Here is a 111,808-nt window from a genome sequence, read left to right on the forward strand (position 1 = left end):
CGCGACACGCGAGTCACGGCACGGAACAGTAACGCGTACCGTGCCATTCCGTACCGTTCCATGACAGAGCCGGCTCCGCCGTGCCATTTTTCCCACACTAGCTGAGCCGGGAACTCGTTTTCCTGATAAAAGTTCTAGGAGACCGTACACAGTACATAGATAAGCTTTAATTTCGAGAGAATTTTCCCTTTCTTTGCAAAAGTCAACTATTTAACTATCTAGTACCCGATAAGTTAATGAGTTTAAATTCATTTAATTATTTGAACCTGATTGGTGTCCTATTCTGACGGAAATCCCGAATCTACTCCTGATCAGTATAACTTTAAAATCTATTGAATTGATTTCAAACAACAAATTTAAATCATTGAAATTGATCTACTTAATTACAAGTTGTGTGTGCATATACATATAAAATGTTGAAATTTTAAAATTTATTTAATATAAAATCAAACACTAAAAAAAAATTAAAATGTAAATTTAGCATAGTGGCGCGAATTTCGTCTCTCTGTGAAGAGATATAGATTCAATTTTCAATAATAACATTTTTACCAGATCCTCTAATAAAAAAAAATGTTTCTAAATTTAAATTAAGATTGAAGTTCTGCTACATACCTTTTGATGTCCAGCTTTTATTGTAAAAAAGGTAAAATATAAATTGTTGCTTGAAGTATCTGTCCATTATAGTATTCGAGAAATTAAAATTAATTTGGGGAAAAGTATAATTTACCCTTTTTCTTCTAACCAACAAACAAAATACTCTTCATAAATTATTAACAAAATGCCCATGTGAGTCCCATTATCCTCTCCCTTTTTCCTCCTCTCACTTCTTCTTATTTACTCCTACAACTTTTTATTTGAAATGGAAGATTAATACTATATAGAAATTTTGTAAACTTAGGAGTGTATTTATTTTATTGTATAATTTTTTTTAATGTAGATCTTATAAGTTAAAATTGACAACATAATATTAACTAATATACAAAATATTTTTAACAAATGATTTTCTTTAACCGTCATTATAGAATTTGTTTCAGGATTATACAAGTGTCCAATCGGATTATTTTAGTATCTGGCAAATTATGTTATGAGCTATCATCGAGACATCAAAACCCTAGATGGTATAATCATTTTCCGAGCTAGTTTAAGTTTACGTAAGCATCCGATTTAATTCAATTCCTTGTAAAACTTAAACTTTTAAAAGCCACATTTTTATCCGTCAAATTATGCTTCTCAGCCTAAGCCAAGTCCATAATTTTAATTCCCAAAGCCGAAACCCAATTCTATTTACAGATACACATCATGTCATATTCATTTCAATATTTCAAGGCTTTTGAAATTACAAGCCCAATTCACCTTATTTCACTTTGGCCCATTTATAGTCATTTTCAATTCAAGGCCCCTTCAATAAAAATCTACACATGTATAGCCGGCCATAACATTCAAACAATCACATATTACAATTTGGCCCTTTACATTTATACAAATCACATAAGCCCTTATATTTTTCAATTCAGACCCCCAATAATAATTTAATTGTAATATGGTCCCTGTCAGTTCAAAGTCTGGTAAGGCACAACAGAACCGAGATGCACAAGGCAGCAACCTCACACGCATAACACACATAAACAACATACATGGCAGCATCTCACACACAATGGGAAGGGATTGAAGATGGGAAGAATCGATTTGCATAATCCGCAAAACAACAAAATTGTGTATTTCACTTGAGTCAGGAAAATCAACAACCCGCTCAAGCAATCAAATTCAACAAACCCGCAAGAACAAGAAATTTCAGCGACCGACTCGACAAAGAGGCAGAATAGGCAAGAAGGGGGCGGTGTCAAGGCAGCACCTTGCTTCGCGGCTATCCCAAATCAGCGAGCACCGGAAAAATCAGAGCCGAAATGCACCACAGCGGCACCTCTCCAAAAATTCCCAAATTACAAACAATAGACACTAATGCACCGACTATTCGAAAAAATCACAGCAATAGACAATATCTCGGGTAACTTGCACTTTAATCAGAGGGAATAGTAAAAGGGGAGAGAGGGATGCAAATTTCTCAACTCATGAGATTCTCAACCAAATACACAAAAATGGCAAACCTCCAACCAAGAGAGGAAGGGAGGTTATATAGGCACACAAGGCAGGAGAAGGGGCTCAGTCAACTCCTCGGAGAGTGGTTGAGCGAATGGACGCTAAGGTCGTCGGAAGTACAAGGATCCTGACAATCACACGAGGCAACGAAGAAATTCGTAACTCAAGAGAGGAAGGGGTGGGATTTCCATACGGTTTCCTCTCCAGGGAGAAGGAAAAGGGAGAGAGTAAGTGGAGCGGTGGGGCGTGCTAGCCAGCGAAAGAGAAACAGAGACGGGAGCGCCTCTCTTCACGCGGACAGGAGAGAAAAGAGAGAAAGGGAAGTAAAGAGGGTGGGTCCCTTCTGTCGGTGAGAAGAGGAAGAAGAAGGGGAGGGTCTTGGACCCGAAATTTTGAATTTTGAATTTTTTAAATAGAATTACTCTAAAATAATTAAACAGAACCAGCCTTGTAGAACTTGATTTTCGAAAAATAGTCTTGTAGAAAAAAAATTCATTCTACACCAGTTCTAGAGACCGGAGGAGCATCTTTTTATCTTTTTTGCACCCGATAGAATATTGCCACAGAAAATCTGAATTTTTTCTACACCGATCTGTAGGATCGGTGGAGGGTTGTTTTGCAAAAATGGGACCGACGGGGTCCTTCCTCTTCTTCCTTCTCCTCCGTAGGATTTGAAGTAATTGATCAGATAAAATCTGCAGTTGAGAAGGCGTGCCCTGGTGTCGTTTCATGTGCTGATATTCTGGCAATTACCGCAAGAGATAGTGTTGTTACTGTAAGTTTAATCTACAAATTAAGCTCCGTCAACAATTCCAAAATTAATTTTATGATTATGTGATAAAAAAATGACTGGTCATCATTTCCATTTAAAGAAAAATGTAGGAGAGAATGTTATAATAGTTTTGCTGATTATTATTAATTTGTAGTAAAAAACTGAAATTACAAAATTATAGCAGGGCCTCAATAATAATTCAAATTCAAATTTTGATTTAATTTCTTTCAATTTCGTAGTTGGGAGGCCCAAATTGGGATGTGAAACTAGGAAGGAGAGACGCGAAAACCGCAAGTCTTACGAAGGCAAACAATGACATTCGTCCTCCAACATCTAGCCTCAGCAATCTCATCTCTAAATTTGCTGCTCAAGGCCTCTCTTTCAAAGACATGGTTGCTCTTTCTGGTAATTACTTTAATATCTGTTGTATTACTTCAAAGAATATATTGAGAGGATAAAAAAAAAAAAGAGTTCAAATGGGGATGGAAGGAAGAAGAGGAAGGACCCCGTCGGTCCCATTTTTGCAAAACAATCCTCCACTGATCTTACGGATCGGTGTAGAAAAAATTCAGATTTTTTGTAGCAATGTTCTATCGGTTGCAAAAAAAGGTAAAAAGATGCTCCACCGGTCCCTAGGACCGGTGTAGAATGGATTTTTTTTTCTACACCGATCCGTAGGATCGGTGGAGGCTATTTGCCGAAAATCAAGTTCTACGAGGCTGGTTCTGTTTAATTATTTTAGAGTAATTCTATTTAAAAAAAAAATCCCTGAAATTTTCATTCAATGGAGTTAATTCTCCTCGTTCTGAAATTTGTGCTAGATGTATATCCAACGGATAAAATAATTCCAGAAACAATAGAGGTTTTAATTGATATGAATGGAATGTCAAGATTCGTGTTAGATCAAACCAATGGTTCTAAAAATTCTGATTTTATACATGCATTTACAAGTATATAATTACCTATGTATTCATACTTCTATTTTTTCTAATAAACCGAGATTTATATATTTAATAATATTATGCGTGCAAATATCTCATGTGTTTTAGTTCTAAAATTTTAGATTTCGAATAATTCGATATTAATTTGCATATATATATATATATATATATATATATAGATAGATAGATAGATAGATAGATAGATAGATAGATAGATAGAGAATGGCTAATATCAAAACGTTTGCACCACGCCTCCCGTGCAACCGATTCATTTTCCGATTTTTAAAGTCCAAATGATAAATCTAAACCATTAGATGTGTTCTCCATATTAAAATGTGCTTGGAGACCAAATTTTACATTTTTTGGAATTGTTTTACTATTTATTAAGCCACTTTGAAAATCGCTGATCCAACAGTGGCTGTTTGGAACAGTAAAATCAGAAGCCACCGTTGGATCAATGATTTTCAAAGTGGCTTAATAAATAGTAAAAAAATTTCAAAAAATGTAAAATTTGGTCTCCAAGCACATTTTAATATGGAGAACACATCTAACGGTTTAGATTTATCATTTGGACTTTAAAAATCGGAAAATAAATCAGTTGCACGGGAGGCGTGGTGCAAACGTTTTGATATTAGTCATTCTCTATATCTATATATATATATATATATATATATAGAGTTAGGCTGGGGTGCTATGGATAGCATAGTGGCCTCCCGTGCTACGGCTCAATATTCAAGTTTTCAAAATCCAAACGGTCGATCCGAACCGTTCATCTTATTCTCCATATTAATATCTGCTTGGAGACCAAATTTTACATTTTTCTGAATTTTTTTACTATTTATTAAGTATTTTACAAAATTGTTGATCCAACGGTGGCTGCACAAAACAGTAAAACCGTTGGATTAGCGATTTTCAAAGTGGCTTAATAAATAGTAAAAAAATTCAGAAAATTATAAAATTTGGTCTCCAAGCAGATATTAATATGGAGAATAAGATGAACGGTTCGGATCGACCGTTTGGATTTTGAAAACTCGAATATTGAGCCGTATCATAGAGGCCCCTATGCTATCCATAGCACCCAAGCCTTACTCTATATATATATATGAGATAGGCTAATGTGCTTCCGGTAGCATATGGGCCGAAATGCTACCGGTCCAAATTTGAAATTTCAAAATCCAAAAAGTCAATCTGAACCGTTCATCTTGTTCTCCATATTAATATGTGCTTGGAGACCAAATTTTACATTTTTCTGAAATTTTTTACTATTTATTAAGCCACTTTGAAAATTGCTGATCCAACGGTGGCTTAACAAAACAGTAAAATCGTTGGATCAGCGATTTTCAAAGTGGCTTAATAAATAGTAAAAAATTTCAGAAAAATGTAAAATTTGGTCTCCAAGCACATATTAATATGGAGAACAAGATGAACGGTTCAGATCGACTTTTTGGATTTTGAAATTTCAAATTTAGACCGGTAGCACTTCGGCCCATATGCTACCGGAAGCACATTAGCCTATATATATATATATATATATATATATATATAGAGTACGGCTAACGCGCTTCCTCTAGCATATGGGCCGAAATGCTTGTGGTGAAAAGTTGAAATTTCAAAATCCAAAAAGTCGATCTGAACCGTTCATCTTCTTCTCCATATTAATATCTGCTTGGAGACCAAATTTTACATTTTTCTGAAATTTTTTACTATTTATTAAGCCATTTTGAAAATCACTGATCCAACGGTGGCTTACCAAACAGTAAAAATCAGAAGCTACCGTTGGATCAGCGATTTTCAAAATGGCTTAATAAATAGTAAAAAATTTCAGAAAAATGTAAAATTTGGTCTCCAAGCAGATATTAATATGGAGAAGAAGATGAACGGTTCAGATCGACTTTTTGGATTTTGAAATTTCAAATTTCCACCGGAAGCATTTCGGCCCATATGCTAGAGGAAGCGCGTTAGCCGTACTCTCTCTATATATATATATATATATAGAGTTAGGCTGGGGTGCTATGGATAGCACAGTGGGCTCTATGCTACGGCTCAATATTCGAGTTTTCAAAATCCAAACGGTCGATCTGAACCGTTCATCTTATTCTCCATATTAATATCTGCTTGGAGACCAAATTTTATAATTTTCTGAATTTTTTTACTATTTATTAAGTATTTTACAAAATTGTTGATCCAACGGTGGCTGCACAAAACAGTAAAACCGTTGGATTAGCGATTTTCAAAGTGGCTTAATAAATAGTAAAAAAATTCAGAAAATTATAAAATTTGGTCTCCATGCAGATATTAATATGGAGAATAAGATGAACGGTTCGGATCGACTGTTTGGATTTTGAAAACTCGAATATTGAGCCGTAGCATAGAGGTCACTATGCTATCCATAGCACCCCAGCCTAACTCATATATATATATAGAGTATGGCTTGGGTGCTATGGATAGCATAAGGGACTATGGTGCTACGGCTCAATATTCGAGTTTTTAAAATCCTAACGGACGATCCGAACCGTTCATCTTGTTCTCCATATTAATATGTGTTTGGAGACCAAATTTTACATTTTTTGAAAAATTTTTACTATTTTTTTAGATAGGTAGAAAATCAAATATCTTAATGGTGCAGAATTTTTTAGATCAAGTGATTTTCTACCTAGCTAAAAAATAGTAAAAAAATTTCAAAAAATGTAAAATTTGGTCTCCAAACACATATTAATATGGAGAACAAGATGAACGGTACGGATCAACCGTTAGAATTTTGAAAACTCGAATATTGAGCCGTAGCACGGTAGCCCTCTATGCTATCCATAGCACCCAAGCCTTACTCTATATATATATATATAGAGAGAGAGAGAGAGAGAGAGAGAGAGATGGGCTATGGTGCATTGCAATGCATGGGGGGGTTTGTGCATTGGACCATAAATCTAAAATTCAAAATCCAAATGGCCGATCCAAACCGTTCATCTTGTTCTCCATATTAATATGTGCTTGGAGACCAAATTTTACATTTTTCTGAATTTTTTTACTATTTATTAAGTATTTTACAAAATTGTTGATCCAACGGTGGCTACTGATTTTACTGTTTTGTTAAGCCATCGTTGGATCAACAATTTTGTAAAATACTTAATAAATAGTCAAAAAAATCAGAAAAATGTAAAATTTGGTTTCCAAGCACATATTTATATGGAGAACAAGATGAACGGTTTGGATCGGCCATTTGAATTTTGAATTTTAGATTTATGGTCCAATGCACAAACCCCTCCATGCATTGCAATGCACCATAGCCCATCTCTCTCTCTCTCTATATATATATATATATATATATATATATACACCTATAATTATTAATTCGATTCTTAAAAGTTTCTATCTAGTAAAATTTGTGCCTTTTGTACTAAATTATTCGTGTAATTATTTTTCTAAATAAAATTCTATGTGATTATTTTTAAGATAGGAGATGTAATAAAATTTCTACATTTTATTTATTAATGAAATTTGTAAGTTTCATATATTTTTATTAATTTGATAAATTCATATTTTATTTATATTTCAAAATTTTAGATTCATTTAGCCAGTCCGATAATATACGATCAATCGTTAATTTAAATATTTTTTTATTTGAGCGTAAGAATCATTTTTAGCAATTTGTTATGTTTAAAATTTCAAAATATAACAGGTATAAGCCCTGACACAACAGATACATGTTATCATATCTTTCAGTGTTACCAGACTAGAAATTATAAAGTTAAGAAATCAAACATTACCAGACTTAGCGGTTCTAAAGATTAGGTCCCAAACGTTACCTGACTTTATAGTTTAAGAGATTTAGACCTAAACCATTTATTCTGATAAGATTCTTAGAGTTCTGATTTATTTATGTAATTTTTGTTATTCAATTGGATATTGTTATTAAGCATTTGCATTCGTCATTATGAAATGAACTGTTTGTTTCTCGTGCGGTGATTTCATTCTGAATATGGATTTCCTTCGAATCCAATAATCTGAGTGGCAATCAGCACTGAGAAATAATACTCGTTTCCCCTTGTGGGTTACAGGTTTATTATACGAAGATAAAGAACCCTTCTGGGTTATAATTGATAGCAAGGCCACCTAAAGGTATGAGATTTAGGGTTATTTTATCTGACATGGTGCAGAGATGATATCTCTAGCATCATCCACTATAAAATGTCAGATAATTATTGTAACTAAATTGGGATGTGGCAAAATAATGGATGTTATTGCCAATGCATAAAAAGATCCATGCCTTGTGTTACGTATATTGAATGGTAATTAGACACGGTAGAATTGTCGCATCTCCGGATCGAGGGTGTTTATGGTCAAATGATTGTGATGTTCTCTAGAAGACGCAATTCTTAAGCAAAATATAGAAATTAATATTAATCCCTAGGATACATCATTCAAGGAAAGATAAATTTTAAATCAAAAACATGCATATGTAGATAGATTTGTCTCTCCCAAACCCTAATGAACTAGTTCTCCTTAGGTTTAGGCTCCATTTTGATTTCTTTCTCCTCGTTAGGCTTATTAGCATTATCTTTGTTGATCTCTTCACTTAGCTTCCTCTTAAGTTTGTCTCGCACCTCACGAATGCACTTGTAATCGACGTACACGAATGAGTTAAACTTTGGATCAGTGGGATGGACAGGCGTGATGAGAACACAACGAGGATGGAAGACTAAGTTGCAATCATTGCATGTGAACATGCTCCAAGCCGTGTCGTCTCTTTGACATGCGGGGCAAGTGTAGTACTCTACAGAAGAATTGACATCGAACTCAAGATCAGAAAGAATTACGTGAAATGAATACTAAAAAATACTACTCTTTCACCAAAGACCTTCCATTTTCATTTAACAAATCAACTATCATCAAAACTCATTATTCATGTGTTGAGAATGTTACATGTATGTAGGATCAATTAGGTCTGTGATGTAATTTTAATAGCTTAACAATTTAATCCCTAATCCCAATACAATTCGGTCACAAGCACATGACCTTATCGCTTAGTAATTTGGGTATCGAACTACAGAGAGGTATTGTAAGTATTGGTATACCGATTTTCAATAATCTAGACAAGCAAATATTGAGTGATTTTTTTATAAACTGAATTATAAAAATGCTAGATGAATTAACTAAATGCAGGATGAATTATAAACTAATGCAGACTAAATTCCATAACCTCAGCCTGAATTCCAAACAGAATGCAGGGCGAATTATCTGAATGCAACTTAAATTAACAGAATGCAGATTGAATTCCAGAAACAGTAAATGATGAGAGAAATAAAAGGAAATGAATATCTAGGGTTATGGTTTCATTATTATACTTTTAATTAATGTATTTATAATTGTTTCTCTAATATTTGAGTTGTAATTGTTGAGGGGATGTTATCCTAAGGTAAATGTTTATCCACCTTCGCGGCTTAGCATCGTATCTAGATTAAATAGGTCTCCTGTGTTTGTGGCTTACCAGTTTTAATCTAAACCCATTAAGCTATTTGATAACCCATGTTTTTCCCCAAAAGCCTTTTGGACTACTTTCATAGCTCCGAGTACTTAAGTTTGTTTATGTTGTTCTAGTAATTCAATTTCTCCTTTCGGTCCATCACTAAATTTACCTAATATTGTTTGCATAACTATCGCTATTTTAAAAAGTACTTCTAATATAAATTTCTCCTTTCGGTCTCAATTTATTATTAGCGGATCCCTTAATAAAATAAGAAATAACTAAACAAACCATTCAAGCATTCATAAACAAATCAACATCACAACCACAAATAAAATTTAAACAACTAAATTATCATAACAAAAGTATCAAGTTACTCCCATATCCCTAGATAAAACGTTTAGCCAAGCATACTTTCAATACAAGCACAAGTCATATTTGATTCCATTAAAATCAGAAAAATAAAAGAAGAAGGAAAATTAAAACCTCCCTTAGTCAAATATTCTTCCCTTGCTTTCAGTTTGTCTTTGGCCGAGTCTCCCAACTTTGATTTCCTCCAGCCGAGCTCTCTCAAATATTCAAGGTGCAAATATGATAACATAAAAGGCTAAAATCAAGATGCCCCTTTTAATTTCATCCAGAGCCCAAATATATCCCACCAGCTCATGAATCCAAAACTTTGGTAAAAATTAAATGCGCCAGCTATCCCATTCAATCAAATTCCTTAATTTGCCATCTTTCACATGTAGCAAGTATGCGTCAGATAATTGGTATCAATTGATTCGACAGCAAAATAAAATGCATTAATTAGCAGTGAATAACCAAGATATCATGGATCAATTTGTTTCTTCATTTGGCTTGATATTCTTGATCTTTTGTGCACATGCAAATCGCGAGGTTTCGTGCTCCAATTCTGCAATAATTAACAACTTGCGCAGTATCTTGTGTCTTGACTAACATTAACTAAAATTAAACGAAATGATAAATAAAATGCAACAAAACATGATAATTAAGATAAATTTTGGGGTCAACTATGTGTCAAATAATGCGTCAAATTATGATTCATCAGTCTGGTAAAAACAAACACAAATATATTTATGCTGCTTAACATCCACATCAATTGTTTGTAAATCTGAGCGCTGACATTGCTACATCCATGGCCCCCAATACCATACGGTACCCCTTTTGCCTCAACATCTCAAGTGACCAGTTTGGTAATGAGAAATCCACCCAAGTACACTAATCTACCTGGAACCGAATCGTCTGCCCCCCAATGGGCAGGAAAATCCTGCCCCCACGTGGATTAGCCGTTCGATCTGTTTTGAGATCCACGCTGTGATGGAACTTGATGGAACGGAAAAACTAAAAAGACTCCGCCGTTAACTCTTTTATTCTCTTCTGACTACCTATCTCTGTCCTCTCCTTCCGCCTCCTGCGTTTCTCCTCTCCATATCACTTTTCCAGCCACGCCACTTCTCACTCTTCCAGTCGCGCTGCTTCTTGCTTAGACATGTTGCATGCTCCCAATCTCTTCATGGCTCAGCGCACTCGAAGAATTTACCAAATTTACCCTATTTCTGCTCAAGTCTTCTCCGCGCACTCTTCTTGATCCCCCTCAAGTATGCAGTCCCCTTTAAGTTAAACAATTTCTATTTTCTCTCAATTTTTAAAATTTTCTCAATGTTCGTCATTTTTTCTATTACAGTAAAACGTCACTATACGTTTTTGCTTTGTAGAGATGTTTAATTTGAACATGTGTGAGAAGCAATTTGCAACTAGGTTTATAGATGAAGAAAAGTTTGGAGTTCCTGAATTATGCGTGAGAAGCAATTTGGAGTAACAGGACCAACATATTGAAAGTGAATTTGATGCCATTTATTCTTTAAGGTAAATAATGAACTTTGCGAGATTCAAACTGTGTCATGTTCATCTTGATCATTGTCGGGCTACCACACTGGTTAAATTCTCAAAGCAATTGCTTTTTGCTTGCTTCTGTTGAGTTATATGTACTGGAATGCGGATTCAACCTATTAGGGATTTTGAGTTCATGGTGAGGTGGCTTATTATAAGTATGGGCAAAACTGTCAATAGTTTGGTACTGATACTAACCATGATCTAATTTAGCAAAATTGACTAGTAGAATAAAACTAGCAACATGGTCTAGTTCATGAAAAATTATATTTTGTGGATTTAAGTACAAATTTCAAACTTTTTAGCATTCTCCACATTTGAAATATGTTAGACCAGTCACTGGATACTTTGTCGGGATATTTGAAACACGGTGATGATTCTTTATAAGTCTGATTCATTTCTATTTTTTATTGGCATGAACGGAACAAAATAATCTTCAAATAGAAGTCGAGACTGTCACGATTGCTGGTAAATGACATGCTTATTGTAATACGGCAGTGGAGCAGATTCGGTTAAGGACCTGACGACGACAACTGAGGAGGCTGATGTCTCACAGGGGACAAGTTGAGGTGACCACATGAGAGAATACAGCTGTTGGATTAGTACACTTTTTGGAATAAAGTGTGTGATGTAATCTACTGTATGGTATCACTCGGTACAGTACTGTATCGTAGGATCTGTAATATAGACAATAGCGGTGTTGTGTAATGTAGACTAGGTACCTTGTAATTATTCTTTTTATCATTGTTACCAGTAAGATGACAAATTGCTAACTTAGCCTCACTTGCATGTTTACTTGGTGTGTACCAGTTACTAGTGGTACGTAATTATTTACTTTCACATTATCAGGTTTCTGAGCCCATTAGAAGGTTATGATTTATAACTGGATTTTTTTTTTTTTTTTTTTATAAAGGTCTGTCCTCTTTCAAGTTGCCCAGTTATAATATGTTATGGTTTTGAATTTTAATTTTATTTTTATAAGCCTTCAAGTGTCATATTTATAAATGAAAGAAATGATAACTATAAAGATTCTATGTTTAACTATTTTGTATTAAAATTCATCATGGTTCCATCTTATATTGGCTGGAGCATGACCATTACTTGTTTTCTGAAAAAAAAAACCTTTATTCCTTCAGTATACAAGTAGTTCCCATCTTTAGAGAAAAGATCCTGACAATTCAAAACATCAACAAACTTAGTGCAAACATATTGCTCTCAACATAAGTAAGAACAAAGCAGATTGATGACATAGTGGTACCATTACCATACCATACTGGCACAAAGGTACAACACCCCTCAAATTGCATACAATGCGTCTCAAACTTCATACAATACCACACCATACTGGTATATTGGTACCATCACCATACCACACTGCGTAAAACTTCGAAATGCAAACTTAAAATTTGAAAAATGCAAATTTCAATTCTACTCCAGATTTTATCTGAATTTCTAGATCAATCATACAAGCAAACATGTTCATTCCAAGTATAAATAAGCATAGCAAGTAAATTGAAAGTAAACAGTAACACAAATATAACTTAATTAGCAAACAAAAGGTTAATCGAAAGAAAAAAAGGAAGATAAAAAGTAACAAACAACTAACGACAAAAGTTACAAATATGTCCAATTTAAAAAAAAAAAAAACAATCATTACATATTCATCTTTTTTTTTTAATCACCACGTGTAGGAATTTACATTTAAATAAAAAAAAAATTGTATTTGCATACTGCATTAAAATAAACTATAATTTTTTTTTTCTTCATCATCTCTAATATGCATGACTTCTACGATTAAGTCCTTAGTGCGATTCTTCAAGCATCACATCAAAGCCATCATAATGGTTATCGCTATGTGAAGAAAGGTTGAGATTCATCTGTCAACAAAATACAAACTTCTTTAGAATTATCTATAACTTGTACATAGTTGATAAGTACCAACGAAGAAAAAAAGTAAGGTATCGTAAAAACCTAATTAACTCAAGTTTTTGTTAGCTTGAGATCATACTGACAAATTCTTCAATAATCAATTAAGTAGATGAAATAGTGCTTAGTTTTTGTTTGAGCAATTCATCGAACACCTTAATGGCGCCATTCAACTGTAGTTAGCTGTGGATAGTATTTGGAAAGCTTCTCCTTTGGAGTTTAGACCATCTACCTGGTCGAGTAGCCTAATACCAGTAGTTTCAAGTAAACCAAAAATTGTTGTTATAAATGCCCACTAAAAATTGTAGTATTGCACATGGTGTTCTTGTCATGAAAGAACATTAAAAGAATGAATAATTTGGAGGTAATACTTCAAATGCAATGAATCAATATACATCTCAATCATCATATTTAACGAATTTTAGAGATTTGAGATAAAAGTATTATCTATGAGCCGAATTTCCTACAAAGCAAACGTGTATATCCACATTTTACTGTAATAACAAAATGAACGAAGATTGAGAAAAGCTTTAAAAAATTGAAAGAAAATAGAATTGTTAAACTCAAAAGAGGACTGCGTACTTGAGGGCAGCCAAGAAGAGTGCATGGAGACGACTTGAGCGATAAGAGGGTAAATTTGTTGACTATCCTGAGCCGAGGCGAGGCCAAGCAAGGCGCAACTGGGATAACACAGTGCGTCTGAGCGAAAAGCGGCACGGCTGAGATAGCGAGAAACATTGCAGCTGGGAGAGCGTGAAGAAAGGTTGAGGTTGTGTCGTTGCGAGATGGAGAGGAGAAACGCAGGAGGCGGAAGGAGAGGAAAGAGTTAACGGCGGAGTCTTTTTAGTTTTTCCGTTCCATCAAGTTCCATCACAGAGTGGATCTCAAAACAGATCGAACGGCTAATCCACGTGGGGGCAGGATTTTCCTGCCCATTGGGGGGCAGACGATTCGGTTCCAATCTACCTTACAATTTTACATTTAATATTCTCCTTTTGACTTTGTTCAATATTTTATTAACCTTCTTGTGGCCTGGGTTCTACAAGTACCCCATGCTAGCGCTCAAGTCTTGTGGTCCTATTTTAATTATGTCCACTCTATACACAGCTGCAATCGTTTCAACTTCCTCTATGCCAGTCCATAATGGCCTCCCGTAATAAGCTCATCATATATTTCCACAACTTGAACATCATTAGTGATTTGGAAAAAAAATTCTATTAAACATAACATAAATTTACCACAAATTTTAGATGGAATATTCACATGGGATATTCAGACGACATATTTAGACATAATATTTCAAAAAATATGTATATGAAATATTCACACGGGATATTCAGACGACATCTTTAGACATAATATTTCACAACTTGACCTCGCGCGGAACAACACTGCCATGTCGGCATCACTCACACTCTCAAGCATAGTGACAAGTACGCGTTTTATTCGCATTTAATTCGCGAATAATTTGTTTTTTTTATATTACCAAACCGAACAGTGTATTAAACGTTGACCGAACCTTTGACCGAATAAAACATGAATTTTATGAATTATTCGCATTTTTTTCATAAAAATTCGTCTAAACCGAAGCTATTTTCTACTCAAAAAGCTTCTCCCCTCACGTGGCCTGGCAGAACCGAAGCTATTTCTACTCAAAAAGCTTGTCAGAAACATTTGAGTGGGTATCAAGATCTTTTGTGGCTAGGAATTACGTAAATTTTGTATAGCAATTTAAATTTGGGTGGTTTTTTTTTTGCTTCCTGGTTATATACTTGTACCGAATCATTCCTGAATTATACCCGAATCACAAATTTTTGACCTCGCCGAACCGAACCCGAACTATTCATTTGTCACTATGCTCTCAATCGAGAGAAACAAGATTCCCTCCGGCCCAAGATCCAATGACTTCTTGGCCCAATCTACATAACTCTTTAGCACACGAGAAATCACCTTTGTGTGAGTATATATGAGTACTATGAGGCATTGCAACGCTTCAGAGATGCAGACCCTTAACCTCGCACGGAAGCAAGGGCAGAGCAAGAAAAATATTCCTTGGACTTTAATCTCATCATATATTTCCATAACTTGAACATTATTAGAGAGATGAAGAAATTTTTCTGTTAAACATAACATAAATTTTACCACAAATTTTAGATGGAATATTCACATGGGATATTCAGACGACATATTTAGACAAAATATTTCAAAAAAATTATATATGAAATATTGCCACGAGATATTCAGACAGAATATTTAGCTGGAATATTTAGATATAATTGTTGGCATTTATAACCTCTTCAATGTATTCAAAATTTTCCAAACAAGTCTCCAACATTCTCCAATTATTTGGAGTAAAAAAATGAGGGGGAGATTGCAAGCTTGTCAGTGACTCTGTTACATTATCAACAATTTGTTCTAGAAACTCTTTTGGATATACAACATGCTTGTAATTTGATTTGTGTTTGTTGTTCATCAATTATTGTTGCATACGCTCAATTAGATTTGCTTATATTTTATCCATGAATTCCCTCATCACATTAACTTGCTCCTCAAGTTGTTAGAACTTAGAACGAGTTTGAATTCCCTCTTGTGCCATGATCGGACTCTAATATCATATGTAATGAACCAACTAAATGGAATTCTATTTTGTAAAAAGCGTGAAGGAGGAGAAATGAGCAGTTAGGAAATCCGATCAAATCTTATTAATCACACATAACGCTGAGATGGTACCCCCATTTTGTTTTCCATCTCTCTCGATTTCTCTCCGCTGGTAGGGGCGGACCCAATAAGATGGTTAAGTCTCCCTCCACCTGAATTTTGAAATTCACTGAAAAAAAAAATAGATCCAACTCTTCTTTACTCTCTCTGAAAATTTTATTGTCCAAATCTAAAGTTCCTAAGCAGTATTTAAAAAAAAATTAACAGGCTTCAGCTTTAAAAAAAATAATAATGGACCCAGTTCGCTTCAACTGTTCAGCGTTGTTTAGTTTCAAAAAACAAAAACAAAAAAAAGAAACGGGCCAAGGCCCAAAACAATTCGCTGGCCTCAAAAGGGACGAAATTCTTCTGAAGCCACAAAAAGAAATGAAAAAATCGCTACTTTGGTATAGCGTCACGTGGACTCCATATTTTCAACTCAAACTAAAAATTATTTTTTCTGATAACTCAAAAAAGCTTTTTATAAAGATTGATGTGATTGTTTTGGTTCCTCCAACACCATATATTGTGTTTTTAAATATTATTATTTTATTATGTTAATTATTATTTATATATTACCTAATTAGCTGATAAATTAGAATCTAACTTTTGTCCTCTCCTCACCGAAATCTTGCGTCTGCGCTAGTCTTGCTGGGCGTCTTTGTAGTTTCTCCAGTCACCGGCTTGAATCTCTCTTTTCATCAAGCCCAGTTCATTTCTGGGCTGGCATGATTTGTACTCGAGAAATAAAGGAATAGAATAAGACGTGATTTGTAAAGTGAGCAGCTGTGTGTTTTCGCTTTTACAAAATGAAATAGAGACGGTACTGGAGTTCAATCGAATAAATGAAGTTGTTATTACTTACTAGAGATGAAACAAGAATTGAAGAAAAAATGGGCACAAAAAAGAATCTGATTCAGAGAAGATATGAGCACGAAAAAGGTTCAATTCATATCACATAAGTAATCAAATTTTTAGTTTAGATCTGCTTTGGCACACAATAAAGGGACCTCATATATTTTGTTTCATTCTGATCGGACCGAATCCAAATTCAAAATTTGAGCTACCTCGGAGGAACTGGACTCCCCCTCTTATTTCTAAAAAAATTGCCTTTGCGTGAGCTCAAAAGTTAGCAAAATGTTTACTCTTTCATCTGAGATGCTGAGATGTTACATGTCCGTATGAGCAAATGGCAAAAACAAATACTAAACACTTAGGTTGTGCTTCACAAAATTCACGCGGAGAGGAACCGGAAGGAAGAGAAAGGAAGGAGGCAGCACGCGGTTTCCCTCGCTACAATGATTCCTACATCTCAATTTGAGAGGTATAAATTTGAGAAATTTGTATAGCGCGCTACCCTCGCTACAATAGCGCCTTCCCTCCTTTCTCTCTCCGATTTTGTTCTTCTAGAGCGGATGAACGGCATGGGTAGCCCTCGTTCCTCTCGTCTTCTCCTTCGTTCTCGTTCCTTATCTTTAATGAAGGGGTTTCTAACTCTCTAGAGCACAACCTTAGAATACTTATTTCAATAACAATAAATTATATTTATGCTTCTTAACATTCACATCAAATATAGTGAGTGGACACCAAATATACTCTCGTAAGTGAATATTGCCATTGGGGTGTGTGGTGAGTCCACATCTTCGACATTAACTCAAAAGAGCATCTTTTGAGTTTAATGCATCTCAAAAGAATCTTGCCATTGAGATGTCTGATTAGAATCAGAGCTAATTCGGCTCACATCTATAACGCACGGGGTCTTTTAATATTAGTGCGGATCTTAATTGGACGGTTAAGATCTATTAACGCATGTTCCATTAATGCAGAGGATACGAATTCGTGTGTAGTCAGATTAAAGAAATAATTAGAAATTTAGCTTTTTATTTAATATGAGGAGGGTTCAAATGCCTCCATTTTTTGTGCCTCCATCATGCCTTCATTTTTAAAAACTTAAATAACTCAAAATTTAAAACTTAAACATCAAAATAAAACTCAAAGTTTAAAACTTAAACGTCAAAATAAAACTCAAAGTTTAAAACTTAAACGTCAAAATAAAACCGTTAGATGTGATATAAGTTATTTTCTCTATGTGCCCATAAAAAAATTATCACATTTTGATTTTGCTTTTATGTGAATCAATAAGTTAAAAAATCAACATCTAGAAATTATCCACATTAATATATATTTTTACAAGCTCAAGATGATAACCAAAACAAAGTTGAAATGCCATAATATTTGACACGTGGATAGATAAAATGATGTAGTTCATATCCAACGGTTTTAGTTTGAATTTTAAGATATAAATTTTGAGTTATTAAATTTTTAGAAAATGGAGGCGTGATGGAGGCACAAAAAATGAAAATATTTGAACCCTCCTCATTTAATATTATCCCAGTACAGTCTGACGATACCAAAATTGGTTTGAATGACAAACCTAAGCACGGTTAAAATGCAATAACCCTCTTTTTCAGTTTAACCTTATTGAGAACCGAAATTTTTATTAATACCATTTCAAAAAAATAAACAAACCAAAATATCTCTAAATTGGGAAATTCGAAAAATATATGAGCCTCCAATTCAATATGCGACTCTATTTTTTGAGGGCGCAGATTGAATTGGAGGCCTCCAAAAAAAAAAAAAAAACTAAATATCAATATATTACAGTGCATTTTTGGTGTTTTCGGAATTCCCCAAAAAATGTATTTTTTTTTAGTTTATTTATTGGTTGATAATTATTCAAATTTGTATTCGAAATCTGGGTCTCAGATATTTAATAATTATTAAAATCCGTAATTAAAAATTATTCGGATCAAATCCGTTTATTCAAATTGATCTGAGTCGAATACGGAGCGGATTCGGAACAGATAATCCGAATCCGTTTACATCCCGTAATACATTGTATCATTTGTTTTAAACTAAAGTCAAAATCCAATATAAATGGAAACCGAATGAATATAATAGCGTCTCTTGTTTTCATTAGGGACGGCTCTAGCCGCCACGAAATAGGTTGCGATTGGGAAAGGGAAACAACTGGAAAGTTCTACTCTGTGATCCTCTACAAAGCAGGTAGTGTGCTATGCATGGTCCCCATGAATCATTGAATGATCTGACGGTTGATTCGCGCTCAAAATGTATTACACGCTGTAGAGGATAAGGATTGGGATTATTCTTCCACGTTGGTATCCTGTTGAATGTTTAAAAAAGTTTCCTTTTTTTTTTATAAATACAATTTTGAGGCTGAATAATTGAATTAGGCAGAAACATCGAATCTAGAACAATTTATCAAACTAATTATGTATTGCTCTCTGCAAAACTATCCGTCCTTGTAAAAAAAGATATGGAGTTCAATTTGATCTCTATTTTTTTTTTACTTTTTATATTTATATATAATTTAAAGTAAAATATTATAGGTATTGTGTAATTGATCCCTATTTTTTGAAGGAAAAATTTGTAGTTGACACCTTTTATACAATTAACTATTATATATATTTCGAAAGTCTGGCTCTACCCCTGTTTGTAAAAGATAATTACTTAATTATGCATTGCTTGTTATGCTATTTTTTCTGCATTTGTAAATTTCACGCTCGAAAAACATTTTGAGTTTTTTTTTTTTATATGATTGTTCGTTGTTCATAAAATATAACCCACCATTTCACCTGTTAGAAGTGAACAAAAAAATACATTTTCAAAAAATAAAAAAGTGAGAAAAGGAAATATGGCATGGTATAAAATAAAATTAAGCATAAAAAATAAATAAATTATAGCGCGCACTGGTCCACTTTTTCAACTATGGATGATGAAATCTTGTTGATAAAGAACTAAGAAACACATTGACTGATCAACGGTCAACAAAGAATGTGAGATTTCTAGAAGTTAGGAACAAAAGATTAATATTTTATACAGTAACTGACAGAAACGAATTTCAAAGGAACGCCAGGTGTACAGCAAATACTTTACATAAAGTCACAAAAGAAAATTAATTCGTCTTTAATCTAGTACAAAGATAATATAGAAGCTGCATATTTGAAATCTAAATAAGAAAATTTATGATAAATATTAAATAATTGAGTGGTTTAAACTTCAATATTTACTAAAAAAATTACACAAAAAATATAGAAATGTGAAGTTCAGTTCAGGTCTCTTAATTAAAATATATTGGTACATTGATAATTCAAACTTGTGATGGATCCATTACCAACCAGAAGTGTCAATTATTTAGTTTCTCGTTTGGGCTTTCAGTTCATTCTTATTATTAAAATAATGTTGATCAAGTAAAAAATAAAATAAAACGCATAGAGGAATTTAAAGTTGAAATAATTTGTTAATTAGATTATTATATCCCGCTTTTCAAACAAATAAATTTTAAAGAAGGATATGAATCTCCTTTTTTATATTATGCACCTAGTTGTTCTGATCCGCCAACAGTTGAGATTGAAAAATGAATTTTCGAATTGAATATCAGCCCTCAAATTACATGACATGTCTTCTTTTGATTAAATACATCTATTTTATGTGCAGAAATCTAAATTTTGTTAAAACATACTCGCCATACAGACTGCTACATGATTTATCACAATTAAAATTGAATGAATCTCTAGAGACCCATTTCCTTACTTCTCCGTTTCCTCCATTTTATTTATCCTCCTTTATAGTTTCGACAATGAAAATGAAAACAATCATATATTTTCAGATTTTGTTTAGTTTCGACAATGAAAATGGCTACTGTATTATTGTGAATAGATGAATAATATATCTTGTACTGATGGAAATAATTATATTTTTCCGATCTAGAAAGAAAATGAAGAATATCTAGAATTTTTGTGTATAGAAAAAATAGGTAGAGAAATTTCCATCAAGAATATATATGTAGAGAAAATCCTTATTTGAATAATTTAATCATATATTTTTTCAATTTTGTTTCTTTACATATCATTTATCCTCTAAATCGTTTAATGACTTGTCTTATTTGTGAAGAAAATTAGATATTAAATCGTAATGACACTTCAAGAATTTTTTCATATTATATTTGATTTTTTTTTTCATTTGTTGTTGTTTCTTTTATTGTTATTTATTATTTGGATTTCTGTTTTTATTCATTTAAATATTTTCTTTTAATTTTGTATGAATGTCAAATAAAAAATATCTTTGTATTTTATTCAATTATAATATGTACCTTATAATATGTGCCGTTGTAGATACACGATACTAGTATTGTGTAATGCTCAAAGGGTGCCATTTGGGAAATCCTGTAATAAAGAAAGAAAACCAAAAAGACTCAAAATTATTTAAAAAGAAAAACGACCTTTGAGCTTTGAGTCGTGACTATTTGACAATAATTATCGGTAGAGTTGAATATAAATGCCCCTGGTCCACGTGGAAAGTTGAGATTCGCAAAAGATATGAAATGGCTTTAGTTTAGGCCCTTAGTTCATGCTGACAGCTTCCATTTTCCTCAAATAATATTTTTCACTAAAATAAGGAACCCATTGTCTGGTCAAGTGGTCAGTGGTCAGGACAAAAACAAAGAAAAATTATAGAGAATTTAGAAAAAAAAAGGAAAGAAGAGGGGTGAAAATGTAAAAAGGCAAACGAGGAGGCAACAACTGAACAACATCAAAATCCAAATTTCGCAAGGAGCCCATCGCTCTCTGAGATCACATCCTCTGCATTAACTCAAAAGGAATATTTTGAGATAATGCATCCTGACCATTCAATTTATTTTAAGATTCGTGTATACTAAATCCGCACTAATATTAAAGGACCTCTATATCATAAGCAGAGGTCTGATTGGCTCCGTTTAAAATCAGACGGTTGAGATTCATTAACTCAAAAGAGAATCTTTTGAGAGTTAATGCAGAGGATACGCATTCTCGCTCTCCAGAGAAACCCTAGGGGGGGAGTAAAGGAAACGCATCTCCTCTAATAATAATAATAAGTTCAGAAAAGAAGACAAGAGAAGAAGAAAACAATGGCTTCTAGACTCGCTCGACTCGCTCGCCGTCCCGTCGCGGTATTCTTCCACTCCTTACCTCTCGCTTTTTTTTTCTTCTTCTAGATTTGAATTTGAGATCTGATGGTTTCCAAAGATACGACGGATAAGGAATTTTGAATGTATAGATCTAAAGTCAGCTCAGATCATACTGCTTTTGTCCATATTTGTTCTGTAATATGAAATGAGTTTATTGGCTCGAATTTTGGGAAAATATGAATTCGTTCTAAAAGTCATGCAATCTTTGTGAAATTTGGATCTAATATATTTAGGAGACGGGGGAGAATGTTGTAATCTAAGTTCATGCAGAATGGAAATTTAAACACAACATAATTTTACTTTTGCTAAACATAATGAATGCATATTTGTAAGCCAGTTCATTTTTTTTTTCCTGTTGTTTCCAGCTCTGGTTAAACCCTTGCGCAAAAGGATCAAGGGTTCTCTTGCACATTTTCCATTCAATTCAATCATAACCAATTGGCGATATACTATTTTTAAATAACCATAAACTGTTGATCGGTTGCAAATATGACAAGGCCTGATTGGGAGGTCCAAAAATGCCCTGTTTGAGAAGTTCAGCTAATTGCTTTCGATAAAAAAAAACTTAAAAGGACTGTAAAAGCTATGAAAAACTTAGTAGCTGCAAAATTTGTTTATGTATATAGGCGTTGCTCTTCATCAGAAGCTCCAGACCTGTTAGACAATTCAGCCATCAAATTTTCCCAGGTTTTGTACTTCTATGATTTTTATTTATGTTGGTGCATTCCATGTCTACTCCTGTAAGCCTAAAAATAAATAAATGTACATCTTAATGAGATGTGTTAAGGTTGTACCCAAAATCATGAAACAACTATTCGCTGCATTCCATGTCTACTCCACTCTCTTTGTTTTAGTCAAATGGGAAACCCCTTATTCGTCGTGTTTTGTTGTACATGAATTGTTTGATGATGTTATGTCAGGACTTCTTTGCAGTGGCACAAAGGTTTTTGGATTTTATAGCGATTTTTTCTTATTCTTTTTTGTGGGAATTGTTATATGTTTACTAATGATGGTACATCTGCATTGCAGTTGGCTCGGATCATGTGAATCTTACAAGGTACATTTTTTTTTTCTAATTGTAACCAGTAGCTGAACTTCCGCATTCATGTAAAAACAAAGATTGGTGCAAATTGGTTGTTAAACTTAAATTAATATGCCATCGAAAATTCCTGAATATGATAAGCTTGGGTACTTGTTCTAGTCGCATGGCAGTTGCTTTCGTTGTCTCTTATTATTTTATTTAAAAAGAAAATTATTTCAGGCCTCTTGGTAATTTACTTCCCAATGCATCTCCCTACCAGCGTTGGAGTAGATTGTTTTCTTCCGATGGTGGTAAGATGATACTGCATAAATATGAATGTTATCTTTATCTTCTAGAATGTTATTTTTTTCTCTTCTAATTTTCATCTTCATTCTATAATCTTGATTTAAAGGTGAATCTGCTGATGCTGTGGTACCATTCATGGGTGAATCCATCACTGATGGAACACTTGCAACATTCTTGAAGAGTATGTGACTTTATCTCTCTGCCCACTTAATTATCACTCTTACCTATATCCCACTCCCATTTTATCTTTTATTACGCTGAGATGTGCAAGTCTTTTAAAAAACAGAACCAGGGGATAGGGTTGAGCAAGACGAGCCAATAGCACAAATTGAAACTGACAAGGTATTTTAGCATCTGTTAGGTAAATTAATAAGAAGTGCATATTTCTCTTTGGAGAAGTTATTGACATCTCTGTTCATTTTTTAATTTTTTTGTTTTTACTTTTAGGTTACTATTGATGTCCAAAGCCCCCTTTCTGGTGTTATTGAGAAGGTTAGCAATTTTTTTATTTTTTTATTTTATTTTAAATGGTTCTTGTATCAGAAAAAAATCTCATGTTATATCTGACCCTCCCTAATTTATTCCTTTTCTACGTGCCCGAATATGAAACAGTTGACAGCGAGCGAAGGAGACACAGTTACACCTGGAACTAAGATTGCAGTAATTTCAAAGTCAGATGCCCCAGCAAGTGACACACACGTTGCCCCGTCAGAGGAGAAATCTGAAAAAGAAAGTATTCCCAAAAAGCCGCTGGAGGAGAAACCAGTCAAAGTTGAACCGCCAAAAGTTGAGAAACCAAAGCCTGTGGCCCCAACCCCACCTAAGACCTCGCCTACCGATCCTCAACTGCCTCCTAAGGACAGAGAGAGACGGGTAAGGATGCAAAATGAGTTGTATGACCCTAGAAATAAGTTTTTAACTTTTGGCCTTGGGGACTTGTTCTTTTTTTTTTTTAATACAAATTGGGATTATGTACTTATGTTTAGGTTACTTCTTTTAATAACTGTATCATCGGTGCTGACAACATATCATATTGTAGACCTGGTTTTGGTCAGTGTATGCTCACAATTTAAACTGAAATTGTGTTGATTTACTTTTGTTGGAAGTACTCATTGGCATATTTGTGGGCTGTGAAATCTTTTAGTAAACCAGAATTGTGTTGATGAACTTTCCTATTGTTAAAATCCACAAGGTACCAATGCCAAGGCTGAGGAAGCGTGTTGCAACTCGTTTGAAGGATTCTCAGAACACCTTTGCTTTGCTCACCACCTTCAATGAAGTTGATATGTAAGTGTTAATGTTGGCTACTAGTGGCAGTCAGTTTTGTCAATGTACTTTATCTTATTTCTTAATTCTTTGTCTCATCGTAAAAGGACGAACTTGATGAAGCTACGTTCTGAGTACAAAGACGAGTTCCAAAAGAAACACGGTGTGAAATTGGGTCTCATGTCTGGCTTCGTTAAGGTAAGTTGAACCATGCATATTATCTTTATAAATTGGTTACATATATTTGTTTGAACTACTGTTTCTTTCCCAGAGGTTTAGTTAGTGCACTAGAAAGCTTTTCATTGGAAAATAGGGACATGTAAATATAAAGTTTATCATTCCATTCAATTAATAATGAATTACAGTTGATGTATGTTATTAAAGACAATGAGAAAGACTCATTAGTAATCACATGTGCTGGATATTTATGACCATTATTTATTCATAATTTACTGATGTTGATAAAAGCAAACTATATTAATAGACCGAATATCAATGTTTTCAGTTGAGATGGAAAGCTTAATTTTGTATCTGAACTTGCTTTCAGGGGGCTGTTACTGCTCTCCAAAACCAACCAGTGGTCAATGCTGTTATAGATGGGGATGACATCATTTACCGCGACTATGTCGATATCAGCATTGCTGTTGGCACTCCAAAGGTTTTCATAATATATTACTTTAATTCGTACTTGTACAAAAAAGTACTATATTGTACTGCATTTTGTTATTGTTTACGGTTTTAGTTTATTGTGTGCTTTTTCTAAAGTAACTTTCAGAGACTTATCATCTGAACTGGGTCTTTCTTTTCCTTTTTATTTGTTGTAATATAGGGATTGGTGGTGCCAGTGTTGAGAAATGTAGAGAATATGGGATTTGCTGATATAGAGAAGAAGATAAATGAGCTGGCAACGAAGGCGACTCAAGGTACCATATCTATTGATGAGATGGCTGGTGGTACTTTCACCATTTCTAACGGTGGTGTCTATGGCAGCCTTCTCAGTACACCCATTATCAACCCACCTCAGGTAAACCAAAATCCTTTTGCTTCTAGTGGTTTGAAAGGAAGAAGGTAAAGAAAAAGTTTGATAAAAAAAAAAAGGTAAAGAAAAAGGGATTGAGAAAACTGAGATGTTTTCTCAACACAAGTTTTTGAGGGCCTTCTTTTCTTGTAGGAGATATTACTATACTACTAACATTTTTCTTATGTCAAGCATTCCCTTTTGGTCCAAATGACAACTAAATTCCCACAATGATTTGAATTTTACATATATTGACATAACATTATATATTTTTTTGGTTAATTTAAATAATAAAACCTAAAGCACCCAACATTATAATAGTGTAGTTCATTTTCTTTTGATGCAGCACTGATTAATTTCTCTATTTTGCAGTCCGCAATTCTAGGGATGCACTCAATAGTGCCCCGGCCAATGGTGGTTGATGGGAGTATCGTATCACGGCCAATGATGTATCTGGCACTGACATATGACCACAGGCTCATAGATGGTAGAGAAGCCGTATTCTTTTTGAGACGGATCAAGGATGTTGTCGAGGACCCCCGCCGCCTACTCCTTGACATATAAATTTGCCAAGTGAAGTGAAAATTTACAGTTACCTCGCCTTACTACTTTTTGAATCTCTTTTTCTTTGGGTGAATAATATTCAAAACAGAAATTTTGACTGATGTGCTCGTGGATTTTTTTACTAGTCCGAGATATGTATTTAAAGTTAGTTGAGGTGTTTTTGTGGGAAGTAAAATTCCCTAACAGAGCTTCGTCTCTTTTCCATTGCAAGATGATCTATGAAGTTGAATTATAAATTATTATAAGCTTGTGCTGGTTCTTTTCATTGATGATTAATTTATCCCAAAAATGTTGATAACGCTATCTGTTAATTATATTGGTGCTCTAACTAGTTCAACTGTGACCTTTAGTTGTTTAATTTTTGCCAGGGTTATGTCCTGTGGATAGAGGAAGGGTCATCATAACCCTTTGCTATAGCCGTATTTTACATTTTTTTCATGTCGTAGGATATTTAGGATTAAATAACGAGTTACTAAACATTTTGTCATATATATTTCTACAAATCGGAGATGCTTTTCTTGATAAACATCTTCTACTAGTAGTCTATTACAGCATTTTTTACCCTACACCAAACATATGAAGTTTATTTTGAAATTTACTTTACTGTTTTAAGTTATACCTAATTGTTAATTGGGCTTTCTATTGAATTAGTTTCATTCATAAAGAAAAATATTTTAGTAATGTTGACAATTTGCCAAAAAGAAAATTGAATTTTGGAACGTTACGGTTGGAATTTCGTCCGGATTGGATTTTTTTTTTTTAATAATTTCCAAACCTGACATTTGGAATGTAACTTGCTTATATGTATATCACGCACAACATAAATAATTAAATTTGATACAATTTTATTGTTCGTCAAACTATTTAAAAATTACAATGATCTACATGTAGCGGTTTCTAATAAAATATCAAAATTATATTTTAATTGCATAAAAATTTAGTATACAATCAACTTATGTGGTCCATTATATATCATATTATGGCTTAATTTGAAAATATTATTGTAAAATCCAGGGTAAATCCATACAGGATAAATATGGTTTTTGAATCCGTTAAAATTGTCTCTAATACTACACAGCATGAGGAATTCATATCACCTAAGGTAACAGGATAAATCTAGAGTATTTCTGTTTAGATCCATACCGTCCGATAAGAATTTGCACGAATATTATAGGGGCCCATGCATTCCACCTCAGGTAGGATTGCCTGGATTCTGATCGGATGGTCCAGATCTAAACAGAAATATTATATTGCCTCAGATGATATGGATTCCAGAAACAACACTATAAGGATTATTACCATACCTAAGACTTAAATCAAATAAGTCGCCTCACAATCAAATCAAAATTGTTACTCAGATAGATACCAAGACACCGGTACACAATAATTTGTCACACAAACATCCAACAATTTTAGGCTTCAGTTTTATTACATCCACAAGCATAGTGCTACTTGAAACTTAAACAGTGGTACCAGTACTGGTACCAGCTCAGCATCAGATTCTCTTGTATTAAGTAGGAGATGAGCATTGTACGAGAGGAGTGCATTAACTATCAAGTATCCATTTAAACTTGTATGTATGTCATCAAAGCGCGCGTTTTTCAAAATGATTGTCAATTTGACACGAATGATTATTCAAAATCACGTCACAGTTATTGTCAGAAAGAGAGAATTTTATAGTAAGTTGGTGAGTTTTTAATGTTTTATGAGTATACAAGTGTGCATTCTAAACTGAATAAATCTGCATTTATTTTAATATTTAATGACATCAAATTACAATAATTTTTGAGTTACAACAAGTTACAACAACTATTTTCTACATTTTCAAAGTCCAAATCGTCGATCCAAACCGTTAGATGTGATATCTACAATAGAATGTGCTTGGAGACCAAATTTTACATTTTTTGGAATTTTTTTACTATTTATTAAGTTGAGTACAAAAACTAGTCAATTTCAGACTATTGAATTTTGTACCCATCTTAATAAATAGTAAAAAAATTTCAAAAAATGTAAAATTTGGTCTCCAAGCACATTCTATTGTAGAGATCACATCTAACGGTTTGGATCGACGATTTGAACTTTGAAAATGTAAAAAATAATTGTTGTAACTCAAAAATTGTTGTAACTTGACCCTTCTCTCATAAGAGATGCATCTATCTAAAATTTCTCTAACTTAAATGTGCACTTCGAAGTTCGAACAAGACAACAAAATTCATAAAATAAACAACTTCGTTATTGTACTAGATTAATTCTGGTTCGTATTTTTCTGATCTCTTGCTCTAAAATTAAATAATTTCTAAAATTATAATTTATTTGGACTCATCCATCATGAAAGAAGATCGATCGTTTGATCGTGAATTCTGAATTTTAAAATATAAACACAAAAGAGAGATCGTGGCATTTAGTGGCACGAAAAACTGTTGGGAACAAATACCTCTATTTTCGAACAAATTTTCTAATGATCTACATTGAAAAATAATCATAAATTAAAGGTTTTTTTTTTAGTATAATACATATTCTAACAAAATTGAATATAATTCTTTTTTCTAAAATTGCAATAAACATTTAGAAGCATTCGATAATTACTAATATAATGCTTAAATTATTCAATGCATTTTGCAAATCTGTTATTAATAATGGTTTTCATCTCAAACATCTAGTAAATTAAATGTAGGAATAAACGAAGAATCTGTTCACCAAAGCAGAATAATTCAGATTTAATATGAGATTTATCTGCAATAGTTGTTGCAATCAGAAAGAATTGTGATATAAAACGAATGTATCTGCAAAAAACAGATATATACATCTAGTCCCTGTAATCTAACTATATGGATCTATCATCCGCATTTCTAATTACAATTTTACTATCATGTATAGGCAGCACAATGAACAAATTGACACAGACAAAGAATCAACATTTTAAACTTTTCATAATATGAAAAGTTGTGAAAAAAGATAATCTTGAACAGCAAACAATGAATGCTACACTCCCTAGCACTGAAAGATAATGACAATACTCCTGAACCCCCCCCCCCCCCCCCCCCCCCCCCCCCCCCCCCCTCTTCTCTCTCTCTCTTTCTCTCTCCTTCCAATACATGACCCCTTTTTCTTATATTCCAGATATTCCTCAAGACTTGTTTTGTTTCTTTTTTTCCCTTCAATCCATCTTTTTTTTCCCCCTTCAATCAGTCTTTTTACTCTTTTTTTTTTTTTTTTTTTTTTTTTTTATGCTGGCCTTCCTTTTTTTTTTCCCCCTTGTCACTTTTTTTTCTTTCTTTTTGTTCTTTTCTTTTTTGCTCTTTTTTATTTTGCCAATCAACCTTGCCAGCTAACACAAAAGCTAAATTACATAACATATCAGAAACACCCCTAAAATAACTATTGCAATGAACCTGAAGAACACCACTTTTAGAGTTGCTCAACAATATTTGTTAATTGACAGAGGGGGTTATCTGTATACAAAGTACCAGCTAAATTGCAAAGGACCTTACAATCTTTTCTAAAGAAATTACACTTTCAAAAAGAAAAAAAAGGAAGAGAACGTTTCTAAAAAAACAAAAAGGTCATAAGAGGTGGTAACTGGCCAATCTCACCTCCTCTCATGCCTTTATAATTTGGACTAACTCAGAAAATTAAATAATATCTTCTAAATGATAATCAAGTTCGATGCGCTGCCATTTCGGTTTTAGTAGCACCAAATTTAGTCTTGGACAGCACCTGAACAAAGAAATCATAAGATTATAGTGATATATTGTAAATGATATTATAGGAAACAGAACTTCAAATTGCTAATAATACAAGAAATAATATAGAATTAACTGTGGGGTATACTGTTTCATAATGGAACCACCAACAGGTGCAGGTACACATCGCTACATGAAATACTGTCCTTATAAATCAAAGTTGATTGCTTTGTTCAGGGCACTTAACATTAAACTCTGGCCACAAGTACCGAACAATTTAACAAAGATAAAGATCTGTCTCAGTAAAATACCAGCGAAGTGCCACCCCGACCAGGGGCGGAGCCAACATAATAAGGTACGGTGGGTCATAATTTTGTAATTATTTTGGAAACAATGTATATTTAACAGTTAGTTTTATGACAGGTATATGTATACAGTATATTTATTTTATTTTATTTTTTGTGTGTGTGTTGTTGGGGGGGGGCAAGCGCCCCACCTTGTGATAACATGCCTCCGCCCCTGAGACCATCTCTAACTAATAATGCTAAACAAAACAGCATAGCTATCATTCATAATTGTATGTTTTCAAAATAGAAACAAAAGACAACCAAGCTGTACTTTGAACCATTTTATGATTCTAAAATATATACAAGACTGTACCTGAGTTTGCTGCATCAGCATCATCCATTCTGTCATTTGTGCTAGTGTCACAAAGATCATCAGTATCATCATTTCTCTCCACAGGTTCCGTGGGACCACCAGCAGGCGACACAGATCTCTCCAGTTCAGTCTGGACAGGAGAAGTCGGACTAGATGAGACAGCTGTAACTGGGTTCAGGTTTTCATGAGGCACAGGACCAGTGCTGTTGCCATTCGTCCTGGTATTGTTACTGACAGCTGGGATCCACTTAAACATTAGATTGTGGCCTCTAAGTGATGTGCCAGAAAAATAAGCCTTCTCAGCTGCCTCATGTGTGGTATAGGTCACACGTGCCTCTGTTTCTTTCTCATTTTCTGTACCCTTTTTATCGACCTCTAAAGAAGTGACTTCACCAAAAGATGAAAAGTGTTCCTTCAATATTGATATCTGACAGAGTTTAAGAGGACAACAACAAAAAAAAATCAATCATACTGTTACAGGTAAAAAAGATTACAGTACCAGACCAACTGTAGCATGTTTCCCCTGTTTTCATATGGTCAATGATTGAACCGAGTTTTAGATTTGGCTTTTAGAAGACATACTTGCCTTGCCTTCAGCTGAATTTAGTACTTGGAGTTAAGAAGTATAATACATGAATAAGAATGTTATGAAACAAAGCTTACGCTTTATTTAGAGTTTTCTCAACTAACCCCATATCATGAACTTACGAAATAAGCTGTAGTTTATCCCAATTTTGCTTCAAATTCAAAATTACAGTTACCATATTCAAACAATTTACCCTCAATATCCACATAAATTATCACTTATGCAATAAGAGGCAAAAGGACAGAAAAACCAATAGATAGGACACCAAATGCTAAGAAGCAGTGCTGATGAGACTGAAATGGTAATAAATCAAGCACAGTAATTCTCCTCATCAGATCTGGATTTCGGAATAGACCATGCTTAAAACCTAATTGAGGTTGGGGGAAGGACTTACATCAGATATGTCATCGGGCAAAGGAGGGAGGATACGGAACTGCACTGGACGGTTGTCTATCTTGAATCTATTCACTCTAAAATTAGGAGGACCAACAAACGGATCTTTCAAGATTCTCGTTGCAGTATGCATGGCTTCATGCCGCATCATGTTCCCATTTTTCGGAGTAATTGCGGCAGGTTTTGGCAACTCACCAACTGTGTCAGTTCTGTTCATTGTTGGGCTGTTCTCACCTCTTTTCCCACCACTTGCCTATTAATTTTCCAGTCACAGACAATTTAGTATTTAAATGGTTACAGTTTGTAAACAACAGTACTATATGTTACAAATCATGCACTTCTCTTTTCAAATATTGTACATTTGAGGGTTTCAAGGAAATTGTAGCTGATTATTAATGCATTGAGCTCATAGAAGTTGGTATCGACCTAACAAAATGCATGTTTGCTGCTGGTTAGAATTAGCACCTGTCAGTAGATAAATCAACAAGGTCCCCAGCAAAAGCCTACATATTCCATTCCATATGGCTGATAAAAATTAAAAATATATGTAAGATTTTAGTACCTGTTTTTCAAGCATTTGGAGCTGTCGCCTGAAATCATCCCGTTTACGAGCCAAAATCTCCTGTTTCTTACGAAGCTCCTCCAGCAGCTCCTGCTTCTTTTGCACTGCAGGTTCCAATTCCACCTCAGGCTTCTGTGCCCCCACTTTTGGTCCATTTACTGGTGTTACTTTTGGGTTCTTACCCACTGCCTCAGCTGAAGAAGACCCAATTTGCCCTTTTTCACCTAAATCCGTTAAATTTAGTAAATTACCCCCCTTGCGCTTATCGGACATTGGAGCCTGAGTCATATGAGGTAATGGCTTTGGATGATACCCCATTGGGCCTGCCTCATCAGAGAACCTGTCACGGTTGGCCCACAAAACCTTTATAAAACGGTTGCCCATGACTGCATCAGGCGCAATAAGTGCTGCTTCAGCTTCCTCCCTCTTTGAAAATTGGACAAACGCCTTCTCGCTGTTTGATGGAATGTATATGTCAATCACACGGCCAAATTTCTTGAAGTGAGAGAACAGCGCCTCGTGCTGGTTATCCTTCTGAGGAACCCCACAGATGTAAAGGGTACGTGAAGCTCTATGACGGCCTGCACCAGTATTGCCCACACCTGTTGAATCCTCATGCATGTGGTCAGGCTTAGTTTTGTTTTGACCATGATTCTTATGGGTCTTTCCAATACGGCCCCACACCGACGGGCCTGGGTCAGGGTGATAAGAGAGGTCATTGGTACTTGCACCAGCAGTGGTACCTGCACTGGTATGATTTGGAGAAGCCATGGGCTGGCCATTTGCCCATAGAGGTTGATCTGGGTCGTACACATCAGCATCTTGAGCAGTGATGACAGATGCGAGCGCACCGTTTGGCCTCAAAGGATCTTTCAGAGTAACTGGTTTAGGTACCGGATCAGGCTGGACTCCCAGGAGTTTCAGTTGGGAAAGACTCTGAAAAAAATAATAGGAAGATAAAAGGTCAGTTTCTTTCATGTCTAAACCTAAATAGTACAACTTAGTTTCAGCCAGTGCTTGCCAAATATAGGGCTTTACTGTGACAACTAGGATTGCCTCGATTGCAACTGATTAAACAAGCCTTAGTGTAAGTTTGAATTGTACTATTTTTCTTAAAAAATAATTACAACACAGTATTACAAATGACTTCACACAAATCAGCCTCAGTATAGCCTCTTTGTGCACCCAAGCATGAAAAATGCCAATAAAGAACACAAATACAGGAGCCAAAAGTAGGTCAAACTAAGTGCTTCTGGTGCCCATACTAGGTGCATCTAAGTTATATGCCTTTTCTCTATAACAAATTTTATGGAACATAAATGAAATTTCGAAATCAAACCTGAACATCTTCCACCACAATACGATTGACACCATGTTCCATGGGGCACATATCTCCTCTAAGGCAATATCCCAACTCCTCAAAATCTGGGCACCGCTGACGAGGAAGGCCCAATTCCATCATTGCAGGCCCCACTATCCCAGGTCCCATTGGACGTGGATGGTGCATTGCCTCCATCATCCCATTTCCAATACCAGGTACAAAACCATACCCTCCCCATGATCCATTCACACCCCGTGACGATGCCATCATTGCCAGGTCATGCATCTCGAGAGGTGGCGGGGCCCACTTTAGTGGGTGGCTGTGGTTATTGTTATTATTATTTCTACCTCTTCCTCGGCCGTGAAATGGATTATTTGACCGAAAACGCCTCTTGTCAAACTTGGAAGAGTGCTCAAAGGGCCTGACCCTTTTCTTGGTTGGCTGTACAGTGGAGGGTTCTTCAGCAGGGGCACTGCTCTCATTTGACACAGGGAGCCGGGAAGACTCACGTCTCCGGTGCTTATGGTTGCGATCATCATCATCTTCATCAGTAACCTCATTCTCCTCAGAATCCATTGCAGAGTCATCAGAGATGTTGTTGGCAGAGATATACTCCTCCTTTGAGGGCGGCAAAGGTTGGTTTATCATTTTAATAATCTTATATAGTTTTCGGGTTTTTTCGTAGGATGGGCGTTCAGTGAGGTCAGTCACGAAGGAACTGACGGCTTCTGAGAGATAAGCTACTGCCTACAAAAATAAATATTGTGGTCAGTTACGATGTTAAGATGTGACTAAAAGGAAAGCCCTAAATGAGAAAGAAATTGTGTGAATAAAAACCACATAACGAAATATTAATTAAAATGATTTTTGAATAAATGGTATGCTATTAAAAATTCTTTCCCGCTGCCACAATGGCTGCAATTATTTTTCTCACTTTTTTTGGGATTGATTGATTCACAATTGGGACTAAAACATCATGACATGGTGAAATTGTATCCTAAAAATGGTACATCTCATCTACTACATTCTCGTGCAATTTTCAATTTTGTCGTGTAGTGATAAATAAAAAATTATAAATGTTGTATCCTTGTTGTGTCAAAAAAGCCTCTTAAAAGAGCCGTTAGCTCTTTAAAAACAAGTAGGAGAAATCTGCTGCAGAGGTACGAGAGGTGTTTCTCTATACAGATATCCCATTAATTTGATACTCAAAATACTATGGAGATATTTTAACTAACGACAGAACTAATAGAAATATAGTTATATCTTATTTGCTACCTTCTTCCTTCCAATTTTAACCCCAGACCAAACTCAATAGCAATTGTTTTGGGATTGCAAATTATCTTATCGCCATTAGACCACCAAACAATATAAAAGAAAAAGGCTTAATGGTAAACACAGATACTTAACCATAATCTTTTACTAATTGACCTTACTAACTCTACTTTCTTGATGAAGAAAAGACGTAGATTCAGAATTAGCCCTAATTTCTCAATCTTAAGGTTAACAGCAATCCAATACCTATTTCTATCCGTAATGTTTGCAAAAACAAAGATAGGAGAGATGTCTCGAACTTCAAGAAAGTCAATCTAATCTATGCATGTTAACTTATGACCGTAAATTTTAAAACATATTAACAAAATCGATTTTCCAAATTACAGACGATATCTACTCGACTGGATATCGGATTCTTTTCAATTCCTACAATCAATACAACATCGCACGACGTAAGATCGCTTCCTATGCAAAGCGCCTCAGAAATATCGCCAAAAGTTCTCGAAGTATCAACAAAACTATAGAAAGATAATCGCATGCAAATAGAAGATATCAACTAAAAGAAACGAGAAGAAATCGATTAAAGCAAACCTGACAAATTATCAAATTTCCCTATCGAATGGTCTCGGAGAGAGCTCTGCACAAAGCCCTAGCTCAATTTTGCCTCTTTCTCTTCTCTATTTTTCTCCCCGTTCATCCAACCAAACAAACGATCTATTCTTGCGATACCCAAATTGTCCACAGTCGGTGAAGGAAGCATGGAAGAAAACTTGGGCTCTTGGGCTTATTTGGGCTTAACTAGTTCTAGACCGGGCTCATTCATTATTCCTGCTTTGAAACGTTGTGGGCGTGAGTTGTACTAAGAAAATGGGAAATAAATCTGCTGCGATTCTTTGGAATGACCCTGCTTTTCCAAATCAAACCATCTATTTGTTTTGAGATTCGTGCTTCAAATCAACTGATTTTGAGATCCGTGTATTTCAAAAAATGGATGGTTTGATTTAGAAAAGCAGGGTCCCTGCCCAAAGAATCGCAGCAGATTTATTTCCAGGAAAATGGCTTATACGAGTACGACCGAATCTGATGTGTGTATTTTCGGGAAAGAATATTAACAAAGAGTGAGGCAAGGGTACTACCGTACTATACATATTGATTATTGCATATTGTATACAGTTTGGCTATTATAACATAATGTCATTTCAACCTATATAATACAAACTCTAAAATCTATCAAATTGACTTCAAATGGTGAATCCAAACTGTTTAAACCGATCTATTTCATTAGTTGTGCGTTTACATGCAAAATTTATAACTTTTCGAATTTATTTAGTATTAAGTTAAGCGGTCAAATGTGTGAGTTTTTAAGTTAATTTTAATACATTCATTTTTCAATATTTTACCGCTTGATTTGATACTAAAATAACTCGAAAATATAAAAAAAAAATATTCATGGCCCTCCGAGACCACGGCAGTTCCAGTCTCTTTTTAATTTAATCTTTTAAAATCATTTTCACTCATAATTCTACTTTTAATCTTTTTAATTTTTTTTCTACTCTTATTTTCTTATTAAGTATGTAGATATTGTGAATCATTAATAATTGTAATTAAAAAATAAAATTGTAAATTGAATATCAGCACTCTAATCAAATAATTTATCTTTTTTATATATTTTATACATCGTTTTGATTTTTTTTTTATATGTAGAAATTTGAATTTATATAAACACATACTCATTGATGTCTCTTCAGCACTCTTTATTTCACGGAATCTACGCTTCCTCCTCTTTTTTCATTTTTTTTCAAAAGCTTTCCTAAACTCTCTTATTTAATTGTCAAATACTTCATTTTTCTGATTGGTCCTGATTTCTTTCCATTTTTTAAATGACATTTAAAGAATTTTTGGATTGATTGATCATGTCTTGTTTTTTTTAAAAATAATTTAAAAAATATTATTTGTCATTTAATGATCTCATTTAATTAAACATAATTTCTATTATCTATATTACGTACATAAATACATATAATCCTTCTAAGTTCTAACAATAACAAGAGTAATAATATGACAACAAATGTGTCACACTATGACAACAACAAAAAAATAAAACTTATATTGATAAATTATTTTTTCTATCTCGTTACTCCTCGAAGCAACATAAAAAAAAAAATCATAAGCATGCTATTAAAGAATGAAATTTACATTTGCATTCAGTCGATGTTATTTCTCATTAAACTTTATTATACTAATTCAGTTTTTATTTATAATTTAAATTTAGAATCAATCTATTTTAATATTATTCATGGGGTGAGAAAGAAGCAGGTGTTCGATGTTTGATCGGACCGTCTGATCTGTATCAAGATTCATATATACTTAGTATGTACATATAATTTAATTTGATAACCGATCGATGTCGTCTGATCCGTATAATATGCGTACTTGATTTGTGCGAATCTTAATACGTTCAGATCTAACATCGGAAATAGGCCACGAGAGTCGAGTCATATTATACGATGTAAATAAATAAGACAAAATGTAAGATAAAAATAAAAGAAAAAATTAGACCTGCTGTAGGGGTGTCAATGCCATCTTTTATCTGTTTATCCGATCCGTACCGTATCTGATATGATAGGTACGTGTAGTGTGGAAAAAATGGCACGGCGGAGCCGGCTCCGTCACGGAATGGTACTACGGCACGGCAAGTGTTACTGTTCCGTGCCGTGACTCATGTGTCGCGTGCCGTGACCACCTCTTGACATTTTGGTCATGGCACGGCACGTGAAAGATCCGATCACAGTATGGCACGGCACGTAATTAGGACCGTTAGGTCTTAATCAAACGATGAATCTTGAAGAAACTAACTTAAATTATGAAAAAATAGTTAAACGTGAGAAACGTGACTAGTCACGTTTGGACATGGCACGCGAGTCACTGCGTGACTCGTGTGCCGTGATCACCCCTTGACATTTTGGTCACGGCACGGCACATTTTTTCCACACTAGGTACGCGTAATTTTTCTTTTCATAAACTTATCGAATATGGTACGGGTAAAGATTTTTTCTGTTATCTAAACGGATAAGGGTACGAATAAACCTATTCTGTACCTGTTATCTGATTGGATAATTATAAAAAAGAATTATATATATTATATTTTTTTTGAAAGAAGTGGAAACATCACCGATTTCCATTAAAATGAAAACTCCATACAGTATTTATTGGTACTAACAAGCTAGTACCAGATACAAAGCGAATTATATGTATTATATATATTAATAAGTATTTAAAGAATATTATAATTAGTTTATTTGCACTTGACATGATGAGATTTTTTTTAATGAAGTACTATACGTGTGTGAAATGAATATATATGTTCTAATGTATTATTTAATAGATAATAAAAATAATTATTATATTAGTATTATCTGTTATTTACCGCTACCGTTTTGCTATTCAGCAATTACTAGTATCATACCCGTGCGTTGCAACGGAAACATATTATAAGATAAAAAAAATTCTCCAACAAAATGATATATTTTCATAAATAAAAAAAAAGACCAATGATTAATAATCAATTATCAAAACACTTTGTCTTGTCATATTACTATGACTCTTGTTATTATTACAAGGGTTATCCTCCTCTTTTTTGGATTTATACATTTTTGTACTTAAAATCAAATAATAAAATCATGTTTACATAAATAAGATTATTAAATTACAAATAATATTTAAAAAATAATATAAAAAAGAAAGAAATGAAGACATAACCAATCAAATATCAATCAATTCAAATATAAAATTATTTTACTTCATGATTTATAAATTCCAAGTCATTCTTTATTATATTTTCTAGTAAATAAATACGATTTTTCTATTCATGTTCTGTGGGATCAAATAAAACTATGTGCTAGAAATTTCCATCAATAAAAGCAATAGGAATAAATTAAAATAATAAACCATTATAGCATAATGCACCGAAATAAAAGAAGGAAAGACATCACGGAAAAGTGTATCATATATCCAAGCCATTTAGATTCGACAAAATAAAATGATCATTCATTGTGATACTTAAATATAGAAATAAGGAAACTAATAAATTAATTTTGTCTTCAATTTTTTTCTCCATTCAATTTTAATTGTAACATATCGTGTGACAGTATGTGTGGCGAATATGCTTCTAACTAAATTTAGACTTTTATACGTAAAAAAGATGCATTTAATCAAAGGCAGACAAATTATTTGATTGGAGGGTTAATATTTAATATGAAATCTCATCTTTCAATCATAGCCGTTGGCGGATCAAGTCATCTACGTGCATAATATAAGAATGAAGATAACGGATAAGGATAGAGTACGGATGAGTGTAGGATACAAATAAAGACAATTTGTAACGGATGTGGATATAAAAATACTTTCATCCGATGTTTACCGTACCCGTTGTCACCCCTAACTTGTTGTCCGTCGGGGTAGATATATTTATTTTATTGATATTTATTAGTACGAAGGACAGAACTGCAGCTTGATTTTAACAAATAACTGAAAATATTTCTGTAGAGGACTATAAAACTTATATATTCCTTTAATGCACTAAAAACTAAATATAAAGTAAATAACTTAAAAGTATGAATAAAGAAGGAACCAAAATAAAGACAACAAAGTACCAACAAAAATCGAAATAATTCATTTATTTCCCTCTTTGTTAATCAAGCTAGACATTGTGTGTAGGTACAATGCCTTTCAGAAAAGAATGAAAAGAGTCTATCAGAAAAATACATAAATACAACGGTTTTGTAATATGAAATGCACAGAAACTTCTAATTACATAAAACAAGAACTAGCAGTCTATGCTATAAACATTTTTTTTAAGAATTGATATTTAGTTGACTTTCTAACCTTCCAATATATTTCAAGACATTAAATATTTTCAATTGTTGGATGCGTCATTAATTATGGTAGAATTAATCGTAAAGTTAGAAAATTATCCTTCACTAATAAATACTTTTGAACGTGTGGAATTATAACTAATGCGCATACAAAATTTGTAAAATTAATTAGTTCTCTAAATTATTTTCTTCGGTGAAGATTATTAAAGAAATTGTAACTATGTTGTTTTTAGCTATGTTTTTTATATGATTTTTTCCAGGAAGAATTAGCCAGCATAAAAAAAAATTGGCTCATCAAACGTTTTTATTATTTTAAAATATTTTTATTCTTTATAATCTCAATCATATATAACATTGTTAAAAGACACTTTTATAGGTCTTTATTGGAAATTGACACCAATTTTTTTTTTTTTTTATTCATGATAGAAGAAGGAAACCGAGAGAAGTTTTTCATAATCTATCATGCAACTTTAATTTACTTGAATTCATTTTTTAAGTATTTCTTAAATTATGTGAATGACAATAGGTATAACGTTTTATATTGCCTAACTTTAGTAATTATTTTTAAATTATGTGAATGACACTACAAGTTTTCTTTTATCCCAAATAAGAGACCCTCACCCTCTAATCTCTATAAGCAATATAATTTATAAAATACTATTAAATTATATAACTCAGCCACGTCTATCCAGAAATAGTGTCACGCACTTCAACAAATATAAGGTCTCTTCAAATCGCCAGAGTTTATACGGACTGATTATTATTTTCAACATGAAGAAGATTCTGATGCCATGAATTTAATTTTTTTTTTTAATGCTACTAAAAAACAATCATGTGAATAACTCAATGCATAACAAAACCTAAAAGAACGAACAATAACCATTTTTGTAGAACCAAAAAATAAAGCGAGTAATATCAACTGCCGTTTGAAAACTACCACAAGAATAGCTAAAACTACCACACACTATTCTGGCTTATAACAGCTGTCACAGAAAAATAAAAAAGGAACAGAAAGAAATAAGCTAGTGCTTCCAAGGTTGTTAGACTAAGGAAGCTCTCTGACAGCCTGCACCAGTATTCCCCGTACTCGTCGAATCCTCCTGCTCCTGCATGTCGTCTGGCCTAGTACTGGGTTCCCTTTCACCGCAACTCTTGTAAGCGTTTCCAATACGACCCCGCACAGACGTGCCTGGGTCAGGGTGATAAGAGCGGTTATTGGCACTTGCACCAGTGCTGGTACACGCACTAGTACGGTTTGGAGAAGCCATGGGCAGGCCGTTTGACCACAGAGCTTGATCTGGGTCAGTCATATCAGCATCAGGAGCCACCAACTGGCTGTTTGCCCATAAAGGTTGATCCGGGTTGTACGCATCAGCACCTGGAGCATTGATAGCAGATGCGAGCACACCGCTCAACCTCAAAGGGTCTGAAAGAGTAACTGATTTAGGTATCGGATCAGGCTGCATTCCCATTAGATTCCGCTCCAGAAAGGTCTGAAAAAAATAATAGGAAGATCAAAGGTCAGTTTCAGTCATGTCTAAACATAAATAGCACAACTCAGTTTCCATTGACAATAATAGGGCTTTTAATGTGACAGCTAGGATTACCCTAATTGCAACTGATTAAACAAGTCTTATCGTAAGTTTAAATTGTACTCCATTTTTCATAATAAAAAAATATAAATATAACATAGTATTATAAAATGACTTTTAACACAAATCGATCTCACTATAGCCTCTTTGTGCATTCAAATCATGAAAATTGCCAATAAAGAACACAAATACAGGAGCCAATAAAAAAGAAGGTGAAATTAAGTGCTTATGGTGCCCGCACGAGGTTCATGATAATGCAATTGGGGCCATGATCCATGGGGCACATATCCCCTCTAGCACAGTAACCCAACTCCTCGTAATCTGGGCAACGCTGACAAGGAATGCCCGTTTTCTTCATCGAAGCCCCCACTGTCCCTCGGCTGTGACATGCATTTTTTGACCGACAACGCCTCTTGTCGACAGAGTGATCAAGGTGCCTGACCCGTTTCTTGGTTGGTTGTACAGTCGAGGGTTCTTCTGCCGGGCTTCTGTTCTCATCTGGTATGGGAACCTTGGACAACTGGCATCTCTGGTGCTTGAGGCTGCGATCGACATCATTCCCGTCAGCAATTTCATTATCCTCAGAGTCCATCGCAGAGTCGTCAGAGATGCCATTGGCAGAGACATGCTGTTCCCTTGAGGGCGGCACCGGTTTGTTTATGGTATTTATAATCTTTTGTATTTTCCTGGTTTTCCAATCAGACGGGCATTCAGTGAGGTCAGTCACGAACGAACTCACTGCCACCAAGAGGTCTGCAACAGCCTACAAAAGCAAATATTGTTTTCTTAAGATGTGACTAGAAGGAAAGCCCTAAATAAGAAAGAAATTTGCGAGAATAAATTCACATAAACAAAATACAAATTCAAATGATATGTTATCAAAAAAATCTTTACAGCTGCCACAAATACTTGCAATCAATTTTTCCATCTTTTTTTTTTTTTTGCTTGATGCTCAACTGGGACTAAAACATCATGACATGGTGAAATTGTACCCTAAAGCGGTACATCTTATTCCCGTGTGCTTTTCAATGCCGTGTCAAAAAAGCCACTAAAACAGCCGTTAACTCTTTAAAAACAAACATGATAATTGTATTTCAGATGTACTTCTCTATGTAGATATCCAATAATTTGGTACTCAACATACTAAGGAAATATTATAACTAGTGACAGAACTAATAGATATATATATATATAACAGATTTGCTACCTCTTGGGTCCCATTATTGACACCAGACCGAACCTGTTGACTTGTCGCCCTTTTTCTTCCCATGGTTCAGAGTTTGTTTGGGGATTACGAATTTTCTGTATCGTCATTAGACCCCCGAGAAATGCAAAAGGGAAAAGGCTTAATGGTAACACAGATACTTAACCACAATCTTTTACTAATCTACATTACTAACTCTACTTTCTTGATACAAAAAAACGTAGATTTAAAATTAGCCCTAATTTCTCAATCTAACCAATATCTATGCATGTTAACTTGTGAATTATAATTTAAAACGAATTAACAAAATCGATTATCCAATTACAGACGATAATCTACGCATGGCGGATATCGGATTCTTTTATACTCCTATAATAAATACAACGTCACGCAAGATCGCTTCCGACGCAAAGCGCCTCAGACATATCGCAAAATCAATAATTTTACACAGCCAAATAGAAGATAATCGCATGCAAAACAATAAAGCAGATAATTGCATGCAAACAGAAGATATCAACTAAAAGAAACGAGAAGAAATCGATTAAACCAAACCTGACAAATTATCAAATTTCCCTATCGAATGGTCTCGGAGAGAGCTCTGCCCTACCTCAATTCTTGAGCTCTCTATTTTTCTCCCCGTTCTTCCAACAAAACGAAACAAAGGATCGACCAATTCTTGATTGCTTGTGATACCCAAATTGGAGTGTGTATGCTCTGAGATATCTCATATTTTGCGTGACCGACGTGTCCGGTGCCTATTCGGCGTTAGCGTGGGGGCTAGTATTATTAGAGCTTTCAGATTCTTACAGATCGTATTTCAACGGTTGAGATTTCCAAGAAAGTCGTGCAAAATATGAGATATCTCAGCAGAAACGAATTCTCCAAATTGTCCTCAGTGAAGGAATCGTCGAAGAGAACTTGGGCTTATTTGGGCTCATGCTTTGAGTGAGTTGTACTATGAAAATGGCTATCCGATCGAATCTGATGTGTGTATTTTTGGGAAAGAATATTACCAAGTAAAGACTAGTGGTGCAAACGGATCGGATACGGATTTGATAGTGCTAAAATCATATCCGTGTCCTTTTTTTTTTTTGGATACGGGATACGGATCGGATATTAATCGGATACGGATACAGATACGGATTGGATATTAAAATATATACGAATACGGATCGGATATTAAACGGATACGGATCGAATATTTTTCAGATACGAAAACGAATACGGATATAATTCGGATTCTTAATTTATTTTATCACCTTTTCTTATATGTAACTGAATTTTCTTTTGTAAATCTCAATTCTTATATTATGCACGTAGTTGTCCTGATCCTCCAACGGCTAAGATTGAAGGATAAATTTTCGAATTGAATATCAACCCTCCAATAAAATAACCTGTCTTCTTTTGATTATAAACATCTATTTTATGTGTAGAAATTTAAATTTAGTTAAAAACATGCTCGCCACACAGACTGCTACATGGTTTATCACATTAAAATTGAATAAATCCTTAGCAATTCGTTTTCTTATTTCTCCTTAGAGCTATATTTTATTCTTCCAATTAAATTATTTCCTTATTTCTCTACTTCCTCCGTTTCATTTCCCTGCCATCTATAAAAACTAATTAATCTGAGCATGCCTTGTTTTGCTAACTCTCAATGAAGGTTTACAATTGTCAATTGTCATTAATATGTGTAGACTAACTTATATATAAAGTTTTTTAAATGCCGAAAATTTAACTCATATAATGAACAAAGATGGAAAAATACAATCCAATGTCTTTTATAAATTTTTTAATAATACGATAATTTATCTAGAGAATAATCATTATAATGAATATAAAAAAATTAATAATAAGAACATCACAAGATATTCTTTATGTGAAGTTATCCAGATGAGAGTTTCGATATAACAAATTTAATGTGCAATTTGGGTTAAAAAATTTCAAATATAAACAAAAAGTAAATTTTCCTACAAAATGTCGTAGCATTATAGAGAATTTTTTTATTTTTATAAATTATTATTAAATAATATAAGAATATAGATTCAGTACATGAATTTTTTTATGGCTTAGCAGGCGCTGAGTGGGTAACTCGGATTTAAATTTTGGAATTAAGTTAGTAGTTTGGGTCCAAAGTTTAAATCGGAACCACTAATTCGGCTTCAAAGTTTGAATATGAACTACTAACTTGGTTCAAAAGTTTTAAATTCAAACCACTAACTTAGAGCCTTCTAGACCTTTGAAAATCTAACGTACTCCATCAATTTTTCTATATTATTTAATGATAATTTTTAAAATTCAAAATTCTCTGATAAAATTTTTGTTCTATAAAATGTTCAAAGTTTACTTTTTTATTTATATTTGAAAATTTATAACTCAAATTGCACATAAAATTTGTTGTATTGGAACTCTCTTCTATATGACTTTTTTTTTTTGATAAAAAAAAATATCTTCTGGTAATTTGTTATAAATTTATTTTACTTGTGTCATAATATAATAATGGAGATTTCATAAAGACAAACTGGATTTTTTTTTCTATTTTTGTTGACCACGTGAGTCGATTTTTCTATGCTTAGAAACATTAATGACATACCAAGTATTTAATTATTGTGAAAACCACCATTGAGATGTCGAAAATGTAGCAGACCAGGATTTGTTAGTTTTCATAGATGATGTCACACCCCAAATCCACCGGGGGTCTGACAGCCTGCCGCGTGTATCTATCAGGTGTCACATATACACGCAAGGAAGTGGATCTTTTATATGCATTACCAATATCCTCATTCGCTGCGTCCGTGTAATGAACCTGAAAATAATCGGGAGGGTGGGGGTGAGAATAAATTCTCAGTGCGAATTTGCCACATTTGAATTATTGGACTTGCAATCAAACTCTATATTCAATAATGAAACTCAAACAACAACTATGCAAACAGTTATATAAGAAAACATAAATAACAGAATGCCACTACTCGACAACAGTTAATCAACCTGAAACACAGTTTACGGAATTTCCAAGATGAATCTCAAACACAACATATATTTTGGCTTAACTCGATTCCTAACTCAGTTCAGTAGGGCTTGTAGCAATTACAGATGTTCTTTCGAGCTGAACCTTTATCAAACCCACATCTGTAGGGTTACTGACACCTACAGATGGCCAACCGCTGGACCCTTTATCTGACACCCATCTGCAACCGCTTGGCTTAACAGTTTATTAAGGTCTGGTTCAAATCATGTAAAGAAAATCCACTTTAGAATCGTTTCCAATATTCGTCATATTCAATCGACCGTTCAAATGCATTAACAGGTAGGAAAATGCTACCGAGCCATAGACGTTACACAAGTCAACCACGATTTCCAATCACACATCTCATAACATAATCACCCTCCCTCGTCCCAACCGGTACTGGAAATATCGAGGGCCGTTCACCTAAGGCCATTTAGGATCCTGGGAATCCAAGTCAGCATACAGCCCGACTTGGCAAATTAATTGGATCCAAGTGCTTAACTTCGTAAATCCATTCACACACATATCAATTCCACTCGTGGTGACTTTAAATCAAAATCAGATCACAATAGATCGACATAACCTATAACCATACCAGTATGCAAATCATTCAATTCAGATCAATTCGAGTTTAATTTGATTGGGCTATGCAAATGCTCTACGCAATTCAGTGATGCAATCAATGATATTCAACATGACAAACGAATACACAGTTTAATTCCTGAAAATAAAGTATCAAACAAGTCCAAGAATCCCGCACCTGATTATGACGAGCGTACCGCTTAATTTAAGGATCATACGTCTCGAATCACCTCGCGATATCTTGCTCGACCGAGGCTACACCTATATTATACGTATACTTAATTTAAATCATTGTTCGACAATTTATCTGCGTACTTGAGTGATATTATTTTCTTTATACTTTCCTTATCATAATCTTATTTAAAAGCTAAATCAAATTTCAGTTTCTTTTACATTCTAGCATTGGACCCAAGTATGCACAAATATATATATATATATATATATATATACACCATGTCGTTAATCAAACCAATTCAAAGGCAAAGTTATTTAAACTATTTCATTTTAATTCAAGTATAGCCCAACAATAAAGTCACGGCCATCATTCCATATAAATTCACATCTTTTTCATATTGGTCCTCAATCAATATAAATTTCCCACAATGGCGTCTGCTTTGCAATTATACCGCTTTACTCTAAACATTTGCAATTCGATCCTAGTAATTTTTAAAATCATCACATCTACTTACTTTAATTAAAGGACCAAATTTTAGCAAAGGTTTAAGCCTCTAATTAACAATTCACAATTTACTCCAATTCCATTATTTTAATTCTCAAAGCCGAAATCCAATTCTATTTACACATACACATCATGTCATATTCATTTCAATATTTTAGCCCCTTTAATTCATACAAATCACTATGGTCATACATTTTACAATTCCGACCCTTAATAAAAATCATTTGCAACATAGCCCCTTATACTTAATTTATTCGAGCAATTCGATCGAGTCGGGAAAATCAACAACCCGTACTCGAAACTTAACAAATTCACATCCTACGACATTAATCAATTCATCAAAACACAAATCAAGAATTTTAGAAATTAACCGAAAGAGAGGATGTCAAAGGAAGCGATCGGTTCCGAGGGTTTCGCCTCGCCTCGCGGCCATCTCACTCGAGCACAAGCAAGCACCATAGCAGCACCAAGGGAGCACCGGGACAGCACCAATCAACACCAGCACGGCTCAGCACCATAACCCTAGTTTCTAGGGTTTCTCGAAAGCTCGCAAAAATCAACGACAATTGCGAAGAATCCAAGAGATTAGTGCCCCGGGTTAGATAGAGAGAGGAGAGGATGGGGTGGCGGCCGGCGGGGTGGCCGTGGCAGCAACGCAAGGGGAGAGGGGCGGAGCCCCTGTTTTTTTGGGCGTAGAATTTCTGGCGGGTCAGGCGGGTCGGACCAAGAAGAGGAGGAGAGGGAAATGGGGCTGTGGCGCGGCGCGGCTCGCCGGCGACGGAGGGGGCGGAGCCCCTCTCTTTTCTTTCTTTTCTTTGGCGTAGAAGAGAGGGAAAGGGATGGTTTGGGGATGGGTCACGGACAGAGACAGAGGAGGAGAGGAAAGAAATAGAGAGATTTTATAAATTTGACTGCTTTAAGATCCGTGCTGCACATATCTAAATGGTTTGAGATTTTCCAAAAAGTCACGCAAATATGAGATAAGTCAGATGGTGTGAATTCCATGGACCCGAAAACTTAATTAAATGTGATTAAGTCATCATTTTCAATTATATTCAAAAATCAAAGGAATGAATAAATTTCAGGATTCGTGCAAGATTAGATCAAAGGGTTATAAATTTCAGAAGTTATATGACTTGAGCGTTTGATCTAAGAATTACGTTTCTTTTAATTGGTTTTAATTCCGTTTCTTTCATAAATTCAAATCGAAGTTTCGTAAAATTTTGCAATTAATTTCGTATGAATATTTTGTACTTTTATTTCTCTATTCTAATATTCAAATCATTTGGTATTAATTGTACATCTCTATTAATATATATATTTATTTAATTAAACTTCTATAATTCATTAATAAACAAGATTTATAAATTTCATAATTTATGTGTACAAATAATTCGTATTGTTAAATTTTAAATCTAGATTTCAACTAGGTCATTTATTTACACGAATCAATTTATTTCATTTCTAAATCTCTAAATTTTATTATACATAATTTCATACATTATTTATATTTCGAAATTTTAGTTTCGTTTTAGTCGGTCAGAAAATTTCTGAACGATCGTTAAGTTAATTAAAACTTTTATTTAAGCCAATTGATCGATTTAACAATTTAATCATGTTTTAAAATTTCGGAATGTAACATTTCTTCCCCCCTTAAAATAGATTTCGTCCTCGAAATTAAAAATCAAAATAGAAAAGAGTATCTTTCTTACTCTAAAATAGTTAGACCAAAAATTATGATGCATAGTTTAACCAATTTAATTAATCGTATAAATTCACCACGCTTCCGCTGCGCTACTCTGATTGTAATACTTTGTATGAAAATTTCATCAAGAACTGTCAAAATAATTACTAATGATTGCCATTCGACAAGAATTATGATTTCATTCAAAAATTATTTAGCTGGTACCACAACATTAAGATTATTCTAAAATAATTATTCGTTAATTTACTATTACAAGTTTATCACAATTATAAAACAATATAATATATTGCGTACACCCGATAACAAATTCATATCACTCTCATAAATGTTGGCGCCACTTTACTTAAAAATTACAGAAGTATTATATATTTTAGTTTACTTGTGTCGCTAAACATTTATACGTAACCATATTAGAAAACTATATATTTTTCTTACAATGTTTACCATATATGTTCTTACCAAATATCACTAAATAATCTAGCTAGATATTCTTAATAGATGTTTACTTAAAAATGGTTCACAGTCACAACGTCTTGGTACTATAACTATCATGGAAATTTATATGTTAGAGTTTGGATTATATTTTCAAAGTGTCACCATTATATCTTAAACTCTTCTTTTATATATGTACATGAGTGTATTAAAAATATAATACCCTATTAGACTTCCATTAAGATATGTCGTTAATAACAAGGGAATTTTGTAAACGATAATAATGACTCGATCGAATCTCAGTGATCTTTATACTGGTCTTTACATAAGTAATTATAAACCATAAGTATATATTAGTGTACATATGCAATACTCTTAACCAATAAGGCACATATATGCAACGACTCCATAATCAAGAAAGCCCTAAAATAAATCATATTTAACTAACAAAACTATTGATGCATATGCAATAATCTTATAAAGATTACCTACTAATTATTTCCAATGAATTAAAATAAATTTTCTAATAATACTTAAATCTATAAAGTTTGAAGTGAATCAATTCAATTCATTTTTACTGTCCAAAACAATACATGTTATGTCCTCGAGTGAATTCCTTTTACTATTAGTTTTGTAACAATTAACATTGTGCTAATGCCATAACAATATCAAAACTATCAATATTATTTTCTCTATGATTATTAATATTTATTGGAAAGAAATTATCATTGCTTTTAATATAATATGTCCAGTACATATAAACCTATCTCTTATAATTAAAACTTTTCAGTTTGATTGTCCTGACAAGATCTACTCACAGCACTCTACAGAAATATACTTCATCGGATTTCAAGTTTCACTGTTTGATCAAACCATATTTCAAATCACATCTGGAGAACAAGAATAAACCAAATGTTAACTAATCTTAGTATCAATGAAAGGTGCAACAATTCTGAACATATTTCACAATCACGAAAGGAAACTAATGGATTCAAGGAATCAAAATTTTGAGTCACATAATTAAATTATTTTCGATTCATGCTTAATCATTAAAGATTCAATTTCAATATATTTATATATTTTCTTGTATTTATACTTTGACAACCTCTTCTTTTATATACATATTCACCAGAACGTTACTATTTACATTTAGATCAACTATTATATTACAATCTAGTCTATAATATATTTTCATATAAACGTACCTATATCATTGATTAGTAAAACTTTCATTTAGCATCCTCTACTTGTACATTATTCCAGATAAACTTAAATCAAGTTTCATAAATAAAAAAAAATTCTCTTTAAGCATCATACGACCAATATCATAATTATCAAGGTTAATCGAAGAGAAAAGAATATGCCTTGCATTATTTAAGACCAACAATCAAAACTAATGACTAGTCAGTTTTGACCCCCAATCTTCATGTTTCTTGAAAATAAACAGTTTACTTATAACAATTTATTACCATATAGCAGCGGTATATATTTCATTTTGAAATTCTACATATATAGTTTAATAATAAGGTCAATACTTATATTCTGTACTTAATCGACATATAAACATAATTGTTTAATTAACATATCATGTCATACTTTAGTCTTTTTCTTTTACCAATAAACCCTTAAAAATCATATTCAACTAATAAAACTCTTGATGCATATATGCATAGAATTTTATAAACCACTCATTATATATATATATATATATTTGTTTCCAACTAGAAGTACTTTGCTCCATTCACTTTAGAATTTTCACATTTATTTCACAAATTCAATAACAATCGTATCATATATGTAACCGTTTACGTTTACCATATGTACTCCTCTTTACAATGTTTACGATCAATAGATCCTTCCCATATTCTGTTTAATTTTCATATCAACTCAGTTTCTATATCATTTTATTTTTCATATCAGAGATAACACCAATAAACTAAAAAGGGAATTCGTAATAATACTAATAACTCAATACGATCTCACTGACGTTCACTCGACAGCAAATGAGTTATTGGCACTGCATATTCATGCTCTGATACCATCTTAACTGTCACACCCCAAATCCACCGGGGGTCTGACAGCCTGCCGCGTGTATCTATCAGGTGTCACATATACACGCAAGGCAGTGGATCTTTTATATGCATTACCAATATCCTCATTCGCTGCGTCCGTGTAATGAACCTGAAAATAATCGGGAGGGTGGGGGTGAGAATAAATTCTCAGTGCGAATTTGCCACATTTGAATTATTGGACTTGCAATCAAACTCTATATTCAATAATGAAACCCAAACAACAACAATGCAAACAGTTATATAAGAAAACATAAATAACAAAATGTCACTACTCGACAACAGTTAATCAACCTGAAACACAGTTTACGGAATTTCCAAGATGAATCTCAAACACAACATATATTTTGGCTTAACTCGATTCCTAACTCAGTTCAGTAGGGCTTGTAGCAATTACAGATGTTCTTTCGAGCTGAACCTTTATCAAACCCACATCTGTAGGGTTACTGACACCTACAGATGGCCAACCGCTGGACCCTTTATCTGACACCCATCTGCAACTGCTTGGCTTAACAGTTTATTAAGGTCTGGTTCAAATTATGTAAAGAAAATCCACTTTAGAATCGTTTCCAATATTCGTCATATTCAATCGACCGTTCAAATGCATTAACACGTAGGAAAATGCTACCGAGCCATAGACGTTACACAAGTCAACCACGATTTCCAATCACACATCTCATAACATAATCACCCTCCCTCGTCCCAACCGGTACTGGGAATATCGAGGGCCGTTCACCTAAGGCCATTTAGGATCCTGGGAATCCAAGTCAGCATACAGCCCGACTTGGCAAATTAATTGGATCCAAGTGCTTAACTTCGTAAATCCATTCACACACATATCAATTCCACTCGTGGTGACTTTAAATCAAAATCAGATCACAATAGATCGACATAACCTATAACCATACCAGTATGCAAATCATTCAATTCAGATCAATTCGAGTTTAATTTGATTGGGCTATGCAAATGCCCTACGAAAACTTAATTAAATGTGATTAAGTCATCATTTTCAATTATATTCAAAAATCAAAGGAATGAATAAATTTCAGGATTCGTGCAAGATTAGATCAAAGGGTTATAAATTTCAGAAGTTATATGACTTGAGCGTTTGATCTAAGAATTACGTTTCTTTTAATTGGTTTTAATTCCGTTTCTTTCATAAATTCAAATCGAAGTTTCGTAAAATTTTGCAATTAATTTCGTATGAATATTTTGTACTTTTATTTTTCTATTCTAATATTCAAATCATTTGGTATTAATTGTACATCTCTATTAATATATATATTTATTTAATTAAACTTCTATAATTCATTAATAAACAAGATTTATAAATTTCATAATTTATGTGTACAAATAATTCGTATTGTTAAATTTTAAATCTAGATTTCAACTAGGTCATTTATTTACACGAATCAATTTATTTCATTTCTAAATCTCTAAATTTTATTATACATAATTTCATACATTATTTATATTTCGAAATTTTAGTTTCGTTTTAGTCGGTCAGAAAATTTCCGAACGATCGTTAAGTTAATTAAAACTTTTATTTAAGCCAATTGATCGATTTAACAATTTAATCATGTTTTAAAATTTCGGAATGTAACAGATGACAGGAAAATTCTACCCACTTGTGGGCGGATGATTTGATTCCTTCATTTATCCTCTTTCTCTATAGTTTCGACAATGAAAATGAAAACAATCATATTATTTTTATTTTGTTTAGGGTTATTGTATTTTTATAAATAGATGAATATCAGATCTTGTGCTGACAAAAGCAATAAATCTTTCTGATATGAAGAGAAAATGAATCCTATCTAAAACTTTCATGTACATAAATGATATGTAGAGAAATTTCTATTATTAAAATAATTTTCATGAATAATATATATGTAGAGAAAATCCTTATTTCAATCATTTAATTATATATTTTTCAAATTTCTTTCTTTACATATCATCTCCTCTAAATTGTTTAATGATGTGTCTCTTTAAATCGAAATGATATTTCAAAAAAAAAATCATCATACATTTTGTCTCTTTTTTTCTTTATTTTTATTTATTATTTGAATTTTTATATTTTTTCAATTTGTCTTTTATTTTCATTTTTTTTAATTTTGTGTGAATGTCAAATAAAAAAGTATATTCATATTTTATTTAATCTTATAATATTTCTCCGTTGCAATGCACGGGCACGATACTAGTATGTTTTAATGGCGGCTATATTTTTTTCCTGAAGATGTTGCATTGGGAATTGAAAATTATTTTATTAAAGAATGTCACATTTGAAGTTTCAAACAAAGAGTCAAAAATCATATAGCAAAAGCCAATAGTTATTACGGGGAATTTTAAGAATTGTTAGTTCAGTGAGGTCAAAATCAAAGTACTGGCATATTCTCATTATTATCTTTTATAGTGGCACATTCTATTTTTAATCTTGAACATAGGATCTCTCTTATTTTTCTTATTAAGTATGTAGATATTATGATTAAAAAAATAAATTTTAAATTAAACATCCCTACAATTAAATAATCTATCTTTTTTATTTTATTTTATGCATCATTTGATGATTTTTATGTATATAAATTTGAATTTATATAGACACGTACTCGCTGGACATACCCGTCGACGTCTCTTCAACACTCTTTATTTCACATAATCTACATTTCCTCCTCTTTTCTCATTCTTTTTTTTGAAAGCTTTCCTAAACTCTATTATTTTGTTGTCCAATACTTGATTTTCTGATTGAAACTGATTTCTTTCTATTTTATTTTAAAAAAAAAATTGAATTTGTTGATAATTGAGTGATCATCTCTTTGTTTCTTTTCTTTTTTTTTAATCATTTAAGAAATGTTATTTGTCATTTAATGATCTCATTTAATTAAACATGATTTATATTCTCTATATTACGTACATAAACGCATATATTCCTTCTAACAATAACAAGAGTCATAATATAACAACAAAATGTGTCACACTAAGTCCCTGTTCGGCGGCATGCTAAGGAATAGGAATGGGAACCAAAAGTTTTGAACTAATTTTTACTGTTCACCGTGGGGGAAAAAAACTTTGGTCTGAGTGAATTTTTTTTTTTCCATGTGAATAATAATCTGCCGAACAGAGCCTAAGACAACAACAACAAAAGTACAACTTATATGAGTGATTTTTTTCTCTCTCGTTACTCTTTAAAAAAACATAAAGAAGAATCATATATATATATATATCAATAAAGCATGAGCTTTACATTTGCATTAAGTCCACATTATTTCTCAATAAACTTTATTATACTAATTAAGTTTTTGTACTATGAAATGCACAGAAACTTCTAATTACATAAAACAAGAACTAGCTGTCTATGCTATAAACATTTTTTTTAAGAATTGATATTTAGTTGACTTTCTAACCATCCAATATATTTCAAGACATTAAATATTTTCAATTGTTGGATGCGTCATTAATTATGGTAAAATTAATCGTAAAGATAGAAAATTATCCTTCACTAATAAATACTTTTGAATGTGTGGAATTACAACTAATGCACATACAAAATTTGTAAAATTAATTAGTTCTCTAAATTATTTTCTTCGGTGAAGATTATTAAAGAAATTGTAACTATGTTGTTTTTAGATATGTTTTTTGTATGATTTTTTCCAGGAAGAATTAGCCTGCATAAAAAAATTGGCTCATCAAACGTTTTTATTATTTTAAAATATTTTTATTCTTTATAATCTCAATCATATATAACATTGTTAAAAGACACTTTTATAGGTCTTTATTGGAAATTGACACCAATTTTTTTTTTTTATTCATGATAGAAGAAGGAAACCGAGAGAAGTTTTTCATAATCTATCATGCAACTTTAATTTACTTGAATTCATTTTTTAAGTATTTCTTAAATTATGTGAATGACAATAAGTATAACGTTTTATATTGCCTAACTTTAGTATTTATTTTTAAATTATGTGAATGACACTACAAGTTTTCTTTTATCCTGAGTACATGGTTGAGGTTAAAACCAGCACATATAAAGCACTGATAACGAGTAACTGATGACAAATGACTGAATAACACTAATAAATTTTGACCAACTCTATTTGTAATGTTTATCCCAAATAAGAGACCCTCACCCTCTATAAGCAATATAATTTATAAAATATAATTAAATTATATAACTCAGCCACGTCTATCCAGAAATAGTGTCACGCACTTCAACAAATATAAGGTCTCTTCAAATCGCCAGAGTTTATACGGACTGATTATTATTTTCAACATGAAGAAGATTCTGATGCCATGAATTTAATTTTTTTTTTAATGCTACTAAAAAACAATCATGTGAATAACTCAATGCATAACAAAACCTAAAAGAACGAACAATAACCATTTTTGTAGAACCAAAAAATAAAGCGAGTAATATCAACTGCCGTTTGAAAACTACCACAAGAATAGCTAAAACTACCACACACTATTCTGGCTTATAACAGCTGTCACAGAAAAAATAAAAAAGGAACAGAAAGAAATAAGCTAGTGCTTCCAAGGTTGTTAGACTAAGGAAGCTCTCTGACAGCCTGCACCAGTATTCCCCGTACTCGTCGAATCCTCCTGCTCCTGCATGTCGTCTGGCCTAGTACTGGGTTCCCTTTCACCGCAACTCTTGTAAGCGTTTCCAATACGACCCCGCACAGACGTGCCTGGGTCAGGGTGATAAGAGCGGTTATTGGCACTTGCACCAGTGCTGGTACACGCACTAGTACGGTTTGGAAAAGCCACGGGCAGGCCATTTGACCACAGAGCTTGATCTGGGTCAGTCATATCAGCATCAGGAGCCACCAACTGGCTGTTTGCCCATAAAGGTTGATCGGGGTTGTACGCATCAGCATCTGGAGCATTGATAGCAGATGCGAGCACACCGCTCAACCTCAAAGGGTCTGAAAGAGTAACTGATTTAGGTATCGGATCAGGCTGCATTCCCATTAGATTCCGCTCCAGAAAGGTCTGAAAAAAATAATAGGAAGATCAAAGGTCAGTTTCAGTCATGTCTAAACATAAATAGCACAACTCAGTTTCCATTGACAATAATAGGGCTTTTAATGTGACAGCTAGGATTACCCTAATTGCAACTGATTAAACAAGTCTTATCGTAAGTTTAAATTGTACTCCATTTTTCATAATAAAAAAATATAAATATAACATAGCCTCTTTGTGCATTCAAATCATGAAAATTGCCAATAAAGAACACAAATACAGGAGCCAATAAAAAAGAAGGTGAAATTAAGTGCTTATGGTGCCCGTACGAGGTTCATAATAATGCAATTGGGGCCATGATCCATGGGGCACATATCCCCTCTAGCACAGTAACCCAGGTCCTCAAAATCTGGGCACCGCTGACAAGGAAAGCCCGTTTTCTTCATCGAAGCCCCCACTGTCCCTTGGCTGTGACGTGCATTGTTTGACCGACAACGCCTCTTGTCGACAGAGTGATCAAGGTGCCTGACCCGTTTCTTGGTTGGTTGTACAGTCGAGGGTTCTTCTGCCGGGCGTCTGTTCTCATCTGGTATGGGAACCCTGGACAACTGGCATCTCTGGTGCTTGAGGCTGTGATCGACATCATTCTCGTCAGCAATTTCATTATCCTCAGAGTCCATCGCAGAGTCGTCAGAGATGCCATTGGCAGAGACATGCTGTTCCCTTGAGGGCGGCACCGGTTTGTTTATGGTATTTATAATCTTTTGTATTTTCCTGGTTTTCCAATCAGATGGGCATTCAGTGAGGTCAGTCACGAACGAACTCACTGCCACCAAGAGATCAGCAACAGCCTACAAAAGCAAATATTGTTTTCTTAAGATGTGACTAGAAGGAAAGCCCTAAATAAGAAAGAAATTTGCGAGAATAAAATCACATAAACAAAATACAAATTCAAATGATATGTTATCAAAAAAATCTTTACAGCTGCCACAAATACTTGCAATCAATTTTTCCATCTTTTTTTTTTTTTGCTTGATGCTCAACTGGGACTAAAACATCATGACATGGTGAAATTGTACCCTAAAGCGGTACATCTTATTCCCGTGTGCTTTTCAATGCCGTGTCAAAAAAGCCACTAAAACAGCCGTTAACTCTTTAAAAACAAACATGATAATTGTATTTCATATGTACTTCTCTATATAGATATCCAATAATTTGGTACTCAACATACTAAGGAAATATTATAACTAGTGACAGAACTAATAGATATATATATATATAACAGATTTGCTACCTCTTGGGTCCCATTATTGACACCAGACCGAACCTGTTGACTTGTCGCCCTTTTTCTTCCCATGGTTCAGAGTTTGTTTGAGGATTACGAATTTTCTGTATCGTCATTAGACCCCCGAGAAATGCAAAAGGGAAAAGGCTTAATGGTAACACAGATACTTAACCACAATCTTTTACTAATCTACATTACTAACTCTACTTTCTTGATACAAAAAAACGTAGATTTAAAATTAGCCCTAATTTCTCAATCTAACCAATATCTATGCATGTTAACTTGTGAATTATAATTTAAAACGAATTAACAAAATCGATTATCCAATTACAGACGATAATCTACGCATGGTGGATATCGGATTCTTTTATACTCCTATAATAAATTCAACGTTACGCAAGATCGCTTCCGACGCAAAGCGCCTCAGACATATCGCAAAATCAATAATTTTACACAGTTAATCGCATGCAAATAGAAGATAATCGCATGCAAAACAATAAAGCAGATAATTGCATGCAAACAGAAGATATCAACTAAAAGAAACGGGAAGAAATCGATTAAACCAAACCTGACAAATTATCAAATTTCCCTATCGAATGGTCTCGGAGAGAGCTCTGCCCTACCTCAATTCTTGAGCTCTCTATGTTTCTCCCCGTTCTTCCAACAGAACGAAACAACCGATCGACCAATTCTTGATTTCTTGTGAGACCCAAATTGGAGTGTGTATCCTCTGAGATATCTCATATTTTGCGTGACCGACGTGTCCGGTGCCTATTCGGCGTTAGCGTGGGGGCTAGTATTATTAGAGCTTTGAGATTCTTACAGAACGTATTTCAACGGTTGGGATTTCCAAGAAAGTCGTGCAAAATATGAGATATCTCAGCGGAAACGAATTCCCCAAATTGTCCTCAGTCGGTGAAGCAATCGTCGAAGAGAACTTGGGCTTATGTGGGCTTAACTAGACTGGGCTCATTCATTATTCCTGCTTTGAGTGAGTTGTACTAGAAAAATGGCTATCCGATCGAATCTGATGTGTGTATTTTTGGGAAAGAATATTACCAAGTAAAGAGTACGGGTGCAAACGGATCGGATACGGATCGGATAGTGCTAAAATCATATCTGTATCTTTTTTTTTCGGATACGGATACGGATACGGATCGGATATTAATCGGATACGGATACGGATCAGATATTAATCGGATACGGATACGGCTCGGATATTAAAACATATACGTATACGGATCAGATATTAAACAGATACGGATCGGATATTAAACGGATACGGATCGAATATTTTTCAAATACGAATACGAATACATATATAATTCGGATTCTTAATTCAAAATACATATGTTATGCCACTACAAAATATATATAGCCATAATTAAAATTCATCAATTCACTAACCATATCCAATTAACTAAAATTCATCAACATAACTATAATTTCAATCAAAATATACCAACACAAAATATATTATCTCTAAAAATATATAATTTTAAAATAAAAAGAGATAGTTTAATAAATTTTGTTAACACATCAATCGCTATTATCATGTCCATCTTCTTCTTCTGTTTCCTCCATATAATCAAAAATTGATGCTGCACAACCTGAAATTAAAATTTAAGTTACAACAGAATCGAATCAGAAATATATCATTTAAGAAATTGATTTAAGAAAGGATGGTTTGAATGCAAAGATATATAAAATTGTTAAAATTTATTTTTTGACTTTTCTATCAATATGAAAAAGGTTAGTTAATTAACTTTATTTTAATTATATACACGACTAAATAATATATGTGACATAATTGTTTGATTAATTATAGCAACAACTTGACTAAATGTTTTATTAGAGTTTCAACATAACTATGAACCATTAAAAAAGTTCATACTATATTATTGAATATTTGTGCTCCAACAGAACTATATTAATATTGTCTAAAATTTTCACCTCTGACCTAGCAGGCTAGTATAATTAAATAAAAAACTAGAAACAACAAGTTAATAAAAATGATATAATTAAAAAAAATAGTACCTTTTTTATCACCTCTGATCCAATCTTGTATGCACATTAATGCTTCAACAGCTTCCGTGTCTAGTTTGCTTCTATAGGCATTAATGACACGATCACCAGTGCTGAAAGCCGACTCTGAAGCAACCGTCGAGACCGGTACAACCAACACATCTTGAGCGAGTTTAGACAGGATTTGATAGTCTTTACCTTCTGATTTCCACCAATTAAGCACATTAAAATCTTGACCTTGAGAGCATGAAGTAGGACGTCTCTCTAGATCAGATTTGCTATTCCATGGTTAAGATCTCTCCAACATAAATTGATTGAGTTCGCTGCCCATATCCTCGTCACCATCACTCATGTCACCATCGGGAACAGAACCACCACCATCTTGTGCTACTTCTTCAACACTTTGGTACTTCAATGCATACTCTCCATATAACTCTTTCAAAACCCTATTGAATTCTTCCAATTCAACGACTCCTTTATTTTGATAAATTTTGGGATAGTAGAATTCAATCAACCCCATCTTATAGCGTGGGTCTAGAAAAGAAGCTATTGCTAGTACGATGTTTGATTGGTCCCAATACTTATCAAATTTCTCCTTCATTAAGGAAGCCATTTCAACAATGGTTAGATTTTTCTTTCTAAGCCAATCTCCAATTCTTAGTTTGATATCACAAAATTTTGCAAAGAACAAGTTAGAGATTGGATAAGAAGTACCCGATAGAATCTCCGTTACTGTAAAATTTTGCATAGCTCATTAGCCCCTTGCAACTCTTCACTTGAAGGAAACTTAGGAAACCATGCATTGTTGAGGATGTACATCCTCTCAAATGCATCTCGGTAGTAGATAGCATCCTTTAGCATCATATAGGTCGAGTTCTACCTAGTAGAGACATCCAAGGAAAGTGCTCTTGCAATCGCTAACCCTTTTCTCAAATTCTTCCCGCAATATAGGAGAGTGTTTCACTTTTTCCACCACTTCTCGTATGTTATCAATTCCTTTCCTTATCACATTTATTCCATCTTGCACAACAAGGTTCATTATGTGAGCGGCACATCTCATAATGAAAGAGCTTTCCACCACAACAAATTCCTCCGATTTTATTGAGTCGCTCGACCATTTTTCTCACACACACACCATTGGCACCATCATTGTCCAATGTAATTGAAAATATTTTCTTATCAATGTTCCAATCAAACAAAATTTTCATAACCGCTTGACATAAGTTTGTACCCGTATGTCTCCCTCACAGGCGCATAAAACTAATGATCTTTTTTCTGCATATTCCACTTCTCATCAATGAAGTGTACAGTTACACACATGTAGCTCTTATTCTGCCGTGAAGTCCATAAATCCATGGTGGAACTCAACCGGCATGAAAGTGATCCAAGGAACTTGAAAACCTTTCCCCTTTCTTATTTGAACATATCCAATATTTCCTTTCTACATGTAGTACGTGATTTCATCTGAAAAGAGGGACGAAGGGATTTAACAAAATCAACAAAGTACTCATGCTCAACGATACGAAATGGATACTCATGCATTACAACGGCAAGTGCCAATTTCTTACGACTTGATTCCTCATCATACTTAAATGTCTCTCCAATTGAACTAATTAAACCTTGTCCCGTTGGAACACCATGCTTTCCCGTATAATAATTCCGTAAGCGCGTAGTACCATGTTTGCTATTTGCTTCAAACGTTTGAGAGCAAACTTTGCAAGTTGCAGTGACATTTGTTATCCGCTTTCCATTCACTACTTCAGTGGTCTTAGTTCTATCAAAATGATTCCAAACATATGATTTCAGTTTCTTTTGCTTTTTACTAGGTGGGTTTTCATCTGTAGCATTGCTAGTACCAACATTTGCAGTAGGTACCGGTACCGAATTCTGTTGTGGGTCGCTTTCGATAGATCTGCTCAATGATGTCATTTAGAGTGATAACCTAAATAATTAGAAGAATTAGTTACTTTTTTTTTCAAACAATAATATATGATGAAACTGCTGAGGCATTTGAATATATAATATATAATGAATTATCAAAATGTATGAGATATGGTGAATTTTAAAGTTGGCGATATATTTTTTTTAAATTAACTAATATTTTAATTTACATGAATTTGTATATTGTATATTAAAATAGAGATGCAAAATAAAATAACAAAGGCTTGAGAGTTGAGACATTAAATTGACTCATATGCACCTGTGATCACTTTTAATGACATATAATCTTAAGAAATTAGGTTGCATCATGTCTATGTCAGGAACCGATTCTTAATTTGCACTTCTGCTTTTAAGCAGCATATGATTTTAAGGATTTTTTTTTTAAAATAGAATTACATGGAAATAATTTAATAGAACAAGCCCAGACTGTTGGAATTTTCAAAAACTAGCCTCCACCGATCCCTAGGATCGGTGGAGCAAAAAAAACACATCCTACACCGATCCCTAGGATCAGTGCAGCCCATTTATCACTCCACCATTCTCTTGCCGCAGAATGTCACAGAAAATCAAAACAAAATAGCCCTCCACCGATCCTGTGGATCGGTGTAGTTTTTTTTTTTTTTTTTTTTTTTTTAAACAGAAATTTCTAATTTTTTTATTTTTTGTATTAAAATATTAGAAATGTTGAATATATTTCTTTGAAAATAGATGAAATACAATATAATTTGATTTATTAGAAAGACTGCAACAAATAACCCAGATCAATATTTTTCAGGCCGGATTTTTCGCGGCTGTAAGAAAAATTAATATATTTCTTTATGTGTTATTGGAAAAAAATAAAAATGCTTAGATTCTGAGTTATAGATCCCGGTTCAAAAGTCACTTCTAGGTAATCTAGAAAATATTGTGATCCATCTAGTACATTTAATTAATAAAAAATTGTTTTTATTTTGAGAATTTTTTTTGAAAAACAATCATTAAATAAATTAAAGTTTTTGTTTTTTTTCAAAAATAGATACAACTTTTTATAAATTAAATGTCCTAGAAAGATCACAATATTTTCTGTATTACATAGAAGTGACTTTTGAACCGGGATCAATAACTCAGAATCTAAGCATTTTTATTTTTTTCCAATAACACATAAAGAAATATATTAATTTTTCTTACAGCCGCGAAAAATCCGGCCTGAAAAATATTGATCCGGGTTATTTGTTGCAGTCTTTCTAATAAATCAAATTATATTGTATTTCATCTATTTTCAAAGAAATATATTCAACATTTCTAATATTTTAATACAAAAAAAATTAGAAATTTCTGTTTAAAAAAAAAAAAAAAAAACTACACCGATCCACAGGATCGGTGGAGGGCTATTTTGTTTTGATTTTCTGATTTTCTGTGACATTCTGCGGCAAGAGAATGGTGGAGTGATAAATGGGCTGCACTGATCCTAGGGATTGGTGTAGGATGTGTTTTTTTTGCTCCACCGATCCTAGGGATCGGTGGAGGCTAGTTTTCGAAAATTCCAACGGTCTGGGCTTGTTCTATTAAATTATTTCAATGTAATTCTATTTAAAAAAAAAATTGATTTTAAGTATAAGCAACATTTAAATGCAACAGAAGAAATGTGCTTTTAGTCTAAGCAATCAGATTATTCAAATCTCACTAGAGACAAGACCGTAAGTAAAAAAAAATCTAACAAAAATAATAGAAATCGAGTGAGTCAAAAGCTAAAATCCAACAATAATAATCAAAATTCAATGAGATATGAGTCACATGAACAATAATCTAACAATAATAATTAAAATTAAACTATTTTGTAACTTAGATCTGGAACTTGAGAGAAGAAGTCGAATAGTCAAACCGTCACGAGAGTCTATTGAAACAAAGCAGCAAGGGAATATTAATCTATTCTTTTGAAATTCGGCGGCATTTTGGGAAACAAACTATCAAGAAATAAAAAAAGACAACTTTGCAACAATAATAATCAATATTATTGAACCTCTCCGCCTCAAATCTCAATAAAAGAAGAAAGTCGAAACGTCGAAAGTGGAAAGGTTTGATTTTAGAAAAAAAAATTTATAGTGTACTGATCCGGATATCTGTTTAATTAAAAGTTACGGATACGGATAATATCCATATCTGAATTCATATCCGCTTTCAAAAATTGAAACCATATCCGTATCCACGTAAGTAATATCTGTATCAGTATCCGTATCCGCAAATTATCCGTACCTGAATATCCGTATCCGCAAAAAATCGGATACAGATACGGATCCGGATCCGAACGGATAATATCCGATCCGTTTGCACCCCTAGTAAAGAGTGAGGCTCCGCTAGGATACTACCCTACTATGCAAATTGCACATCGTATGATATATTGGTTCTTGTTATATAGACTTAAATTTTCATTTTGAAAGTTATAACCAGTGTTCTAAATAGCGTGCTATAGCGGATATTACTTATATTAGTGATTTCTTTTTCTCTCGTTACTCTTTAAAGAAACATAAAGAAGAATCATTTGTATGTCAATAAAGCATGAGCTTTACATTTGCATTAAGTCCACATTATTTCTCAATAAACTTTATTATACTAATTAAGTTTTTGTAATATGAAATGTACAGAAATTTCTAATTACATAAAACAAGAACTAGCTGTCTATGCTATAAACATTTTTTTTAAGAATTGATATTTAGTTAACTTTCTAACCTTCCAATATATTTCAAGACATTAAATATTTTCAATTGTTGGATGCGTCATTAATTATGGTAAAATTAATCGTAAAGTTAAAAAATTATCCTTCACTAATAAATACTTTTGAATGTGTGGAATGATAACTAATGCATATACAAAATTTGTAAAATTAATTAGTTCTCTAAATTATTTTCTTCGGTGAAGATTATTAAAGAAATTGTAACTATGTTGTTTTTAGCTATGTTTTTTATATGATTTTTTCCAGGAAGAATTAGCCTGCATAAAAAAAATTGGCTCATCAAACGTTTTTATTATTTTAAAATATTTTTATTCTTTATAATCTCAATCATATATAACATTGTTAAAAGACACTTTTATAGGACTTTATTGGAAATTGACACCAATTTTTTTTTTTTTAATTCATGATAGAAGAAGGAAACCGAGAGAAGTTTTTCATAATCTATCATGCAACTTTAATTTTTTTTTTTAATGCTACTAAAAAACAATCATGTGAATAACTCAATGCATAACAAAACCTAAAAGAACGAACAATAACCATTTTTGTAGAACCAAAAAATAAAGCGAGTAATATCAACTGCCGTTTGAAAACTACCACAAGAATAGCTAAAACTACCACACACTATTCTGGCTCATAACAGCTGTCACAGAAAAAATAAAAAAGGAACAGAAAGAAATAAGCTAGTGCTTCCAAGGTTGTTAGACTAATGAAGCTCTCTGACAGCCTGCACCAGTATTGCCAGTACTCGATGAATCCTCCTGCTCCTGCATGTCGTCTGGCCTAGTACTGGGTTCCCTTTCACCGCAACTCTTGTAAGCGTTTCCAATACGACCCCGCACAGACGTGCCTGGGTCAGGGTGATAAGAGCGGTTATTGGCACTTGCACCAGTGCTGGTACACGCACTAGTACGGTTTGGAGAAGCCATGGGCAGGCCATTTGACCACAGAGCTTGATCTGGGTCAGTCATATCAGCATCAGGAGCCACCAACTGGCTGTTTGCCCATAAAGGTTGATCTGGGTTGTACGCATCAGCATCTGGAGCATGGATAGCAGATGCGAGCACACCGCTCAACCTCAAAGGGTCTGAAAGAGTAACTGATTTAGGTATCGGATCAGGCTGCATTCCCATTAGATTCCGCTCCAGAAAGGTCTGAAAAAAATAATAGGAAGATCAAAGGTCAGTTTCAGTCATGTCTAAACATAAATAGCACAACTCAGTTTCCATTGACAATAATAGGGCTTTTAATGTGACAGCTAGGATTACCCTAATTGCAACTGATTAAACAAGTCTTATCGTAAGTTTAAATTGTACTCCATTTTTCATAATAAAAAAATATAAATATAACATAGCCTCTTTGTGCATTCAAATCATGAAAATTGCCAATAAAGAACACAAATACAGGAGCCAATAAAAAAGAAGGTGAAATTAAGTGCTTATGGTGCCCGCACGAGGTTCATGATAATGCAATTGGGGCCATGATCCATGGGGCACATATCCCCTCTAGCACAGTAACCCAGGTCCTCAAAATCTGGGCACCGCTGACAAGGAAAGCCCGTTTTCTTCATCGAAGCCCCCACTGTCCCTCGGCTGTGACGTGCATTGTTTGACCGACAACGCCTCTTGTCGACAGAGTGATCCAGGGGCCTGACCCGTTTCTTGGTTGGTTGTACAGTCGAGGGTTCTTCTGCCGGGCTTTTGTTCTCATCTGGTATGGGAACCCCGGACAACTGGCATCTCTGGTGCTTGAGGCTGCGATCGACATCATTCTCGTCAGCAATTTCATTATCCTCAGAGTCCATCGCAGAGTCGTCAGAGATGCCATTGGCAGAGACATGCTGTTCCCTTGAGGGCGGCACCGGTTTGTTTATGGTATTTATAATCTTTTGTATTTTCCTGGTTTTCCAATCAGACGGGCATTCAGTGAGGTCAGTCACGAAAGAACTCACTGCCACCAAGAGGTCTGCAACAGCCTACAAAAGCAAATATTGTTTTCTTAAGATGTGACTAGAAGGAAAGCCCTAAATAAGAAAGAAATTTGCGAGAATAAATTCACATAAACAAAATACAAATTCAAATGATATGTTATCAAAAAAATCTTTACAGCTGCCACAAATACTTGCAATCAATTTTTCCATCTTTTTTTTTTTTTTGCTTGATGCTCAACTGGGATTAAAACATCATGACATGGTGAAATTGTACCCTAAAGCGGTACATCTTATTCCCGTGTGCTTTTCAATGCCGTGTCAAAAAAGCCACTAAAACAGCCGTTAACTCTTTAAAAACAAACATGATAATTGTATTTCAGATGTACTTCTCTATGTAGATATCCAATAATTTGGTACTCAACATACTAAGGAAATATTATAACTAGTGACAGAACTAATAGATATATATATATATAACAGATTTGCTACCTCTTGGGTCCCATTATTGACACCAGACCGAACCTGTTGACTTGTCGCCCTTTTTCTTCCCATGGTTCAGAGTTTGTTTGGGGATTACGAATTTTCTGTATCGTCATTAGACCCCCGAGAAATGCAAAAGGGAAAAGGCTTAATGGTAACACAGATACTTAACCACAATCTTTTACTAATCTACATTACTAACTCTACTTTCTTGATACAAAAAAACGTAGATTTAAAATTAGCCCTAATTTCTCAATCTAACCAATATCTATGCATGTTAACTTGTGAATTATAATTTAAAACGAATTAACAAAATCGATTATCCAATTACAGACGATAATCTACGCATGGCGGATATCGGATTCTTTTATACTCCTATAATAAATACAACGTCACGCAAGATCGCTTCCGACGCAAAGCGCCTCAGACATATCGCAAAATCAATAATTTTACACAGCCAAATAGAAGATAATCGCATGCAAAACAATAAAGCAGATAATTGCATGCAAACAGAAGATATCAACTAAAAGAAACGAGAAGAAATCGATTAAACCAAACCTGACAAATTATCAAATTTCCCTATCGAATGGTCTCGGAGAGAGCTCTGCCCTACCTCAATTCTTGAGCTCTCTATTTTTCTCCCCGTTCTTCCAACAAAACGAAACAAAGGATCGACCAATTCTTGATTGCTTGTGATACCCAAATTGGAGTGTGTATGCTCTGAGATATCTCATATTTTGCGTGACCGACGTGTCCGGTGCCTATTCGGCGTTAGCGTGGGGGCTAGTATTATTAGAGCTTTCAGATTCTTACAGATCGTATTTCAACGGTTGAGATTTCCAAGAAAGTCGTGCAAAATATGAGATATCTCAGCAGAAACGAATTCTCCAAATTGTCCTCAGTGAAGGAATCGTCGAAGAGAACTTGGGCTTATTTGGGCTCATGCTTTGAGTGAGTTGTACTATGAAAATGGCTATCCGATCGAATCTGATGTGTGTATTTTTGGGAAAGAATATTACCAAGTAAAGACTAGGGGTGCAAACGGATCGGATACGGATTTGATAGTGCTAAAATCATATCCGTGTCCGTTTTTTTTTTTGAATACGGGATACGGATCGGATATTAATCGGATACGGATACAGATACGGATTGGATATTAAAATATATACGAATACGGATCGGATATTAAACGGATACGGATCGAATATTTTTCAGATACGAATACGAATACGGATATAATTCGGATTCTTAATTTATTTTATCACCTTTTCTTATATGTAACTGATTTTTCTTTTGTAAATCTCAATTCTTATATTATGCACGTAGTTGTCCTGATCCTCCAACGGGTAAGATTGAAGGATAAATTTTCGAATTGAATATCAACCCTCCAATAAAATAACCTGTCTTCTTTTGATTATAAACATCTATTTTATGTGTAGAAATTGAAATTTAGTTAAAAACATGCTCGCCACACAGACTGCTACATGGTTTATCACATTAAAATTGAATAAATCCTTAGCAATTCGTTTTCTTATTTCTCCTTAGAGCTATATTTTATTCTTCCAATTAAATTATTTCCTTATTTCTCTACTTCCTCCGTTTCATTTCCCTGCCATCTATAAAAACTAATTAATCTGAGCATGCCTTGTTTTGCTAACTCTCAATGAAGGTTTACAATTGTCAATTGTCATTAATATGTGTAGACTAACTTATATATAAAGTTTTTTAAATGCCGAAAATTTAACTCATATAATGAACAAAGATGGAAAATACAATCCAATGTCTTTTATAAATTTTTTAATAATACGATAATTTATCTAGAGAATAATCATTATAATGAATATAAAAAAATTAATAATAAGAACATCACAAGATATTCTTTATGTGAAGTTATCCAAATGAGAGTTTCGATATAACAAATTTAATGTGCAATTTGGGTTAAAAAATTTCAAATATAAACAAAAAATAAATTTTCCTACAAAATGTCGTAGCATTATAGAGAATTTTTTTATTTTTATAAATTATTATTAAATAATATAAGAATATAGATTCAGTACATGAATTTTTTTATGGCTTAGCAGGCGCTGAGTGGGTAACTCGGATTTAAATTTTGGAATTAAGTTAGTAGTTTGGGTCCAAAGTTTAAATCGGAACCACTAATTCGGCTTCAAAGTTTGAATCTGAACTACTAACTTGGTTCAAAAGTTTTAAATTCAAACCACTAACTTAGAGCCTTCTAGACCTTTGAAAATCTAACGTACTCCATCAATTTTTCTATATTATTTAATGATAATTTTTAAAATTCAAAATTCTCTGGTAAAATTTTTGTGCTATAAAATGTTCAAAGTTTACTTTTGTATTTATATTTGAAAATTTATAACTCAAATTGCACATAAAATTTGTTGTATTGGAACTCTCTTCTATATGACTTTTTTTTTTTTGATAAAAAAAAATATCTTCTGGTAATTTGTTATAAATTTATTTTACTTGTGTCATAATATAATAATGGAGATTTCATAAAGACAAACTGGATTTTTTTTTCTATTTTTGTTGACCACGTGAGTCGATTTTTCTATGCTTAGAAACATTAATGACATACCAAGTATTTAATTATTGTGAAAACCACCATTGAGAGGTCGAAAATGTGGCAGACCAGGATTTGTTAGTTTTCATAGATGACAGGAAAATTCTACCCACTTGTGGGCGGATGATTTGATTCCTTCATTTATCCTCTTTCTCTATAGTTTCGACAATGAAAATGAAAACAATCATATTATTTTTATTTTGTTTAGGGTTATTGTATTTTTATAAATAGATGAATATCAGATCTTGTGCTGACAAAAGCAATAAATCTTTCTGATATGAAGAGAAAATGAATCCTATCTAAAACTTTCATGTACATAAATGATATGTAGAGAAATTTCTATTATTAAAATAATTTTCATGAATAATATATATGTAGAGAAAATCCTTATTTCAATCATTTAATTATATATTTTTCAAATTTGTTTCTTTACATATCATCTCCTCTAAATTGTTTAATGATGTGTCTCTTTAAATCGAAATGATATTTCAAAAAAAAAATCATCATACATTTTGTCTCTTTTTTTCTTTATTTTTATTTATTATTTGAATTTTTATATTTTTTCAATTTGTCTTTTATTTTCATTTTTTTTAATTTTGTGTGAATGTCAAATAAAAAATTATATTCATATTTTATTTAATCTTATAATATTTCTCCGTTGCAATGCACGGGCACGATACTAGTATGTTTTAATGGCGGCTATATTTTTTTCCTGAAGATGTTGCATTGGGAATTGAAAATTATTTTATTAAAGAATGTCACATTTGAAGTTTCAAACAAAGAGTCAAAAATCATATAGCAAAAGCCAATAGTTATTACGGGGAATTTTAAGAATTGTTAGTTCAGTGAGGTCAAAATCAAAGTACTGGCATATTCTCATTATTATCTTTTATAGTGGCGCATTCTATTTTTAATCTTGAACATAGGATCTCTCTTATTTTTCTTATTAAGTATGTAGATATTATGATTAAAAAAATAAATTTTAAATTAAACATCCCTACAATTAAATAATCTATCTTTTTTATTTTATTTTATGCATCATTTGATGATTTTTATGTATATAAATTTGAATTTATATAGACACGTACTCGCTGGACATACCCGTCGACGTCTCTTCAACACTCTTTATTTCACATAATCTACATTTCCTCCTCTTTTCTCATTCTTTTTTTTGAAAGCTTTCCTAAACTCTATTATTTTGTTGTCCAATACTTGATTTTCTGATTGAAACTGATTTCTTTCTATTTTATTTTAAAAAAAAAATTGAATTTGTTGATAATTGAGTGATCATCTCTTTGTTTCTTTTCTTTTTTTTTAATCATTTAAGAAATGTTATTTGTCATTTAATGATCTCATTTAATTAAACATGATTTATATTCTCTATATTACGTACATAAACGCATATATTCCTTCTAACAATAACAAGAGTCATAATATAACAACAAAATGTGTCACACTAAGTCCCTGTTCGGCGGCATGCTAAGGAATAGGAATGGGAACCAAAAGTTTTGAACTAATTTTTACTGTTCACCGTGGGGGAAAAAAACTTTGGTCTGAGTGAATTTTTTTTTTTTCCATGTGAATAATAATCTGCCGAACAGAGCCTAAGACAACTGTCACACCCCGGGACAGGGGGTCGCGCAGTTTCGTTTTAATATGCGGATTTTGTTCATGCAGATCTATATATATATATATATTGATATATGTTTATGTGGGTGGGCCTCATTCTATTAGTCTGCGGGGGGTGGCAGGGGGGCGGCAGCCCCCTGCGAGCGTTGTCTGAGGTTACGAAGCACCGCTCAATAGAGCACGGAAAATTTTATTTTGGAGAAGTCAAATTGTATGAAAATCCTTTAACCGACGGTCCAGATTAGTCAAATTATCATATGATTTGATTTAAAACAAATTTGGTTCAAAACCGATTTAATTTGGCTAAGTTATACCCAAAACAGTATTTTTGGGAACCCATTGCGGCCCGCAATAGGGCTGTTGCGGCCCGCAACCCTTCCCAAAATTTCCAGCCTCTGCAAACTACCTCTGACTCCATTCATTGCGGCCCGCAATGAATTTATTGCGGCCCGCAACAAGTTCCAAAATTTCTCAGCCTCTGAAGGGAGCCTCTGCCTCCATTCATTGCGGCCCGCAATGAATTTATTGCGGCCCGCAATGATCTGGTTGGCTTGTTAAGCTGCGAATTTTTTTGTCTACTCTCATTGCGGCCCGCAATAGGGTTATTGCGGCCCGCAATAAGGGTACTGATTTTCATTCCTTTGCCCATTTTCGTGAAATTTCACCCCGTTTTCAAACCCGATCAAATCCCCGTATAACTAAACAATTATTCCCCATTCACTAGCAATTTTAATGACATTTAAAATGAAATTTCAACATTTAAATCATAACAACCATTTAAAACATACCGTTAGGGTTTTATAACATAATACGGTTCGATAACAACCTATACATCAAAATAACCGACTACGGGTTCAACTACACATTCAAAATGGGTACAAAAAGGGTTTGGCATAACCTATTAGCTCGGCCTATACTCACGAGTCGAGCCCGAGTCCCACTTCACTCGCGTTTACCTGCACATATCAGTTCAAAGGGAAAAATTCCCCGAGGGGAGGGGGTGAGAAAACCTGTCATCCGTTTTCTCAGTGCGGAATTTTAAAGGGCTACTGGATTTGTGAGAAATCCATCACCAGAACTAAATACACTAGCAATAGGGCATCTATTTATTTATTCACCAATAATAATAAATGCACATGTACCGGGAATAGATTCAAACGGTTTCAATTCACAAAAATCAACATCAATCAACGAATTTCCAGAAAGATTTGGTTTTGCAGATATAATATATATAAGTCTGGTTATGAGGTACAGATATCAACTATCGATCACCTCCGGCTTAACAGTTCTATTTTCTGGTTTCAAGTCATACAATCTCATCAATTCATCACTTAAAATATACACGGCATATTCCGCGAATATGCAACAGAATATCACTTTTCTCAAAAAAGAAATCACTGAAACTTTCACTGAATCACTGAACCACTGAACCACAGTTCTACCTAAAATTACACTGCACTTCCCTTACCCAACCGGTACTGGGTTCACTAGGGCCATTCTCCAGATGCGCATAAGGGTCCTGGATGAAAGTCTAGTAGCTAGCTAGACTTTCCACTATGATACATTGTTCACTTCACACAATCAATCCAAGTCATACTGTGGTTCCACTCACTTATTCAAAACGACAGATCAACAATCGATAAACCGTACCAACATGAGAATCATAACAGTTATACAATTCAATCACACTAATATCACAATTAATGCAATGCGGCAACAAATGCTTTCAATCAGAGATTCAACATGCTATGCACAGTTTATTTAAATCAAGCAATCAACATAAATATAATAATATGCACCGTTATTTAGTTCTACGAATAAACCCCAAAACAGATCCCGTGAACCCCCGCACCTGGTTATGTAGGGCACGTAGAGGGTCCGCGATCTCGCGACTCGGTAAGCTCGTCAATCCCGCTAGCCGTGCTCGTTAGGATCTATCCATAGGTCAATTTATTAAATTCCGGCATTTTTACAATTTAAACCCTCAAATCAATTTTTTTGGGAAAAATCCGTAAATTGGAATTTGGTTGCACTTTGGAACACGGAATCAGTCAATTTACACTATATAAACAACAAAGGCACGGAATAATCAATTTGGTACGATTCTACGGGTTTTCACCGAAACCCTAAAAACAAGGAATCACGAAATGAGAGAGAAATAGGAAGGGGAATTACCAATGGAACGGATGGATGTGCGAGATTTGAGCTCCTCTTCCTAAATCTCCGTTTTCGCGCAATACGGTCACCGGGGTGCCTCTCTCTCACTCTCTCTCTCTCTCGTTCTTTCTCTCTTGGCGGAAACAAAGGAAAGAAGAAAAAAAAAGATGGGGGCAGGAAAGGAAAGGAAGGAGGGAAAGAGGAGGGAATGACAAGGGGCCCCCACTTGTAAGTGGTATTTTTGCAAAATAAACCCTCCACTTGTTCGATATTGTTTAAATGATTTATATAACTCCAATTGCTCCTCTCTCTTAACACAATTAATCGTATAATTATTTTTCACCATCCACGTCACTAATTTCGTATATACGTATATATATATTATTTGATTTAACCACTTATTATTTTAATTAAATCTGAATTTTAAAAGTTCACGGTGTTACAACCACAACAACAAAAGTACAACTTATATGAGTGATTTTTTTTCTCTCTCGTTACTCTTTAAAAAAACATAAAGAAGAATCATATATATATATATCAATAAAGCATGAGCTTTACATTTGCATTAAGTCCACATTATTTCTCAATAAACTTTATTATACTAATTAAGTTTTTGTACTATGAAATGCACAGAAACTTCTAATTACATAAAACAAGAACTAGCTGTCTATGCTATAAACATTTTTTTTAAGAATTGATATTTAGTTGACTTTCTAACCATCCAATATATTTCAAGACATTAAATATTTTCAATTGTTGGATGCGTCATTAATTATGGTAAAATTAATCGTAAAGTTAGAAAATTATCCTTCACTAATAAATACTTTTGAATGTGTGGAATTATAACTAATGCACATACAAAATTTGTAAAATTAATTAGTTCTCTAAATTATTTTCTTCGGTGAAGATTATTAAAGAAATTGTAACTATGTTGTTTTTAGATATGTTTTTTATATGATTTTTTCCAGGAAGAATTAGCCAGCATAAAAAAAAATTGGCTCATCAAACGTTTTTATTATTTTAAAATATTTTTATTCTTTATAATCTTTTTTTTTTGAACCCGTATTCTTTATAATCTCAATCATATATAACATTGTTAAAAGACACTTTTATAGGTCTTTATTGGAAATTGACACCAATTATTTTTAAATTATGTGAATGACACTACAAGTTTTCTTTTATCCTGAGTACATGGTTGAGGTTAAAACCAGCACATATAAAGCACTGATAACGAGTAACTGATGAGAAATGACTGAATAACACTAATAAATTTTGACCAACTCTATTTGTAATGTTTATCCCAAATAAGAGACCCTCACCCTCTATAAGCAATATAATTTATAAAATATTATTAAATTATATAACTCAGCCACGTCTATCCAGAAATAGTGTCACGCACTTCAACAAATATAAGGTCTCTTCAAATCGCCAGAGTTTATACGGACTGATTATTATTTTCAACATGAAGAAGATTCTGATGCCATGAATTTAATTTTTTTTTTTTAATGCTACTAAAAAACAATCATGTGAATAACTCAATGCATAACAAAACCTAAAAGAACGAACAATAACCATTTTTGTAGAACCAAAAAATAAAGCGAGTAATATCAACTGCCGTTTGAAAACTACCACAAGAATAGCTAAATCTACCGCACACTATTCTGGCTTATAACAGCTGTCACAGAAAAAATAAAAAAGGAACAGAAAGAAATAAGCTAGTGCTTCCAAGGTTGTTAGACTAAGGAAGCTCTCTGACAGCCTGCACCAGTATTCCCCGTACTCGTCGAATCCTCCTGCTCCTGCATGTCGTCTGGCCTAGTACTGGGTTCCCTTTCACCGCAACTCTTGTAAGCGTTTCCAATACGACCCCGCACAGACGTGCCTGGGTCAGGGTGATAAGAGCGGTTATTGGCACTTGCACCAGTGCTGGTACACGCACTAGTACGGTTTGGAGAAGCCATGGGCAGGCCATTTGACCACAGAGCTTGATCTGGGTCAGTCATATCAGCATCAGGAGCCACCAACTGGCTGTTTGCCCATAAAGTTTGATCTGGGTTGTACGCATCGGCATCTGGAGCATTGATAGCAGATGCGAGCACACCGCTCAACCTCAAAGGGTCTGAAAGAGTAACTGATTTAGGTATCGGATCAGGCTGCATTCCCATTAGATTCCGCTCCAGAAAGGTCTGAAAAAAATAATAGGAAGATCAAAGGTCAGTTTCAGTCATGTCTAAACATAAATAGCACAACTCAGTTTCCATTGACAATAATAGGGCTTTTAATGTGACAGCTAGGATTACCCTAATTGCAACTGATTAAACAAGTCTTATCGTAAGTTTAAATTGTACTCCATTTTTCATAATAAAAAAATATAAATATAACATAGCCTCTTTGTGCATTCAAATCATGAAAATTGCCAATAAAGAACACAAATACAGGAGCCAATAAAAAAGAAGGTGAAATTAAGTGCTTATGGTGCCCGTACGAGGTTCATTATAATGCAATTGGGGCCATGATCCATGGGGCACATATCCCCTCTAGCACAGTAACCCAGGTCCTCAAAATCTGGGCACCGCTGACAAGGAAAGCCCGTTTTCTTCATCGAAGCCCCCACTGTCCCTCGGCTGTGACGTGCATTGTTTGACCGACAACGCCTCTTGTCGACAGAGTGATCCAGGGGCCTGACCCGTTTCTTGGTTGGTTGTACAGTCGAGGGTTCTTCTGCCGGGCTTCTGTTCTCATCTGGTATGGGAACCCCGGACAACTGGCATCTCTGGTGCTTGAGGCTGCGATCGACATCATTCTCGTCAGCAATTTCATTATCCTCAGAGTCCATCGCAGAGTCGTCAGAGATGCCATTGGCAGAGACATGCTGTTCCCTTGAGGGCGGCACCGGTTTGTTTATGGTATTTATAATCTTTTGTATTTTCCTGGTTTTCCAATCAGACGGGCATTCAGTGAGGTCAGTCACGAACGAACTCACTGCCACCAAGAGGTCTGCAACAGCCTACAAAAGCAAATATTGTTTTCTTAAGATGTGACTAGAAGGAAAGCCCTAAATAAGAAAGAAATTTGCGAGAATAAATTCACATAAACAAAATACAAATTCAAATGATATGTTATCAAAAAAATCTTTACAGCTGCCACAAATACTTGCAATCAATTTTTCCATCTTTTTTTTTTTTTTTGCTTGATGCTCAACTGGGACTAAAACATCATGACATGGTGAAATTGTACCCTAAAGCGGTACATCTTATTCCCGTGTGCTTTTCAATGCCGTGTCAAAAAAGCCACTAAAACAGCCGTTAACTCTTTAAAAACAAACATGATAATTGTATTTCATATGTACTTCTCTATGTAGATATCCAATAATTTGGTACTCAACATACTAAGGAAATATTATAACTAGTGACAGAACTAATAGATATATATATATATATAACAGATTTGCTACCTCTTGGGTCCCATTATTGACACCAGACCGAACCTGTTGACTTGTCGCCCTTTTTCTTCCCATGGTTCAGAGTTTGTTTGGGGATTACGAATTTTCTGTATCGTCATTAGACCCCCGAGAAATGCAAAAGGGAAAAGGCTTAATGGTAACACAGATACTTAACCACAATCTTTTACTAATCTACATTACTAACTCTACTTTCTTGATACAAAAAAACGTAGATTTAAAATTAGCCCTAATTTCTCAATCTAACCAATATCTATGCATGTTAACTTGTGAATTATAATTTAAAACGAATTAACAAAATCGATTATCCAATTACAGACGATAATCTACGCATGGCGGATATCGGATTCTTTTATACTCCTATAATAAATACAACGTCACGCAAGATCGCTTCCGACGCAAAGCGCCTCAGACATATCGCAAAATCAATAATTTTACACAGCCAAATAGAAGATAATCGCATGCAAAACAATAAAGCAGATAATTGCATGCAAACAGAAGATATCAACTAAAAGAAACGAGAAGAAATCGATTAAACCAAACCTGACAAATTATCAAATTTCCCTATCGAATGGTCTCGGAGAGAGCTCTGCCCTACCTCAATTCTTGAGCTCTCTATTTTTCTCCCCGTTCTTCCAACAAAACGAAACAAAGGATCGACCAATTCTTGATTGCTTGTGATACCCAAATTGGAGTGTGTATCCTCTGAGATATCTCATATTTTGCGTGACCGACGTGTCCGGTGCCTATTCGGCGTTAGCGTGGGGGCTAGTATTATTAGAGCTTTGAGATTCTTACAGATCGTATTTCAACGGTTGAGATTTCCAAGAAAGTCGTGCAAAATATGAGATATCTCAGCAGAAACGAATTCTCCAAATTGTCCTCAGTGAAGGAATCGTCGAAGAGAACTTGGGCTTATTTGGGCTCATGCTTTGAGTGAGTTGTACTATGAAAATGGCTATCCGATCGAATCTGATGTGTGTATTTTTGGGAAAGAATATTACCAAGTAAAGACTAGGGGTGCAAACGGATCGGATACGGATTTGATAGTGCTAAAATCATATCCGTGTCCGTTTTTTTTTTTGGATACGGGATACGGATCGGATATTAATCGGATACGGATACAGATACGGATTGGATATTAAAATATATACGAATACGGATCGGATATTAAACGGATACGGATCGAATATTTTTCAGATACGAATACGAATACGGATATAATTCGGATTCTTAATTTATTTTATCACCTTTTCTTATATGTAACTGATTTTTCTTTTGTAAATCTCAATTCTTATATTATGCACGTAGTTGTCCTGATCCTCCAACGGCTAAGATTGAAGGATAAATTTTCGAATTGAATATCAACCCTCCAATAAAATAACCTGTCTTCTTTTGATTATAAACATCTATTTTATGTGTAGAAATTTAAATTTAGTTAAAAACATGCTCGCCACACAGACTGCTACATGGTTTATCACATTAAAATTGAATAAATCCTTAGCAATTCGTTTTCTTATTTCTCCTTAGAGCTATATTTTATTCTTCCAATTAAATTATTTCCTTATTTCTCTACTTCCTCCGTTTCATTTCCCTGCCATCTATAAAAACTAATTAATCTGAGCATGCCTTGTTTTGCTAACTCTCAATGAAGGTTTACAATTGTCAATTGTCATTAATATGTGTAGACTAACTTATATATAAAGTTTTTTAAATGCCGAAAATTTAACTCATATAATGAACAAAGATGGAAAATACAATCCAATGTCTTTTATAAATTTTGTAATAATACGATAATTTATCTAGAGAATAATCATTATAATGAATATAAAAAAACTAATAATAAGAACGTCACAAGATATTCTTTATGTGAAGTTATCCAAATGAGAGTTTCGATATAACAAATTTAATGTGCAATTTGGGTTAAAAAATTTCAAATATAAACAAAAAATAAATTTTCCTACAAAATGTCGTAGCATTATAGAGAATTTTTTTATTTTTATAAATTATTATTAAATAATATAAGAATATAGATTCAGTACATGAATTTTTTTATGGCTTAGCAGGCGCTGAGTGGGTAACTCGGATTTAAATTTTGGAATTAAGTTAGTAGTTTGGGTCCAAAGTTTAAATCGGAACCACTAATTCGGCTTCAAAGTTTGAATCTGAACTACTAACTTGGTTCAAAAGTTTTAAATTCAAACCACTAACTTAGAGCCTTCTAGACCTTTGAAAATCTAACGTACTCCATCAATTTTTCTATATTATTTAATGATAATTTTTAAAATTCAAAATTCTCTGGTAAAATTTTTGTGCTATAAAATGTTCAAAGTTTACTTTTGTATTTATATTTGAAAATTTATACTCAAATTGCACATAAAATTTGTTGTATTGGAACTCTCTTCTATATGACTTTTTTTTTTTTGATAAAAAAAAATATCTTCTGGTAATTTGTTATAAATTTATTTTACTTGTGTCATAATATAATAATGGAGATTTCATAAAGACAAACTGGATTTTTTTTTCTATTTTTGTTGACCACGTGAGTCGATTTTTCTATGCTTAGAAACATTAATGACATACCAAGTATTTAATTATTGTGAAAACCACCATTGAGAGGTCGAAAATGTGGCAGACCAGGATTTGTTAGTTTTCATAGATGACAGGAAAATTCTACCCACTTGTGGGCGGATGATTTGATTCCTTCATTTATCCTCTTTCTCTATAGTTTCGACAATGAAAATGAAAACAATCATATTATTTTTATTTTGTTTAGGGTTATTGTATTTTTATAAATAGATGAATATCAGATCTTGTGCTGACAAAAGCAATAAATCTTTCTGATATGAAGAGAAAATGAATCCTATCTAAAACTTTCATGTACATAAATGATATGTAGAGAAATTTCTATTATTAAAATAATTTTCATGAATAATATATATGTAGAGAAAATCCTTATTTCAATCATTTAATTATATATTTTTCAAATTTCTTTCTTTACATATCATCTCCTCTAAATTGTTTAATGATGTGTCTCTTTAAATCGAAATGATATTTCAAAAAAAAAATCATCATACATTTTGTCTCTTTTTTTCTTTATTTTTATTTATTATTTGAATTTTTATATTTTTTCAATTTGTCTTTTATTTTCATTTTTTTTTAATTTTGTGTGAATGTCAAATAAAAAAGTATATTCATATTTTATTTAATCTTATAATATTTCTCCGTTGCAATGCACGGGCACGATACTAGTATGTTTTAATGGCGGCTATATTTTTTTCCTGAAGATGTTGCATTGGGAATTGAAAATTATTTTATTAAAGAATGTCACATTTGAAGTTTCAAACAAAGAGTCAAAAATCATATAGCAAAAGCCAATAGTTATTACGGGGAATTTTAAGAATTGTTAGTTCAGTGAGATCAAAATCAAAGTACTGGCATATTCTCATTATTATCTTTTATAGTGGCGCATTCTATTTTTAATCTTGAACATAGGATCTCTCTTATTTTTCTTATTAAGTATGTAGATATTATGATTAAAAAAATAAATTTTAAATTAAACATCCCTACAATTAAATAATCTATCTTTTTTATTTTATTTTATGCATCATTTGATGATTTTTATGTATATAAATTTGAATTTATATAGACACGTACTTGCTGGACATACCCGTCGACGTCTCTTCAACACTCTTTATTTCACATAATCTACATTTCCTCCTCTTTTCTCATTCTTTTTTTTTTAAAGCTTTCCTAAACTCTATTATTTTGTTGTCCAATACTTGATTTTCTGATTGAAACTGATTTCTTTCTATTTTATTTTAAAAAAAAATTGAATTTGTTGATAATTGAGTGATCATCTCTTTGTTTCTTTTCTTTTTTTTTAATCATTTAAGAAATGTTATTTGTCATTTAATGATCTCATTTAATTAAACATGATTTATATTCTCTATATTACGTACATAAATGCATATATTCCTTCTAACAATAACAAGAGTCATAATATAACAACAAAATGTGTCACACTAAGTCCCTGTTCGGCGGCATGCTAAGGAATAGGAATGGGAACCAAAAGTTTTGAACTAATTTTTACTGTTTACCGTGGGGGAAAAAAACTTTGGTCTGAGTGAATTTTTTTTTTTCCATGTGAATAATAATCTGCCGAACAGAGCCTAAGACAACAACAACAAAAGTACAACTTATATGAGTGATTTTTTTTCTCTCTCGTTACTCTTTAAAAAAACATAAAGAAGAATCATATATATATATATCAATAAAGCATGAGCTTTACATTTGCATTAAGTCCACATTATTTCTCAATAAACTTTATTATACTAATTAAGTTTTTGTACTATGAAATGCACAGAAACTTCTAATTACATAAAACAAGAACTAGCTGTCTATGCTATAAACATTTTTTTTAAGAATTGATATTTAGTTGACTTTCTAACCATCCAATATATTTCAAGACATTAAATATTTTCAATTGTTGGATGCGTCATTAATTATGGTAAAATTAATCGTAAAGTTAGAAAATTATCCTTCACTAATAAATACTTTTGAATGTGTGGAATTATAACTAATGCACATACAAAATTTGTAAAATTAATTAGTTCTCTAAATTATTTTCTTCGGTGAAGATTATTAAAGAAATTGTAACTATGTTGTTTTTAGATATGTTTTTTATATGATTTTTTCCAGGAAGAATTAGCCAGCATAAAAAAAAATTGGCTCATCAAACGTTTTTATTATTTTAAAATATTTTTATTCTTTATAATCTTTTTTTTTTGAACCCGTATTCTTTATAATCTCAATCATATATAACATTGTTAAAAGACACTTTTATAGGTCTTTATTGGAAATTGACACCAATTATTTTTAAATTATGTGAATGACACTACAAGTTTTCTTTTATCCTGAGTACATGGTTGAGGTTAAAACCAGCACATATAAAGCACTGATAACGAGTAACTGATGAGAAATGACTGAATAACACTAATAAATTTTGACCAACTCTATTTGTAATGTTTATCCCAAATAAGAGACCCTCACCCTCTATAAGCAATATAATTTATAAAATATTATTAAATTATATAACTCAGCCACGTCTATCCAGAAATAGTGTCACGCACTTCAACAAATATAAGGTCTCTTCAAATCGCCAGAGTTTATACGGACTGATTATTATTTTCAACATGAAGAAGATTCTGATGCCATGAATTTAATTTTTTTTTTTTAATGCTACTAAAAAACAATCATGTGAATAACTCAATGCATAACAAAACCTAAAAGAACGAACAATAACCATTTTTGTAGAACCAAAAAATAAAGCGAGTAATATCAACTGCCGTTTGAAAACTACCACAAGAATAGCTAAATCTACCGCACACTATTCTGGCTTATAACAGCTGTCACAGAAAAAATAAAAAAGGAACAGAAAGAAATAAGCTAGTGCTTCCAAGGTTGTTAGACTAAGGAAGCTCTCTGACAGCCTGCACCAGTATTCCCCGTACTCGTCGAATCCTCCTGCTCCTGCATGTCGTCTGGCCTAGTACTGGGTTCCCTTTCACCGCAACTCTTGTAAGCGTTTCCAATACGACCCCGCACAGACGTGCCTGGGTCAGGGTGATAAGAGCGGTTATTGGCACTTGCACCAGTGCTGGTACACGCACTAGTACGGTTTGGAGAAGCCATGGGCAGGCCATTTGACCACAGAGCTTGATCTGGGTCAGTCATATCAGCATCAGGAGCCACCAACTGGCTGTTTGCCCATAAAGTTTGATCTGGGTTGTACGCATCGGCATCTGGAGCATTGATAGCAGATGCGAGCACACCGCTCAACCTCAAAGGGTCTGAAAGAGTAACTGATTTAGGTATCGGATCAGGCTGCATTCCCATTAGATTCCGCTCCAGAAAGGTCTGAAAAAAATAATAGGAAGATCAAAGGTCAGTTTCAGTCATGTCTAAACATAAATAGCACAACTCAGTTTCCATTGACAATAATAGGGCTTTTAATGTGACAGCTAGGATTACCCTAATTGCAACTGATTAAACAAGTCTTATCGTAAGTTTAAATTGTACTCCATTTTTCATAATAAAAAAATATAAATATAACATAGCCTCTTTGTGCATTCAAATCATGAAAATTGCCAATAAAGAACACAAATACAGGAGCCAATAAAAAAGAAGGTGAAATTAAGTGCTTATGGTGCCCGTACGAGGTTCATTATAATGCAATTGGGGCCATGATCCATGGGGCACATATCCCCTCTAGCACAGTAACCCAGGTCCTCAAAATCTGGGCACCGCTGACAAGGAAAGCCCGTTTTCTTCATCGAAGCCCCCACTGTCCCTCGGCTGTGACGTGCATTGTTTGACCGACAACGCCTCTTGTCGACAGAGTGATCCAGGGGCCTGACCCGTTTCTTGGTTGGTTGTACAGTCGAGGGTTCTTCTGCCGGGCTTCTGTTCTCATCTGGTATGGGAACCGTGGACAACTGGCATCTCTGGTGCTTGAGGCTGCGATCGACATCATTCCCGTCAGCAATTTCATTATCCTCAGAGTCCATCGCAGAGTCGTCAGAGATGCCATTGGCAGAGACATGCTGTTCCCTTGAGGGCGGCACTGGTTTGTTTATGGTATTTATAATCTTTTGTATTTTCCTGGTTTTCCAATCAGACGGGCATTCAGTGAGGTCAGTCACGAATGAACTCACTGCCACCAAGAGGTCTGCAACAGCCTACAAAAGCAAATATTGTTTTCTTAAGATGTGACTAGAAGGAAAGCCCTAAATAAGAAAGAAATTTGCGAGAATAAAATCACATAAACAAAATACAAATTCTAATGATATGTTATCAAAAAAATCTTTACAGCTGCCACAAATACTTGCAATCAATTTTTCATCTTTTTTTTTTTTGCTTGATGCTCAACTGGGACTAAAACATCATGACATGGTGAAATTGTACCCTAAAGCGGTACATCTTATTCCCGTGTGCTTTTCAATGCCGTGTCAAAAAAGCCACTAAAACAGCCGTTAACTCTTTAAAAACAAACATGATAATTGTATTTCATATGTACTTCTCTATATAGATATCCAATAATTTGGTACTCAACATACTAAGGAAATATTATAACTAGTGACAGAACTAATAGATATATATATATATAACAGATTTGCTACCTCTTGGGTCCCATTATTGACACCAGACCGAACCTGTTGACTTGTCGCCCTTTTTCTTCCCATGGTTCAGAGTTTGTTTGGGGATTACGAATTTTCTGTATCGTCATTAGACCCCCGAGAAATGCAAAAGGGAAAAGGCTTAATGGTAACACAGATACTTAACCACAATCTTTTACTAATCTACATTACTAACTCTACTTTCTTGATACAAAAAAACGTAGATTTAAAATTAGCCCTAATTTCTCAATCTAACCAATATCTATGCATGTTAACTTGTGAATTATAATTTAAAACGAATTAACAAAATCGATTATCCAATTACAGACGATAATCTACGCATGGCGGATATCGGATTCTTTTATACTCCTATAATAAATACAACGTCACGCAAGATCGCTTCCGACGCAAAGCGCCTCAGACATATCGCAAAATCAATAATTTTACACAGCCAAATAGAAGATAATCGCATGCAAAACAATAAAGCAGATAATTGCATGCAAACAGAAGATATCAACTAAAAGAAACGAGAAGAAATCGATTAAACCAAACCTGACAAATTATCAAATTTCCCTATCGAATGGTCTCGGAGAGAGCTCTGCCCTACCTCAATTCTTGAGCTCTCTATTTTTCTCCCCGTTCTTCCAACAAAACGAAACAAAGGATCGACCAATTCTTGATTGCTTGTGATACCCAAATTGGAGTGTGTATGCTCTGAGATATCTCATATTTTGCGTGACCGACGTGTCCGGTGCCTATTCGGCGTTAGCGTGGGGGCTAGTATTATTAGAGCTTTGAGATTCTTACAGATCGTATTTCAACGGTTGAGATTTCCAAGAAAGTCGTGCAAAATATGAGATATCTCAGCAGAAACGAATTCTCCAAATTGTCCTCAGTGAAGGAATCGTCGAAGAGAACTTGGGCTTATTTGGGCTCATGCTTTGAGTGAGTTGTACTATGAAAATGGCTATCCGATCGAATCTGATGTGTGTATTTTTGGGAAAGAATATTACCAAGTAAAGACTAGGGGTGCAAACGGATCGGATACGGATTTGATAGTGCTAAAATCATATCCGTGTCCGTTTTTTTTTTTGGATACGGGATACGGATCGGATATTAATCGGATACGGATACAGATACGGATTGGATATTAAAATATATACGAATACGGATCGGATATTAAACGGATACGGATCGAATATTTTTCAGATACGAATACGAATACGGATATAATTCGGATTCTTAATTTATTTTATCACCTTTTCTTATATGTAACTGATTTTTCTTTTGTAAATCTCAATTCTTATATTATGCACGTAGTTGTCCTGATCCTCCAACGGGTAAGATTGAAGGATAAATTTTCGAATTGAATATCAACCCTCCAATAAAATAACCTGTCTTCTTTTGATTATAAACATCTATTTTATGTGTAGAAATTGAAATTTAGTTAAAAACATGCTCGCCACACAGACTGCTACATGGTTTATCACATTAAAATTGAATAAATCCTTAGCAATTCGTTTTCTTATTTCTCCTTAGAGCTATATTTTATTCTTCCAATTAAATTATTTCCTTATTTCTCTACTTCCTCCGTTTCATTTCCCTGCCATCTATAAAAACTAATTAATCTGAGCATGCCTTGTTTTGCTAACTCTCAATGAAGGTTTACAATTGTCAATTGTCATTAATATGTGTAGACTAACTTATATATAAAGTTTTTTAAATGCCGAAAATTTAACTCATATAATGAACAAAGATGGAAAATACAATCCAATGTCTTTTATAAATTTTGTAATAATACGATAATTTATCTAGAGAATAATCATTATAATGAATATAAAAAAATTAATAATAAGAACATCACAAGATATTCTTTATGTGAAGTTATCCAAATGAGAGTTTCGATATAACAAATTTAATGTGCAATTTGGGTTTTCAAATATAAACAAAAAATAAATTTTCCTACAAAATGTCGTAGCATTATAGAGAATTTTTTTATTTTTATAAATTATTATTAAATAATATAAGAATATAGATTCAGTACATGAATTTTTTTATGGCTTAGCAGGCGCTGAGTGGGTAACTCGGATTTAAATTTTGGAATTAAGTTAGTAGTTTGGGTCCAAAGTTTAAATCGGAACCACTAATTCGGCTTCAAAGTTTGAATCTGAACTACTAACTTGGTTCAAAAGTTTTAAATTCAAACCACTAACTTAGAGCCTTCTAGACCTTTGAAAATCTAACGTACTCCATCAATTTTTCTATATTATTTAATGATAATTTTTAAAATTCAAAATTCTCTGGTAAAATTTTTGTGCTATAAAATGTTCAAAGTTTACTTTTGTATTTATATTTGAAAATTTATAACTCAAATTGCACATAAAATTTGTTGTATTGGAACTCTTTTTTTTTGATAAAAAAAAATATCTTCTGGTAATTTGTTATAAATTTATTTTACTTGTGTCATAATATAATAATGGAGATTTCATAAAGACAAACTGGATTTTTTTTTCTATTTTTGTTGACCACGTGAGTCGATTTTTCTATGCTTAGAAACATTAATGACATACCAAGTATTTAATTATTGTGAAAACCACCATTGAGAGGTCGAAAATGTGGCAGACCAGGATTTGTTAGTTTTCATAGATGACAGGAAAATTCTACCCACTTGTGGGCGGATGATTTGATTCCTTCATTTATCCTCTTTCTCTATAGTTTCGACAATGAAAATGAAAACAATCATATTATTTTTATTTTGTTTAGGGTTATTGTATTTTTATAAATAGATGAATATCAGATCTTGTGCTGACAAAAGCAATAAATCTTTCTGATATGAAGAGAAAATGAATCCTATCTAAAACTTTCATGTACATAAATGATATGTAGAGAAATTTCTATTATTAAAATAATTTTCATGAATAATATATATGTAGAGAAAATCCTTATTTCAATCATTTAATTATATATTTTTCAAATTTCTTTCTTTACATATCATCTCCTCTAAATTGTTTAATGATGTGTCTCTTTAAATCGAAATGATATTTCAAAAAAAAAATCATCATACATTTTGTCTCTTTTTTTCTTTATTTTTATTTATTATTTGAATTTTTATATTTTTTCAATTTGTCTTTTATTTTCATTTTTTTTAATTTTGTGTGAATGTCAAATAAAAAAGTATATTCATATTTTATTTAATCTTATAATATTTCTCCGTTGCAATGCACGGGCACGATACTAGTATGTTTTAATGGCGGCTATATTTTTTTCCTGAAGATGTTGCATTGGGAATTGAAAATTATTTTATTAAAGAATGTCACATTTGAAGTTTCAAACAAAGAGTCAAAAATCATATAGCAAAAGCCAATAGTTATTACGGGGAATTTTAAGAATTGTTAGTTCAGTGAGGTCAAAATCAAAGTACTGGCATATTCTCATTATTATCTTTTATAGTGGCGCATTCTATTTTTAATCTTGAACATAGGATCTCTCTTATTTTTCTTATTAAGTATGTAGATATTATGATTAAAAAAATAAATTTTAAATTAAACATCCCTACAATTAAATAATCTATCTTTTTTATTTTATTTTATGCATCATTTGATGATTTTTATGTATATAAATTTGAATTTATATAGACACGTACTCGCTGGACATACCCGTCGACGTCTCTTCAACACTCTTTATTTCACATAATCTACATTTCCTCCTCTTTTCTCATTCTTTTTTTTGAAAGCTTTCCTAAACTCTATTATTTTGTTGTCCAATACTTGATTTTCTGATTGAAACTGATTTCTTTCTATTTTATTTTTAAAAAAAAATTGAATTTGTTGATAATTGAGTGATCATCTCTTTGTTTCTTTTCTTTTTTTTTAATCATTTAAGAAATGTTATTTGTCATTTAATGATCTCATTTAATTAAACATGATTTATATTCTCTATATTACGTACATAAAAGCATATATTCCTTCTAACAATAACAAGAGTCATAATATAACAACAAAATGTGTCACACTAAGTCCCTGTTCGGCGGCATGCTAAGGAATAGGAATGGGAACCAAAAGTTTTGAACTAATTTTTACTGTTCACCGTGGGGGAAAAAAACTTTGGTCTGAGTGAATTTTTTTTTTTCCATGTGAATAATAATCTGCCGAACAGAGCCTAAGACAACAACAACAAAAGTACAACTTATATGAGTGATTTTTTTCTCTCTCGTTACTCTTTAAAAAAACATAAAGAAGAATCATATATATATATATATCAATAAAGCATGAGCTTTACATTTGCATTAAGTCCACATTATTTCTCAATAAACTTTATTATACTAATTAAGTTTTTGTACTATGAAATGCACAGAAACTTCTAATTACATAAAACAAGAACTAGCTGTCTATGCTATAAACATTTTTTTTAAGAATTGATATTTAGTTGACTTTCTAACCATCCAATATATTTCAAGACATTAAATATTTTCAATTGTTGGATGCGTCATTAATTATGGTAAAATTAATCGTAAAGTTAGAAAATTATCCTTCACTAATAAATACTTTTGAATTTGTGGAATTACAACTAATGCACATACAAAATTTGTAAAATTAATTAGTTCTCTAAATTATTTTCTTCGGTGAAGATTATTAAAGAAATTGTAACTATGTTGTTTTTAGATATGTTTTTTATATGATTTTTTCCAGGAAGAATTAGCCTGCATAAAAAAATTGGCTCATCAAATGTTTTTATTATTTTAAAATATTTTTATTCTTTATAATCTCAATCATATATAACATTGTTAAAAGACACTTTTATAGGTCTTTATTGGAAATTGACACCAATTTTTTTTTTTTTATTCATGATAGAAGAAGGAAACCGAGAGAAGTTTTTCATAATCTATCTTGCAACTTTAATTTACATGAATTCATTTTTTAAGTATTTCTTAAATTATGTGAATGACAATAGGTATAACGTTTTATATTGCCTAACTTTAGTAATTATTTTTAAATTATGTGAATGACACTACAAGTTTTCTTTTATCCCAAATAAGAGACCCTCACCCTCTATAAGCAATATAATTTATAAAATATTATTAAATTATATAACTCAGCCACGTCTATCCAGAAATAGTGTCACGCACTTCAACAAATATAAGGTCTCTTCAAATCGCCAGAGTTTATACGGACTGATTATTATTTTCAACATGAAGAAGATTCTGATGCCATGAATTTAATTTTTTTTTTTAATGCTACTAAAAAACAATCATGTGAATAACTCAATGCATAACAAAACCTAAAAGAACGAACAATAACCATTTTTGTAGAACCAAAAAATAAAGCGAGTAATATCAACTGCCGTTTGAAAACTACCACAAGAATAGCTAAACCTACCACACACTATTCTGGCTTATAACAGCTGTCACAGAAAAAATAAAAAAGGAACAGAAAGAAATAAGCTAGTGCTTCCAAGGTTGTTAGACTAATGAAGCTCTCTGACAGCCTGCACCAGTATTGCCAGTACTCGATGAATCCTCCTGCTCCTGCATGTCGTCTGGCCTAGTACTGGGTTCCCTTTCACCGCAACTCTTGTAAGCGTTTCCAATACGACCCCGCACAGACGTGCCTGGGTCAGGGTGATAAGAGCGGTTATTGGCACTTGCACCAGTGCTGGTACACGCACTAGTACGGTTTGGAAAAGCCACGGGCAGGCCATTTGACCACAGAGCTTGATCTGGGTCAGTCATATCAGCATCAGGAGCCACCAACTGGCTGTTTGCCCATAAAGGTTGATCGGGGTTGTACGCATCAGCATCTGGAGCATTGATAGCAGATGCGAGCACACCGCTCAACCTCAAAGGGTCTGAAAGAGTAACTGATTTAGGTATCGGATCAGGCTGCATTCCCATTAGATTCCGCTCCAGAAAGGTCTGAAAAAAATAATAGGAAGATCAAAGGTCAGTTTCAGTCATGTCTAAACATAAATAGCACAACTCAGTTTCCATTGACAATAATAGGGCTTTTAATGTGACAGCTAGGATTACCCTAATTGCAACTGATTAAACAAGTCTTATCGTAAGTTTAAATTGTACTCCATTTTTCATAATAAAAAAATATAAATATAACATAGTATTATAAAATGACTTTTAACACAAATCAGTCTCACTATAGCCTCTTTGTGCATTCAAATCATGAAAATTGCCAATAAAGAACACAAATACAGGAGCCAATAAAAAAGAAGGTGAAATTAAGTGCTTATGGTGCCCGTACGAGGTTCATTATAATGCAATTGGGGCCATGATCCATGGGGCACATAGCCCCTCTAGCACAGTAACCCAACTCCTCATAATCTGGGCAACGCTGACAAGGAATGCCCGTTTTCTTCATCGAAGCCCCCACTGTCCCTCGGCTGTGACATGCATTGTTTGACCAACAACGCCTCTTGTCGACAGAGTGATCAGCGGGCCTGACCCGTTTCTTGGTTGGTTGTACAGTCGAGGGTTCTTCTACAGGGCTTCTGTTTTCATCTGGTATGGGAACCGTGGACAACTGGCATCTCTGGTGCTTGAGGCTGCGATCGACATCATTCCCGTCAGCAATTTCATTATCCTCAGAGTCCATCGCAGAGTCGTCAGAGATGCCATTGGCAGAGACATGCTGTTCCCTTGAGGGCGGCACCGGTTTGTTTATGGTATTTATAATCTTTTGTATTTTCCTGGTTTTCCAATCAGACGGGCATTCAGTGAGGTCAGTCACGAACGAACTCACTGCCACCAAGAGGTCTGCAACAGCCTACAAAAGCAAATATTGTTTTCTTAAGATGTGACTAGAAGGAAAGCCCTAAATAAGAAAGAAATTTGCGAGAATAAATTCACATAAACAAAATACAAATTCAAATGATATGTTATCAAAAAAATCTTTACAGCTGCCACAAATACTTGCAATCAATTTTTCCATCTTTTTTTTTTTTTGCTTGATGCTCAACTGGGACTAAAACATCATGACATGGTGAAATTGTACCCTAAAGCGGTACATCTTATTCCCGTGTGCTTTTCAATGCCGTGTCAAAAAAGCCACTAAAACAGCCGTTAACTCTTTAAAAACAAACATGATAATTGTATTTCATATGTACTTCTCTATCTAGATATCCAATAATTTGGTACTCAACATACTAAGGAAATATTATAACTAGTGACAGAACTAATAGATATATATATATATAACAGATTTGCTACCTCTTGGGTCCCATTATTGACACCAGACCGAACCTGTTGACTTGTCGCCCTTTTTCTTCCCATGGTTCAGAGTTTGTTTGGGGATTACGAATTTTCTGTATCGTCATTAGACCCCCGAGAAATGCAAAAGGGAAAAGGCTTAATGGTAACACAGATACTTAACCACAATCTTTTACTAATCTACATTACTAACTCTACTTTCTTGATACAAAAAAACGTAGATTTAAAATTAGCCCTAATTTCTCAATCTAACCAATATCTATGCATGTTAACTTGTGAATTATAATTTAAAACGAATTAACAAAATCGATTATCCAATTACAGACGATAATCTACGCATGGTGGATATCGGATTCTTTTATACTCCTATAATAAATACAACGTTACGCAAGATCGCTTCCGACGCAAAGCGCCTCAGACATATCGCAAAATCAATAATTTTACACAGTTAATCGCATGCAAATAGAAGATAATCGCATGCAAAACAATAAAGCAGATAATTGCATGCAAACAGAAGATATCAACTAAAAGAAACGGGAAAAAATCGATTAAACCAAACCTGACAAATTATCAAATTTCCCTATCGAATGGTCTCGGAGAGAGCTCTGCCCTACCTCAATTCTTGAGCTCTCTATGTTTCTCCCCGTTCTTCCAACAGAACGAAACAAACGATCGACCAATTCTTGATTTCTTGTGAGACCCAAATTGGAGTGTGTTTCCTCTGAGATATCTCATATTTTGCGTGACCGACGTGTCCGGTGTCTATTCGGCGATAGCGCGGGGGCTAGTATTATTAGAGCTTTGAGATTCTTACAGAACGTATTTCAACGGTTGGGATTTCCAAGAAAGTCGTGCAAAATATGAGATATCTCAGCGGAAACGAATTCCCCAAATTGTCCTCAGTCGGTGAAGCAATCGTCGAAGAGAACTTGGGCTTATGTGGGCTTAACTAGACTGGGCTCATTCATTATTCCTGCTTTGAGTGAGTTGTACTAGAAAAATGGCTATCCGATCGAATCTGATGTGTGTATTTTTGGGAAAGAATATTACCAAGTAAAGAGTACGGGTGCAAACGGATCGGATACGGATCGGATAGTGCTAAAATCATATCTGTATCTTTTTTTTTCGGATACGGATACGGATACGGATCGAATATTAATCGGATACGGATACGGATCAGATATTAATCGGATACGGATACGGCTCGGATATTAAAACATATACGTATACGGATCAGATATTAAACAGATACGGATCGGATATTAAACGGATACGGATCGAATATTTTTCAAATACGAATACGAATACATATATAATTCGGATTCTTAATTCAAAATACATATGTTATGCCACTACAAAATATATATAGCCATAATTAAAATTCATCAATTCACTAACCATATCCAATTAACTAAAATTCATCAACATAACTATAATTTCAATCAAAATATACCAACACAAAATATATTATCTCTAAAAATATATAATTTTAAAATAAAAAGAGATAGTTTAATAAATTTTGTTAACACATCAATCGCTATTATCATGTCCATCTTCTTCTTCTGTTTCCTCCATATAATCAAAAATTGATGCTGCACAACCTGAAATTAAAATTTAAGTTACAACAGAATCGAATCAGAAATATATCATTTAAGAAATTGATTTAAGAAAGGATGGTTTGAATGCAAAGATATATAAAATTGTTAAAATTTATTTTTTGACTTTTCTATCAATATGAAAAAGGTTAGTTAATTAACTTTATTTTAATTATATACACGACTAAATAATATATGTGACATAATTGTTTGATTAATTATAGCAACAACTTGACTAAATGTTTTATTAGAGTTTCAACATAACTATGAACCATTAAAAAAGTTCATACTATATTATTGAATATTTGTGCTCCAACAGAACTATATTAATATTGTCTAAAATTTTCACCTCTGACCTAGCAGGCTAGTATAATTAAATAAAAAACTAGAAACAACAAGTTAATAAAAATGATATAATTAAAAAAAATAGTACCTTTTTTATCACCTCTGATCCAATCTTGTATGCACATTAATGCTTCAACAGCTTCCGTGTCTAGTTTGCTTCTATAGGCATTAATGACACGATCACCAGTGCTGAAAGCCGACTCTGAAGCAACCGTCGAGACCGGTACAACCAACACATCTTGAGCGAGTTTAGACAGGATTTGATAGTCTTTACCTTCTGATTTCCACCAATTAAGCACATTAAAATCTTGACCTTGAGAGCATGAAGTAGGACGTCTCTCTAGATCAGATTTGCTATTCCATGGTTAAGATCTCTCCAACATAAATTGATTGAGTTCGCTGCCCATATCCTCGTCACCATCACTCATGTCACCATCGGGAACAGAACCACCACCATCTTGTGCTACTTCTTCAACACTTTGGTACTTCAATGCATACTCTCCATATAACTCTTTCAAAACCCTATTGAATTCTTCCAATTCAACGACTCCTTTATTTTGATAAATTTTGGGATAGTAGAATTCAATCAACCCCATTTTATAGCGTGGGTCTAGAAAAGAAGCTATTGCTAGTACGATGTTTGATTGGTCCCAATACTTATCAAATTTCTCCTTCATTAAGGAAGCCATTTCAACAATGGTTAGATTTTTCTTTCTAAGCCAATCTCCAATTCTTAGTTTGATATCACAAAATTTTGCAAAGAACAAGTTAGAGATTGGATAAGAAGTACCCGATAGAATCTCCGTTACTGTAAAATTTTGCATAGCTCATTAGCCCCTTGCAACTCTTCACTTGAAGGAAACTTAGGAAACCATGCATTGTTGAGGATGTACATCCTCTCAAATGCATCTCGGTAGTAGATAGCATCCTTTAGCATCATATAGGTCGAGTTCTACCTAGTAGAGACATCCAAGGAAAGTGCTCTTGCAATCGCTAACCCTTTTCTCAAATTCTTCCCGCAATATAGGAGAGTGTTTCACTTTTTCCACCACTTCTCGTATGTTATCAATTCCTTTCCTTATCACATTTATTCCATCTTGCACAACAAGGTTCATTATGTGAGCGGCACATCTCATAATGAAAGAGCTTTCCACCACAACAAATTCCTCCGATTTTATTGAGTCGCTCGACCATTTTTCTCACACACACACCATTGGCACCATCATTGTCCAATGTAATTGAAAATATTTTCTTATCAATGTTCCAATCAAACAAAATTTTCATAACCGCTTGACATAAGTTTGTACCCGTATGTCTCCCTCACAGGCGCATAAAACTAATGATCTTTTTTCTGCATATTCCACTTCTCATCAATGAAGTGTACAGTTACACACATGTAGCTCTTATTCTGCCGTGAAGTCCATAAATCCATGGTGGAACTCAACCGGCATGAAAGTGATCCAAGGAACTTGAAAACCTTTCCCCTTTCTTATTTGAACATATCCAATATTTCCTTTCTACATGTAGTACGTGATTTCATCTGAAAAGAGGGACGAAGGGATTTAACAAAATCAACAAAGTACTCATGCTCAACGATACGAAATGGATACTCATGCATTACAACGGCAAGTGCCAATTTCTTACGACTTGATTCCTCATCATACTTAAATGTCTCTCCAATTGAACTAATTAAACCTTGTCCCGTTGGAACACCATGCTTTCCCGTATAATAATTCCGTAAGCGCGTAGTACCATGTTTGCTATTTGCTTCAAACGTTTGAGAGCAAACTTTGCAAGTTGCAGTGACATTTGTTATCCGCTTTCCATTCACTACTTCAGTGGTCTTAGTTCTATCAAAATGATTCCAAACATATGATTTCAGTTTCTTTTGCTTTTTACTAGGTGGGTTTTCATCTGTAGCATTGCTAGTACCAACATTTGCAGTAGGTACCGGTACCGAATTCTGTTGTGGGTCGCTTTCGATAGATCTGCTCGATGATGTCATTTAGAGTGATAACCTAAATAATTAGAAGAATTAGTTACTTTTTTTTTCAAACAATAATATATGATGAAACTGCTGAGGCATTTGAATATATAATATATAATGAATTATCAAAATGTATGAGATATGGTGAATTTTAAAGTTGGCGATATATTTTTTTTAAATTAACTAATATTTTAATTTACATGAATTTGTATATTGTATATTAAAATAGAGATGCAAAATAAAATAACAAAGGCTTGAGAGTTGAGACATTAAATTGACTCATATGCACCTGTGATCACTTTTAATGACATATAATCTTAAGAAATTAGGTTGCATCATGTCTATGTCAGGAACCGATTCTTAATTTGCACTTCTGCTTTTAAGCAGCATATGATTTTAAGGATTTTTTTTTTAAAATAGAATTACATGGAAATAATTTAATAGAACAAGCCCAGACTGTTGGAATTTTCGAAAACTAGCCTCCACCGATCCCTAGGATCGGTGGAGCAAAAAAAACACATCCTACACCGATCCCTAGGATCAGTGCAGCCCATTTATCACTCCACCATTCTCTTGCCGCAGAATGTCACAGAAAATCAGAAAATCAAAACAAAATAGCCCTCCACCGATCCTGTGGATCGGTGTAGTTTTTTTTTTTTTTTTTTTTTTTTAAACAGAAATTTCTAATTTTTTTATTTTTTGTATTAAAATATTAGAAATGTTGAATATATTTCTTTGAAAATAGATGAAATACAATATAATTTGATTTATTAGAAAGACTGCAACAAATAACCCAGATCAATATTTTTCAGGCCGGATTTTTCGCGGCTGTAAGAAAAATTAATATATTTCTTTATGTGTTATTGGAAAAAAATAAAAATGCTTAGATTCTGAGTTATAGATCCCGGTTCAAAAGTCACTTCTAGGTAATCTAGAAAATATTGTGATCCATCTAGTACATTTAATTAATAAAAAATTGTTTTTATTTTGAGAATTTTTTTTGAAAAACAATCATTAAATAAATTAAAGTTTTTGTTTTTTTTCAAAAATAGATACAACTTTTTATAAATTAAATGTCCTAGAAAGATCACAATATTTTCTGTATTACATAGAAGTGACTTTTGAACCGGGATCAATAACTCAGAATCTAAGCATTTTTATTTTTTTCCAATAACACATAAAGAAATATATTAATTTTTCTTACAGCCGCGAAAAATCCGGCCTGAAAAATATTGATCCGGGTTATTTGTTGCAGTCTTTCTAATAAATCAAATTATATTGTATTTCATCTATTTTCAAAGAAATATATTCAACATTTCTAATATTTTAATACAAAAAAAATTAGAAATTTCTGTTTAAAAAAAAAAAAAAAAAACTACACCGATCCACAGGATCGGTGGAGGGCTATTTTGTTTTGATTTTCTGATTTTCTGTGACATTCTGCGGCAAGAGAATGGTGGAGTGATAAATGGGCTGCACTGATCCTAGGGATTGGTGTAGGATGTGTTTTTTTTGCTCCACCGATCCTAGGGATCGGTGGAGGCTAGTTTTCGAAAATTCCAACGGTCTGGGCTTGTTCTATTAAATTATTTCAATGTAATTCTATTTAAAAAAAAAATTGATTTTAAGTATAAGCAACATTTAAATGCAACAGAAGAAATGTGCTTTTAGTCTAAGCAATCAGATTATTCAAATCTCACTAGAGACAAGACCGTAAGTAAAAAAAAATCTAACAAAAATAATAGAAATCGAGTGAGTCAAAAGCTAAAATCCAACAATAATAATCAAAATTCAATGAGATATGAGTCACATGAACAATAATCTAACAATAATAATTAAAATTAAACTATTTTGTAACTTAGATCTGGAACTTGAGAGAAGAAGTCGAATAGTCAAACCGTCACGAGAGTCTATTGAAACAAAGCAGCAAGGGAATATTAATCTATTCTTTTGAAATTCGGCGGCATTTTGGGAAACAAACTATCAAGAAATAAAAAAAGACAACTTTGCAACAATAATAATCAATATTATTGAACCTCTCCGCCTCAAATCTCAATAAAAGAAGAAAGTCGAAACGTCGAAAGTGGAAAGGTTTGATTTTAGAAAAAAAAATTTATAGTGTACTGATCCGGATATCCGTTTAATTAAAAGTTACGGATACGGATAATATCCATATCTGAATTCGTATCCGCTTTCAAAAATTGAAACCATATCCGTATCCACGTAAGTAATATCTGTATCAGTATCCGTATCCGCAAATTATCCGTACCTGAATATCCGTATCCGCAAAAAATCGGATACAGATACGGATCCGGATCCGAACGGATAATATCCGATCCGTTTGCACCCCTAGTAAAGAGTGAGGCTCCGCTAGGATACTACCCTACTATGCAAATTGCACATCGTATGATATATTGGTTCTTGTTATATAGACTTAAATTTTCACCGCAAATAGTGTCACGCACAATAACCATTAAATTTTCATCGTATTATTAAATTATATAACTCAGCCACGTCTATCCAGAAATAGTGTCACGCACTTCAACAAATATAAGGTCTCTTCAAATCGCCAGACTTTATACGGACTGATTATTATTTTCAACATGAAGAAGATTCTGATGCCATGAATTTAATTTTTTTTTTAATGCTACTAAAAAACAATCATGTGAATAACTCAATGCATAACAAAACCTAAAAGAACGAACAATAACCATTTTTGTAGAACCAAAAAATAAAGCGAGTAATATCAACTGCCGTTTGAAAACTACCACAAGAATAGCTAAACCTACCACACACTATTCTGGCTTATAACAGCTGTCACAGAAAAAATAAAAAAGGAACAGAAAGAAATAAGCTAGTGCTTCCAAGGTTGTTAGACTAATGAAGCTCTCTGACAGCCTGCACCAGTATTGCCAGTACTCGATGAATCCTCCTGCTCCTGCATGTCGTCTGGCCTAGTACTGGGTTCCCTTTCACCGCAACTCTTGTAAGCGTTTCCAATACGACCCCGCACAGACGTGCCTGGGTCAGGGTGATAAGAGCGGTTATTGGCACTTGCACCAGTGCTGGTACACGCACTAGTACGGTTTGGAGAAGCCACGGGCAGGCCATTTGACCACAGAGCTTGATCTGGGTCAGTCATATCAGCATCAGGAGCCACCAACTGGCTGTTTGCCCATAAAGGTTGATCTGGGTTGTACGCATCAGCATCTGGAGCATGGATAGCAGATGCGAGCACACCGCTCAACCTCAAAGGGTCTGAAAGAGTAACTGATTTAGGTATCGGATCAGGCTGCATTCCCATTAGATTCCGCTCCAGAAAGGTCTGAAAAAAATAATAGGAAGATCAAAGGTCAGTTTCAGTCATGTCTAAACATAAATAGCACAACTCAGTTTCCATTGACAATAATAGGGCTTTTAATGTGACAGCTAGGATTACCCTAATTGCAACTGATTAAACAAGTATTATCGTAAGTTTAAATTGTACTCCATTTTTCATAATAAAAAAATATAAATATAACATAGCCTCTTTGTGCATTCAAATCATGAAAATTGCCAATAAAGAACACAAATACAGGAGCCAATAAAAAAGAAGGTGAAATTAAGTGCTTATGGTGCCCGTACGAGGTTCATTATAATGCAATTGGGGCCATGATCCATGGGGCACATATCCCCTCTAGCACAGTAACCCAGGTCCTCAAAATCTGGGCACCGCTGACAAGGAAAGCCCGTTTTCTTCATCGAAGCCCCCACTGTCCCTCGGCTGTGACGTGCATTGTTTGACCGACAACGCCTCTTGTCGACAGAGTGATCCAGGGGCCTGACCCGTTTCTTGGTTGGTTGTACAGTCGAGGGTTCTTCTGCCGGGCTTCTGTTCTCATCTGGTATGGGAACCCCGGACAACTGGCATCTCTGGTGCTTGAGGCTGCGATCGACATCATTCTCGTCAGCAATTTCATTATCCTCAGAGTCCATCGCAGAGTCGTCAGAGATGCCATTGGCAGAGACATGCTGTTCCCTTGAGGGCGGCACCGGTTTGTTTATGGTATTTATAATCTTTTGTATTTTCCTGGTTTTCCAATCAGACGGGCATTCAGTGAGGTCAGTCACGAAAGAACTCACTGCCACCAAGAGGTCTGCAACAGCCTACAAAAGCAAATATTGTTTTCTTAAGATGTGACTAGAAGGAAAGCCCTAAATAAGAAAGAAATTTGCGAGAATAAATTCACATAAACAAAATACAAATTCAAATGATATGTTATCAAAAAAATCTTTACAGCTGCCACAAATACTTGCAATCAATTTTTCCATCTTTTTTTTTTTTTTTGCTTGATGCTCAACTGGGACTAAAACATCATGACATGGTGAAATTGTACCCTAAAGCGGTACATCTTATTCCCGTGTGCTTTTCAATGCCGTGTCAAAAAAGCCACTAAAACAGCCGTTAACTCTTTAAAAACAAACATGATAATTGTATTTCAGATGTACTTCTCTATGTAGATATCCAATAATTTGGTACTCAACATACTAAGGAAATATTATAACTAGTGACAGAACTAATAGATATATATATATATAACAGATTTGCTACCTCTTGGGTCCCATTATTGACACCAGACCGAACCTGTTGACTTGTCGCCCTTTTTCTTCCCATGGTTCAGAGTTTGTTTGGGGATTACGAATTTTCTGTATCGTCATTAGACCCCCGAGAAATGCAAAAGGGAAAATGCTTAATGGTAACACAGATACTTAACCACAATCTTTTACTAATCTACATTACTAACTCTACTTTCTTGATACAAAAAAACGTAGATTTAAAATTAGCCCTAATTTCTCAATCTAACCAATATCTATGCATGTTAACTTGTGAATTATAATTTAAAACGAATTAACAAAATCGATTATCCAATTACAGACGATAATCTACGCATGGCGGATATCGGATTCTTTTATACTCCTATAATAAATACAACGTCACGCAAGATCGCTTCCGACGCAAAGCGCCTCAGACATATCGCAAAATCAATAATTTTACACAGCTAATCGCATGCAAATAGAACATAATCGCATGCAAAACAATAAAGCTGAAGATAATTGCATGCAAATAGAAGATATCAACTAAAAGAAACGAGAAGAAATCGATTAAACCAAACCTGACAAATTATCAAATTTCCCTATCGAATGGTCTCGGAGAGAGCTCTGTCTACCTCAATTCTTGAGCTCTCTATTTTTCTCCCCGTCCTTCCAACAAAACGAAACAAACGATCGACCAATTCTTGATTTCTTGTGATACCCAAATTGGAGTGTGTATCCTCTGAGATATCTCATATTTTGCGTGACCGACGTGTCCGGTCCCTATTCGGCGTTAGCGTGGGGGCTAGTATTATTAGAGCTTTGAGATTCCTACAGAACGTATTTCAACGGTTGGGATTTCCAAGAAAGTCGTGCAAAATATGAGATATCTCAGCGGAAACGAATTCTCCAAATTGTCCTCAGTGAAGGAATCGTCGAAGAGAACTTGGGCTTATTTGGGCTCATGCTTTGAGTGAGTTGTACTATGAAAATGGCTATCCGATCGAATCTGATGTGTGTATTTTTGGGAAAGAATATTACCAAGTAAAGACTAGGGGTGCAAACGGATCGGATACGGATTTGATAGTGCTAAAATCATATCCGTGTCCGTTTTTTTTTTTGGATACGGGATACGGATCGGATATTAATCGGATACGGATACAGATACGGATTGGATATTAAAATATATACGAATACGGATCGGATATTAAACGGATACGGATCGAATATTTTTCAGATACGAATACGAATACGGATATAATTCGGATTCTTAATTTATTTTATCACCTTTTCTTATATGTAACTGATTTTTCTTTTGTAAATCTCAATTCTTATATTATGCACGTAGTTGTCCTGATCCTCCAACGGCTAAGATTGAAGGATAAATTTTCGAATTGAATATCAACCCTCCAATAAAATAACCTGTCTTCTTTTGATTATAAACATCTATTTTATGTGTAGAAATTTAAATTTAGTTAAAAACATGCTCGCCACACAGACTGCTACATGGTTTATCACATTAAAATTGAATAAATCCTTAGCAATTCGTTTTCTTATTTCTCCTTAGAGCTATATTTTATTCTTCCAATTAAATTATTTCCTTATTTCTCTACTTCCTCCGTTTCATTTCCCTGCCATCTATAAAAACTAATTAATCTGAGCATGCCTTGTTTTGCTAACTCTCAATGAAGGTTTACAATTGTCAATTGTCATTAATATGTGTAGACTAACTTATATATAAAGTTTTTTAAATGCCGAAAATTTAACTCATATAATGAACAAAGATGGAAAATACAATCCAATGTCTTTTATAAATTTTTTAATAATACGATAATTTATCTAGAGAATAATCATTATAATGAATATAAAAAAATTAATAATAAGAACGTCACAAGATATTCTTTATGTGAAGTTATCCAAATGAGAGTTTCGATATAACAAATTTAATGTGCAATTTGGGTTAAAAAATTTCAAATATAAACAAAAAATAAATTTTCCTACAAAATGTCGTAGCATTATAGAGAATTTTTTTATTTTTATAAATTATTATTAAATAATATAAGAATATAGATTCAGTACATGAATTTTTTTATGGCTTAGCAGGCGCTGAGTGGGTAACTCGGATTTAAATTTTGGAATTAAGTTAGTAGTTTGGGTCCAAAGTTTAAATCGGAACCACTAATTCGGCTTCAAAGTTTGAATCTGAACTACTAACTTGGTTCAAAAGTTTTAAATTCAAACCACTAACTTAGAGCCTTCTAGACCTTTGAAAATCTAACGTACTCCATCAATTTTTCTATATTATTTAATGATAATTTTTAAAATTCAAAATTCTCTGGTAAAATTTTTGTGCTATAAAATGTTCAAAGTTTACTTTTGTATTTATATTTGAAAATTTATAACTCAAATTGCACATAAAATTTGTTGTATTGGAACTCTCTTCTATATGACTTTTTTTTTTTGATAAAAAAAAATATCTTCTGGTAATTTGTTATAAATTTATTTTACTTGTGTCATAATATAATAATGGAGATTTCATAAAGACAAACTGGATTTTTTTTTCTATTTTTGTTGACCACGTGAGTCGATTTTTCTATGCTTAGAAACATTAATGACATACCAAGTATTTAATTATTGTGAAAACCACCATTGAGAGGTCGAAAATGTGGCAGACCAGGATTTGTTAGTTTTCATAGATGACAGGAAAATTCTACCCGCTTGTGGGCGGATGATTTGATTCCTTCATTTATCCTCTTTCTCTATAGTTTCGACAATGAAAATGAAAACAATCATATTATTTTTATTTTGTTTAGGGTTATTGTATTTTTATAAATAGATGAATATCAGATCTTGTGCTGACAAAAGCAATAAATCTTTCTGATATGAAGAGAAAATGAATCCTATCTAAAACTTTCATGTACATAAATGATATGTAGAGAAATTTCTATTATTAAAATAATTTTCATGAATAATATATATGTAGAGAAAATCCTTATTTCAATCATTTAATTATATATTTTTCAAATTTGTTTCTTTACATATCATCTCCTCTAAATTGTTTAATGATGTGTCTCTTTAAATCGAAATGATATTTCAAAAAAAAAATCATCATACATTTTGTCTCTTTTTTTCTTTATTTTTATTTATTATTTGAATTTTTATATTTTTTCAATTTGTCTTTTATTTTCATTTTTTTTAATTTTGTGTGAATGTCAAATAAAAAAGTATATTCATATTTTATTTAATCTTATAATATTTCTCCGTTGCAATGCACGGTCCCGATACTAGTATGTTTTAATGGCGGCTATATTTTTTTCCTGAAGATGTTGCATTGGGAATTGAAAATTATTTTATTAAAGAATGTCACATTTGAAGTTTCAAACAAAGAGTCAAAAATCATATAGCAAAAGCCAATAGTTATTACGGGGAATTTTAAGAATTGTTAGTTCAGTGAGGTCAAAATCAAAATACTGGCATATTCTCATTATTATCTTTTATAGTGGCGCATTCTATTTTTAATCTTGAACATAGGATCTCTCTTATTTTTCTTATTAAGTATGTAGATATTATGATTAAAAAAATAAATTTTAAATTAAACATCCCTACAATTAAATAATCTATCTTTTTTATTTTATTTTATGCATCATTTGATGATTTTTATGTATATAAATTTGAATTTATATAGACACGTACTCGCTGGACATACCCGTCGACGTCTCTTCAACACTCTTTATTTCACATAATTTACATTTCCTCCTCTGTTCTCATTCTTTTTTTTGAAAAGCTTTCCTAAACTCTATTATTTTGTTGTCCAATACTTGATTTTCTGATTGAAACTGATTTCTTTCTATTTTATTTTTAAAAAAAAATTGAATTTGTTGATAATTGAGTGATCATCTCTTTGTTTCTTTTCTTTTTTTTTAATCATTTAAGAAATGTTATTTGTCATTTAATGATCTCATTTAATTAAACATGATTTATATTCTCTATATTACGTACATAAACGCATATATTCCTTCTAACAATAACAAGAGTCATAATATAACAACAAAATGTGTCACACTAAGTCCCTGTTCGGCGGCATGCTAAGGAATAGGAATGGGAACCAAAAGTTTTGAACTAATTTTTACTGTTCACCGTGGGGGAAAAAAACTTTGGTCTGAGTGAATTTTTTTTTTTCCATGTGAATAATAATCTGCCGAACAGAGCCTAAGACAACAACAACAAAAGTACAACTTATATGAGTGATTTTTTTTCTCTCTCGTTACTCTTTAAAAAAACATAAAGAAGAATCATATATATATATATATCAATAAAGCATGAGCTTTACATTTGCATTAAGTCCACATTATTTCTCAATAAACTTTATTATACTAATTAAGTTTTTGTACTATGAAATGCACAGAAACTTCTAATTACATAAAACAAGAACTAGCTGTCTATGCTATAAACATTTTTTTTAAGAATTGATATTTAGTTGACTTTCTAACCATCCAATATATTTCAAGACATTAAATATTTTCAATTGTTGGATGCGTCATTAATTATGGTAAAATTAATCGTAAAGTTAGAAAATTATCCTTCACTAATAAATACTTTTGAATGTGTGGAATTATAACTAATGCACATACAAAATTTGTAAAATTAATTAGTTCTCTAAATTATTTTCTTCGGTGAAGATTATTAAAGAAATTGTAACTATGTTGTTTTTAGCTATGTTTTTTATATGATTTTTTCCAGGAAGAATTAGCCAGCATAAAAAAAAATTGGCTCATCAAACGTTTTTATTATTTTAAAATATTTTTATTCTTTATAATCTCAATCATATATAACATTGTTAAAAGACACTTTTATAGGTCTTTATTGGAAATTGACACCAATTATTTTTAAATTATGTGAATGACACTACAAGTTTTCTTTTATCCTGAGTACATGGTTGAGGTTAAAACCAGCACATATAAAGCACTGATAACGAGTAACTGATGAGAAATGACTGAATAACACTAATAAATTTTGACCAACTCTATTTGTAATGTTTATCCCAAATAAGAGACCCTCACCCTCTATAAGCAATATAATTTATAAAATATTATTAAATTATATAACTCAGCCACGTCTATCCAGAAATAGTGTCACGCACTTCAACAAATATAAGGTCTCTTCAAATCGCCAGAGTTTATACGGACTGATTATTATTTTCAACATGAAGAAGATTCTGATGCCATGAATTTAATTTTTTTTTTCAATGCTACTAAAAAACAATCATGTGAATAACTCAATGCATAACAAAACCTAAAAGAACGAACAATAACCATTTTTGTAGAACCAAAAAATAAAGCGAGTAATATCAACTGCCGTTTGAAAACTACCACAAGAATAGCTAAACCTACCACACACTATTCTGGCTTATAACAGCTGTCACAGAAAAAATAAAAAAGGAACAGAAAGAAATAAGCTAGTGCTTCCAAGGTTGTTAGACTAATGAAGTTCTCTGACAGCCTGCACCAGTATTCCCCGTACTCGTCGAATCCTCCTGCTCCTGCATGTCGTCTGGCCTAGTACTGGGTTCCCTTTCACCGCAACTCTTGTAAGCGTTTCCAATACGACCCCGCACAGACGTGCCTGGGTCAGGGTGATAAGAGCGGTTATTGGCACTTGCACCAGTGCTGGTACACGCACTAGTACGGTTTGGAGAAGCCATGGGCAGGCCGTTTGACCACAGAGCTTGATCTGGGTCAGTCATATCAGCATCAGGAGCCACCAACTGGCCGTTTGCCCATAAAGGTTGATCGGGGTTGTACGCACCAGCATCTGGAGCATTGACAGCAGATGCGAGCACACCGCTCAACCTCAAAGGGTCTGAAAGCGTAACCGATTTAGGTATCGGATCAGGCTGCATTCCCATTAGATTCCGCTCCAGAAAGGTCTGAAAAAAATAATAGGAAGATCAAAGGTCAATTTCAGTCATGTCTAAACATAAATAGCACAACTCAGTTTCCATTGACAATAATAGGGCTTTTAATGTGACAGCTAGGATTACCCTAATTGCAACTGATTAAACAAGTCTTATCGTAAGTTTAAATTGTACTCCATTTTTCATAATAAAAAAATATAAATATAACATAGCCTCTTTGTGCATTCAAATCATGAAAATTGCCAATAAAGAACACAAATACAGGAGCCAATAAAAAAGAAGGTGAAATTAAGTGCTTATGGTGCCCGTACGAGGTTCATAATAATGCAATTGGGGCCATGATCCATGGGGCACATATCCCCTCTAGCACAGTAACCCAGGTCCTCAAAATCTGGGCACCGCTGACAAGGAAAGCCCGTTTTCTTCATCGAAGCCCCCACTGTCCCTCGGCTGTGACGTGCATTGTTTGACCGACAACGCCTCTTGTCGACAGAGTGATCCAGGGGCCTGACCCGTTTCTTGGTTGGTTGTACAGTCGAGGGTTCTTCTGCCGGGCTTCTGTTCTCATCTGGTATGGGAACCCCGGACAACTGGCATCTCTGGTGCTTGAGGCTGCGATCGACATCATTCTCGTCAGCAATTTCATTATCCTCAGAGTCCATCGCAGAGTCGTCAGAGATGCCATTGGCAGAGACATGCTGTTCCCTTGAGGGCGGCACCGGTTTGTTTATGGTATTTATAATCTTTTGTATTTTCCTGGTTTTCCAATCAGACGGGCATTCAGTGAGGTCAGTCACGAACGAACTCACTGCCACCAAGAGGTCTGCAACAGCCTACAAAAGCAAATATTGTTTTCTTAAGATGTGACTAGAAGGAAAGCCCTAAATAAGAAAGAAATTTGCGAGAATAAATTCACATAAACAAAATACAAATTCAAATGATATGTTATCAAAAAAATCTTTACAGCTGCCACAAATACTTGCAATCAATTTTTCCATCTTTTTTTTTTTTTTTGCTTGATGCTCAACTGGGACTAAAACATCATGACATGGTGAAATTGTACCCAAAAGCGGTACATCTTATTCCCGTGTGCTTTTCAATGCCGTGTCAAAAAAGCCACTAAAACAGCCGTTAACTCTTTAAAAACAAACATGATAATTGTATTTCAGATGTACTTCTCTATGTAGATATCCAATAATTTGGTACTCAACATACTAAGGAAATATTATAACTAGTGACAGAACTAATAGATATATATATATATAACAGATTTGCTACCTCTTGGGTCCCATTATTGACACCAGACCGAACCTGTTGACTTGTCGCCCTTTTTCTTCCCATGGTTCAGAGTTTGTTTGGGGATTACGAATTTTCTGTATCGTCATTAGACCCCCGAGAAATGCAAAAGGGAAAAGGCTTAATGGTAACACAGATACTTAACCACAATCTTTTACTAATCTACATTACTAACTCTACTTTCTTGATACAAAAAAACGTAGATTTAAAATTAGCCCTAATTTCTCAATCTAACCAATATCTATGCATGTTAACTTGTGAATTATAATTTAAAACGAATTAACAAAATCGATTATCCAATTACAGACGATAATCTACGCATGGCGGATATCGGATTCTTTTATACTCCTATAATAAATACAACGTCACGCAAGATCGCTTCCGACGCAAAGCGCCTCAGACATATCGCAAAATCAATAATTTTACACAGCTAATCGCATGCAAATAGAACATAATCGCATGCAAAACAATAAAGCTGAAGATAATTGCATGCAAATAGAAGATATCGACTAAAAGAAACGAGAAGAAATCGATTAAACCAAACCTGACAAATTATCAAATTTCCCTATCGAATGGTCTCGGAGAGAGGTCTGTCTACCTCAATTCTTGAGCTCTCTATCTTTCTCCCCGTTCTTCCAACAAAACGAAACAAATGATCGACCAATTTCTTGATTTCTTGTGATACCCAAATTGGAGTGTGTATGCTCTGAGATATCTCATATTTTGCGTGACCGACGTGTCCGGTGCCTATTCGGCGTTAGCGTGGGGGCTAGTATTATTAGAGCTTTGAGATTTTTACAGATCGTATTTCAACGGTTGAGATTTCCAAGAATGTCGTGCAAAATATGAGATATCTCAGCGGAAACGAATTCTCCAAATTGTCCTCAGTGAAGGAATCGTCGAAGAGAACTTGGGCTCTTGGGCTTATTTGGGCTCATTCATTATTCCTGCTTTGAGTTGTTTGTACTAGGAAAATGGCTATCCGACCGAATCTGACGTGTGTATTTTCGGGAAAGAATATTAACAAGTAAAGATTTCTGCTAGGGTACTAACGTACTATGTAAATTGCACATCGTATGATATATTGGTTCTTGTTATATAGACTTAAATTTTTATATGAAAGTTATAACAGATGATCTGAATCGTTTAATATAATTTTTATATGAATTTATATGTACTTGTAAACGTAAGTTTACATTTTTTTTAGATGAGTAGAAATCACTTGATTAGAGGTGCTACTTTTACCCTATTACCCGGATCCGATCCGGAACCGAACCGGATCCGACCCGGAACCGACCCGGAACCGACCCAGATCCGATTAATTTGGATAGGGTATGGTTTAAAAAATATAACCGATTAAATTATGAGTATGGGTACAAAATTAATAATTTAATATCCGACCCGGATCCGAACCGGAACCAATACTGTAATGGGTAGGATATGGGTATCATTTAATTATCCGACCCATAACCGGACCCGACCCGATACCCGTATAAATACCCGATAAAATATATATTAATAACTCTGCATCAAGTTTTTGTGTTAGATAATATATTTCAGCTGAGCTATAATTTGATAAAACTTAACCAAATTTATGCTACTGTTTTACACTACCCTTTAATTACATCCTTAACTAGCCCTTTAATTACGCCCTTTAATTTTTGTTCTATATTATACACATGTGACACATGACACATGATTGTCAAATTTATTATTCCATAACCAGCTTATTTTATACCTTTTTTTCTTCTATTATATTCAATTCATAGATTTTTTTGAATTATAAAAAAGGAAATCATCATCTCTAATATTTTACTTTCTAAAAATTATATCTCCTCCATCCTCCTGAATTCAAAAGCTATTAACAAAAAACTGAATTCAATATTTTTTGTTACACCATGAGTACTCCAAACAACCAACAACCAACTAATAATTTAGAGTTATTATTTTTATTTTGCTATGTAGAATGATATATTTTATTATTTATAAACATGATTAATAGTATAATTTTTATTTTGCAGTAGTTTTTAATTTATATTGTAATGATTTATTATATGAGATGTTTAAGAAATTATAATTATATTTAAATGTAAATAATTTCTCGAATACTTTGGAGTTGTGACCTATACCCGCTCTGGATCCGGAACCGCCCTGTATCCGAACCAGACCAGATAATCCACAAACAAGTTACGGGTATCTATCTACCCGGAACCGAAAGACTGGACCCGAAATATCTACGGGTAGATAGGTATCCGGATCCGGACCCGACCCGATTTGAAACAAATAAGTATATGGATCGAAATTTGGACCCGAACACTTTTAGGGTCCGGATCCAAATATAATAGTACCCGGACCCGACCCGACCCGATAGCACCTCTGCACTTGATATAAATTTTTTGGACCATTCAAAAACAATGATTTTCTATCCATCTAAGAAATAGTAAAAATATTCTGAAAAATGTAAATTTTAGTTTACAGATACGTACTCATATCGAGATCGTACTGAATAGTTCAGATTAATTTTTATAATTTCAATAATAAAAATAATAATTGGTAATCCAGACCAATCCACACTATGCAATATGTATGATACCATAGCCTCACTAGAGTAAATTTATTTTATCACCTTTTCATATTTGTAACTGCTTTTTCTTTTGTAAATATGTTTTAATGCCAGTTAGATTTTTTTTTCCTGAAGATGTTGCATTGGGAATTGAAAATTATTTTATTAAAGAATGTCACATTTGAAGTTCCAAACAAAGAGTCAAAAATCATATAGCAAAAGCCAATAGTAATTACGGGGAATTTTAAGAATTGTTAGCTCAGTGAGGTCAAAATCAAAGTACTGGCATGTTCTCATTATTATCTTTTATAGTGATGCATTTTATTTTTAATCTTGAACAGCGGATCTCTCTTATTTTTCTTATTATGTAGATATTATGATTCACCAATAATTATGATTAAAATTTTTTTTTAAATTGAATATCAGCCCTCCAATCAAATAATCTATCTTTTTTGTTATGCATCGTTTTGTTGCTTTTTATGTATTTAAATTTGAATTTATATAGGCACGTACTCGCCGCACATACTCGTCAACGTCTCTTTAACACTCTTTATTTCACAAAATCTATGCTTCCTCCTCTTTTCTCATTATTTTTGAAAGCTTTCCTAAACTCTCTTATTTGATTGTCAAATACTTGATTTTCTGATTGATTCCATTTCTTAAATGTCATTTAATTTTTTTTTTTAAATTGATTGATTATGCATTTTTTTTTTAAAGACAACAAAGTATCAACAAAAAGCAGAAGAGTTCATTCATTTCCACCCTTTGTTAATCAAGCTAGACATTATGTACCGTACAATGTCTTTCAATAACTTCTCAATAAAATAAACGTATTCCTATCAGAAAAATACATCAACACAACAGTTTTGTATTATGAAATGTGCATAAACTTCTAATTACATAAAACAAGAACTAGCAGTCTATGCTATAAACAGTTTTTTTAAGAATTGATATTTAGTTGACTTTCAAATCTTCCAATATATTTCAAGACATTAAATATTTTCAATTGTTGGATGTGTCATTAATTATTGTAAAATTAATCGTAAAGTTAAAAAAGATTATCCTTCACTAATAAATATTTTTCAATGTGTGAAATTATAACTCATGCACATACCAAATTTGTACAATTAATTAGTTCTCTAAATTATTTTCTTCAGTGAATATTATTAAAGAAATTGTAACTACATTCAATATTAGGCTTGTCTCATCCTAATTTTTAGCTATGTTTTTTATATGATTTTTTCTTGGCTCATCAAACTTTTTATTATTTTAAAAATATTTAAAGTCTTTATAATCTCAATCATATATAACATTGTTAAAAGACACTTTTATAGGTCTTTATTGGAAATTGACACCAAAAAAAGTTTTATTTATAATAGGTCTTTATTGGAAATCTGCTCCAAGCTAAATGGGGCAATTATCTCCTTTGGCGAAATAACCAAGTCTTCCAAAACAGGGCAATGCATTTTGAAAGGTTGGCTGAGAAATAGGTTTATCAATTCAGCAATTTTATGAAGCTTGAGAATAATATTGTCAGAAGATCAGCATTCCTTCAGATCAGCTCGAATTAAATTAAGGGGAAATCTTACAAAGTAACTTAATTTCTTTTGAGCATTTTGATGTTGTCACAAAGTACATATAACAATCATATTTGAAGTGTAAATTATCTCTGACATGTGCTCACATTAGCCATTAATTTTCAGGCCTAACTTAAATTTTGATGAGTTAAAGAATGAAATAAATAGTTGGGAGTCAGATGAGAGGAAGAGAAGAGAGTGAATCAGGATGGCAAATGACACTAGCTACAAGTTTTATTTTTTTCCTGAGTAATTGGTTGAGGTTAAAACCAGCACCTACCTATAAAGCACTGATAATTAACGAGTATGCATGCAAAGCATTCATTTATAAATTTTTCTAATTTCCAACTGTATGCCATAGCAAGCAGTTGATCATCATTCGCAATGTACCCGACTAACTATTACTTTTTTTTGGATGTGAAACCCATGGGTATTTTCATTTAAAAGAAGAGCCAGCATACATAATAAATCCTGTTCCTGCTGGTAGAACATTACATCTACGAATTGAAAAATAATGTAAAATAACATGATCCATGAATTGGGTAAACTACTCCTATGCTTAAAACTACAATTGCAGATGATAAAACTAATTTGACAGAATACTGGTAACTACTTTAATGAACTTGTAAAAAAGAAATTCAAATGATGAATGTATCATGTTATTGATGGGACTATGCAGCTCCTTGTGTAAGCTCCACTACTCCTGTGTAAGGCCAGAGATCACCCATGCTATCTTGTTGTGAAGAAACTTGGATCGATCCTCTGCTGCAGTTGTAGCCCTCTAGAAAATGTTTCACTCGGTTTCCCGATGAAATTGCCTCGCGTCCGTCGTGCCCAGTTTGCCAAGTTGTGTGGTGGTAACAGGGCTGCTCTTCCAATATGCATGAAACTGTATGATCCTACCAGTCTCATTAACAGTTGAAAATGGTCTCAGCTGCTGACCAGTGTGGCAGCTCTTCCAGGTTGGTGTTTAGTGCCGTGATTAGTGGTTTACAGTCGGAGTATAGATCGAACATCCTTGACCCTATTGTTGCCACATATTCGATAACCGCAATTAAGGCCAGTGTTTAGTGCCGTGATTTGTGTATGTATAGCCACCCCTTTTGCAGTGACCATATTTCCCTCCCCATCAAACACTATCATACCCAAACCCACTTTTACTGATAACTCCCAAGATCCATCAATTAAAATAACTGATTTTCCTGTTATTTTTTATCTGCATTTGATGCCTTTGCCTTTGACGTGTTGGTATTGGTATCCCAGCTGGTTGCAGTGTCATCCCTTTCGCTTGCATGATTATTTTGGCTGGTACTCCCTTCTTAGCAGCAAATATTTCCTCGTTGCAGGACACCAGAGAGTGTTGGTGAAATCAGTGGGTAGTGCTGGTGAAATTGCAGTGATCCTTCTGTGGATATCCCCCTCTTGCTGTGTATATCCCCCTCTTGCTGAATTGCAAGCGGTCCTTGAGCAGGTTATTACCTGTTGGTTTTGGGGCTGCCGTCACTATGTGTTGTGCCTGTTGGAGACCCATGAGATCACATATCTAGTCCTCTTTCCATGAATTTGTTGCACAGTCAAACAATTCTTCTACCCTGGTGGTACTCTCCCTATTTGTTGTGAATTTTCCTGATGTCATGGCTAATTCATGGCCTGAACCCTCCCCCCTTTACTCATGTACCAACTGACATCTTGTTTAAAAAACAATTTAAGATCCTGTACCGCTATCCAAAGCGAACTGGCTCCTCGTACCGCTTTCCCAAAACCCCACCCTAAGATAGTACT

The 111,808-nt window shown here is 33.5% G+C and overlaps 9 protein-coding genes and 1 long non-coding RNA gene across 15 annotated transcripts; 2 read left to right on the plus strand and 8 right to left on the minus strand.

Annotated features, from left to right (window-relative positions):
• Positions 1 to 10,560: 10,560 nt before the first annotated feature.
• On the plus strand, positions 10,561 to 11,965 carry LOC144551994 (uncharacterized). The gene is made up of 2 exons (XR_013510911.1): positions 10,561 to 11,158; positions 11,627 to 11,965. It is a non-coding gene; the product is annotated as an uncharacterized LOC144551994 (long non-coding RNA).
• A 9,700-nt stretch (positions 11,966 to 21,665) lies between these two features.
• On the plus strand, positions 21,666 to 26,263 carry LOC144552202 (dihydrolipoyllysine-residue succinyltransferase component of 2-oxoglutarate dehydrogenase complex 1, mitochondrial-like). 2 transcript variants are annotated; one of them, XM_078300348.1, is made up of 13 exons: positions 21,666 to 21,815; positions 22,460 to 22,520; positions 22,863 to 22,890; positions 23,095 to 23,165; positions 23,267 to 23,341; positions 23,447 to 23,502; positions 23,608 to 23,652; positions 23,773 to 24,033; positions 24,353 to 24,447; positions 24,534 to 24,624; positions 24,974 to 25,084; positions 25,256 to 25,494; positions 25,525 to 25,543. In XM_078300348.1, the coding sequence occupies exons 1-13, from the start codon at positions 21,774 to 21,776 to the stop codon at positions 25,526 to 25,528; spliced, it is 1,179 nt and encodes a 392-aa protein (XP_078156474.1). In that variant the 5' UTR covers positions 21,666 to 21,773; the 3' UTR covers positions 25,529 to 25,543. The 2 variants fall into 2 exon arrangements, with proteins under 2 accessions (XP_078156474.1, XP_078156473.1); XM_078300347.1 differs by lacking the exon at positions 25,525 to 25,543 and adding an exon at positions 25,817 to 26,263 and having other exon boundaries at positions 21,668 to 21,815; positions 25,256 to 25,450.
• A 3,151-nt stretch (positions 26,264 to 29,414) lies between these two features.
• Positions 29,415 to 35,227, minus strand: LOC144552197 (zinc finger CCCH domain-containing protein 27-like). Of its 3 annotated transcripts, XM_078300340.1 has the most exons (7): positions 35,077 to 35,225; positions 33,561 to 33,960; positions 33,232 to 33,365; positions 31,893 to 32,828; positions 31,332 to 31,583; positions 30,352 to 30,778; positions 29,415 to 29,725 (listed from the first exon to the last, which is right to left on the minus strand). In XM_078300340.1, the coding sequence occupies exons 2-7, from the start codon at positions 33,859 to 33,861 to the stop codon at positions 29,709 to 29,711; spliced, it is 2,067 nt and encodes a 688-aa protein (XP_078156466.1). In that variant the 5' UTR covers positions 33,862 to 33,960; positions 35,077 to 35,225; the 3' UTR covers positions 29,415 to 29,708. The 3 variants fall into 3 exon arrangements, with proteins under 3 accessions (XP_078156466.1, XP_078156464.1, XP_078156465.1); XM_078300338.1 differs by having other exon boundaries at positions 33,232 to 33,960; positions 35,077 to 35,227; XM_078300339.1 differs by having other exon boundaries at positions 33,232 to 33,956; positions 35,077 to 35,209.
• A 4,967-nt stretch (positions 35,228 to 40,194) lies between these two features.
• Positions 40,195 to 47,294, minus strand: LOC144552204 (uncharacterized). 2 transcript variants are annotated; one of them, XM_078300350.1, is made up of 5 exons: positions 46,795 to 47,294; positions 45,923 to 46,005; positions 44,749 to 44,961; positions 41,193 to 41,714; positions 40,195 to 40,852 (listed from the first exon to the last, which is right to left on the minus strand). In XM_078300350.1, exons 3-5 carry the CDS (start codon positions 44,776 to 44,778, stop codon positions 40,400 to 40,402), a joined length of 1,005 nt encoding a protein of 334 aa, XP_078156476.1. In that variant the 5' UTR covers positions 44,779 to 44,961; positions 45,923 to 46,005; positions 46,795 to 47,294; the 3' UTR covers positions 40,195 to 40,399. The 2 variants fall into 2 exon arrangements, with proteins under 2 accessions (XP_078156476.1, XP_078156477.1); XM_078300351.1 differs by lacking the exon at positions 45,923 to 46,005.
• A 7,662-nt stretch (positions 47,295 to 54,956) lies between these two features.
• Positions 54,957 to 99,307, minus strand: LOC144551938 (uncharacterized). 2 transcript variants are annotated; one of them, XM_078300045.1, is made up of 3 exons: positions 99,258 to 99,307; positions 55,915 to 56,436; positions 54,957 to 55,615 (listed from the first exon to the last, which is right to left on the minus strand). In XM_078300045.1, the coding sequence occupies exons 2-3, from the start codon at positions 56,263 to 56,265 to the stop codon at positions 55,163 to 55,165; spliced, it is 804 nt and encodes a 267-aa protein (XP_078156171.1). In that variant the 5' UTR covers positions 56,266 to 56,436; positions 99,258 to 99,307; the 3' UTR covers positions 54,957 to 55,162. The 2 variants fall into 2 exon arrangements, with proteins under 2 accessions (XP_078156171.1, XP_078156170.1); XM_078300044.1 differs by lacking the exon at positions 99,258 to 99,307 and adding an exon at positions 57,439 to 57,565.
• LOC144552024 (uncharacterized) lies at positions 64,148 to 66,560 on the minus strand. Its single transcript, XM_078300133.1, has 3 exons — positions 66,512 to 66,560; positions 64,997 to 65,518; positions 64,148 to 64,697 (listed from the first exon to the last, which is right to left on the minus strand). The coding sequence occupies exons 2-3, from the start codon at positions 65,345 to 65,347 to the stop codon at positions 64,245 to 64,247; spliced, it is 804 nt and encodes a 267-aa protein (XP_078156259.1). The 5' UTR covers positions 65,348 to 65,518; positions 66,512 to 66,560; the 3' UTR covers positions 64,148 to 64,244.
• Positions 73,970 to 76,375, minus strand: LOC144551726 (uncharacterized). The gene is made up of 4 exons (XM_078299806.1): positions 76,327 to 76,375; positions 74,809 to 75,330; positions 74,080 to 74,509; positions 73,970 to 73,998 (listed from the first exon to the last, which is right to left on the minus strand). The coding sequence occupies exons 2-4, from the start codon at positions 75,157 to 75,159 to the stop codon at positions 73,970 to 73,972; spliced, it is 810 nt and encodes a 269-aa protein (XP_078155932.1). The 5' UTR covers positions 75,160 to 75,330; positions 76,327 to 76,375.
• LOC144551732 (uncharacterized) lies at positions 81,163 to 83,562 on the minus strand. The gene is made up of 4 exons (XM_078299814.1): positions 83,514 to 83,562; positions 82,002 to 82,523; positions 81,273 to 81,702; positions 81,163 to 81,191 (listed from the first exon to the last, which is right to left on the minus strand). The coding sequence occupies exons 2-4, from the start codon at positions 82,350 to 82,352 to the stop codon at positions 81,163 to 81,165; spliced, it is 810 nt and encodes a 269-aa protein (XP_078155940.1). The 5' UTR covers positions 82,353 to 82,523; positions 83,514 to 83,562.
• LOC144552020 (uncharacterized) lies at positions 88,294 to 90,785 on the minus strand. Its single transcript, XM_078300129.1, has 3 exons — positions 90,737 to 90,785; positions 89,213 to 89,734; positions 88,294 to 88,872 (listed from the first exon to the last, which is right to left on the minus strand). The coding sequence occupies exons 2-3, from the start codon at positions 89,561 to 89,563 to the stop codon at positions 88,420 to 88,422; spliced, it is 804 nt and encodes a 267-aa protein (XP_078156255.1). The 5' UTR covers positions 89,564 to 89,734; positions 90,737 to 90,785; the 3' UTR covers positions 88,294 to 88,419.
• Positions 99,308 to 103,943: 4,636 nt separating the features above from the next.
• LOC144551966 (uncharacterized) lies at positions 103,944 to 105,273 on the minus strand. Its single transcript, XM_078300075.1, has 2 exons — positions 104,902 to 105,273; positions 103,944 to 104,602 (listed from the first exon to the last, which is right to left on the minus strand). The coding sequence occupies exons 1-2, from the start codon at positions 105,250 to 105,252 to the stop codon at positions 104,150 to 104,152; spliced, it is 804 nt and encodes a 267-aa protein (XP_078156201.1). The 5' UTR covers positions 105,253 to 105,273; the 3' UTR covers positions 103,944 to 104,149.
• Between the last annotated feature and the right edge of the window lie 6,535 nt (positions 105,274 to 111,808).

This window comes from Carex rostrata, chromosome 3, assembly GCF_964058835.1.
Source record: "Carex rostrata chromosome 3, lpCarRost1.2, whole genome shotgun sequence".
Taxonomy (NCBI): Eukaryota; Viridiplantae; Streptophyta; class Magnoliopsida; order Poales; family Cyperaceae; genus Carex; species Carex rostrata.

Excerpts from the sequence above, each read along its gene's own strand:
- LOC144551732 (XM_078299814.1), bottom strand. The coding sequence starts at position 82,352 with ATGGACTCTGAGGATAATGAAATTGCTGACGGGAATGATGTCGATCGC. Across the intron at positions 81,703-82,001 it reads ATTGCATTATAATGAACCTC|ACCTTTCTGGAGCGGAATCT; the intron begins GTACGGGCACCA and ends TATTTTTTTCAG. Across the intron at positions 81,192-81,272 it reads GGGGAATACTGGTGCAGGCT|CTGTTATAAGCCAGAATAGT; the intron begins GTCAGAGAGCTT and ends TTTCTGTGACAG.
- LOC144552197 (XM_078300338.1), bottom strand. The coding sequence starts at position 33,861 with ATGATAAACCAACCTTTGCCGCCCTCAAAGGAGGAGTATATCTCTGCC. Across the intron at positions 32,829-33,231 it reads TTGTGGTGGAAGATGTTCAG|AGTCTTTCCCAACTGAAACT; the intron begins GTTTGATTTCGA and ends TATTTTTTTCAG. Across the intron at positions 30,779-31,331 it reads TGCCCGATGACATATCTGAT|ATATCAATATTGAAGGAACA; the intron begins GTAAGTCCTTCC and ends AAACTCTGTCAG.
- LOC144551966 (XM_078300075.1), bottom strand. The coding sequence starts at position 105,252 with ATGGACTCTGAGGATAATGAAATTGCTGACGAGAATGATGTCGATCGC. Across the intron at positions 104,603-104,901 it reads ATTGCATTATTATGAACCTC|ACCTTTCTGGAGCGGAATCT; the intron begins GTACGGGCACCA and ends TATTTTTTTCAG.
- LOC144552204 (XM_078300351.1), bottom strand. The coding sequence starts at position 44,778 with ATGGTGGTTTTCACAATAATTAAATACTTG. Across the intron at positions 41,715-44,748 it reads TCACAATAATTAAATACTTG|GCTGTTGCAGACCTCTTGGT; the intron begins GTATGTCATTAA and ends TTGCTTTTGTAG. Across the intron at positions 40,853-41,192 it reads ATTGCATTATCATGAACCTC|ACCTTTCTGGAGCGGAATCT; the intron begins GTGCGGGCACCA and ends TATTTTTTTCAG.
- LOC144552202 (XM_078300347.1), top strand. The coding sequence starts at position 21,774 with ATGGCTTCTAGACTCGCTCGACTCGCTCGCCGTCCCGTCGCG. Across the intron at positions 22,891-23,094 it reads GATCATGTGAATCTTACAAG|GCCTCTTGGTAATTTACTTC; the intron begins GTACATTTTTTT and ends AAATTATTTCAG. Across the intron at positions 25,085-25,255 it reads TTGCTGTTGGCACTCCAAAG|GGATTGGTGGTGCCAGTGTT; the intron begins GTTTTCATAATA and ends GTTGTAATATAG.
- LOC144552020 (XM_078300129.1), bottom strand. The coding sequence starts at position 89,563 with ATGGACTCTGAGGATAATGAAATTGCTGACGGGAATGATGTCGATCGC. Across the intron at positions 88,873-89,212 it reads ATTGCATTATAATGAACCTC|ACCTTTCTGGAGCGGAATCT; the intron begins GTACGGGCACCA and ends TATTTTTTTCAG.
- LOC144552024 (XM_078300133.1), bottom strand. The coding sequence starts at position 65,347 with ATGGACTCTGAGGATAATGAAATTGCTGACGAGAATGATGTCGATCGC. Across the intron at positions 64,698-64,996 it reads ATTGCATTATCATGAACCTC|ACCTTTCTGGAGCGGAATCT; the intron begins GTGCGGGCACCA and ends TATTTTTTTCAG.
- LOC144551938 (XM_078300045.1), bottom strand. The coding sequence starts at position 56,265 with ATGGACTCTGAGGATAATGAAATTGCTGACGAGAATGATGTCGATCAC. Across the intron at positions 55,616-55,914 it reads ATTGCATTATTATGAACCTC|ACCTTTCTGGAGCGGAATCT; the intron begins GTACGGGCACCA and ends TATTTTTTTCAG.
- LOC144551726 (XM_078299806.1), bottom strand. The coding sequence starts at position 75,159 with ATGGACTCTGAGGATAATGAAATTGCTGACGAGAATGATGTCGATCGC. Across the intron at positions 74,510-74,808 it reads ATTGCATTATAATGAACCTC|ACCTTTCTGGAGCGGAATCT; the intron begins GTACGGGCACCA and ends TATTTTTTTCAG. Across the intron at positions 73,999-74,079 it reads GGGGAATACTGGTGCAGGCT|CTGTTATAAGCCAGAATAGT; the intron begins GTCAGAGAGCTT and ends TTTCTGTGACAG.